At 44.0% G+C, this 144179-nt stretch overlaps 1 protein-coding gene and 1 pseudogene across 1 annotated transcript; both read left to right on the plus strand.

Moving 5' to 3' along the window:
- Positions 1 to 11845: 11845 nt before the first annotated feature.
- On the plus strand, positions 11846 to 61583 carry slc22a16 (solute carrier family 22 member 16). Its single transcript, XM_041188553.1, has 9 exons — positions 11846 to 11869; positions 12365 to 12444; positions 12825 to 13298; positions 19101 to 19218; positions 39084 to 39636; positions 52836 to 52963; positions 54233 to 54342; positions 58984 to 59083; positions 60643 to 61583. Exons 2-9 carry the CDS (start codon positions 12392 to 12394, stop codon positions 60904 to 60906), a joined length of 1800 nt encoding a protein of 599 aa, XP_041044487.1. The 5' UTR covers positions 11846 to 11869; positions 12365 to 12391; the 3' UTR covers positions 60907 to 61583.
- Positions 61584 to 93685: 32102 nt separating this feature from the next.
- Positions 93686 to 94596, plus strand: LOC121278312 (annotated as a pseudogene).
- The last annotated feature ends 49583 nt before the right edge of the window (positions 94597 to 144179 follow it).

The following is a 144179-nucleotide window of genomic DNA, read 5'->3' on the forward strand; positions in this document are numbered from 1 at the left end:
CACCCAAGGGCGGGATGAGGTTTCCGTGATGAAATAAAATAAAAATAAAAATTGGTGGAAAGCATTTTTATCATATGTATTTTCAGGTGCTTGATTGGGACATTTTTTTCTGCTTTTCAAAACTTAATTTGAGGATTTATAGGTCTGCAGCTCCCTGAGGCAGCTTTCTGCCCTCGTTAATATCAGTGCTCGCCCTCTTCCTGCCCCCACCCTGACTACGCTGAGCTTCTCAGTGCGCATTTCACGGTGCCTGGCAGTTAATTGGCCAGCAGTGTGAAATCACGATCGGGGCTGATCGCAGTTGGCAGTCTGTTCCCCTGCTGATCCTGGGTCCACCGATCACGCCTACTCACTGACCTAAAATTTTCACCCTAGGAGACTGTCCTAAGAAGGAGAAAGATAAGCACCACTCTCATATTTCTGTTGGCCTTAATGCCTGCCCATTTACCTGCACAGACCTAAAATGCTTCAGTTTCCTTGATTTTTCAGGATTCTTCTGATGCTTTAAACACTTGGTTGCCATTTCTGTTGTTGCAATGCCAGTCCCACTATAGCATGGCTTGGATTTTGCAGCTTATTACTAGCAGGCTTCTTGACAGCAGTAAATATTCACTTACAATGACCCCTACCAAAGGAAAATTTTTTTAACATTCATTTGTGAGATGTGGGTATCACAGGCTGGGCCAACATTTATTGCCAATCCTAATTGCCCTTGAGAATGTGGTGGTGAGCTGCCTTTTTGAACCACTGCAGTCCATGTGGTGTAGGTACAGCCACAATGCTGTTAGGGAGGGAGTTCCAGCATTTTGACCTAGCAATAGAGAAGGAATGGCAATATATTTCCAAGTCTGGATGGTGAGTGGCTTGGAGGGGGACTTCCAGTAGTGGTGTTCCTATGTATTTGCTGCCCTTGTCTTTCTAGATGGTAGCAGTCGTGGATTTAGAAGGTGCTGCCTCAGGGGCCTTGGTGAGTTTCTGCAGTGCATCTTGAAGATGGTACACACTGTTATTGTTCATTGGTGGTGGAGGAAGTGAATGTTTGTGGATGGGGTGCCAATCAAGCAGACTGCTTTGTCCTGGATGGTGTCATGCTTCTTGAGTGTTGTTGGAGCTGGACTCATTCAGGCAATGGAGAATATTCCATCACACTCCAGACTTGTGCCTTGTAGATGGTGGACAGGCTTTGGGGAGTCACAAATTGAATTACTTGCCGCAGGATTCCTAGCCTCTGACCTGCTCTTGTAGACACAATATTTATATGGCTAGTCCAGTTCAGTTTCGGGTCAGTGGTAATCCCCAGGATGTTGATGTTGGGGGATTCAGTGATGGTAATGTCATTGAATGTTAGGAGATAGTCGTTGCCTGGTACTTGTGTGGCGCAAATATTACTTGCCACTTGTGTGTCCAAGTCTTGCTGCATTTGGACATGGACTGCTTCAGTTTTTAAGGGGTCACAAATGGTGCTGAACATTGTGCAATCAGCAGCGAACACCACACTTCTGACCTTATGGTGGAAGGAAGGTCATTGATGTAGCAGCTGAAGATGTTTGGGCTTAGGACCCTTCATGAAATCTCATCCTGGATGAGGTTTCATGAAAAATTGAAGGCCGTCTGGGCTCTTCACCTGCCCGCCAACCTTTAAGGTTGGACGGGCAGTATTCTTAAGTTCATTTACTTTCTTAATGGCTTTAATAGATCTTTGACAGTTTGGCGGGTGCGCAGCTGAGTCGGCTGTGTGCCCGCTGAACTGACAATCTAAATGATGCGTGGTGATGTCGGGGCACACGCCCGACGTCACCACGCGTCATTTTATGCGTCGGCGAGCGGGCCCCGCCCCCACTCGCCGACCGGAAGATTCTTCCCCATGTAAAGTTTGTTTGTCATTTTGCAACAAACACAAATCTGACAGTAATAAAGTTACTAATTTTAAAAAAACAATTAAAACAAATACTTTTCTTCAGCTTGTTCTGTCCACCCTATTTCCTTAAACATTCTTCCTTGCTTTTGCTAATTTTTTATTATTTCAACTTACATCTTGATAAAACAAAGTAAAATTAATTCTAATCTAATTAATTCTGCGTCACACTCGGTCAAAGGTTGGCCCATCTGCTACCTAGTAGCACATAGGTAAGAGTCTAATCATACAGATTTTTGAGCATTGCCCTGAGAGATTCACTAGTCTATTTACATAAATGGAATAAGCCATTGAGCCTGTTCTGTCATTCTGCGACTGAACTCCACATGCCCGATTTTGTCCCAAATCCCTTGATCCCTCAGGCTAACAAAAACCTATTGACCTCAGTTTTAAAATTAAGAATTGATCTAGTATCAGTTGCTATTTGCAGAAGAGAGTTTCAAACTTCTACCACCTATTGCATGTAGAAGCATTTACTAATTTTGCTTCTGAAAGGCCTGGCTATAATTTTTTAACTATTCCCCACTCCAGGGCAACACTTTCCCCCCATTTGGGGGGGAAGTGTGAGAGCAGGCATGGGCGGCGGGCTTCCATTCGTGCCCCCCCACCCCCCCCCACCCAGGTCGGTGGCACACCACCATTTTACATGGGTGGACCAGTTAAGGCCCACCCAGCTTCATGTGCACCAGGAAGCGCTATGTGCTCCCTGTACGGCTGGAGTCGGGGGTGGGGTGGATTCCCTCTGCCGGAAGTGCACTCTGTCATGCATGACACTCACAATTGGGACATGTCCATAACTTTTATTTTAAAATTATTGTGAGATTTTTAAATCCTCATGAAACCTCATCCCACCTGTGAATGAGGTTTCATGCTTTTTCAGATGCCCACCAGGGCTCCTGGCCTGCCCACCAACCTTAAGTTTGGACGGGCAGGTCTATTAATGACTTCAATTATTTCGTTAATGGCCTTAATAGGCTGTTGACAGGTTGGCGGCACACAGCCGACTTGGGTGCTTGCTTGCCAAGCTGAAAGTCTGAATGACGTGCAGTGACGTCGGGACACACGCCCGACGTCACCCTGCATCATTTTACGTGTCGTTAAACGGGCTACTGCCCCCTCTCGCCAACCAGAAGATACAGCCCCTAGATTCTCAACTAGCGGAAATAATTTCTCTCAATCTATCATCTATCTATTCCCCTTACTGTGTTGAAAAGTATGATTAAATCACACTTTACCCCTCAAAATTCCAGGGAATGCAACCCTAGTTTATGTAATTTCTCCCTGGAATTTAACCCTTGGAGTCAAGGTTCCATTCTGTAACTCTATGAGCAGAATTTTATAGTCCGCCGAAGTTAATGGACTTTTGAACAGTTCACTGTATTTTACGGCCCCGCCCATGATGAGGCTGTAAAATTTTACCCTATGTTGCACTCCCTCCCAAATCCAATATTTCCTTCCTACTGTGTGGTGCCCAGACCCGCTCATAGCACTCTACATGTGCTCCCTTATATTCTATTCCTCCAGGTATAAAGGCCAGCATTCTGTTAGACTTTTTGATTATTTTCTGTACCTGTTCAAGACATTTTAATTATCTGTGTACCTGGATAACGGGTCTCTTTGGATCTTCACTGTTTCTAGATTTTCATGTTTAGAAAGTACCCTGTTATATCTTTTATAGGTCCATAGTGGATTGCCTCATATTTGCCATTATAGAAATCTATTTACCATGGTTTTACCCATTCACTTAATCTATCAATATTTCTTTGTAATTTTATGCTTTGAACTTTTCTTCTAGAAACAAACTTTAAATGACTTCTCTTGCTTTGTTCAGATTACATGGTCTTGTCCCTTCCTTCTCTCTACAACCTCCTGCAGCCCATCAACTTTCAAGTCTGTGTTATTCCAACTTTGGTTTCTTATCCACCCTCTATTCTCCACCACTGGAAGCCATCCCTTCAGCTGCCTCTGTAGACTTCCGCCCTTCTCTCCCCAAGCCTCTCTAGTCCTTTAAGATGTTCTTTAAACCCTATTGCTTTAAAAAGTTATGGATTATCTCTCCTAAGATTTCTTTGATATCAATTTTTAGCATTATGCTCCTAAAAAGCCCCTTGGGATGTTTGCCTACATTAAAGATGCCATTTAACTGCAAGTTGTTTCTTCCCGTCACATGCACAATGAATTAATAGGAGCAAAACAGCATTTTGATTAGCTAAATACAATCAGAAGCACCAAGTTGAAAATTTTATTGATTTTATTGATCAGTCAATCCCTGGCATAAAAATGTACTAAAATAGGAAGAGGCATTGCTGGATGGTAAGTTGGCAGCCAATATGTTAAAGATTCTTTCAAGAGGCAATAGATCGTAGAACTTCTCTTTAATGTTAGGAAATAAATAGATTTTCATTTAAGAATTTCACTATTTTGGGATCAGGGCCAATTTAACAGTCTTCAGAACAACTAAAATGTAGCAAATACAAAACTCAAGATATTAACTAGAGACTGATTTGCAAAACAAATGTAGAAATAGCTTTTCCAACCTTTTTCTTATTCTGTAATCAGAATCAGATTAGAAAATTTAAAAACTTGAAAACGGTCCAGATAGAACTTGCCCTTGGAAGAAAATGAAAAACAGCAGTTAGCAATTTGTATGTTATTTTAAACAAAATAAATAATTATCAGGATAATCCAATAAACTCAGTTGATTTTGAATACTTAACAATCTATAAATTAGTAAACCGAACTGGAACTCACATTTAGTACCAACCTGTGGAACACCAAAGAATGTAGTAATTCAGTTTTTAGCATTAATGTTAGCACAGAACTTTGTGTAGTTAACTACACCTAGTATATTGTATATACTTAACAGCCACGCAAATTTAAAAATGAACGAATTGCACTTATATTACGTCTTTCATGACCTTAGGACATTTGAAAGTGTTTTACAGCCAATGAGGCACTACTTAGTATAGTCACTGTTGTAATGTAGGAAATCTAGCAGCTAAACTGTGCACAGCCCGCTCCCACAAACAGCAATATGATAGTGATCAAATTATCCGGCTTAATGATATTGACTGGGATAAATATTGGCCAGGACACCAAGGAGAATTTCCTTGCTCTTCATGATGGTGCCATGCAGTCTTTTAGTATTAAATACCCTAAGGCTTATTTTGAACTGAGTGATTCATCACTTTTAAAAAAAAATTTTCTTTTGGCCTCTAATGGCACATGCCATACCTTAATTGGGAGGAACATAGGAATACAGGACTTTGGAGCAGGAGTAGGCCATTCGGCCCATCGAACCTTCTCTGCCATTCAATAAGATCATGGATGACCTGGTTGTGATCTCAACTCCACTTTGCCATCTGCCTCCCCGTTACCCTTGACTGCCTTGTCTATCAAAAATTTTATTTAACTCAAACTTGAATAAATTCAATAAGAGAGTGTTCATGTAACCTGTTCCTGGGCTTTTGTCAATGCAGTTCTGTAGCTGACTGGAAGGAAATGTGGTGTGGCACAACATTGTGCGCTTTCCTCAAAAATATTTGAGCAGACAGATGAAAAATTATCACATTGGTTAGAAAAAATTAATGTTTCATTAGTTGTGAAGTCTATTGAGAGCTTCATCCAGACATGTTTCAGATTGAGACCACTTCATTGGATGTTTTTGACAGCTAGAAATGCACATTTCTAAAAAAAAAAGTTGAATGACTTTTAGTATAGCCTTATATAATGAGTCAAACTAAGACTACGGTTCCATCAGTTGATTTACAGCAATCAATCGGTGATCCACTTACAGCTGGAAATAGTTTAGCTGAGACTAGAACATGGTTAGCCTCATTTCAACTTTGCACGCATGCAATTCCCATTATACTCAAGATTTTATTCAGCCAGAAAGCAGAGGAGGAGAATGGTTTCTATGAAGAGTTTTGAAATGGTTCTCTTTCATCTGATTACAGGTGGAAAGTTTGTTTACCTTCTTCAGGACTAAGGACCAGGAGACTTCATTATCTATTGGGTGGTCCCAAGACCTTCTGCCTGGTGGATTTAAGAAGCTCCTTATTTTCAAATACATTGCCTCACAGTAGAATATGCATATGGAAATTAGTTTTGCTGTACTGCAATTTTTAATAAAGAGGTCAAGCTCAGTTGTTGTGACTGGATTTATACTGTATTATGATATTGGTTGATTTGCAGTATTCTACAAAAATCAAATTTGTCCAAATCAAATTCCTCCCTAATCTGTAGAAAGGATTTAAAGAGGAAAACCATTTTACTTGAATGTCCCACATATTTTCTAAATGTTATAAAAGGAGATAGTTGTACACTTAGGAACACCCTTTCATCTCATTCATTAGGCTTTAGATTTACTCAGAGTCTTGAATTTGAGGTCTCTTCAAACAAAATGACACCACACAAAGGTACAAAATGAACTGCCATCATAGCTGCATGGAGGGAATATTTAAAAGTTGATGTGCAGGAATGTTACTGCCAAAGGAAAGTGCTAATTTTGGCAGTAAGAACAATTTTGATGGTATTACCAACATATTTTCTGACAAAGATTTGAGTTGTAATTTAATGATTACTGCTAAATTAAAAGCAGTTGAACCAATTATTGATCATGCATTTAAATTTAATAATAAAGGTTTCCATTTTCTGCGTATTTAAACACAAATTATGCGAGAATCCCAATCAGTCATACAACTCTCATGACAGCTAAGAATTTTAGTTGCTTTACTGGAACTGGATATGGAAGACATGAGACTAAGGTGGGAAAGAAGAAAGGTTAATCCTGAAATATCTTATCCAGTTCAAAGAGTACATCATCAGAGCATAACATATTTCTGCTTCTTGGAGAAGCAGTGTTTTTGAAGGTTGAGGCTTGGTCAGGACAACATTGAGCAACATCAATTAGATGCTGAAACAAGATCTTGATTCCTTTTTCAGTAACTCCAGTTGCTCAGCCTATTGCTGAATGGTGATACTCTACACATTTATATAATAATGGAAGTTTTTGTCCAGTAGGCAATTGCTTTAAACAGTAACTCCTGCTGTAAGGCATCTATATGTTGTCTCCTGTAAACCAATAGGATGCTTTATATATCCTTCTTTCTGGTGCCCTTCAGTACCTGCAGTGAGTTGTGAGTGCTCAGGCAGTGATAATGTAAAGATACAACCTGTCTGCAGCTAGGTAGAGGAAACTACAGTGACACTGCACTGTCAACTGCAGCCTTTTGTGATATGGTAAGCTGGCATTGGAACAGTTGGCCACACAGCAAAGGTTTAATACAGTTGTTGGATTTCAGAGTACTTATTTAATTGTAGCCACATGCAGATATTGGTGCAGTCAGCCAATCCAGTGGCATATGTCAACTGCAAGTGCTGTTTTTTCACATAATCGTTCAGTTCCGTGAAATATCCAGTATCAACACATTACACATGCTTACTTAGTCTTTTGTATCTAGTTCATTTGAATGGTTTTTGCAGGGACCAAAGTTATAATCTTTGTACCCAACTTCCAACACCTTTGAATCGCCTGAAAGTAGGGCTGAGTAAAGATATAATTAGGTATGCAAATGTAAAGAAGCTATTACAGAAATAAATTTTGATCTTGTTTTTGGTTTGGTTTTGCATCATCCTGGAAGTACTGTACATTATTCACCACACAAAGTATGCCATGTGGATTTTGCTTAACATTGTAATCTAGAAGGGCATATATCTCGACATACAAGAAGAATGGCTGTATTCTGGCAGTGGACGAAGAGGACCTCGAACATCCTGAGACAGGGAGACACCATGGTGAGAGACTAGTTCAAACTTTAATAGTTCATTGTTCGCTTAAAGCAATCTCTCCCTTTTCCATGGTCACCGTCAAGTCACCCATTAGACATGATAAATTACCTGAATGCCATAAACTAATATAATTCTGAAGAAAAAAATGTTATGCTTGAAACTACAACAGACCTACCTTATTTTCACATTAATAAACTTAAAAGTTACCAATGATTTAAGTTTCAAAAGATACAGTTATATCAGAGAATAAAAAAAAAGTTTCTTGACTAAAAAGAATCATAAACTAGTAATCATTTAAGTGTTTTAAATAATACTGGGCCCGATTTTAACTCGCTCAAAAGCCATTCACTTGTATAGAGTGAAAATCGGGCCCATTGAGTTTGCAGATTCTAATGTGACACTTTGAATGTCTTAGAACTGCTTTTTAATTTGTGTATGAATTGTATCTGTGATCTTTGTATGTCCCTATTGGTAGCACTACCAGTAGAGAAAGGACTGTTATCTAGGTCAGTTTGGTAAGAATCATATATTGGAGCGGTGGAGGCTAGAGTGCCACTGAGTAATAGTTCTGATACTATTAGTTGTTTAGTGCCTATAGTTTCAGAGAACAGACTTATGGCTTCTACTGAACTTCTACACAGAGGTCATTCAATTTAGCCTCAGCCACAGACAATAACCAGAGGATCCTCACCTTAAATGTTAAAATGTGCTCTACAGATTTTGGAAGGTAACCATCTAGCTGACTTGACAATGGTTAAAGATCAATGCGATTAACATCCCTGATTTCTGAAAGATTCCATCAGGACAGCAGAATGCAAATATTGCCCAATATCTTGTTACCTCTTGCACAGATTTTGTTGGAGCGTTTCCCTGGTATCGCCAACAGCCACAATCAGAGCAATTTGCATTGTAGCTCTGATGTTACAGAAGCATGCATCAGTGTAGTCTGCAATCCCTCATTAAGGCTGTTAAAACACTCAGTGAGCTCAGATTGCAAACTGTCAACAAGGTCATTTATATTTTGCTCCATAAGAAATTAAACCCCACTCAAGCAAAAGATCAGTGCATTATGCATGTCAGTGTGCAGTTCCTGCATGGTTTGCTCCACTGCATGTTTGTAGGTCTGTTTTGCCTACATCTAACATCTTAAGCTGCCAAGCAGTTTTGTTCAGTAGATAATTGCACTATGCAGAGACTCATACTGTATGGTATCTATATGTCATCACATGAACCAATAGTGTGCTTTACAAATCCTTCCTCCTGGTACAGTTCAATATCCACAATGAGCCATAGGTGCTTATGTTGTGTAGCTGGTGATAACATGGCTATTGTAATGATACGGCCTCCCTGTGCTGCTGCTAGTATTGAATACTATAGGGTTCGGAGTTGTGGTTGTTTTTTTGAGTTCTGTGGCAGAACTGATGCAGGCAAGTCACGATGATCTTGGTACATCTATAAATAGAATTTGCTCACACCGTAAATGTTGTTCCATTATTTTTTTACTGTTCTATTTTAAGAAACTGTTTCAGCATACAGTTTCAATGTAATAGTAATTATTTTATCAGTGTTAATCAGAATCAGTGAGTCAGCTGCCAGTATCACAAGCCCTGAGTTTCCAGGGAGGAGATATCAAACTCCCCTTCTTGAGCTCCCTGTAGATGCTAGTTTCTCCCTGAATTGCACATGTAGTCTTCCCTTTCTCTGTTTTATTCTTTTCTATTGTAACATCATTACCTCTATTAGAAACATCAGAGTGTTTATTCCTAGCAATAGCATTCAACCACCACTGTTTCTTCCCACGCTTGCCTGCATGTCTTTGAGTGTATAGATGTGGCAAATATGGAGACTCTTCTTGGCATGGCCTCATTTGTAGACATTTCTACTTCTGCCTTTGTGAAATGTGGCTTTCTCATCGCTTCTCTACCATTTTCTGCAGTGTTCCAATGCTGCTATTGCCAGGGTATAACTCTTAGAAGTCAATCAAGTCATTTATAGTTAGTTAAGTTAATTAAAATGGATTATTGCAGTAACTTTCTAATTGGATTACTTAAATTTCCACTGGTGGAAAATGCAGTGAGAAGTGCTTATCAGAAAATAGGCCCACAACAGTGGTATAACTATCTAATCAGCAGAACACAATGTAGTTCAAAATGGCAGAGGTTCTTGTCACTGTTGCTCAAAACAGGGAACGTCGTTTTATAAGTTCTAGAAGAAATTGTTTATTACCTGAAATATCGTGCCAGATTATTAAATGTGAAAATTGGAGAAGATGATGGAAAATGATTAAATAGACTAGTTTTTAACAATGTTCTTCAAATAGGCCAGATGCAAGAAAGAATAAAACTCCATAACTACTAGAATAAAACAAAAGAGATGGGACAAACAAAAAGTTACCAACAGATTAAAATATTTTTTTATCTTTAATTTGCAGTACATATTATCTCAATTTTGCTCCCATTCATCTCTACCTAGAAATTCTTGCACCATTTTTAAACCTTTTAGAAAAAGAAATGAAGAAGATTAATGCAAGTATGAAATATGCATACTCAACCAGCATTTAATGTATTTCATATACAATGATGTGCCTGTTAAGTTCCATCATTGTACAGTATATTTCCTTCTTATTTTTTTTATTATTATTAATTCTTGATTTACCTCATCATTTCTCCTATTCTTTTAATCTTGGTTGTGTCTGCTCCTTGGCTCCTTACCTAGATTGCTCAATAATATTTTTGGTGTGATCAGGGCAAGCAGCCCCTCATCACAGGTCGTTATTCAGGAACTAGTAAACAGAAAGGAAACCCCAGGTTTGTTCCACTAGTATAACATTATTTCCCAGAAAGCGGAGATGACACTTCAAAAGGTTACAATATTCAAAAGACACAGTGAGAGGAAGCTTATGTAAGAAAAGACTAAATTTTATGCCTTAAATTTCTAAGAACAAATCACTTTTCTTGTCAAAAAGCCTTTATTCTCTACTTGAATTGCATTTAACTGAGTAATAAATAGAAACTATCTGTCTGGAGTCAGCCTGTTGTACATGTGGCCCTGTGGGTGCACAACTGATTTAGAAAAGTAAAAGTGATCCAGATCTCAAAATGGAACACTTTGCAACTTTAAAAATATTTTAACTTTGAGAAAAGAGTGCACAGTTTAATTCTTATTAGCAGCCTACTCAAAGCCATCATGATGGGTGTCACAGTTGGAGAGAACAGCTCCAATGATTTGTGCAATGGATCCACGACTGGATAGAGGATTAGGTGATGAGTTGTAGTATGAATGAGGTCTTAAATAACTCTAGGATATGGTATCCATACCCAGGCAGAGTGTTGATCCTTCATCTTGGGAGCCTCTCAGTGATACATTTGCCCTTTATATCTACAGAATGTCTTGCTAGTGAACATGAATCTCAGCAACCAGTTACACAATAATAGTATGTGTTTCTCCTGATAAGTGTATTTTCTTTTCACATTTTATATGGAGGAAATAGTTTAGGCAACCTTAAAGGAGAATTAAATAATTGCAGAAATTCAAACAAGGCACTTTAATTCGTTCTTGGATGTGAGCATCGCTGGCAAAGCCAGCATTTATTGCCCATCTCTAATTGCTCTTGATAAAGGGCAGTTTCTAACCTGTTTCAGTTTAAGTCTGTAAAAAGGAAAGGGAGGCTGCATTGTTTATGTTTTATCATGTGCCACAAGATAACAGAAAATTGCACAACTGTGTGTAGTCCCCAGTATGAAGCAAAATGATTTTTGCTTCTATTGGGGTAAAAAGTACAGATCACATGGTGCCCTTTTAGACTCCTGATGCAAATATTTACAGAGATCTAAATGTCATTTGTAAGTCAATTCAAAAGTCAAAAAAATGATAAAAAAAAATGTTTTTAAATTTTTAATCATTGGTTTATGAAACGTTGGGGGACACAAGTTACCATACAGCAGCCTCTGTAGAGTAACAAAAAGCACAATTGAATAGTAAACAGCTTTAAAATATAACAAGAAGCTGCTGTTGGAACAGAGCTGTCATCCCCCTACAGTACTGTGCTAAAACAATGAAAAGTTAAGTAACACTTTTTCCAATGACTGTGTCATGCAGCTTTCAGATCAGGTTCATAAGTTCAAAATGTGACGGGACCCTCAAGTACCGGTGGTAAAATGTAGGGTAAGTAAACCTGATGGGGGAAACAAAAAATAATCTGTTAGATATGAAATATTTCAAATGAAATTGTTATAGACTTCAGTAGGCTCTGGAAAATGAAAGAAAAACCTGTAATTTCAGTATTCCAAAGCTGTGGCTGAGTTAAACGTTTTAGCAATTTTTGATCTGGGCTGGGAATAAGCAAGGTCTGCTGGAGGGTGGGCGGGTGGTGGTGGGGCGCGGGTGAGAGAATGGATGTGTCTTTAAGCAGGAGTAAGATGTTTGTTAGGGACAGTACACTGATGGTAACATTAATATTTTAACCATTTTTATGTTTTAAAATGTCAATGTTCAAAGGAAAGAAAGTAACTGTATGGTTTATGCAATTTGTGTGTTTTTTTTCACTGGGTTGTGGGAGGAGTTCAAGCTGCTCCATACCCCATTTATCTTCTTACTTTGTCCTCGTGCCAAATCTCCTATTACCTTCAGTCCTCTTAAACTTTCACTCTTTCTGAAAAGGCAGGGCAACAAGTACCTCTGATCTCCATGGCACCACAGACCCTGGAAAAGCTCTTTGACAAACTTGGCCACTTTGGAAGGTAAATGTTTTACACTTGTACTTATTGGCTTTTGTTAGTTTTGTATTCATCAAAAGAAAATAAAGTTTTTGCTCAGGGACATTGCTTAGTAATTACTTAGAAAGCACACACAGTAGTATTTAAGGACTAAATGAAACTTCATCTTAAAGCAATTGTCATTCCTGATGTTTAAATAGAGAAAACATATTCATTAAAAAATCTGAATGTTAAACATGTATTTTAAGATTGTGTGATGGTAAATTAAAAGTAAACTTGGTTTTAATTTCTTTTCATTCCTAAGAACAAATTGTTTATTTTAAGAAGTAATGAATTTTGCTAAAAACATGCTGTGCAATCAAGCTTTCATTTGCTGCTAATCAGAATGTCTTTGTATTTTCCAGATTTCAAGCTTCTGTGTATTTTGTGGTCAATTTCCAAACAATAGCTTGTGGGATCCACTATTTGGCCTCAGTGTTTCTTGCTGTAACACCACAGTTTGTGTGCAAGTTACCTGGAAATGTGACCAAAATCCTTGTTTCAAATACCACAGCCGGTCCTGGAGATTTGTGGAACTTGTGGACTCCAGGATCACGCAGTGTTATTGCTCAGATGGAAAATGGAGAGATCTGGGAAGCTGAGCAGTGTAGTCGCTTCAAAAGAATTGGGAGCTTTGAGCTGGTGAATTACTTTAAAGGCAACAGGACACGGTATTCCTGCTCTGACGGTTTTAACTATGATCAAAGCCACATTGAAAACAGCATTGTGACTGAGTGGGACCTGGTCTGTGACAGAGAATGGTTAGCAAAACTTACCCAGCCCATCTTTATGTTTGGAGTCCTACTTGGGGCTGTGGTGTTTGGAGATATTGCTGACAGGTAATTCTTTATTATTGCTAATTCTGTTGACAATTTGTTGGAAGTTTTATTTGTGATTTATTTTTTACTTAATTTTCTCTTTCAAATGTTTGCAAGCATCATGCCCTTTCCCCATCTGAGATGGCAGACTGAAATGCTCTCAGGCCTCTAGCAGTGCTCTTTAATTGACTACTAGGGATGCCGCTAGAGTCAACAAGGACAATTAGCCCCTGATTTTCCCCTCTGTTATAAAACAATTAGATTTTTGTTCATTGTTTTGTCACCACAGCATTGTTCCATAGGGAATTCACTTTGTGAGGAATCATAGGCACAATTCCACTGTCCAACACTATGTAGCACAGTATGTTGATGCTCCACTACAGTGCTGCTTTAGGAAAATGTACATTTTTAAAACTTCTGAATGTTTAGCCATAATAAGTTAGGATTCTATTGTGAAAATTCAATTAAATTACCTTCTATTCACTGTGAAAGTATCCCAGGTCAGATGCAACTCTGTTCCGATGCTAAGTTCCCACAAAACATCAACTGCAAAAGAAAGAACTTGTACTTATAAGCACCTTAATGTCTCTCAGAAACATCCCAAAGCACTTGGTAAGCAATGAATTACAATTGGAAATGCACCATTGTTAATAGAAAAATATTGTGCAAACAGAAAGGTCCCAAAAATAGCAGAAAGACAAATGACCAGTCAGTCTTTTTTTTGCCATGTGCATGCATATATGTCGTATGGAATTGAAATTCAAAGCACTTTTTTACAGAAATCTGCAGCAAGAGCTCAACTGACAACACCTGAAACAATGTTCATGAAAGTTGGGCCGAGTTGGTTTTGTATTTGCAATTTATATTGACAGAGGATCCAAAACCATGTTCACGTGACTTTTCAACCAGATTGCACCAGTTCTCTTTCACCACACATGACTCCTAAACACTAAATTGCACATTGGAGATCTAATTGCAACTGACTTGAAACCTCCCACTTTCCTAACACCATGTAACTGGAGAATTTGTGCTGTGAGCTTAACATTAATTGGAAACTGGATTGATAATGCTGAATCTGATTCACAACTAGATGCATGGTGCTAGTGGCAATATGATTGTTTTGCATAATTTCTTTGCAAAAATGCCAAGTAGGAAAGTTTAGGCTACTTGTTATGCTTGGGTTATTCTCGTACAGCCTACTGATGGTCAATCGGTGGGGGGCTTAGAAGCAGATCAAATTGTAAAACAAAAGTGATGCTTTTGGTATTAAGAGTCAGAACATAGCAAAGGGACAGGAAGATCTTGAGATTATTTTGTGCAAGGATTGTAGTGTTTTTACCATTTTGATGGGTAAAATACTACATATACTCAAGTATAGGACAATGACAAATTAAGCAGACCCTCAAAATGACAGCCAATGAAACCCAGGACTCTCTTATGAAATGAAGGCCAACACGACAAAGCTTCTTTGGTGTCCCCAAATGCATTTCTTTCTCTTCTACTCAGTGCATGCCTATCAGCTGTTGATCTACTTCTGCAGCTCTGTGACATTCAAATCATAGCTCTTTGTTCTGACTTAAATTTCGCATCTCACTGCTGACTTTAAATTCCCTCTCTTACATCAGTCAGGAGGGAAAATTGACATTTAAGTAAACCAACACTCTATGAACATACAAAATAGGAGCAGGAGTAGGTCATTTGGCCTCTCGAGCATGCTCCACCATTCAATAAGATCATGGCTAATTAGTTTGTGTTTGGAATTCCACATTCCTATTTACCCCTGATAACCTTTGATTCCCTTGCCTAACAAGAATCTAGCTACCTCTATCTTAAAAATATTCAGTGACCCTGCCTCCACCGCCTTTGGAGAGAGCTGCTCTGAGAGAAAAATTTCTCCTCATCTCTATACTAAAAGGGCAGCCCCTAATTTTAAAACAATGCCTCCTAGTTCTGGACTCACCCGCACAAGGAAACATCCTTTTGATGTCAACCTTGTCAATATTGTTCAGGGTTTTATGTGCTTCAATCAAGTCACCCTTCATTCTTCTAAACTCCTGTGGAAACAAGCCCAGTCTGTCTTCTCTGGATGCAGACAACAGCTGACAGCAGTAGCTGCTAGGATTGCACTATTTACAGAGCTGCATCTGGTTGCAGTGTCTGTACTGAAATTAAAGAGGAATTCAGCCAGTTGGGAAACCTGAGGGAGAATATGACTCATATAAACCAATTCCTACTTATTTTAAGGCCCAAAAAAGCATGTAAATTTTTCATGCAGAAATTTATGCAATAGGCTATGAATAATAAAAAAGACTTGCATTGTATTTAATAATACTATTAATGTACAATACTATCTTCAGAATTCATGGGGAGAATTTTTCCCCCCATTGGGAGGGCTTGTGCGGGGGTGGGTAGGGGCGGGCACGGACCCAATTCGCGCACCCGATCAGGTCCACACTGTCATTTTACATGGACGGGCCAATTAAGAGGCCCATCTGGCGTGACATGTGCCTGGAAACGCTGAGCGCTCCCTTTGTGGGTGGGCGGAGGGGGGGTGGGGGGGGGGGGGGGGGGGGGGGGGGTGGGGGGGGGGGGGGGGGTGTGTCTGGGGGGAGGTTCCCTGAGTCGGGACCTACGCTCTTTCACACGTGTGCGAAAGAGCGCAGAAATCTCCCTGAAGCACAGAGCTGCCTCAGGGAGATTGGTTTAAGTTCCCAAAATTTTAATAAAGAAAGAAAACATTTTAAGACATGTCCTCTCATGTGACAGTCACATGAGCTGGGACATGTCAATGAACATTAATGAAAAACATTTATTTAATTTATAAACCCTTCATGAAACCTCATCCCGCTCATGGATGAGGTCCATGAAAAATGCGAAGGCCGCCTGGGCTATTCACCTGCCCACCAACCTTAAGGTTGGATGGGCAGCTCAGTTTATTTGTTTAATTGATATTTAAATGGCATTAATAGATCTTTGACCATTCGGCGGGTGCACAGCCAACTTGGCTGCGTGCCTGGCGAACTGATAATCTAAATGACATGCGGTGACATCGGAACGCACACCTGACGTCACCGCATGTCATTTTACATATCGGCGAACGGGCCCCGCCCCTGCTCACCGACCCAAAAATTCTGGCCCATGCGTGGTGAAGGAGAACCTTAGTAGGTTGATTTTAATGGACACGGTTTCAGATCCTCTGACAATACAATATAAAGCAGAAACAAAGTCAAATTAGTCCAGCTTTGCCAGTTGCAGTTTCCTGTTGCAGTAACATACACTTTTGCCTCTTGTCAGTTGAGCTCTTGCCTCAGGTTTTGGCAAACTTTGGTCAGTGACCTGACAGATTAGACTCAATCATTCTAGCCCCACTTCCCAGCAATAACCAACTTCATTGAAAATTCTGGATCTCATTTGAAAACATGTGAGACCAAAGGTTATTGAAGACAATAATCTAAATATTATTAAAAACGTGCAAATGGCATCTGCTTTCTGTCCATAACCCTTAGTTACTGTTGCATCTTCTTGTGATACTATAATTGCAATGTTAGTAGAATCAGATTGGAAATATTGTCAATGGTTACAATTTAGTTGCAGGTTCTAGATGGCTTTGTGGGGTCAGTTTTTAAAGTCTGTACTCCAACTCTGTTGCTTTTTTGTAAGAAAATTATATCTTAAATTTACAACTGATTTTGGAAAATACCACAGGCAATTTACTAGTATACTTTAAGTCTCATCATCTACTTTCTACCCTGTATTGATACCACCCTTTTCACCATGAGGAATGCTATGTTATATCAGCTAGTGAATTATTAATAATGAAACTTATGTTCATTATTATTTGAATATTGATCTGATTTTTAGTCCATATTGACCCATACTTTCATAATTTAGGCTTTATTCATATATACATATCCATACTTGAGCCTGTTTTGAATTTGGTTTCCTGTAATCTAACTATGGACATACCAACCAGGGTGACCAGACCACATGGAGAAAATTAAGGGACACTTTAGCACATGGGTCCGTACGAGCGGGAGAGGGTGATATCGGAGTGGTGGGGGTGGGGGAGTTGCTTCCAGAGCTGTGAGAGCAAGCAAACAGGAGGAGAGTGGGTACTGCACATGTGTGAAATTTAATGGTCTGAATTACAAGACAAACTTGCTCCGAGCAGTGTGCAACATGGGACAGAGGCCTCAAATGCAGAACAATCCTGTAAAATGAGGGATGGTTGGACAGAAGCCAATCATGTGTCAAAATTTTCCTTATTCCTATTTCACACAATTTTCTACTTTTAAGGTGCGAACCTGCTAGGCTAGATAATCTAGCTAGATTAGCAGTACAATGTTTTTTTTGTACCTCATGCTATTGTTGGGAGTTGTCCTTAGAATTTATGTTTCCTGGTGGTATTTCTTAAATTCCTAATACACATGTGTGAAGGAGCAGTAAGGTTTTGTTCTCCTTTGGGCTATTGGATACATCCATTTGACCCGTACATTCCATATGTGGGTTCACTGCCCATCCCCATACTGATGAAAAATTTGCTCTGATGACTTTGGGTTGGCAATATGATGTCATCACGCCAGTCTCCCAAATTTCAGAAGGCGAGCAGGCATAGAAATTTGTAGCCAGCCCACCATTTTGAAATTACTAATTAACAAGCCATTAAGCTTGTTAACAACTCAATTATCTGCAATTTTTCATTGCCTGCTGTATTTTTTTGAGCATCAGATGTGAAAAAGTTACAGCAGCCAAGACAAGGCGGCACAAAGGTAGAGGAAAAGGCCTCATGGTTGAATGTACCAGCAGGATCTGCTGGGGAAAGTGGCAGCATCTGTTTCTGTTTTTTGAGGCTTCAATTAAAAAAAAACACTGCTTCTGAGCAAGAGGCCTTTACAATTCTAGCCGTGACCGACCTCCTGTTTGCGGCATTACCACTCTGCCACACAACATTCTGATAGGGCCCACAGCCCACCTTCTTGCCCCCCCCCAACCCCCCACCCTGCCTCCTCTAATTGGCTTCTGTCCTGCCAGGCGGTCACGAATTGACTATCCGACCAACGCTTGATTGAATGGTGGGGTAGGGAGCGAGCAGACCACTCAGTTTCCAAATCACCTCCCTCACTCCGAGAAACGTAAAATCCAGCCCATGGTGAATCAGAAACCCAAATATCAATCACTTTTGCACATGAAATGCTTCAATTTTTCTCTTTTTTCAATCAAACCTTATACAGCCTACAACCAAGAGGATAATTACTGACCGACTCTTTGTGTCTACCAATGCTGCTCCATGCCTAGTTCTTAGGAGCTATGCAGCTTTGTCACAAAGAGAAACTCCAATTTTTTGCCCAGCGGAAAGGCACCTTGCTCAGTACAGCTGAAAGTGACAACTCAACAAAACAAACCTTTGTCCTGCCATGTTTCCATATTGATAGCATTAAATGTAAGTTTTAGCTTGAACGAACTACGTTGATGCAAACTGAACCAATTGTCAAGACAGGCCTCGATGCTAAAAACTAGGTAAATTTGGCTATTATCTATTAATTTCCTGTTGTATTTCAGGAATTAAAATTTTTAATATTATCTTCGTCGTATTCTCAGTTGTACGATTCTGCTGACTTTGCAGAAATAGTTCTGATTTAAACTGCTTTGAGCACTTAATTTAAATTTTAGAACTCTTCCTAAGGAGCATCTTTGCCTAATGTTACCTTGTGGGCTAATAAATGTTTTTACATATCTGCGCAGTTTTAGGTTCAGTAGTACATTTAATTGAGCTTTCAAATACTTGAATTTGTCATTCTTAATCTCTTTTTTTAACCTGCCTAGGGTGGGACGACGCTCTATACTGTGGTTCACAAGCACAGCTCAGTTTGTGTTTGGAGTTGCTGTTGCATTCACCAATGATTATTACAGCTTCATTGTTGTCCGTTTCCTCCTAGCCCTGGTATGTATTGAACTGCGACACGTGTTTATTTCCCCTTACTAGGGGCAGCATTTTCCCCATGTCAGGGGGGTTGTGTGGGAGCGGGTGCAAGCGGGTAGATTCCCGATGTTTGGGGGCACACTGCCATTTTACGCGGGTGGGCCAATTAAGGCCCACCCAGCGTGACGTCCACCTGGAAGCACTATGCGCTTCCTGTGTGGGCAGGGGGGATTCCCTGATCTGGGAGTATGCTGTTTCGCCTATGCGCATGGAAGAGTGCACAGATCTCCCTGAGGCATAGTGCTGCTTCAGGGATATCATTGTTACTTTTAAAAAGATAATAAAGGATGAGAAAAATTTTATTGACATGTCCCCTGATGTGACAGTCACATGAGCTGCGACATGTCAGTTACTTTTATTAAAAATGTAACACAAATTTTAAATCCCTCATGAAACCTCATCCCGCCCGTGGATGAGGTTTCATATTTTTTCTGAAGGCTGCCTGGGCTCTTCGCCTGCCCGCCAACCTTAAGGGTGGAAGGGCAGGTCCATTAATCATTTTAATTATTTTTTTAGTGGCCTTAATAGGCCATTGACAGGTCGGCGGGTGCACAGCCGAGTTGGCTACGCGCCTGACGAACTGAAAATGTAAATGACGTGGGGTGACGTTGGGACGCAGGGACTTCACCGTGGATTGTCGCTGCATTCCTGGACTCCAGGGAGTGAGGGGCGATGGTGGTCGAGGGGAGTGAGGCAGGGGCGGTTGATGGCAAGAGCAGGGTCTGTCAGCAGCTTTTCCCCTTCAATGGGTCCTTTGATCCGGTGCAGTGCCTGACAATAAGGGATTTCCTCCCCCACTAAGGTTCAGTAAGGAGCAGGAAATAATATAGAGGTGGAGAGTGTGAGAGGAGGACCCTGGAACAGGCAGTCAGCAGCACCTAGAGGAGAATGTGAGAGGAGGACCCCGAACCAGACAGTCAGCAGCACCTACAGGAGAGCAGAGGACCTATAAAAACAGCGTGGGAAGTAGAGAGAGTTTGAAAGCAGAGGTGATTGAGGGAATTCAGTGAGAAGGGAGGAGGTGCTCCTTTCCTTTTCTACCTTTCCTCAGAAAGAAGAGCAGTAGCCTTGGTAAGTAGGAACTGGTGAGTAAATTAGAAAAATGTAATATTTTTAAACAAGTGTCTGTACATGGATTTAACTGAGAAGTGCCAGGAATAAGGGAAATTTAGAGCCAGTGTAATAAAGTAATATAAAAAATTCAAAGTAGATTAAAATTAACATAACAGAAGTAGAGTTAAGACATCGCAGAGCAGCTCAGTCAAGTGGAATGCGTGACCTGTAATATGTGCTAAGTCATGGACGCTACCAATGTCCTAGATGACCACATGTGCAGGTAGTACCACCAGCTGCAGGAACTTGAGTTCTGGGTTTCAGAGCTCAAGCGGCAGCTGGAGTCCCTGTGGCGCACCTGTGAGGCTGAGAGCTACATGGATAGTATGTTGAGAGAAGTGACCACACTGCAGCTTAAGGGCCTGGAGACAGAGAGGGAAAGGCAGTCCAAGAAAAGTAGGCAGGTAGTGCAGGGGTCCCCTTGAGTCCCGCTCACCAATCGGTTTTCCATTTTGGAAGCTGGCTCTTCAGAGGAGTGCAGTCAGAGCTACATTTGTGGCACCAAGAGTGGCTTGGCTGTACAGGAAGGGAGGAAGAAGAAAGGAAGAGCAATAACGATCGGGGATTCATTGGTTAGGGGAACAGACAGGCGTTTCTGTGGCCGTAGACGTGACTCCAGAATGGTATGTTGCCTCTCTGGTGCCAGGGTCAAGGATGCCACAGAGCGGCTGCAGGACATTCTTCTGGGGGAGGGTGAACAAGTCCACATTGGTACCAATGACTTAGGCAGGAAGGGGGATGTGGTCCTGCAATCAAAATTTAGGGTGTTAGGTAAAAAATTAATAAACAGGACCTCAAATGTAATAATCTCCAGATTACTCCAAGTGCCATGTGCCAGTGAGTACAGAAATAGGAGGATAAGGCAGATGAATGTGTGGCTGGAAAGATGGTGCATGAGGGAGGGCTTCAGATTCCTGGGACTGGCTCTAGGGAAGATGGCACCTGTACAGCCGGACGGGTTGCACCTGAACAGAGCTGGGACTGAGTTCCTTGCAGGGCATTTTGCTAATGCTGTTGGGAGGAGTTTAAAGTAACTCGATAGGGGTGTGGGAACCAGGAGAGAATATTAGAGAGGAGTACCAGGCTGCACAAAATACTGGGAGAGACAGATAACACTAGAATAGTGAATAGTAAGTTAATAGGTGGAGTCGGGCTGAGGGAGAAAGTAACAAAATCTAAATCAGGGTTACTATGCATGTATGTGAATGCATGGAGTGTAATAAATAAGATTGGGGATTACAGGCGCAGATTGCCATGTGGAAATATTATGTTGTGATGATAACAGAGACCTGGCTCAAGGAAAGGCAGAACCGGGTGTTAAATATTCCTGGGTACAAGGTGTTCAGAAAAGATAGGAAAGGAAGAAAAGGAGAAGGGCTGACAGTATTGGTTAAGGAGAGCATTGCAGTGCTGGAGAAAGAAGATGTCCCAGAGGGTTCAAGGACAGAATCAATTTGGCTAGAGCTAAGGAACAAAAAGGGTGCAATTGCATTGCTCGGTGTAGTCTATAGACTGCCAACTAGTGAGAAGGTTATAGAAGAACAAACCTGCAGGGAAATTGCAGAGAGATGAAAGCATTATAGAGTAGTCATAAGGGGGGACTTGAATTTCCCAAATATAGACAGGGACAGTGGCAGTGTAAAGGGCGGAGAGAGGCAAAAGTTCCTAGATTGTGTTCAGGAGAATTTTATACTTCAGTATGTATCCAATACGACAAGAAAAGATGCACTGTTGGACCTGGTTTTGGAAATGAGGTGGGCCAAGTAGATCATGTGTCAGTGGGGGAACATTTAGAAGACTGATCATTGTACTGTATGTTTTAGAATGATGATAGAAAAGAATGATAGGCAATCCAGAGTAAGAATAATTAACTGGACAAGTGACGATTTTGATGGAGCTGGGCCAGATAGACTGGAACGAAAGATTGGCAGGTAAAACTGTCGTTGAACAATGGGCTACATTCAAAAGAGAATTGGATTGGGCACAGCCAATGTGTATTCCATCGAAGGGAAAGGTAGGGCAAGCAAACCCAGAGCTCCCTTATTGAAAAAGGAGATAGAAATTAAGATAAAGAAGAAAAAGTGCGCTTGTGACAGGTGTCGGGTAGAAAATACAATTGAGAGCGAAGAGGAATACAGAAGGTTCAGAGGGGAAGTGAGGAAGCATATTAGAGAAGCAAAGAGGGATTTTGAGAAAAGGCTGGCAGCCAACATAATGGAAAATCCCAAAGTCTTCAAAGGCATATAAATAGTAAAACGGTGGTAAAAAGAGGAGAAGGGCAGATTTGGCACCCAACAGGGAATTTATGCATGAACAGAGGGGCCATGGCTGAGGTATTAAATGAATACTTTGCATCCATCTTAACCAGGGAGGTAGGTGCTATCCAGGCCATGGCGACAGACGAAGAAACTCTTGTCCCTAGAAGGATTCAAAATTTACAAAGAGGAAGTGTTGAATAGACTGTCGGTACTTAAAGTTGACAAGGCACTGAGACCGGATGAGATGCATCCAAGGTTATTGAAGGAAGTGAGAGCAGAAATTGCAGGTGCACTGGCCATAATCTTTATAATCTTTCAATCTTCCCTAGACTCAGGGGAGGTGCCAGAAGACTGGAGAATTGCAAACATTACGCCCTTGTTCATAAAAAAAATTGTAAGGATAAGCTCAGCAATTACAGACCAGTCAGTTTAACTTCAGTTGTGGGCAAGATTCTAGAAACAATTATTTGGGATAGAATTATTAGTCACATGGAAAAATATGGATTGATAAGGAAGAGCCAGCATGGATTTCTAAAGGGGAAATCATGTTTAACAAACTTGCTGGAGTTTTTTGAAGAGGTAACAGAAAAGGTCGGTGAGGGTAATGTGGTTGATGTGGTGTACGTGGACTTTCAAAAGGCATTTGATACAGTGACACACAACAGAATTGTGAGAAAAGTTATTGCTTATGGAATAAAAGGGACAGTAGCAATGTGGGTACAAAATTTGCTGAGAAATAGGAAGCAGAGTAATGGTCAATGAATATTTTTCACTATGGAAGAAGGTTTGTAGTTGAGTTCCCCAGGGGTCGGTATTGGGATCCTTGCTTTTCCTGATATATATTAATGTTCTAGATCTTGGTGTGCAGGGGACAGTTTCAAAGTTTACGGATGATATACAACTTGGGAGTGTTGTGAACTGTGAGGAGGACGGTATGGAACTTCAAAAGGACATAGACAAGTTGGTGGAGTGGGCAGATAGGTGGCAGATGAAGTTCAATGCTGAGAAGTGTGAGGTGATGCATTTTGGAAGAACATGGACAGACAATATAAAATAAGGGGTGGAATTTTGAAAGGATGCAGGAGCAGAAAGACCTGGGTGTATATGTGCATAGATCATTGAAGGTGGCAGGACAGGTGGAGAGAGCAGTTAATAAAGCATATAGTATCCTGGGCTTTATTAATAGGGGCATAGAGTATGAGAGCAAGGAGGTTATGCTGAATTTCTATAAGACAGTTATTAGACCTCAGCTGGAATATTGTTTAGAGTTCTAGGCGCCACACTTTAGGAAGGATGTAAACACATTGGAGAGAATGCAGAAGAGGTTTACAAGAATGGTTCCAGGGATGAGAAAGTGCAGCTATGAGGATTGATTGGAGAGGTTGGGATTGTTCTCCTTTGAAAGAAGAAGGCTGAGAGGAGTGATAGTGATGTTCAAAATCATGAGGGGGCTGGACAGAGTAGATAGGGAGAAGCTGTTCCTGCTGGTAAAAGCATCAAGAATGAAAGTGCACAGATTTAAAGTGATTTGCAAAAGAACTGAGAAAAAACTTTTACACACAACCGAGTAGTTTTGGTCTGGAATGCACTGCCTGGAAGTGTGGTGGAGGCAGGCCCAATTGAGGTATTCAAGAGGGCATTAGATGTTTATTTGAATAGAAACAATGTGCAAGGGTACGGGGGAAAAGGCAGGGCAATGGCACTAGTTCATAAAGCTCATTTGGAGAGCTGATGCAGACATGATGGGCCAAATGGCCTCCTACTGTGCCGTTAAGATTCTATGGTTCTGGGATAAGTGCAGAGTTTCATTGTCCCCTGCTGGTGGTTTGCAGCAGTGGGGGGGGCCTGTAAAATTCACTGGGTGAACTGTCCGCAATTTTATAAGGGCAGGTAAGGCCTAGGCAGCCTGCAATCCCCAACCCAATTTTGAGGCCCTTAAGTGACCAATTATTGGCCACTTGAACCGTTTCCTGCTTAGCCTCAATTTTGAGGCTGGTGGGAGAAATTCAAGAGGTTGGGGGGTGGGGGGAGGATGCTGTAAGGTCACCCTGCTTGGGCTTTGGTCAGGAAGGTGTGTGGCGGCGGTGGGGAGTGGGGTGGCCTCCCTCCAGGACCCTGTTTTCACATTGGATTTCCCTCCCACAACCTCTCCATCAAGAGTCCTACTCCCCCCCCGCCCGCCTGCCCGCCCGCCCGCCCGCCCGCTCCCCTGCCCGCTCCCCCACCCTCCGCCCACTCCCCCGCCCCCTTCCCCCCTGACACCCCCCGACCTCATTCCTCCCCTCACTGTGAGACTCCGCACACTTACCTGGTCCTAAACTCCAGGACTTAGGATCTGGGGACTGTCTGTAGTCCCAATCCTGGCCACTGCTGCTACTGGCACTGCTGGGACTACAGAGCTGCCAGCCAATCAGAGTGAGAGGCGGAAGTTCCATCTCCAGCCAATTAACACTCAATGGAATGTTAAATGGCTGCAGGGCTGCTGTGATCAGCAGGGATTTGTTCCCTGTATTCTCTTCGGGTGGCAGGTCAGGAAACGCTGCCATCCAAAAAATTCTGCCCTAAGTGATTTAGTATTGGGTGGGAAAAGGAGATTTAAATCTCAACTCTTGATGTGCAGTGCGGCTCAACATTGGCAAGCAACTAGAGCAGAAATAGTGTTGATGGCAAGGGCACAAAGTGATTTGGCAGGGCCTGAAAACAATTCCGGATGTTCAGTTTAGGTTTGGCTTCAGACTTTATGACAACTTACAGTTTTTTGCCCATTGCCTCATCTACAGCATGTCACTTAATGGTGATCTGAAGCAGGAGCGTCATAGCTAATTGTAGCATCCTTCCTGTTGTGTTGGCTGCAATCAGATAATTTAGCACAGCAGGGATTAAGACTGGAAGAATTTCAGTTTAGGGCCGCTAAAGTAATGGAAACAAAAAAGGTCATTCATAATGCACATTTTATTTGGAAGTGAGAATCCTCTTTTTTAAAAGATGTCCCACCCACACTCTGTGCCTGGAGTCTCGCAACCCTTCTGAGGGGAAAAAAGGGACTGATCACGTTAATTGGGGTAATCTACAAATCACCTATGTTATGACCAGGTGAGAAGGGTTTCCCTGTATTCAATCACCTCGATTGGTCACAACAAAGGTTTAAGTTTCTTCTTCATGAAGATATGCCTTTACCAAATCAGATTGTATTTAACTACTTAAGCTGTGAGCAATAAGGGGCCAATCAAACAAGGTTTTCTTGAGTTGAAGAAAGAGTAAATTTATTAATCCCTAACCCGGAGAAAGATAATAAAAATGCGATATCAAGCACTCAGCCCTCATGAAGTCATTTGGGCACGCACTTATACGTACATACACACACACACACACACACACACACACACACACACACACACACACACACACACGTATCAAACATAAGGAGAGTTAGAGTTGGATTAAAAAAAGCTCAAAGAATATACCTTTGATTGTCCTAGAGGCATTGGTTTTAAATTCTACAGCTGATTTGGGTTAGCTGGTTTATTGGATGCAGTCAGAAGATGTAGCAATTAATATGAGATCTCGGTTTGTTGGTAGAGTTGGCTTCTCAAACTGGACGACACACTTATTCCAAAAGAGAGAGGGAGAGAGAATAGCTGTGCCTGTTTATTTTGCTGAAGACTTTCTTGGCACAGCCTGTGTCCCTTCCGGTCTCTCCCTAGTGGTTGGGCAGCCTTGCCTTAAAATACTTCAGCCATTGTGTATTTCCAAGAGATTTTGAGTTTATCTGTCTGAGAGAGGGAGCAGCCTGCAGCTGTTTCCTCTGCTGAAGACTTTCTTGACACCTCCTGTGTCACTTGCAGTCTCTCGCTGGTGGATGGGCAGCCTTGCCTTGAAATACTTCACCCAGTGTGTATTTCCAAGAGGTTTTGCATGTGTCTGGCTGTGGCAACTCTTGTTTGTTTTTCAATAATTTGCACTTTTAATGTGTCTTCCTTAGACATCTTTCGGTGGGTGTCTAGATTATAGGAAATGTCTCTCTCTTCACACTCCCCTGAGGGTGATTTGTTTGTCTCTTACCTTCACCTTGTAATTTGGCCTTGCATTTATAAGCAGTTTGCTCTGTCTAGCTCAAATTGCAAAATTTCCAATCAGTTGAAAGATCATATTTTGAAAAATAATGGGGCATAGCTTCATGACACCTCCCCATCACAAAAAAAAATGAAATGAGATTCATTCTCATTTAATTACAAGGTATAACAACACAAAACAAAAAAAGAACACATTCACTTCCATTCACTCTCTTGGCTTTGGTCTGGATTATCCCATCAGTTCTAACTGGGTCTCTTTAAGTTCTGGACAGAGCATCCACAATCACATGGGATTTCTCTGCAATGTGAGTGATGTTTAGGTGATATGGTTGGAAAAACAAACTCCAATGGAATTCTGAGTTTTGAATTTCTCCACAAAGGTCAAAGGTTGTGGTCAGTATACACTGATCTCCCTTTATCCATTTTGGATAAACATCTCAAAGTGTTTGAGAGCCAGTAATAAATCTTGGGTTTCTTTTTCTACTGTGGAGTGCTGTTTCTGATATTTGCTCAGTTTTCTTGGAAATCTCTATTCATGATTCATCTGCCTGAAGGAGGACAGCCCCTACCCCAAGGTCACTGGCATCGATGGTTACTTTAAGTGCTTGGCTGAAGTTGCTGCTTGCACTGGTTCATTTATTAAAATGCCTTTCAGCTTCTTGAAAGATGCCTGGCATTTCTCGGTCCATACTACTTTTGCTTTTTCCTGTAGTAGGTCTGTCAGCAGGGCAGCTACAGTGCAGAAGTTTGGGACGAACTTGCAGTAGAACCCACACATCCCTAAAAACCTCATGATTTCCCATTTTGTTGCGGGAATGGGAAACTGTGCTACTGCTTGTACCTTTGCAGCTTTGGGCATTAATTGTCCTTGACCCACCACATGTTCTTGGTAGGCCACTTGAGCCTTGGTGAACTCGTTCTTTGTGAGATTGACCACTAGTTCAGTGGACTAATTTCTGGAAGAGGTCTTCCTGTTGCTCTAAGTGAGTTTCCTAGGTGTCACTGTAACTAGGAGGTTGTCTAGGTACACTACACAATTGGATAGGCCTGCCATATATGCTTCATCAGTCTTTGAGAGGCAGCTGAGGCATTTCTGAGTCCAAATGGCATGACTCGACACTGGTATAACCCACCTGGAATCAAGAAGGCCAGTGTCCTTAAGTAAATCTATTTTTGTAAGGTAGACTGCATTACCTATCCTACCTGTGCAGTCTTTCAGATGGGATATTGGGTAGGAGTTGGCTCTGGTTACTGCATTAACCTTTTGGTAGTCAATGCAAAGCCTTGTGGAGCCATCCAGCTAGGGCATGAGCACAACTGGGGAGCTCCAGTGACTGCTGCTAGGCTGTATTAGTTGGTGCTGCAACATGTAGTTAATTTCCTCCTGAACGTTGGCCAGCTTTTCTGGACCTAGATAGTAGGAATGTTGCTTTATAGGAGGGGCCTGTCCCACATCCACATCATGTGGAGCAAAAATGGTGCAACCTGGCTTCTCTGTACAGATGTTTTTAAATGTAGTCAGCAGTGTTGTCAGGTCTCCTCACTATTCTGCATTTAGATGGATGGATATAGTGTCCAACTTCACTAGAATTTCTATGTTTGCTAGCAGGACAATAGAGGGTTCAATGAGGGCCTCATCCACGTCTCCCTCCAATTCATCTTCACTGTTCCTCTTGTCCTCCAGGTCTGTTGTTATTTAACAAGCTATTACCAGCTTGGCCCCTTCTCAGCTGTGATATTGTTTTATCATGTTGACATGACATAGCCTTTGCTTTTCCCTGTGGTCTAGGTTGTTAATTAGATAGTTTACCTCCCCAAACTTCTTTGCTACTCTGTACGTGCCACTGAATCAGGCTTTTAGTGTTCACCCAGTATTGGAAGGAGCACTAGCCCATAGTCTCCTGACTGAAAGGTTCGGGCCCTGGCATGTTTGTCTGCCTGTTTTTTCATAGCTATTTGTTCTCAAGCCGCATCACAAGCTCCCATGATTCGCTCACAGAACACAGTTACGTGGTCCAACATGGAGACTTCCTCCTTCTGTTCTAAAAATCTCTCTTTGGTTAGCTTCAGAGGACCTCTCACTTGGTGTCCATAAACCAATTCAAATGGAGTAAAACCGGTGGACTCCTTGGGTGAGTCTCTGGTAGCAAACAAAAAAAAACCTAGTCCTTTACCCCAGTCATGGGCGTACTCATGGCAGTAGGCCCTGTACATTATTTTTAGGGTCTGGTGGTACTGTTCTAGCGCCCCCTGCGACTGCAGGTGATACGCTGAGGACTTCAGCTGGGTCACGACCAGGTTACCCATGGGCAGGATTTTCCTGTTGGCGTGCAGGGGCGGGCCCAGCATGCATGCGTGTAAAATGACGTGCGGTGACATTGGGCAAGTGTCCCGATGTCACTGCGCGCCATTGCAATATTTTGTTGGGTAGGTGCGCGATGATCTCTGATGTGCGCCCACCATTAATTAACAGGTCACTTAAGGCCCTTGAGGCGCCAATCGGCCACGATTTTTCAGCACCCGTGTAATCTTCAGGTCGGCGCACAGGCGCAATGGGCAGGCGGGTAGGACACATTTGTATAAACCTCGTCCACAGGCAGGATAAGAGGGCTCACTGCGGTCATGAGTATGCTCCATCAAATAATGTTTTTTCAAAGTTACTGAAACTTACCTGTGTGATCTGCAATACTTCAAAATACATACCAGCTGCTTGGTCTGGACTCTTAACCTTCGGGTCAGCACTCTACAGTGAGGAATCTTTTTTGGGCCTGCAGGTTTCAGGAAGCCTTCCTATAGCCTGGGAATGGGAACTGAACTGTCCACTAGAAGCACCTCCTCTGAGGAGGAAGGGAGGGCTAGAAAGGAGAAGGAGGGCAGGAGTGCACATTCAGCCTCCAGGGGAGCCACCTTTGGGAGGATAGGCGCAGGCACAAGGGGCGCAGGGCCAAGAGGTAGTCCAAGGCGGAGGGGGCTGCAGAAGATGCCACTATCCTGCTGCCAGGGTATACAGGCGATGAAGCAGCTACCTCAATATGTCTGAGGTGCAGTGCCGAAGGAGGCTCCATCTCTCAAGGGACACAGTCAACTATACCTGTCAGGTGATTGGGCCTGAGATCTCTGCGAACTGTGTGGGTGGACACCCCATGCCAGTGGCTCTAAAGGTCACAGCTTCCCTCAACTTCTATGCCTCTCGCTCTTTCCAGAGCTCGTTGGGCAATCTTTGTAGTGTCTCCCAATCAGCTGTCCACACTTGTGTCAAACAGGTTACAGATGCTCTGTTCAGGTGTGCATTGACCTTCATCCACTCCCGTTGGGACTAGGCAAGCCAGACACAGCGAGCCAGAGGCTTCACGGCGATTACTGGCTTCCCCCACGTGCAGGGTGGAATAGACTGTACACATGTGGCCATCAAAGTGCCAGCAGTTGAGCCGGGTGCCTTCATCAACACGACGGGCTTCCATTCCATGAACATGCAGATATTGTGTGATCACAGGATGCTTATTCTACAAGTCTGTGCAAGGTACCCAGGCAGCTGCCACGACACCTACATCCTCAGACACTTCCAGGTGCCTGGGCTCTTCAGTGCTCCAGCCCGGCTTGATGGATAGCTGTTGGGTGACAAGGGCTATCCCCTCAGAAGGTGGCTCATGATGCCTCTCCACCTTCCAAGCACAGAAGCTGAGCAGCGGTATAATAGGATCCACGCCTCCACAAGGGCTGTAGCGGAGAGAACCATCGGTCTTCTCAAGATACGCTTTCGATGCCTGGACCACTCAGGGGGCGCACTCCAGTAGCCCCCAGATCGTCTGTCAGCGATAGTGATTACATGCTGCGCTCTCCACAATCTTGCGCTGGAAAGGGGGGATGCAGTGGACGATGAAGACGTCGACGCAGTGGCTGTGGCTGCACACATGAATCCAGCAGTCAGTCCGAGGAAGAGCACACACAGGGAAATGCTGAGGGGGTAGATGCTGGCCTGGGCGTACTCCGGGGGGCAGGGACACCCGGGAGGCTTTAATTCAATGAAACTTCAGCAAGCACACCACATATGGACCACCAAGCCTGGGCTGTAGGCTCCATACTCAATACCTAACTACAAAATCTGCCAGGTTAGGAATATAAATGAAGGGCCTTGTTAATAGAGCTGACTGTCCCACAAAACACTCATAATATTTTTGGAAACCATCCACCTGCAGAAGAAAAGAGGCACCTTCAGCTATGGTCACATGTTTGAATTTAATATCAGAAGCAAAGAAACTATAGGAAACAAAATGACAATGCTGTTCAAAATCAAAACAAATCACAAAGATCTCATCTCGGGCCAACACAAAAGCACTAGTGATAAACCCATGGTGTGCCTAAGGTGCCTTATGTTTACATTTCCAGGTGCTACGTCTTGGTGCGGTCCCCTCGCTGTGAGTGGTATCTGAGCCAGCCTGCAGACTCTGCTGTTCTTTTGGCCTCGATTACCTTGGTGGTCGTCCTCTGGCCCGTGGAGCCTGTGCTGGCCCATGGAGCCTGTGCTGGCCCTGCCTGGGAGGGAGCTGCCAGTTCCACAGCTGGCATCACCCCAATCATCGCAGTCTCACCGGATGCTACAGTCACTGGCAGAGGAGTGGAGGAGCTTCAGTCCTCATCCGGAGCGCCCTGAGAGGAGCCCGCAGAGACGACAGGCAGTTGCTGTGCCGAGGTGAGGTCACTTCGGACCTCCCTGCTCACCGTGGATGGATGGGCACTGAGCTGGGATACTTGGTGCCCAGAACATCTCCCACACTGGCACTGACCAGCTGAGGTCAATGTCGATGTGAGGGCTTGCTGGTCCGAGCGCATCCCCAGGAAACCCTGATGGGTCTGCTGGAGGATTCTCTCCACGAGAGTCGCCACTCTCTCCATGAGGGCACATGGTGCTCAGACATGAGGTTCACTGCTTCAACGATCGTCCACATAGACTCCTCCACCATGAACACCAAACCAAGCATAGCCTCATGTATCTCCCCCAGATTCTCCCACACACCCGACCGCATTTCCTGCGCTTGCTGCGTCGCAGAGATTCCAGAGGCACATCATCAGGCACCGACTGAGCATGTGCCTGGTCCCCTGCAGTCCTCCGGCTGCTGGCACTGTGGGCACTCTCTGCCTCTGCCAGCTCCTCCAGCGACTGTGAACTGCCCTCACCGCTGTGCCTCGGGCCACTAGCCGATGTTCTAATTCCCACCAAGATGCTAGTACCTGCGTTGGTGCCTGCCTAGCAGAGATGATAAGACGCTGGTGAGACTTCAGGGCCGTCAAGTGTGAGAGGGGGCCTCTGCTGCTCCTCCCCCTGGCCCTGCTCCGCTGATGTTGAAAGGAAGAACAAGGACATTGGATCAGTTAACGTGGAGACAATGACAATGTGCATTCCTGTCCCCCGGATCATTATGCGCTCATCCTTCCATAAGCAATGGTCAAGCCATGTTGCAAACTTCAATCACTGAACATTCAGCACTGCTATGGCTGTTGGGAGAACAATGGTGACCTCACTCCTGGGCAAACATACCTGTCTGTGACACCCAGCCTCACCGACACCGGTGGACCTGGGCACATCATGTCTCTCCAAATTTAGGGCCTCCTGCTCAAAGCGGCTGAGAATTGCTAACTGCGCCTGGCTGCCACCAGTCCTCACCCACTCTGCTGCATTATTAGCATTCTTTTCCTGAAAAGGAGAGAAAAGCATTGATTAGTGCAAATTGTACATGGAGTCACTTCGCGGATGGCTCACCCCAACCAGATTGGGACATATCAGGGCTCCAGTGCCTCCTCACCCCGCTGCTGCCGAACACTCTCTCAAAGATGCTAGGCCTGTTCCTCCCCCGCCCCACTCTTGGCCAAATATTGCCTACATCACATTAGGCACCACACGGTGTAACCTTCCATAGCAAGGAGGTGCAAGCACATGGACCAGAGGGCAGCAGATGGTTTGGTGCCACACCACCTTGAAGCTCCCTTCCCAGCATGTCATCACCAAGACTTGGACATGTCCTGGAGTTCCAGCACTGCGCCTAGGTGCAGCTCCTCCAGGTTGCCCCCAAAACAGACATCTGGATCTCAGTGTACCACATGCTGTGGAGGCAGAACCTATCTTTTCACCACCCTCTCAGGCTGACCTCAGCATGGGCAATATATGCTGGCCCACCCAGCAAAGGACACACGCCGTCAATGATTGAATGCAATCACTACACTCAGACTTGGGTGGTGGGGAGCACCAGGGGGAAAGCCTACTTGCTAGGTTAAGTGACCAATGCCAACATGGTACTCACCCTTCCTGAGCACAAGTTGTTGAAGCACTTGCAACACTGGATCCAGGTGCGCCGCACCACAAGGCAGGAGCTCGCCACCTCCCCCCTGGCACATTTGGTCATGTGGGGGGGCCTCCTCCTCTCATCCTGGGGTACCAGGACTTCCCACCATGCTTCCACCTCCTCGAGGAGGGCAGCAAGGCAATCACCGGAAGAGCGAGGGGCACAGTCGCTCCCCTCCTGCCCTACCGTCCTGCCTGGTCTGCTCACCAGCAGCGCTCTGGGGAGCCCTTCCACTGGCCATCATTCGCAGTGTCTGAAAAGCTGCAGCAACTTTTTAAAACAGGCCGCTGGGACGCCATTGGACCCGGTGGTCATTGCAGTCCCACCGCCGCCCGCCCACTCCCGCTGTCCTCAGGAGCTGCGATTCACGCTGGGCAGGCCTTAATTAGCCTGCCTGTGTAAAATGGCGGTGCAGACCCTATCACGGGCGGCGATCAGATCCACGCACGCTCCCGCTCCGCGCACCCCCCCCCCCCCAAAAAGAATTGTGTTTATTCTCCCATCACTATTTTGGCAGACATGGGAATGGCCTCTGGGAAGCAGGTAGCCACATTCATGATGGTAAGGAAATACTGGTAGTCCCCTTTTGTTTTGGGCAGGGTCCCCACGCAGTCCACTAACACCTTGCTGAACGGTTCCCCAAAAGCCAGCAAGGGAATTATGCAGACTTTATTGCAGGCTGGAATTTTCCCACAACCTACCAGATTCTGCAAAAACCTTACTACATCATTGTGGAGGTGTGGCCAGTAGAGATTCTGGGTGATGCGGGCTTGGCCTTTACATATACCAACATGCCCACCTATCAGGATTTCATGCGCTAGCCTTAATATTTGCACGGTACCTCAGCGGCACGACTAACCGATGGATTACTGTCCACTCCTCATTTGCAAGTCTGTGAGGGGGTTCTCCACTATCTCATCAGCACCTCAGTTTTAATATAGTGGCATTCAGGGATTGCCTCTGCCTCAGTTTCACTTTGGGCAGCCTGCGCTAACATTTCTAACAACGGGTTGGCTTGCTGAGCTGCAACCAAGGAAGACCTACTTATTACCTCCTTTAGGTCTGCTAGACTCTGAAAAAGGTTTCATATAACCAGATAGTAGGATCATGTGTCTGCAATGCCACTTCAGCCTCCTCTGACGGAATTTGTCTGGCTGTAGACCAGGTTACCACACGGTCAGGGAAAATGCCAGGCACTTTCTCCTGCAGCTGTTCTTTCTCCCTGACTTCAGCCAGCATCTTTGAGACTACTAGGGATGCTACCGCTTTTGATCCCGCCAGATCATTGCCGAGGAGCAGGTCAACCCTGTCCACAGACAAACTGGGGTCATTGGTCCTGATGCAAGGTCGCACTCCGGTATAAAGGGATGCACATATGCCCTCCTTCAATACCCTTTACCAACACCTTGGCACTTACTGCACTCTCTTTGCCCAACGGTAGAGTTTGGCTGGCCCCTGTATTCCTCAGTATCATTATAGGCTTATTCACATCGCTCTGGGGAAATGTGGCACCTCTTCCTTTTGATACAATATCCTTGTAACTCTCAAGGATTTTTAAAAACTCACCTGCACTCCCATCTGTAAGGATTTGCTGCCTCAGTCAGAGCCTTAGCCAGGTCTGCTATGCTCTCTGTCTGACTCTCATTTTCTTCGTGGGGTTTTGTGCCTCCAACAAATCCCATGGGCTTTTCCCATAACCTCCAGCAATCAGCACGGAGGTGTCCTGCCTTATGGAAGTTAAAACATACACACTTCCTGGCCTCACTCTTCTTCTCAGCACCATCCTTTATGACCTGAGGAGACTCCGTGTCTCCAGCTGTCCCTCCTATCCCTTGGGTTCTCAGTTTCCTATCAGTCTCCCACGTTCTATCCTTCTCAGTTGGTTGGGGGTGACTAGGAAAGAATTTCCTTTGGGATGAGGGTTTGTGGACAAGCTCATAATCATCAGCCAGGGTCGCTGCCTGTCGGGCCCCTGTTACTCTCTGTTCTTCCATGTGAGTTCTTATCGGGAATGGTATGGAGGTTTTGAACTCCTCGAAGAGAATTATTTCACGAAAGTTTTTATACTTGGCCTCAATTTTAAGCGCCCATGCCCACCAGTCAAAATCGAGCCGCTTAAGCCATTTAAATTCCAGGTTATTTCCTGAGGATACAGAATTTCTGATGGTACACCTTCAGCACTAACTGGTACACACGTAAAATAGTCCTTTATGCTGCCTCTTGACGTTTTGCACTTTCCTCAGGCAAGATTAAGTAAATCTTGAGAGCTTTTCCTTTCAAGCTTACTTTGCAACAGCAGGAACCAGTATTGAGCTAAAAGAGATAAAGGAGGCGTCCACCTCTTCTTCATCAAATGTAGGGATTAAATGGGAAAACATGAATACCTTAGCTCCTGAGCCTGAGCTAAGGGTGGTTCCTTCATCAGAGGTGTCTTCAATGGGCACAGTGGGATCCTTCCTTCTCAGCTCAAGCTTTTTTAATTCAAACTCCTCTTTCTTTTTTTCTGGAATTCTTTCTCCTCCTCCCATTCCTGCATCTCTCTCTCTCTTTTCCCCATTCCTGCCTCTCTCTCTTTCTTTTCCCTTTTCCTCAAATTCCAGTTCCAATTTGCGCTGCTCCAATCTTAAATTTTCTGATGCCATTAATCCATTTCAGTGTCCTCAATTTCCGCCTCGAAATGCTTCACCACCTGTTCTAAAATTTCAGTTTTTCTGGCATTCAGGTGGACCTCCACCTCGAAGTGCCTAGCTACACCTTTTAATTCTATGAAAGCATTGACATTGAATGTGGACATTCTAGCACTGTAGTATTACAGACCCAAGAAAACCTTTTGGAGTTCTAAAATTGCTCTTGAAGGATCAATTTACTTTCATGACTCCAATTTTTTCGTCAGTCTGTGGGAACATTCCCAGACATGAACTCCCAATTTTGTTGTGACCGGGTGAGAAGGGGCGAACTGCCTCCCCTTAAATTAAACCTCCTCGGTTGGTCACAACAGAAGATTTTAAGTTTCTTTCTAATGAGGATATGCCTTTTCCAAATCAGAATGTATTTAACTGTGAGCAATAAGGAGCCAATGAAACAAGGTTTTCTTGAGCCACAGAAAGAGCAAATTTATTAACCACTAAACCCGAGAAAAATAATAAAAATGCGATGTTAAGAATTTGACCCTCATGAAGTCATTCGTGTGCATGCGCACACATTTAAACACACTTTTATACACACACACACACACAAAATAAGGGCGTTAGAGCCCAATAAAGAAAAGGTAAAGGAATACATGGTTAAGTGTCCTGTGATTGTCCTTGAGGCAGAGTAGGTTTTAAACACTGCAGCCGATTTGGTTAGCTGGTTTCTTGGATGCATTCAGATGTAGAACATGTTGCAGTTATTACAAGATCTCGGTTCACTGGCAGGTTTATGGTAGAGCTGGTTTCTCGAACTGAGCGATACGCTTATTCCAAAAGAGAGGGAGGGAGAGGGAGCAGCCTGCAACCTGTTTCCTCTGCTGAAGACTTTCTTCACACTGCCTGTGTCACTTGCAGTCTCTTTAGTGTCTGGGCAGCCTTGCCTTGAAATACTTCACTCATTGTGTATTTCAAAGAGGTTTTGGGCGTGTCTGCTTGTGGCAGCTGTTGTTTCAATATTCAGTACTTTGCATTTTTAATGTCTCTTCCTTAGACAGTTATGAGTTAAGAAACAGACAGCAGAGTTCTAACTGACCTCAAGTTTACAGAGGGTTGAATGCAAGAGACCAGCCAGGAGTGCAGTGGAATAGTCAAGTCCAGAGGTAACAAAGATGTGAATGAGGGTTTCAGCAGCAGATGAGCTGGGACCGGGAGAAGTCTGGAAATATATAGAGACGGAAATAGGTATTCTTAGTGATGGCATGAGTGTGAGATCAGGTTACTTATCCAACATCCAACACTGGATGAGCAGAAATGTCCTTCAGTTAAATATAGGGATGTTTTCGTTTTCCATGGCAAATTTGTTCCTAGCTTCAAGTCCACCCATGGCCCTGGCAGTTGTACTGAGATTAAGCCAGTTTGTTTGCAACCTTGGTGTTGTATTTGGTCACGAGGTCAGATAAGCAGTCTGATAATTTAGCAATGGTGGAGGATTCGAGAGAAGTGGTGATGAGGTAGAGCTGAGTGTTGTCAACATACTGTGAAATGTGAAAACTAACACTGCCTTCAGCAACATGTTGATAAGAAATAGGACAGGGCCTAGAATAGATGCTTGGGGAGCACCAGAGGTAACAGTGCTCGAGCAGGGAGAGAAACCATTGCAACTGATTTTTGCCTTCCATCCTCCAGTCTGAAAAACAATCATTCACATCATTTGCTGTTTTTGTCCTTAAACCAATTTTTTATCCAGGCTGACACTGACCTTCCTATTCCATGGGCTCCAACTTTATTAACCAGCCCTTTATGTAGCACTTTGTCAAACAATTTTGTAACGTCCATACAGATAACATGCATTGCTTTTCCTTCAACAACCTTCTGTTACTCAAAAAATTCAATCAGATTAGGCAAGCTCAATATGTCTTAAAAATCCGTGTTGACTCTCTCTAATTAATTCAAACCTCAATGTAACAACATCCACTGCTAAGAGATAGGCAGGTGATTTGCCTTCAGGTCTCTGAATAAGCCATTTTGAAATCAGCAGTGAACATGTGGCTAGGAGTTGCCAATACCCTGTAGCATTGTCAACAACTTACATTTACATAGCGCATTTAACATAATAAAACATCCCAAGGCCTTCCCAGTGCATTATCGCACAATATTTAACACTAAGCCACATAAGGAGCTATTAGGACACATGACCAAAAAGCTTGATCAAATAGGCAGCTTTTAAGAAACACCTTTAAGGAGGAATGAAAGGTTGAGAAAGGAGAACCAGAGAGATTTAGGGAGGAAATTCCAGAGGTTAGGATGTCCTCAGCTTAAGGCATCATCTGGGGTAGGCGGGAATGTGGAGTTGAAGTTACAATCAGATCAGCCGTGACATTATTGAATGGCGGAGCAGGCTTGAGGGACCAAGTGATTTACTTCTGCTCCTAATTTGTACATTTATATGTTCAACCCCTAGTAGTGGAGTGACTAAAATCAGACCAGAATTGGAGGAACTCAGTTATCTCAGTGGGTTGTGGTTGGAGGAGGTTACAGAGATACGGTGGGTCAAGATCATGAAGGGATTTGAAAACTGGATGAAAATTGGAAAATATCATGGCATTGTTTAACAGGGAACAAATTTAGGAGAGTAAAATCAGATGCAGCGTAAAGCAGGCGGGCAATCTAAACCACCCTGTTTCCTGTCCTGCGGGTTAGGTTAAAGTTAGCCACTGTGGGTAAAGTTCCTATGCTACTGTTGTGCTTGTTTTGATGGGTCTTTCACAATAATGAAAGAACTTCATTATTGCCAATTTTGGCTGAATTTGCCTTTTATGTATTTATACAATAAAATCAGGTGAATTAGCTGCACTTTTGAGACCTGAAAATGGTGATTTGTATATGTGTGTTTGTGATTTTTTGCCACTCGATTGCTTGCTATAAAAGTATCAGGTGCGACTATTACTACATTGGGCCATATACTTCATTTTGTATGATAATTCTTGGTATGTGCTTTGTGATAGGGAAGCATTGCCACCTTAACACCTGCCATTGGATCAGAGCAGGATTACTGCTACTGATATTGTAATTCCATCTAGTTAGCGTGGGGGAGAGATAGTAAATCAACTTAGATGGAAATTCAGCAGGAAGCAAAGCTATTTTAAAATATAAGAGACCTGAGCTCAGCCAAGCAGAGTGTTAATTAGGGGAAGAATTAAATAAAGTAGAATCCATGGATCCTAGCAGCCATTTCCAACTAGGCATAGACTGAGGTAAAAAGTCAGGATGGTTTCTCACTCTTCATATTGTATGTGATGTATGGTGCAGGAGAGAAAGGACTCCAAGTGAAGAGAGTAACTTAAAGTTTTAAAGAAGAATGAAGGAATTTGTAGAATCATATGTAATTCTTACTTTTTTTTGTATTTGAAACAGGTTTCTAGTGGCTACCTTGTGGTAGTTTTTGTCTATGTGACAGAATATACTGGATTGAAGGCCCGCAGTTGGGCATCTATGCACGTCCATGCTTACTTTGCTGTTGGCATCATGGTAGTTGCCTTGGTTGGATTCCTGGTACGGGCCTGGCGGTTCTACCAACTTATACTGTCACTTGTAACCATACCTTTTATATTTTGCTGCTGGCTATTGCCAGAGACACCCTGGTGGCTTCTGGCTAAAGGACGGTTTGAAGAAGTCCAGAAGCTGATTGACACAATTGCTCGATGGAACAAAGTCAAGATCCCTTGTCACGTCTCTGTGATGCAGATGAGTAGTCCCGAGGATTCAACAGACAAAGAAATTGCAAGAAAGAAAAGCGAGACCAAAGTAGAGAAAACCAGTATCCTGGATCTTTTCCGTAGCTGGAATTTGGCTAAGAGGACCATCACAGTTTGGCTTGTATGGTTCACTGGGAGTCTGGGCTATTATGTTAGCTCTTTGGGCTCTGTCAATCTGGGTGGAAATGAATATCTGAACCTCTTTCTAGCAGGTAAGAGAAAGTTTACATTCACCTTGCCAATTGAGTATTAAATGTAGCAGGTAGCCCATTGTTATTTTACCAGAATCTAGAATTAAAACCTTCTAGTTACCTAGATCTGGTAAAAACAAAGCATAACTAGTTTCCTTTTTGCTGCCAATATTATATAGTGAAGGGAGACATGACTTGCGTATAATGTTTTCTTTAACTGGTTTTTCTCCCTGTAGTACAGGCAATGTGATGTGAATTCTTGGATACCAGATTGTGCATAGAACTAAAGGATCAAAGAGTCTTTACTGCCAGGAGTTTAATATTTCATTTACATTTACATGCCGGTTAGAGCCAATATTTTTTGTGATCTAACTTTTTCATCCTTTTATAGCATTTATTTATTTTTGAGTTACTTGATGTAATACTCAAAGGTGAAATAAAATCCAGCAGTTGTTTTAATAGGAGTTTTTTGTTCCCACACTCACTTGCTCACTTTCAGGTGCTAGAGCTACATATATTCACACACAGGGTCCTAACCATTGCAAACAGAAAGAATATCACAAAGAGCATCAAATTTGACTTGTTATGGTTTCTATCTTATCGGGAATATTGTTATCCTTTAGTGACATTGTTATTTATCTGCCATCAGTGGCTGAGTTTTAGCAGCTTTTAGCCTGATTCATGAATGGAGTACCCTGCCATATTAAAGAATTTAATTTTGGGAATGAAGAAGGGGAAGGCCCACCAGCAGTTGCACACGTTCTGTTGCTAAATCACAGGATAACATTGAAAGGTTCATCCCACTTTGCTTGCAAAACAAAGAATTTTGTTGGAACAAGACAGCTCTGAAACCCTAAAATTACAAAAAGGAGCTATTATGTTAAATAGCATTTGTGAACTGGTGCATGGTAGGCAACTCATTGGAATTGCAAGGCACCGAACCATAAAATAGCATCCCTTGTTCCTGGATGAACTTTCTACTGAATAGTACATTATATGGTACCTTTTTAAAATACATCAAGCAGAGGATAGGTGCATCTTTATAGTCAGCCAGCTGCTACATTCCTCCTGGTCACTGATTGCAGAATGGCACTGATAGAGGCCTTGTAGTAGATTTTCGGTCTGTCTTTTCAATCTGAGACATGATGTGATAAAGGGAGACCATCAGAGAGGAAGGAGTATTTTAAGCAATCCTGAATTTTCCTTTAAGATAAGTTTGCAATTTTCTGATGCATAGCACTTAAGTTCTTACCTGCAAGTGCAACACCCAACTAAGGACATTTTGCACTTCAAGGTTCATGCAAGGAAATGTATATATAAACTATATAAGAAAGATAATTCCACACAACTGACAATTACCAGGCCTTGGTAGGTCAGGTTTTATTCTCATCTGGAAATCTGAATGTGTTTGCAATGTAAACATTGTTAAATTACACCATATTCATAAAGTAATATAGTAAGCTCCCAGTGTATAACAGTAAAGGCTAACCTTAATTTATGCTAGTTCACACATTAGTTTGTAATCCATATTTTTTATTTCGCCAGTTTGCCTGGCCTTAAAATTATCAGTAAGATTTAGCTACATTGGCTTTGCACATTACTGCTAATGGAGCCTGCCTTCAGTGGTGGGGCACTCCTCTTGGACCACATGCCACTTAATACAAAAGTAAATTACTGCGGATGCTGAAATTTGAAATAAAAGCAGAAAATGCCCGAATATCTAGAAGGTCAGGCAGCATCAATTGAAGAAGAAATAGAGCTAACATTTTAGATCGATGACCTTTCGTCAGAATTGGAAAAAGTTAGAGGTGTAATGGGTTTTAAGCAAATACAGAGACAGGAAAAACAGGGAGTGGAAAAAAGAAGAAAAGGGAAGGTTTGTTGTAGGATAAATGTCAGATAAATGTGATTAAATTACAAAAGGGCTGATGGTGTAAGGTAAAAGGAGATGGTAATGGGACAAGTAAAGAAACAAAAGATTGGTCTAGAGGAGGTGTGAATAGGAACAGCAGAATTATCACCAACAACTGCTGTCTGAAAAAATAGGGACAGAAGGTATGATTTGAAATTGTTGAACTCAATGTTGAATCCAGAAGGCTGTAAAGAGCCTAATCGAAAAATGAGGGGCTATTCCTCGAGCTTATGTTGCGCTTTATTGATACAGTGAAGAAGACCAAGGTTAGAGCAGGATGGGGTGAAAATTTAAAATGCAGGTAACAAGAAGCTTGGGGTCACATTTATAGACTAAATGCTCTGAAAATGGCCACCCAATCTAGGTTTGTGTATTAATTAAGGTTTTATTTAGTGTGCAATGTACGTTTAAGAATAATACTGGTTAGACAAGATCACATGATCTGTAGTAACCAATAGGGGAGTAGCACAGGCTACCTCAGCAGTCAGTGTAGAGTTAGAGTTGGAGTTGAACACGCATATATAGTTGCTGCTGAATATATTGTAATGTTTCCACTCAAGAAGTGTCTGCAGTTCAACTCTATCATTAATTGTACAACTCAGCCACTCTACAACAGTTTGATCTGTACAATATAGAGGAAGCTGCATCCTGAGCAGCGAATACAATATCTTACGTTGAAAGAAATACATGTAACTTATTGTTTCTCCTGGAATGAATGTTTGGCCCCCTAGATGGTGGGAGGGAATGGGGTAAAAGTGCAGGTGTTACATCTCTTATGCTTGCTTAGAAAGGGGAGGTGGTGTTGGGGGTGAATTGATTGAGAAGTGGACCAGGGTGTTACAGTGGGAACAATCCCTTTGGAATGCTGAAAGGGCATGGGAAGAGATGCCACCTGGGTTTTTTTTCTCATACTCATTTAAATTATATTTCACATTAAGTTTAAATTTCTTGTCCAACTGACCAGATTTCCTTTAATGTATTATTAATCTGGGTTCCATTTATTTATTGCATTTAATATTTTACATACTTCATTGAGGGTATGCAATAAAGCTGGAGAAACTGGGAGAATGGAATAGTGTCCTATAGGAAGTGGAATGGGACGAATTGTAGTCAAGGTAGTTGTGTGAGTCATTGGGCTTAATGAGTCATAATTATTATTTGCTTGGTGCTACTCTAGCATCCACATGGTTTTTGTAGGAGTTGTGAGCTTTGCACCTCTGTTTTGCCTGTAAGCTCCAATACCACTTCACTAGATGCAGAACCCTGTCTGGTGACTGCTTCCTACTGCTTTACCTTAGGACTTGTGGCTCCCACTTACCTATTATCTTAGTACTCAGTTGAGTATGGTAGTATAGTGGTTACTAGACTAGTAAATTAAACAACAAAAATTACAAGCAGTTCAAGAAGAAGCCCTACCACCATGAGTTCAGGACAACTAGAGAAGTACAATAAGTACAGTACTGGCCTTAACAGCATCAATAATCCTGAGAATGAATAAAAGAGCACCTTAAGGTTTACCCATGAGAGACTTGGTTATCTACTTGTGGTTTCCTTCAGTTATCATATCAAAGTGGTCCTAACTTAAAATCGTTTTCTAATACCTACTAGTGTTTCTTGGATGTAGTGGTTATCCTGATTTTATTCACTCCATTATTCAATCCATATGCAGTCATTACTGTGTGCGAATAATTCTACTGTATCTTTCACAACAGAAATTATTGCCTTGGAGTTATCCCAGTGTTCTGCTGTAACCAGAGAAACCCCATAAAAATGGGGAAAATTGCCATTATAGCCATGCATTATGTTTCCCAGGGGATCTGCTATAGAATCTCTACAGAATTTACGAGCAATCATATAATGTTTGGTGCAATGTCTGACTTTCAATCTCCCTCTTTGAACTCCCGAAGTATGTACGAAGAATTTATCACTGGAAATTGATCTGTATTTCTGTTCTTTTTGGTAAACTTGATGAGACCTCATTTGACTGATTCAACTAATATGGAAGCCTTTTAATCAAAACAGGAGGTACTGGAAAAACTCAGCAGGTCTGGCAGCGACTGTGAAGAGAGAAACAGAGTTAACGTTTTGAGTCCAATATGGAATCCAATATGATCATATTGGATTCAAAAGGTTAACTCTTTTTCTCTCTCCACAGATGCTGCCAGGCCTGCTGGATTTTTCTAGCACTTGATGTTTTTATTTCAGATCTCCAGCATCCACAGTAATTTGTGGAAGCCTTGACTGTCAAATACTGGCCCGATATTGCAGTCCCAATAGTGACCACCACTGAGAAATTTGCTTCTATTAAGGGTTGTAATGACATCACAACTTCTAATGAGCCTCGATGCACTCAAATCCAGAAGCTGAGCTGTGTCTGAATGGGCTCCAAGGGAATCCATGGACCTGGACTTGTCAGTGTATAAACTTGGACTGACTGCCTTGTACTTACTCTGGTATTTATGTTGATTTATTTAGGGTTGCTCCTAGCAAGCGTAGATCCTGCTCAGGAATGCAGCACGTTACATGAACAGGAACTTGAAAACACCTCCACCCCACCCCTCCCGCCCCACCCCGACACACCCCTCACCCCACTACAGTTAGATACTTCTACTGTTGTGTTTCTGATTATTTTCCTTCATAGCAGCTAGTCATCATCTCTCAGTATCGCCCCTGACTTTCATATGACCAAAGCCAAAAGATTTGAAGGCATGTGGACTGGGATATTGAGGATTATTTTTCCCAAATAATCATGATGGTTATTAATAAGATTGAGGAATTTAAGGATATCTAGGGGGAGAGGTGAGAAAAAATATTTCTGGAATAAGAACTGGTATGAAAATGTCATAATAAGGAATGCAATTAGTTAAGGTCATATAATGTAGGATGTAATATTAAATAGATTTCCTGAAAATTCAATCTATTTACCCGTGGAAAAGCTTGTAGGCATTTGTAGATCTGTTCCTCAGATTAAGCGAATTGTGTCATCTTAAATTTCTACATATCTTTTCTCTTAAAAGCATCATCGCAAAAATGTTATATGCTGCTAATCTTATTCAGTTCCATTGCTATCAGCAGTAAAAGGGGGTGTTATGATATGGCAGGTGGCAATTACCAGACTGGCCAAATCCCAAAGAGAAACTTAGCCAAGCTATTGCAACGATTTTGCAACTTGTATTTATTACGAGAAGGTATGTGCACTGAAGTCAGATGTAAAGAGTCCACTACCACCTTTGGCGATTTTAAATACTAAATTAAGACATTTGTTAATAATAGAAAAGAAAACTTAAACACACAAGATTACAGTTATGCAATTAAATTTAGTCTTACAACATTTCCAAAAGATTTCTATATAACTAGACTCCCAAATAAATATCCTTTTCCAGGCAACAATCCAAATATATTCTTAATCTATAAAACATCCAGTAATGTTACCACAAGGGACCCACTGTTTCTGTAAGGGAGATATTTCACAGCTTCTCTCTCCCTCTCGCTCAACAATGCAACTCCAAAGCTTTTAACAAAACCTTGCCTGCTGGAACAAGCAAACACTTCTCTGGAGTGGCTAGAGTCTGTTTTTTACAAGTCTGTTTTACACAGTCTACCTTTCAAGATCTCACATGGCCACACTCATACAGTTTTCAATCTTTCCTTAAAATATTTATTCCCTTTGTTCTCTAAATCCCATTGTTTCAACCTTGCTTTGGGAGTTACTTTTCCCAGAATATAAAATCTTTCATGTTGTCCTTATGACTAGTACTTTCTGGAAAAATAAACTCCATAACTTTGCCTTATTTATCTACGATTTTGCCAGTTGTAAAATATTCTATCATGCCTCTTTGAAGTTCAAACAGCTCTCAACTTATCTACAAATGCAAATGCTAGCTCTAACCTATTTAGTTGTTTTACTTAGGTCGTCCATTTCCATTTCAAAATGCCTGTTTTTACACCTAACCCTTTGATGATTTAAACCTTGCAGTCTGACTGTCTTCAGTTTAATTAAATTAATCACACACAGCCTCCACAAGCCTGTTTCACAGAATCCCACAGTAATGTTAGGACAAAAATTATATTTCCTTTACAGGGGGAAAATGGCCTGAATATTTCAGATGGTGGTGTTTCCCTTCCCACCATCCAAAGAGTCAGTGGGGAACACATCCCTGTCGACTCTGACTGCTTTGCAGCCATTTCACAGTTGAATGAGCATCCATTGGCTGCAGATGGCACTTCTGCCCCTCAGTCAGCTCTCTAGTCCCTGCAGTGACAGGAGCTTCAGTGAACAGAAGAGGAAGTACTTCAACATGCCAGAGCCTAAGTCCCGGGACTGGACAGCAAGGTAAGTTTTGGCAGGGGGGGGGTTCCCAGGGCAGGGAAGGCCTGGAGGGCTGGAGAGTGCGTATTTGGGCTTCCAGAGGAGTGGAGAGGGAGGTTGTGCAGCCACCAGACCTAGGGGGCGTGGGGGATGCACCAGAAGTCAGAAGGGGGCTTCTGATGGAGGTGCTTCTCCTCCCCCCATCCCACCTGAAATCCAAGCCCCTTCATTTTTGGCCTTTCCCCATGACAGGTGAATCTTTCCACCAGCCTAAAAACTGAGGCCCTTGGGCCTCAATTGGGGCAAGTGTGGGCGGCCCATCCAAGGCCTTGCTTGCCCCAACATAAAATCACGGCAAGGCTGGGGCAGGCGGGAACCCAGAGGGAATCCTGTTTCTTCAATTTCATGCTCCCCTCCCCGCCTAAAAAGCCGCTGGCCAGGGAGCTTGAAATTCAAGCCAATATTTTGATATCACAGAGCATCTGATAGAGTTAAACTAAGTTCTAAACTGGAAGGATGGCATTGAACTGTATTTGCATATTTGGACCATTTTAGCAAGCAAAATATTGCAAGGAAATGGCCGTGGTAGAAAATATTAGATTATATTTAAATTTACTTTGTGGATAGCATACAAGGTTAAATAAGTATATTTGAAAAATTCTGCTGCTTTTCGTAACTCTTTTCCTCACATACTACTTACTTCCTTCAGTTCATAATCTAGGTTTCAGATTATTCCTGGGAACCTTATTGAAGCCTGCTGTACTTGATCCCATGCAAGGGAGTGAATTCAGTGCCAACAGGTTTCCCTGTCTCAAGAAGTACAATTCCCTCTCTCAAGACCACTCAAAGAGCCAAAAGCAAACAAAACTTACTTGGTCAAGCAAACCTGAAGTAGTTCTGAGAAAAAGCTGTGGCAAACTGAAGCAATCTAATTGGTTACAATCATTTTTCTGCAGCAAATTTATTTCATACATGGTTAAACTCTATCACCAACTATCAAGTTCTTGGAGTTCGTTTCTAAAACAAAAGCATCTTGTGACTCTGTGCCATGAAATTTTCTTCAGTCAAGAAGATAATACAGCATAGCCTTTGCCATAGCTTCAATTGTGTTGATGTTAAATTATAAAGGTGACACTACTTTTTATTAAAGGAATTATTTCCCATAGGACCTTCAAAGCCCATCATAACAAATGGTAAAGTAGAAGGAAAGCCCCTGATTTCAACTTGATATCTTTCACACTAGCATTTTGGCCATTGATAATTGAGTACAATCCACTATAAATCCACAATGTTTTACTATTCAGTGGCAAAACATATTTGGAACATCAGCACGACATGAAGGTGTGCATTCAGTCCTCTGCAGTAGGTGCTACAAGTGCGCTGTGATTAAGCAACAAGATGGATTAATGTATTGGGACAAAGAGGGCCATCTTTTGTATTCAGAGTGACTGAAACTCACCCATGGGGGTTTATTTGCCAGAAGAGGATTAGAATTAAAATCTCTGTGGGACTGCATCTCTTCAGCAACAATGGTACAGGGACACTCCCTGGGTAACTGCCGCAACCAATTAGCTACCATTTTGCCACACCGTTTTATTATCGATATACACTGTTGTCAGAAGCTTTCCAGGAGTCAGATTTGCTTTTAATCTCCTTTCCACAATTTTTGCTTAATCAGATGTCTCTTATTTTCAACTGTAAAAACTTTGTTGCCTGTTTTGAAAGCAAAGCCTTTTTTAATTATTTGACTAAACCGGTTGTACTGTCAGCTTGTTTTTATTTAAGAAGATTATTAACCTACTTACCTTTTCCTTTAATGTGAACAATGAACGCAACTGAGGATTGATATGAGAATTTACTATCTGATCAGCTATTTTTTTTCAGGCATGACGAAAGAAAGATCACTGGTGCACTTTATCAATAATTGAAATCCTAAATCAGTGTCTGCTTGTTTTTGTTCTGGAGACAATCAAGCAACCAATTTTCAAAATATTTATAACACAAGGCCACTTATGACTCAGTTTTGCTATGAATTGGTCTTGCAATAATTTTTCAACTTGCTGTTCTTCCTAGCTTGGCTAGATTTGGAAGCACAAATGTGTAAGATTTTCTAAAAGGGGGTGAAGATGTAACAAATGGCTCTCACTTTTGCCAGCCTGAGAAACTGACAAGATCCCACCAACTGCTTGAACCTGTCAGAAATGATTAGATGTCCTAAGTGTTTAACTTTGCTCAAACTGGCCTGATGCTTTCATCAAATTACATGTTCTGGGGGCTGTTGCATTGTTCGGGGTTTCCTCCCAGGTATTAATCTTATTCCTGATATTGGAAATTTGCAACTTTCACAGTTTTGATGGCTTATCTACATATGTGCTTGCGCATCGATCAGCAGGTTGCTCTTTACACATTACCCTCTAGAGCTCTGCCTGTGATTAGCCCATTTATGTTCCAGACTTGCTAAGAATAGAATCCTTGTGACTGTTCATCCAAATGTTACATCTCACGTGCTAGTATTAGTATGCAGAATGTTGAAAGTTACTTAGCCCCTCTCACTTGCTTCAGACACATTAAGATGTATTATGAAATTTATACTGTAATCCACACACCAGGGGCATACTGCAAAGAAACAGACACCTCTCATATAAATGAGGATCTTACCTCATTTATATAAATTTCATGCCTCTGCAGTGTAAGCAGAAACCTGGAATTCAATCTCAGTATCTTCTTTCAACTACTGGTATATACTTTTTATTCTTGTGCACACAAGGAAGAAGTGTAGGGGTGCTGGGCAATGGAAGATTTTGTCACCTATTGCCAGCATCAGGCATTCCAAAGTTAGTTGTAACTTTGTGCTTCTTCATTACTGTCCCTAGCAATGTGCCTTAATCTCAAACTCAGACGAGTTACCACCCTGAGTTTTCTACCCCAGCCATATTTTTGAAATCTCTGCATGATATCATCAGGATCTGCACATAGAATCAAAATAATCATAGAATGATGCAGCGCAGAATGAAGCCATTCAACCCAACTTGTCTGTTCTGGCTCTTTCAAAGACTTACCCAATTAGCCCCACTCTCTTTCTCTTTCCAGAGATCACAGCAATTTATTTTATTCTTCAAGTATTTATCCAGTTTCATTTTGAAAGTTAGCATTGAAACTGCTTCCACCACCCTTTCAGGCAGTGCATTCCAGATCATAACAATTTTCTGCATAATCCATTTTTTTCCCTCATGTCGCCTCTGATTCCTTCACCAACTGCCGCACATCTGTATCCTATGGTTACCGACTCTTCCACCTCTAGAACTAGTTTCTCCTTATTCACTGCCAAAATCCTTCAAGATTTTGAACAGTTCTATCAAATTTCTCCTTAACCTTCTCTATGCAATCATGCTGGATGCTCCATTGTTGAATATATCCTATGCTGGATAGATAGATCTTTGATCTCAGGGAATCGAGGGATATGGGTAGCGAACGGGAAGTGGGGTTGAGGCAGAAGATCAGCCATGATCGTATTGAATGGTGGGGCATGCCCAAGGGGCCATGTGGCCTACCCCTCCTATTTCTTATGTTCTTAACCAGAGCAACCCCAGTTTCTCTAGCCTCTCCATGTAACTGAAATGTTTCATCCCTGCTACCATTCTAGTAATTCTCCTGTAGATCCTCCCTAAGGCCTTGACTTCTTTGTAAAGTGTGGTGCCCAGAATTGGACACAATATTCCAACAGGGACCTAACCAGTATTTTATAAAGGTTCAGCGTAATTTTCTTGCTTTTGTACTTTATGCCTTTTCTTGTAAAGCCAAAAATGACCGCACTTTTTAAAAGACTTCTCAACTTGTCCTGTCACCTTCAAAGGTCAATGCATCATTTTAAGCTTTACAGGTGGCAGAAAACTCAGAAATGGAGTAAACAGCGAAGAGGATAGTAACTAATTACTAGAGGACATACACACACTGGTGAAATGGGCAGACAGATGGTAGGTCTTTCTCTTCCTGCATTTAGTTTATATTGCTTCTCCTCATTCTTCCTACCAAAATGTATCACTTCACATTTCTCTGCCATTAAAATTCCTCTGCCATGTGTCTGCCCAGTTCACTAGTCTGTATGTATAAAGACAAAATGGTGGAAGTTTAAAGATAGAAAACATTGGCATTGATATAAAACATTATCACATCCTCAGGACATTCCAAAGCACTTTACAGGCAATGAAATACCTTTGAAATACAGTCACCATTGGGCAAATTTGGCAATTTGAACAAAATCCTACAAGCAGCAAATTAAATTAATGACCAGTTTGCTTGTTTAAATGGTCATGACTGATGGCGGAACATTTGGCTAGTGCCATTCTTGGGATCTTTTATGTCCATCTAAATAAACAGATCTCTTTCTTCAGGTATCATACCCTAAGAAGACATTGGCAACCATGGACTTACATATCAAAAACAGAATTATCTGGAAAAACTCAGCAGGTCTGGCAGCATCGGCGGAGAAGAAAAGAGTTGACGTTTCGAGTCCTCATGACCCTTCAACAGAATGAGGACTCGAAACATCAACTCTTTTCTTCTCCGCCGATGCTGCCAGACCTGCTGAGTTTTTTCAGGTAATTCTGTTTTTGTTTTGGATTTCCAGCATCCGCAGTTTTTTTGTCTTTATCTATGGACTTACATATGTTGGTCCATGGTTACGCTTGCCAAGATATTGCCTACTGCAGGTTCTGGCTGATCAGGAAACTCTCCTGCTTTTACCACCTGCCATAGGCATATTGGAAGTAATTGCAGGTTGATAATCAATCTGTTTGGCCACATTATGAATGCACCTTCTGTGGCCATTAAGTCTTGGATTGGGACTCAAACCATGAGCTTCTATCTCAGAGCCAGGGATGCCACTCACTGCGCCACAAAATTTTCCCAAGCAAACCGATATCTCGGTTTAAAGATAATATTTCTGACACTGCAGAATTCTCAGTATTGTACTGGTGTGTCAGCATAGATTATGTCTGGGGCTTGAAACTACAACTTCCTGACTCAGAGGTGAGAGTGCACCAATGAGCCAAGCTGGCACACAGAGGATTCAGTATGACGTGGCCATCCTGCATCACAAGTTTGCGTGAGTCACTGAACATGCATACTGTACATATTTGTAAAGCTTGCTTTGTGATCCTGCAACATACATTTGCAGTTTGAAGTTTAAAAAAGGTGTGCCCAGTTGAAGTATAGTCATGCACATGAAGCTCAGAAAGAGCTGTAAACTGGGGGCTGTGTTTATGGCTTCAGTCAAGGAGTACCAGATTGGATCAGTGATGGAGCTAGGTTCGGCTGGCGAGTGGGGTTGTAATCCAGATTTGATTAACTTGGCAAGAAAGGGAGAGTGCTAGGAACTGAGAAATGCTGATTATACCTAGTCCGAAGGTTGAAGCAGAAACCTTCGGTCTAAAGACAGGTGACAGAGGGTCCTGGGAGAAAAATGGAGGTGGCCTCCAAAGCCACATTGGTCAACCTCATAAACCCCCACCCAGCTCCACTGCTACATTAGCCTGAATTAATTTACCCCATCTACTTGATATGATGCAGTGTTGGCAGACTTGCTGAGGCTAATAAAGATTTTTCTGTATCTACCTCCAGGTTGACTGGACATCTAACACTGCATTTATCCTGACAGCTATCTGCTAGCTAAACACCTTGTGCATTGCTTATGAGAGAACGATGCCCTGAGATGTTAAAGGGAACAATACTCCTTTGCTACACTTTCTCTGCCAGCACTTCCAAGTATGCTTCTGAAAATGGAACCGCTCCTTCCTTTTCCCAGCAACAGTTTACGTACCCCTTTAAGGTCACCAGCTTTATAGTGTCCCAGCTAAGAGCGTGTTCTTGTAGACTAAATCCAAACCAGAAATGTACAGTGTATATATAATCAGGCCCATGTTTGAAATCATCCAAAGTCAGTCAATGCTATCACATCAAGTACAAACCTTTCCATTACAGCCAGAAGCAACTTCCTTCTGAAAATGGAAAAGTTCCCCTTTAGGTTGTACAATTATGCAGGTGGTTTAAATGTTTATGAACACACAAGATAAGCAAGGTAGTGCACTCCAGTATGGAAGCAGTAAAAGCATATACAAAGCAAAGAACTCTAGGTTTGCATTTCAGATTTAATTCTAAAAATACACTGAATAGTGCTCACTTGTTGTCCAGCTGAATTGTTAGACTTTCATAAACTATTTACAAGCACATTGTATATTTACATTTGCTACAAGTTTTCATTTCATTTGCTTTTTAGCAGCTGGTCTCCTTGCAAGGACAAAAACGTTCATGAAATATAATACAAAATTTTCCTCATTGATTGGCTGTCTAATGTGCAACTTCTTGTTTCATTTCATTATACACAATTGTTTCAAGCTTAACTCCTTTAATTCCAGCTTCCTTGTCTATCCACGCAGTCTAAATGCCTTCAAAACAGCATATGAATCTGTAAACAGAAAAGGCAGGTTATTGATGTTTCAGGTGTGTACCCTGCATCAGAATCCCGTTTATATATTTCAAACATTTGTCTTGGCATCAAACAATAAAGAAGTTAACAAAACTGACTTACTTAAGCATATAACAAAACACTATGTTTTTGTATTTTTCATCACGCTCAACTTCCAAATAAATTCATTAACAGTCACATTATTTGCTGAACACAATTGATGAATTTATCTGCCTTAATGTTTGAATGCTATTCTATCATTGAAAAGTCCTAACCTTGGCATTAAGTGTGTGGTTGTGATCCTTCAAAGCCAGTTAACGAATCTTAACCATGCTACATGGGATGGCTGAATAATTCCCACAGGGAAAATCAACCCAGAACATTCTTATCAACCTCAGAGTATCATGTAGTTGTGGCACAGACAGATCAAGAAAGGGGGAAGAAAGAAAAAAATATCTTTTAAGAGAACTCTATGTGGACTTATTGAACAACTCCTCTATTTGCTTATGTGTAACCAATGCATTATCTATTGACAGGTGCGGTGGAAATTCCTTCCTATATTGTTGCCTGTTTTGTAATGGACAGACTGGGAAGAAGAAATACATTGGCACCATCCCTGTTCCTGACTGGAGTGGCCTGTTTTCTCAGCATGGTGATCCCTCAGGTGAGTTTCCAAGATCATCTTTTCCTCAAAAGCTATTCTGGGATGGAAATGTACTTTGACAGAAAGCAACAGTTAGAGGAAGAGAAATTTAACATTGTCTTTGCCCTTTTTTTTAGCCTAAAATTAATGTTGAGCAAAACCAATTTTAAGTCACAATCTCCCACTACCCAATTTTCCCCAAACAGGCACCCACCTAAAACAGGCATTAAGTGGTTGCATATGCAAATTATGATCCCAAAGCCACTTTGGATGCAAGTTTAATTTTTTTGGCCAGAAACTCTAATCATGTTTAACAGAATGCAGCACCAATTGCTATTAATTGCACAACGTTTAGAGTGAGAGACTGGGGAAACAGACATTGGAAAGAGTGGATTCCTTGTAGCTAAAAAAATAGGAGCATGCATGATTGGCTCTGTAACTAACAAAATTATTCTCAGGAATGAAACAGTTTGAAACCGTGTTTCTACAATTCAAATAATGGTTCAGTAATTACAAAAATTTTCTGCTTAAGACATACCTGCTCTTCAGAAGAAAACCTGAACATGTATTTCTGTTGGCACTAGTATAACCTGGTTGATGCAGCTGAGGCAAAATAGGCCCAAGGAATGAGGAGTTAAACTTTTTTTTAAAAATTCTCTTGTGGGGCCAGTCCCTGTTGTCTGACATTCCACTCCTGCCCACCAACCAGGCGCCACTTCACACTGGTTTCTGGGGGTCAACTGACCACCATGTAGATTAGGCTCAGGAGTTAATACTGCCTGAATTATTCAATTCCCCTCGTTTATGCAATTAATCCATATTTGACAGCCTAGTAAATGGCTTAATTTTTTAAGGTTTATATCTGTTCCTTCTTGCTAACAGAAACTTTAACTAAAGCCCCCTCATATTTGACTGACAGATGAGGTATAATAAGTTCACACCCGTATTAAAAGGGTCACAATTTTGCTTTACCTCCTTCATATGCATGCCTATTAATTCACGTTTTTTTGCACTGATTTAAACATATTTTTCTCCTCTACTGGTTTTCCAAGGCCACATGTTAAAAACAAACCTGACTGCTGCCAATGGTGCACTTAACTGCTTCTAAACAGAAAGTGAGGATTGCTCAAAAGACCACCCTCTGAACTTCTTCCTCTTATGTAGATGTTTATCTGGCCTTCCTGTAGCATGGTCAAGATGAGAAAGTTGCCACAGTAGAAAGATAGTTTTTGGCGGGAGGGGAAATGTTTTGGGGAAGTGACACTGAGTATGTCTTTTCTATTTATATAGGACATTGAGGCTCTGTCTATCACTGTAAGCATGATTGGAAAATTTGCCATAGCTGTGGCATTTGGGTTGATTTACTTGTACACTGCTGAGCTGTACCCAACTATAATACGGTGAGTGGCACAAACACTGGATTCCAATTGCTTTGAGTTAGTTTACACCATAAGAATATAGTATGAAACTGTTCTATTTAAAGCTGTTCTATTTACCATGCCAAAAAGCTTATTGGAAGCTTTAGGTGGAATGCACAACTTACAGCCTTGCAAGGATCAAGATTGATAAACTATGTAATACAGAGATGATGTTTTATTTCTGGTGGCTAGGCATCTTGGACAGTATGGTCTTTATATTCCCCTCATCCCTTCAAAGTGCTATAAAGAGGCACAGATCTTTTATTTTCCCTCCAATCCTGAAGGCACTGACTTTGGCATGGATCTTTGGTACCTCACCTCATCCATGGTTCATGGATTTTATTACTGGGCCCTTTTAAACCTCTTTCTGTATTCAGCTTTGAATCCAGGTCATAAACCTGAAATATTAGGTAGGACTTTTAGGTTCTGCTGCGGGCAGGAGCGTAAGCAGGGAGGTGCTGAAAATAGCGGCACTGGTCGGCATGCTGGTTTCCCATCGCCAGCTAATTTCATCAGGTCAGAGGAAAGCCGGTACAGGAAACCTGCCAGCTTCAGCAGTAAGTTCAATTAAGTTAGCTAAGGAGCTCATTGAGAGCTTGTAGAGGGCTAGTTTAAGATTTTGATGAGAAACAATCTGCTCAGTGACACTCAGTTTGAGTTCAACATCTGACCTCAATACAGCCTTAGTTCAAACATGGACAAAAGAGCTGAACTCCCGAGGTGAGGGGAGTGTGACTGCCCTTGACATCAAGGCTGCATTTGACAGAGTGCAGCATCAAGGAACCCTAGCCAAACTGGAGTTGCATGCTGGGTAAGGAGCAGACTAGATGCGTGGAGGTGGCAAAGCAGTTGGGTACCAGTCGTGGCTGCCATCTGAAATTAGTTTGGCTCATAAAAGGGAGAATGGCCAAAAGATAAATTCAGCCAGTGGCACAAGGTTGCCGTCAGGAGAGCACAGGTCACGGGGAGAGTGGTCAAAACACTCAAGCAATGTTAGGGAGTCACCAGCCTCCTGACATCATGGGGCATAAGAGGAGAGGTACATGAGTGCAAGGAAGACAACAGCTGGTAATGGGAACATGGCTCTCAGACTTTGAGTTTAGTGGCAATGAGAGGCAACATCCTTCACAGGAGGGGCAAAGATCAGAGGATAAGATAAGGGGCAGGATCACAACGTAGGCCATACCCTCTGCATAGGATCTAAAAATCTATAGGTGGAGCTAACTCGAGATGTCAGAGAACCAATGTCGCAGAAGACCACGATTCTTCAGGCAGATACTGATATTTGTGCCCTCATGGTGGAAGACCTCACACCGTGCAGAACTGGTGGCCGTGCCCTGCCAGTAGCCATCAATATACCCTTGAACTTCTTTGCCACTGGCTGGTTCAAAGGATCAGCTGTGGACTTTGCTGGCATCTCACAACAGCAGCATGCCACCGCATCTCACAGGTCACTGATGTCCTTTTCATGAGAACTGCAAAGTACATATAATTTCAATCAGATGGGGCCTCGCAGAAACAGAGGACCGTGAGCTTTGTCTCCACAGCTGGATTCCTCCAAGTGTAAGGTGTAATCAATTTCACCAATGTGACCATCAAGGCACCCAGTACCAGGCCAGTGAAATTCATCAATAGGAAAGCCCTCCACTCCCACAATGTTCAAACAGTCTGTGACCACAACAAGAGCTTCCTGTATGTGTGTGCTTACATTCCTGGGAGCTGCCATGTCTCTTCCATTCTCTGTCAGATCAAGGTGCTGCAGGTCTTCATTCTACTTCAGAAACTACATATAAGATTCTAGGGAGCAAGGGATATGATTACCCCTTTACTAGACTGCAAGACAGCCACAGTGTCATTACACCAAAGCCACCTGCTCACAAGGATCACCATCGGGCTTCATGAGATGTGGTTCTGGTGCCTGGACCAGTCAGATGGTGTCCTGCTGCGCTCTCCATGATATGACCTCCAGAGAAGTGTGGATCTTGAAGGGGGTGAGGCCCTGGAATGATGTAGTTCCTCAGAGGAAGTAGAGGTGCAGTAAGTGGAAGAGGAGGAGGAGGAGGAAGATGCAGAACGCAGAAGCTGCGGCTACACAATGAAATGGCCAGGGCTGGTGCAGGATGCCATCAACTTCAAAGATCATCTGTTTCATCTGAGCGCTTGTAACCCATGAGGAGAGCATAGTCTGGGACTCACTTTGAACTGCCTGCCTGTGAGAACACTTCCATTGAAGATATAGCCTGAGATAGATCCGTTCTTATTGCCAGTGAGAGATGCATTCTGTCCAAAGGTTTTCCCTTCAAGGATACTTGCTCCCCTTCACTACCCTTCCCTATTTTCTTGTCTAGCCATTAAAGAATGGAAGCTCACATGCCTGGTGTCATGTGTCAATATTTATATGGAGAAATGTATTGCATATTTACAGATGAGGCAAGCCCCATGAACCACTCAGTGCTTTGCCCAACATGGCCTCTGCTTTTGGCCACTTCTACGCATTGCTCCTCTTGTGGCCTCAGATGAGTTAGAGGCAGCCTGCTCCATTTTTTCTGCATGTGCTGAGATACGGTCATCCTTATCGTAGAAGTGCCCATGAGAACACCTCCAGAGGCAGCTGCAATGGTGTTAATGAAGTTGGCAGCCTCCATAAGCATGCCCTGCTGTACAGATGGTCACTCAGTCAGTTGGCCCAAGGAAGCCAGTGATGATGGTGCCCCATGAGGAGTGGCATCTCAGTAACAACGTGGCATGCATTCTGTGCATGTAAGTGTGCTGCTCTTGCATCCACTCTGAGAGCAATATGTGGTAGCACTTAATGAGGTTGGCCACTTTCTCAATGGGGGAGCTCATGTAGTGACCTTGGCTGAGGACTTTGAACACATGAGCTCATTGGACTCCTCCATTGCTGTGTCTGCCCTCCATACTCAGAGAGACCTGCCCACAGTTTCCTCTGTCACCTCCTGCTGCTCACTCGTGATATGCTCATCACGCATTGCCACCCCATCTAATCGTATGCAGGGATCCATTGAGGTGACTGTATCTGAGCTGGTGGAGGATGCGCATGTAAGATGTGATGGTGCTTTCTGTGATGCCAGCGCTTGCCCAGGTACAAGATACAAGATTCTGACCTTGCCCCTCGATGAAGAGGTCATGAGAACTAGCCTTGGAATTTAGAAACCTCTGCAATGCTGAGGCCTCCCAGTGCAGCCATCTTTGGCTAGCTATCAGTTGGGGAGGAGTGCACTTCACCACCTTCATCTACAGATTACAATATCTTTTCAACATCTCCAACAGGAATGCCCATCTCTCCTTGGCAGGTCAGGTGGAGAGAGCAGTTAACAAAGCATACAGTATCCTAGGCTTTATTAATAGGGACATAGAGTACAAGAGCAAGGAGGTTATGGTGAACTTGTATAAGACACTAGTTAGGCCTCAGTTGGAGTCTTGTGTACAGTCATGGGTGCCACCTTAGGAAAGATGTGAACGCATTAGAGAGAATGCAGAAGAGGTTTATAAAAATGGCTCAATGGATAAGAAACTTCAGTTATGAAGATAGATTGAAGAATCTGGGAGTGTTCTCCTTGAAGAGAAGGCTAAGAGATTTGGTAGAGGTGTTCAAATTCATGAGGGAGCAGGACAGAGTAGAGAGGGAGAAGCTGTTCCACTTGTAAAAGGATCGAGAATGAGAGGACACAGATTTAAAGTGATTTGCAAAAGAAGCAAATGTGACTTAAAAAAAACTTGTTCACACAACAGATGGTTTGGGTCTGGAAGTGTGGTGGAGATAGGTTCAATTGAGGCATTCAAGAGGGCATGTGATAATTATTTAAATAGAAACAATGTGCAAGGTTACAGGAAAAAGCAGGAGAATGGCAGTGAGTCATAATGCTCATTTGGAGACCACAATGGGCTGAATGGCCTCCTTCTGCACCATAACAATTCTGTGACTTGCTCCTGGGGTGGGGGAGCCACCCAGTGATCTCCTGAGCTCCCTCCTCAAAAGCAGTGATGATGTGCAAATGGGGCGCCCCTCCTTCTGTCAGTGTTTCTCGGGCTTATGATCCCTTTTCTCCAGCAAGGACAAAAGTGATAGAGGTAGACACTGCTGACCTCTGTGGCCCATGCCGTTGGTTCATTGAGATAGGAAGTTGCATGTATCAGTGCTAGCAAATTTTCAACAGTGCTGGGGCTCTGAGACTGGCTGAAGGGTCAATAGGTAACCTGGACATGCATTGCCTTCATGTTCAGGAGTAGCATGTGCCCCCAGGCTTCTCAGGTGAAGTGTTTGCTGGAGGTGAATACCCTGAGGGTCTGGCTTTCACTCACCTTGCCAGAGTGAATGTTATTGAACCTTTTCTGGCACTGAACCCAGTGTCCTCCGGATCACACTTCCTCTCCTATTAGAGTCAATGACTTTGATCTCTGTCTTGGTTTGAGAGAGTGGCTTTCTCCTGCCACGCTCCCGAAAGAAGACTGCCCTCCTCTCTCTTATTTAGCTTAAGTCTCCAGGGGTTCTGTCAAACTTCCACCATCAAATCTGTGTGAACTGAGATACTACAGTTTAACCTATGCTTAATAATTCTGGATAAAAGCTATTAAGTAATGGTCAAAGATGTTTTCTTTCAGTTCGTTGGCTGTCGGTAGCGGAAGTATGATGGCTCGAGTTGGAAGCACAGTGGCACCTTTTTGTGTTCTCCTTTCATCAGTGTGGATCTTTCTACCACAGGTATTAAGATTCTTAATTAAAAATTAGCTAACGTATAATGGATTTAAATAGAAATTACTTGCATTGATATAAACTCCAAACTTCCTATTGTCATGTTTTAGCCACTTTTTAAGCCACCTTTTCCAATGCAAATTACTGTGCGCACGGAAGAGTTAGGAGCAGGAGTAGGCCATTCGGCCCCTTGAGCCTGGTCCACCATTCAATAAAATCATGGCTGATCAGACTGTTGTCTCAACTCCACATTCCTATCTGCCCCCCAAAACCCTTGGCCCCTTGTCGATCTAAAATTTATCTAAGTGAGCCTTGAATATATTCAATGACCCAGCCTCCACTGCCCTCTGGGGAAGAGAATTCCAAAAAACTAATGAACCTTTGAGAGAAAACAAATTCTCCTCATCTCAGTTTTAAATGGGAGACCCCTTATTTTTAAATTGTGTCCCCTAGTTCTAGATTCCCACACAAGGGGAAACATCGTCCCAGCATCCACCTTGTCAAGTCCCCTCAGGATCTTATCTTTTAATAAGATCACCTCTCATTCTTCTTAGACTCCAATGGTTCAGCTCAACCTTTCCTCATAAGATAACCTCTTCATCCCAGGAATCAGTCAAGTGAACCTTCTCTACAGTATTTCTAATGTAATTATATCCTTTCTTAAGTAAGGAGTGTCAGTATTTATATTGGAATCTCGTGTAATATCATGGTTGACACCATATAAATGTAATCTGTGGAATGTAACTAGGTCAGTGTTGAACAACTTTAGACATAGAAGCAGAAGTAGTCCATTCGGACCATCGAGTCTGCTTCGTCATTCAATGCATTCATTCAATTCATGGCTCATCTGATAATCCTAAACTCCACTTTCCTGCCTTTTCCCCATAGCACTTGATTCCCTTACTGATTAAAAATCTGTCTATCTCAGCCTTGAATATACTTAACGACCCAGCCTCAGTAGCCCTCTGTGGTAAAGAATTCCACAGATTTACAACCCTCTGAGAGAAGAAATTCCTCCTCATCTCTGCCTTAAATGTGCGGCCCCTTACTCTGAGATTAGAGTGAGGGGTCACCCATTTAAGACAGCGATGAGGAGGAATTTCTTCTCTGAGGGTTGTTAATCTGGAATTCTTTACCACAGAGGACTATTGAGGCTGGGTCGTTAAGTATATTTAGGTTGATATTTTGGGAGGGTTTTCATCTTCAGGTGGATTCAGTGTTTCTCCTTTTGCTTAAGTAAGTTGGAGAGAGCCTGTGACAGTGGCAATTGCCCATGGTTAATTAGAAACAATCAGCTTTGTAGACTGAGTGGACTTCTATTCTTCCAAGCTTTGTTCCTGATGCTGCGTAATATTAATTTGCAGTTCTGCAAGTCTAGCTTGTGTAGCTTCAACATTTTAGCAGGTATTATGATGTTTTATTTTGTAATGGTAAACAACGAAGACAATAATGAGGACAATAATAACAAGTATGATGGTCCTGGATTTCATTTAAAATTTAAAATATGCAATAAATTTAACAGTAAATATTTGAAAAATACTAATATCTTCTTTGTCTTATTGTGGTAGCTGATTGTTGGAATCATGTCCTTTCTGACTGGCTTGTTGACCCTGTTGCTCCCGGAAACTCTTGGGAGACCTCTGACTCAGACCTTTGAGGAAGCTGCAAAATTGCAAAACAAAAAGAAGCGAGACAAACCCAAAGAAGGCTCATCACGTGGAGGAAGTAGCAGTGCTGCCATGGCGAGTATTGAGAAACAAGATTACATCATCGATGGAATGGAGAAATCAAAGGAAGAACAGAATCTGATTGAACATTTAACACGGTTGTAAAGCTCACTTATTCATCACAAAGCCTTGAAGTAGGCAGCTGTTATAGTGCTGGTACTGATTAGATACTAATACCTTCAATCTGTGAATTAACAAAAGTATACAAGCAGTTTGGCACCTATTACAAACAATATATGTAGAGATATTATATATATATAAAGTAAAACCCAATATTATTTTTAGTAGATTGTCCCTACTCTAGTTAAGTGGTCAAGAATTAGTCCTATTAGACATCAAGAGAACAACTTATCAATTATAGCGCATGCTGATTTAGATATATTGGAATTTAACTGCAAAATGAATATTGACTGATAACAGTCTAACTCATAGCCTACAGTAGGCTGCATTTTATATTCTTACCAACTGTCTCTTCTGGTTAAAAAAAAACCTATTCTTAACTTTTGATCCACCAGGACCTCAGAAATTACTGACAAGTAATTGTTTAAGATTTTCTTTAACATTAATCGGCACTGGATGACAAGAGGTGTGCTATTTTGGGGAGTGAATTCAAATTTGCAGGAAACTAAGACTACTAATTTGTTCCACGAATCATGAGTCAAGACAAGCTGTTCTCTATTGTCATGTTGACCAACCAACGCATAAAAATACATTTTTATTTTGGAATTAGTTCAGTGAATGTTGCCATATCGGCTACAATCAATCCACTAAAATCGGGCTTGATCTTCACTCAGTATCTTGATCCTTAACTACAAATGATTAACATAGACAAAAAAACATAGTCTTTTGTATTTTTTATTGCTAGTAGTGTCATATTTTTGTTAGGACTAACAGTTACATCAAAATCTAAATATACATATTTGAGGGCAAACATCCCCTGATGTTTCCCCATTTTCTGGCCATCCTGGCTCACACACCAACTCTGGGCAAAAGTTCTCCATTAATGTCATTAATGGAATAGAACATGTGGCTTGAATATTGCTGAAAAGAAATACATGTTGCTGAAGCTTTTTGTCTTGCACTCATCTGGACAAATGCAAGAATGCCAAATTTCAAGCTATCACAATTTATACTACAGGAGGAAAGGGTGCTGATTGGTTAGCAACTTAACTTTCATTGGCTGAATCATTGCTATGGAGAGAGCAATGGGGAACTATTGGCTCCCCAAGTTCCTGGGCAATTTTAAAAAAGGCTTGAATATATTAATTTTGTTTAGAGAGAACAGGTCCCCGCATATGAATATATATCACTTGTACAAGTGTACATGAGCTACGTTACGAGTTCGACTGTTTATCTTAAAATGGTTGTTAGTGTAGCTATTGCTGCACTTAGGATTGGATTTTATAAATGTGATGCGGTTGAGTACTGTGTGGCAAACTCGCAAATGGGCCAAAGGCCGCCTCTTTTGGACCTGAAAAGTGCCCAACCTACCTCAAATTACCCTGAAGAGGCAAAATATCTCAACATTTTGAACAACAGGTAAAGCAAACAAAAGGAAAATGTTCAAGTCTTGCGCCTTTTTTTGAATTAGCTGGGTGCTTGGGGATACATTGCATTCTCCAAATCAGAGTTGATTTGCCAATCAGTCAGCACCCTTTTCTCCTGTAATATAAGTTGTTGTGATTGTTTGAAATTTGGCATCTTGCATTTGTCCTGATGAGTGCAAGATAAACATTTTCAGCAACATGTCTCTCTTTACATCAATACTCAAGTTCTGTGCTACCAAATGACTGTTAGAACATGCAACCTACACATGGTTATCCCTCTAATTGACCTTCCTTCCCTATGGAGAAGTGCCTCGGTCTTTGCGTGGTCTCTACCCACAATACTGCATGAGAACAGAAACTGAGTGCAGCAAACAGAATTAAATCTATATGAACACAAAAGCAAAAAATTGTAGATGCTGGAAATCTGAAATAGAACAAAAATTGCAGATAAAACTCAGCAGGTCAGGCAGCTTCTGCGGAGAGAAACAGAGTTAATATTTCAGGTCAATGACCTTTCATCAGAACTCTAGAAAGCCATCAACCCGAAACATTAACTCTGTTTCTCTCCATTAAATCTGCATAATCACTCAATAATGAAACATCCATAAAATTATATTTAGTTCATCACAAACCAAATTTGTGTCAGCAATGAAAATAAAAAAAGTGTTTAGCAATGTCCACCATAAGGATAACCTCTAGAAATTTGGCCTTTTAAAGTATTTTTTAAAAATCTTTTGGTATTTTTAAAAATCTATCCAAAAGTGATCCATATTGTTTCTCCAACATCCATACTGCCCTCTGTAGTCAGGAAGGCTAGAGATTACAGACTGTAGATACCTCCAGGGTACTACAATGTCAACTGTCAGTATACCTGCAAAGATAATCTTTGATTTGTGGAACCATAACAATGCATTAAACCTATTAGCAATTAATTAATATAAAGTATGAAAAGTATATTCATGCACAGCATTTACTGAAATAAGGGGCACTGGAATATTCTGTTACACCCATGCCAGTGCTGCCAGGTTGCCCAAGCATGGATGTTGTTCAGATGGCTACAAAACCAAATGTAAAACGGTAAGGACTTGTTTGGAGCAGCTACTGAGAAGACCGATTTTTTTTGTTGGATCTTCCAGACCACCAGTCTTGGTAGTTTTGCACTTGGTTTATGGCCAGGAGTGTAAGAACAATGCTTGCGGGACCAGGTGACACATCTGAAATGCAAGAGCTCCTAAAGAGTCTCCGATTGGTCATTTGCCCTTAAAATGGAGACAAGATTCCAGCTAATTGAGAGTGTAGTGTGGAATTTTCTCCACAGTCCCCACTCTATTGCATTTTTGTACCCGTGGTTTTATTATTTAATGGCTTGTGAAGAATTTGCTGCCCTTATTACACCTTGGGGAAGGAGGCCGACAGAAATGATTTGAATTCTACAATGCCACCTTGCTTACATAAATCACTCATAGTGATTGGTACTACTGTATGGTTCAAACCTCGGATGCCCATTGTTACCAAAAAACATGCAGGCAGCACTTCAGTGGTTAACTGTTTTTCCACTTCTGTGCCAATGTTGAAGAAAATCAGTGAGCCCATATGTGAAACCCATTTCAGCTGGTCATATTTGAAGGCTGGTGCTGGGAAGTATATAGAACATTACCAATCTGCTGGATTCTGGGCCAGTGTTGGCTTGAACTGACCACATCACTGCAATCTTAGGAGGCAGCGGGTGAAACATGGCAATATAGACCCTTCAATTGGGAATTAGGTTTTGAGTTTACAGTTCCAAGGGGGCGTTTGTTGTGAAAATCCTAGTAATGATAAGGGTGTTAATTAGATTGATAACATTAATAACACTACATATTAGTGCTATAAACAGAAGAACAATGATCCTTTAGATTTGTTCACGGTGTGGTTCTTTTGATCAGTGGCAAACTAATACAGCTTTGAATACTGTAATACTTCACTGTTGTCCCAGTGCAAAACAGTGCTAAAATCACAAAATTCATATTTAGGGAACAGTGGACTTCTATCGATAATGTAACACCTCTAGGAATATTGTTTATCTTTGAGGCATGTGCACAGACAATGAAATGTAGGCAATAATTTGTCTTTAAAAGAGGAAAAATATCCATTGTTTAAAATGGAATGTATAGCAGACCTTCCCAATCTAGGTTATCTGAAAGATGTTTATTCAATCTATCATTGACTTTTTTGAAGAGCTATTTTCGATCCGGTTAGCATATGCCTCATTATGTTTGTAGTGCCCAAAGGAAAACTGATATTTGTAACACTTCTCCACAACACTTGTAACCTGTTGTATCCTATTTTTACTCCAAATAACAAAGGAGCGTGTACCAAAAATAACGAAAAAGAAGGAATGTCTAAACAGCCATCTTTTCTACCAAATACAAAGTGCTTTGAAGGAACTTCTAAAAATGTATCACATAATTCAAAGGAGATTTGTTTATTTATTTTAAATATCAATTTAATGTATCCTTGTTCCATGTGAGGGCATTGTTTTTAAAGACCATTTATTACTTTCTGTAATGAAGTTGGTAATCATCTCTAAAATGTAACCAGATCCCTCCAGGTCAGATAGAGTGACAGATGGAATGTGTAAAATACCTTCATCAGTCATGTATTATATGTTACTGGGGCAATGGGGAGAATTGAAGGAGTAGGAATGCACTACTAGAATCTGTAAAATCCAGTCCCCTGGAAAATGGTGGCTCTGATGGGATAACAGTGGTGCTCCGCATCTTATTCCACTTGGCAGACTTCTTGCAACTTGAGAGAGTTGATTTTAATACTCATAAAAGGCCATGTTTACAGGGACCTACTGCTGGGCAGCCAAAACATCTACCTGTTTCAGGTGATGGTTCCCCATTTGAAAAGCAAATCACCAAGGACTCACTTTGCCTGAATCTGCCAGGTTGCATTGAGATCCCTATTTGGTGGCTGCAGCTTGGCAAACACCAATCGAACTCTGGCCTCAAAATGGTTCCAGCCTCTTTGCTGCCAGAACAGGTGGGTAGCTGGCACATTCTGGAGTGTTTTTTTTAAAGTTTTGGGCAGTAGACTGGCATAGACTTTTATCCTTAAAGCGACAGATTGTATTTTATTCTTAAAAGTCAATTTAAACATTATGGTAATGATAAATGTACAGCATGTCCTGAACAATCTGATCTGCAGCAGGAAGTTCAAGGGAGCTAGTCACCTTAACCAAAGCTTTTCATGCATGAAGTACATTCAGATTCACATGTGCAGCTAGTGGAAATGAGGATCTTGGGCAGTACTAGATTTAATGTCAGTGTCCTGATGAAAATTTAATGGTGCTTCGATTTGAGAACAAATATGAATAATGCTGAAGTGTTATAAATAGGTCCAGTATGCCTATTGAAACAGACCTTATATGTGGTGAGGTGGGTGGTAGGGGGGTGTGGAATAGGGACGAGGAAACAGTAGAACCTATTTTAGATCCACTTACAGAAAAGTTGTTGGAATTTGTCTGGTAAAGAGGTTAAGATGACACCTTTTGTTAAACAGAGCATGATAAACCAAAACACTCAGCAAATTAAGAAGTCAGCTTTTCTTTAAATAATACTTTAGAACATGGTTAAAAAAAAACAAGGGTAGAAAAAATTGTTTCAAATAATTGTTCCATAGAATTCATTACTCTGAAAGCTGCACAGTTCATAGCTTTAAATATTTCCATCTTTTAGAATGCTGGATGGCATTTCTAATTCAAGATTGATTTGAGACTAGAATTGTGGGAGACATGCAAAAGTCCCCAATTCAGTATTTCTGTGCTGTCCTCAAAATGGTGAGGCTATTCACGTATTAGTATTATAATGTGTGGAAATGTACAGAAATTAAAGTGCAACAGACATTTGAGGTCCCCAAGATTGTCCTTTTTCCCTCCCAAGACTGAACCACCACCCCCCATTAAAGTGTAGTACACATGGAAAAATACTAGTCAATTTCTAAAGCACTATCACACCAAAAGTGAAGGCACCAGAGGAAAATTCCTTGTTCAAAGTAATCTCTCAATAAACAGAAACATTAAACTCACTTCCGCTTTGATGCTCTCTACTGATCCTCTAAGGATTTATTGATACAATTAACTACTGAATGCTAACCTTGATACCAACACAGACACAAACTTAAATCAGAACAAAAAAGGTACTCTGGGCAGAGTAAACTTAAAACATTTGAGCAACATATAAACATAAAAATATTAGCCTAGAACAGCTTCTGTATTAGTGGTACTGGATGTAACTTTTCAGACCACTGAGAAGAGGCAGTGGAGCTGCAAGCAGTGCCTCACTATATTTACATAATGAACTAAAATTAGGTTTGATGTGTTCATAATATGAACCAAATCAAAAACTTTGGCAGGTCAAATATAAATAGACCAATGCCGTAGACGTTTAGGCAGGTTATTCGTGGTTGTTTGAAATTAAACTGTATTTGTGATTAGAGAATCTGTATCAAGTCACTGTATTAAAATATGTATTATTTATACTGTACCTAAAAAATGTATTGGACCACAAAACCTAAAAATCTGATTACTGTGAATGTAACTCAAGTTGTGTGTGTATATACTAGCTCTACTAACTCTTAGCAAATGCAGTTCATTGGTTTGTGCTTTGCTTAATAGTTTCATTTCAGTTACGCATTGTGGGATAATGTGGGCTTTAAGCCAGAAAGCTAAACATAGTTCGCATTAGTATTGTTTAGTTTTGTTGATGTGAGTATTGACATAGTTCTGGAAGGTGTCATATAGTTTGCTGTTAATTGTCTAACCGAGCAATCTTCAGGAAACAATACAAAAATAAATCATTGCTGTAATATTTTAGATATAGTGGTGAAATATTTTCCTGACTGCTTTGAGTAAACTTTTTCTGCTTTAAGTAAAAGGGAACTCTATCTAATTTTAAAAATGGTAAATTCAAAAATGGTACAGTTCTGTGGAATGTTCTAGAGCACGGGCTCAATGGTTTTCATCTCCTTCCTTTATTGTTAGGTTTATACAGGTCACGTGACATTCCTTGTCAGCGAAGGTCTAACAGGACAGGCACTGCACTTACTGGCATCATACTGTTGCCATCAAGCATCTGAGCAGGCTGGAATGATTTGCCATCTAATCTGTTTCCTTGTCTCCTGGGATGATGTGCCGAGCCACCTTTCTGATTGAGATTGGAAATTTAGCATGTTCTAGCGCTCTGCAGCATGATGTGTTAGTACAGCATTTGCCGTATGCATTAACTCAAAATAATTAAATGTACCCTTTTTAACGGAAGGGTAGAGTTCCCCTTTAAGAATAAAAGTGATATTAATTTGTTTGAAAGTATTCATTTAGGTTCTCACTTTCCAAGTTTATAATGGACTAGTTCAATATAAGCCCATAAAATCCTAATTACAGTGCTACAGGTATTGAGTTTGGAACCGTCTTTATGGACTAGGATGTTCATTTTGGAATTCTGTGAAATTTTCTTTGCTTTTCCACTGCTATACAGGATATGAATTTCTTTTAATAAATTTTATTGAAAAATTAGTTGAATGTCTGGAATTATCGCTTTTCATTTGGAATCACAATTCAAACCATCCAGAATAAACCAGAATAAAAGATAAATATCAGATAGACAAGCACACACTATTCTGCATTACACTTTGTTGATTAAGCCAGAAGAAACTATTCAATTTTGCTATAAAAAAAAAATTTCAACCTCCACATGCAAATAGAAATTGCTGCAATCAAGCAGGAAGAAAATTTCCAGGACTCAGAAAATTTCTTTTCATTCTGCCAGTTAGTTGTACCCCCCACCTTCCCCTCCCAACACACACACCGAAGTGGAACAGCATTGTACTGAGGCTGTTCCTATCCCTCCTATCCCACTGATCGAATACCCAGATCTGTAATGTTGAGCAGAGATTGAAAAAAGGTTTTTAATGAGTTTCTAGTTAGTAAAGCTAATCCCTTTCTTTCAGTCCCCAGCATCTTCAGAGGAATTTTGTTGCAATTTGTTCAATTTAAGCTTTCATGAAGTTTAGCTGATTATCATCATGTACACACATTTGTTTCAGTTTACAACTCCTTCATGTTTAGCTCAGGCAGACAAACAGGCCAGTGTTAATATCAAGCATATGGCTGATGATCATGGCAGCACCTAGCTTCAATATTGTTACCATAGAATAAATCTCCTCCAGGAATAGAAAACCCATGAAACCTATGTCGCCTCCCATCACTGTTAGAGATTTCCTTTTGTAAAATCTAGTCTAGATTTAACTCTGCTTGAAGTGACATATTATGCATCAAATTTCAATTAATTTCTCCAGTTTTCATTACTGTGGTCCGAGAGGCTCAAAAAAAGGCCTTTATATCTGTGGGACACTCAAACAACTTCACGCCCATTGAATTTTATTTAGGGTAGCGTAATCACGGTTTTACTGAAGCTTAATTTTCCCATCCCAAAATCAGCACATGACTAATTAATCTATTTTGGATGATAGGGTTTGAGGGAGCAAGGTCAGTCAGGTTACTGGGAGAATTCCCTTCTCTTCATTGAATCGTGCCATCTGATAATGTTCACCTGAACAGGCAGATAGGGTTCAATCTAACATCTCGTCCAAAACACGGCAGCCCCAATTTTAATGCCCATCCCCCCGCCCACGCTGTACAAGAACAGGGTTCATAGGAGTTAAAATATGGGTAGCATACTCCTGTCCCCATTCTCACTGCATTACTGCCAACTGGCTTTTGGGGGGAATATGAGGCACTCGCCACAGGCAGCTGAGGATCTCATAAATATGAAAGAGTCCAATGACGTCAATCGGAACCTGACACAACTTTAACACCAGATCGCATGAGTCACACACAGGTCACACCTGGGAAAGCAGATCCAGGGGCAGAAGAGACTCAGGCAGGTAAATATTTAAATTTCTTGGTTTCATTGTGGGAGTCAGGTGAGCTCATCTGGTGTGTGAATTGGATAGGTGATGGCAAGCCCATATACCTGCTGCCCTCGGAGGTGGTGGAGGTTGTGGTTTAGGAGGAGCTGAGAAGAAGCCTTGGTGAGTTGCTGCAATAAACCATGCAGATGGTACTTATGAGGGCTACACTATGTCAAGGGTGGCTTTTGTGTTAGTACAGAGTCATTTTCCAGTTAACAAAGATGTTAATAAAAATGGAAATGCTGGACACAGCAGATTAGCCACTAAATAAGGGAGAAAGATAATCAGTGCTCAACAGAGTCCTTTGAGTTAGAATAAAAACATGAGACAATTCTTTTGACTGGACAAAATATTCTGCCAAAAAACGATTCCACGTTAATTCTTTTTCAGATGCTGACTGACAAGGGCGCTCGGTCAGTGAGGGAGACTGCCTGAGGTAATCAGAGACTGAGTGAGTACAATTAGGAATTTGGCTCAAAGTGGGAATTCACTGCATAGGTGGAAAGAGGTGCTTTAGGTAAAGTTCACTGCAAGAAGTAAAGTGTGGTGAGTGCGGAGTTTGATGAAGGGCGGGGAGGATGTGCTTTTTTTCCTTTTTCAGCCTCCAGTATTTGATTTCCACTTTGCAGCAGAAGGAGCAGGTTAATCAGTAACTGGGATTATTAGAAACTAAGTTTTATCAGTATTGTAAAGTTTACTAACATTGCCAAAACCTATTGGGAGGTGTAGGTTTTATTAATTATAAACTAATTGGCAATTATTAATTAATTAACACATATTGGAGATGGCAGGGCAGGTGATGTGCTGAGATTGCAGAATGTGGGAACTTTTTTGGATACTGATGTGATCGGGGCAAACACATCTGCAGTAAGTGATTGTGGCTGCAGTAAGTGATTGCGGCTGCAGGAACTTAGGCTTAGAGTTATTGAGCTGGAGGCCAAGCTGCAGACACTGCGGTAAATCAGGGAAGGGGAAAGTTACCTGGACACTTCATTCATTTCAGGCCACTTAGGATAGGGTCTTCTGATTTGATTATTGGTCAGGGACAGGAGGATATGACTGCAAGTGAGGCAGGTGAGGGTACATAGAGGGCAGGAGTGCAGGAGCCTTGACCTTTGCAATTGTCCAACAGGTGTGAGGTTTTTTCAGCTTGTTGGGATGAGAGGGGGGCTGCAGGGTGGATGAGCCAACTGATCATGTCACTGTGGTACAGGAAGCCATTCAAGCGGGGGAAGTACCAAGGAATGTAGTGGTAGTAGGGGACAGTATAGTCAGAGGGATCGACACCATTCTCTGCAGCAAAGAGCGTGAGTCCAGACAGCTGTGTTGCCTGCCCAGTGCCAGGGTTTGAGACATCTGCTCAGGGCTGGAGAGGAACTTGCAGTGGAAGGGGTAGACCCAGTCATTGTGGTCCCTGTAGGTACTAATGACATTGGCAGGACAAAGAAGGAGGTTCTACATAGTCCGTATGAGGAGCTTGGCACCAAATTAAGAAGCAGAACCTCAAAGGCCATAATCTCTGGATTATTACCTGGAAACCACATGAAAATTGGCATAGGACAAACTAGATGAGGGAGATGAATGTGTGGCTTAAAGACTGGGTTGGGAGAAGTGGGTTCTGGATCATGGGGCACTGGCATGAATACTGGGGACGTGGGACCTGTACCACATCTGAACTGTGCTGGGACCAGTGTTCTTGCGAGCTGCATAACTAGGGAAGTAGAGAGGGTTTTAAACTAAGTAGTAGGGGCAAGGGATCAAATTTGGGAAGAGCAGGAAGGTCATGTTGAAGCTGTATGAAATGCTAGTTAGGCCACAGCTGGAATACTGTGCAGCTCTGGTCGCCACACTACAGGAAGAATGTGATTGCACTCAAGAGTGTGCAGAGGAGATTCACCAGGATGTTGCCTGGGCTGGAGCGTTTCAGCTATGAAGAGAGACTGGATAGGCTAGTGTTGTTTTCCTTAGAGCAGAGAAGGCTGAGGGGGGATCTGAAAGAGGTATACAAAATTATGAGGGGCATAGGTAGGGTAGATTGGAAGAAACTTTTCCCCTTAGCAAAGGTGTCAATAACCAGGGGCATAAATTTAAGGTAAGGGGCAGGAGGTTTAGAGAGGATTTGAGGAAACATTTTTTTCACCCAGAGGGTGGTTGGAATCTGGAACACCCTGAAATGGTGATAGAGGCAGGAACCCTCACAATATTTAAGAAATATTTAGATGAGCACTTGAAACGCCATAGCTACAGGGCTACGGGCCAAGTACTGGAAAGTGCGATTAGAATAGATAGGTGCTTGATGGCCGGCACAGATTCAATGGGCCAAAGGGCCTGTTTCTGTGCTGTATAACTCTATGACTATATGTGGTAAATCAAAAAGTAGATACAAGGCAAAAGAGAAAGGTATTATGGGAACTGAAAAACAGACAGTGACAGGAAGGGATAGAGAGTACAAATCTTACGGTTGATCAACAGATAAGACTAGAGGTGATAAAAAAAATAAAAGTATAAAACGAAAGGCTCTGTACCTGAACATACAAAGCATTTGAAACATAACAGATGAACTGAGAGCGCACATAGAAATAAAGATTATGGGGAGAATTTTCTGCGTGCTGTCGGGAGCAGGCGCAGAGCCAATCACCACCCGCGATTGGCTCCAAGCTGCCGTTTTACACGGGCGGGCCAACTAAGGCCCACCCAGTGTGAATCGTGGCTCCCGAGGACAGCAGGAGGGTGTGGGTGGTGGTAGGACTGCAATGGCCGCCGGGTCCAATGGCGGCCAGAGCGTGCAGGCAGCCTTCCAAAGGCTGGCAACGGTGGCCACCAGAAGGTCTCCCGAGAGCGCTGTAGGAGAGCAGGCCAGGCAGGAGGGCAGGTTGGAGGGGCACCGTGCCCCTCGATTCTCAGATGAGTGCCTCGAGGAGGTGGCAGCATGGCATGAAATCCTCATGCCAAGGGACGGGAGGAGAAGGCCCCTCCACATGACGAAACATGCCTGGGAGGAAGTGGCAGAAAGGGTCAGTGTGCACAATGTGGTGCGACACGCCTGGGTTCAGTGCCGCAAGCGCTTCAACGACCTGTTGCAATTGGGAAGGGTGAGTACCGTGTTTTGTTACTTCTGCAGGTGTACAGGAACCCATGATGTTATGAGTGACTTGTTTGTCATTGAGCTTTATTGACAAGGCACATAGTTAATGTTCCTAACCAGACAGATGTTGCTCTCAGGTATTGAGTATGGAGCCTGCAGCCCTGGCATGTGTGGGAAGTCCACCTGTGGTTCGTTGGATTAAAACCTCCCGGGCGTCCTTGCCTCCCTGGAGGTTTTCCGGGTCAGTGTCTGTCCCTTCAGGATGATCGTGCTCATGCTCAGACTCATTACTGGACTCATCATGTGCAGCCAGAGCATCTGCATCTACATCTTCTTCCTCCACTTTCCCCTCTTCCCAGCGCCAGATTGTGGAGAGCTCAGTGTGCAACCACTGTCAGCGACATACGATCTGGGGGGTATTGCTGTGCGCCCCCCCGAACAGCCCAGGCATCGGAAGTGTATCTTGAGAAGCCCAATGGTTCTTTCCATCACAGCCCTAGTGGTGCCATGGCTCCTATTGTACCACTGCTCAGCCTCTGTTCTTGGATGGTGGAGGGGCATCATGAGCCACCTTCTGAGGGGATAGCCTTTGTCACCCAGCAGCCATCCAGCAAACCAGGCTGGAGCACCAAAGAGCCCAGCACCTGGGAGTGTCTGATGATGTGTGCGTCATGGGAGCTGCCTGGGTACCTTGCACAGACTTGCAGAATCTGCATCCTGTGGTCACACACTATCTGCACGCTCATGGAGTGGAAGCCCTTCCTGTTGACGAAGGCCCCAGGCTCACCCGCCGGTACTTGATGGCCACATGTGTGCAGCCGATTGCACCCTGGACGCGGGGGAAGCCAGCAATCGCTGCGAAGCCTCTGGCTCACTCCACCTGGCTGGCCTCGTCCCAGCGGCAGTGGATGAAAGTCAATGCACGCCTAAACAGAGTGTCTGTCACCTGCTGGACACAACTGTGGATAGCTGACTGGGAGACTCCACAAAGATCACTCACCAACCCCTGGAAAGAGCCGGAGGCATAGAAGTTGAGGGCAGCCGTGACCTTCAATGCCACTGGCATGGGGTGCCCACCCACACAGTTGGTGCTGATCTTAGGGTCTGTCATCTGACAAATGGAGGTCACTGTCTCCCTTGAGAGACGGAGCCTCCTTTGGCACTGCACCTCAGACAATTTGAGGTAGCTGCTTCGCCGCCTGTAAACCCTGGCAGCAGGATATTGGCGTCTTCTGTGGCCCCTTCCGCCTTGCACTTCCTGTTGGCCCTGCACCTCTCATCCCAAAGGTGGCTCCTCTGGAGGCTGAATATGAATTCCTGGACTCCTCCCCCATTCTGGCCTCTCTTCCTCCTCAGAGGAGGTGCCTCCAGTGGTTGTTTTCCTTACTGCAGAGAAGGCTGAGTGGGGATCTGATAGAGGTATACAAAATTATGAGGGGCATAGGTAGGGTAGATTGGAAGAAACTTTTCCCCTTAGCAGAGGTGTCAATAATCAGGAGCATAAATTTAAGGTAAGGGGCAGGAGGTTTAGAGAGGATTTGAGGAAACATTTTTTTCACCCAGAGGGTGGTTGGAATCTGGTTTACCCTAAAATGGTGGTAGAGGCAGGAACCCTCACAATATTTAAGAAATATTTAGATGAGCACTTGAAACGCCATAGCTACAGGGCTACGGGCCAAGTACTGGAAAGTGCGATTAGAATAGATAGGTGCTTGATGGCTGGCACAGATTCAATGGGCCAAAGGGCCTGTTTCTGTGCTGTATAGCTCTATGACTATATGTGGTAAATCAAAAAGTAGATACAAGGCAAACGAGAAAGGTATCATTATGGGAAATGAAAAACAGACAGTGACAGGAAGGGATAGAGAGTACAAATCCAACAGTTGATCAACAGATGAGACTAAAGGTGATAAAAAAAATAAAAGTATAAAACGAAAGGCTCTGTACCTGAACATACAAAGCATTTGAAACATAACAGATGAACTGAGAGCACCCATAGAAATAAAGGTTATGGGGAGAATTTTCTGCGTGCCGGTCGGGAGCAGGCGCAGAGCCAATCACCACCCGCGATTGGCTCCAAGCTGCCGTTTTACAGCATTTAATGATTTCACAAAACAAAAACGAAAAGAAACTTCATTCACAGGTGTTGAGCTGCACACCGAATAATAATCAACTAATACCGGGGTAACAGAAACCACCAGTGAGAAACCTGTGGTGTGCCTAAGGTGCCTTATGCTTATGTTTTCGAGTGCTATGGCTAGGTGCTCCCCACTCTCTGGCACTGGTATTCGAGACAGCCTGCTCACTCTGCTGTCCTGTTGTCCTTGATGACCTTAGCGGGTGTCCTCTGGCCCGTGGAGCCCGTGATGACCCCGCCTGGGATGGAGTGGCCAGTGGCATGGCTTGCCCCAGAAACCGTAGCCTCGTTGGATCCCATGGTCACTGGAAGAGGGGTGGAGGAGCTGCTGGCCGCATCTGGAGCCCGTTGAGAAGAGCCCGCAGAGATGACAGGCTTCTCGTGCGCCAACGTGAGGTCACTTCGGAGCACCCTGCTCACCATTGATGGATGGGCACCGAGCTGGGATATTGGGTGCCCAAACCATCTCCCACACTGACGCTGACCAGCTGAGGTCAATGCCACTGTGAGGGCTTGCTGGTCAGAGCACATCCCGAGGAAGCCCTGATTGTTCTCCTGGAGGAGCCTCTCCACGAGAGTCGCCACTCTCTCCATGGAGGGGTGGTTCTGCTAGGTAATGATGGTATTAGCACAATTGAGAGGGATGACCTATGTTCAGGAAACCAGGATGTGGAAATGGTTTAGGTAGAGATGATAAATGGTAAAGGCAAGAAGTCACTTGTAGGAGTCGTGTACAGGCCCCCTAATAATAACCGCATGGTAGGGCAGAGTATAATGGAGCTTTTCAGAGAGTCACTCGATAATCATGGGAGATTTTAATCTGCATATAAACTGAAAAAGTCAGATGGGCAAAGGTAGCCTTGATGAGGAATTCATGGATAATTTCTTAGAACAGCACATTCTGGAACCAACCAGAGGGCAGGCTATACGAGACCTGAAGCAGGATTATACATCCCACGGGCAGGCGCACACCTGACCCGATAGGGCGTAAAATAGTGCGCGATGATGTTGGGTGAGTGCCCCAACATCATCACGTACTCGCGTGATATTTCAATCGACGGGCGCACGCAAGAGTCGGAAGCACGCCTGCCGACAATTAAGAGACCCATTAGGGCCATTAATATATTTATTTAAAACTATTTTTTGCTGCCCATCCAAACTTACGGCTGGCGGGTGGGCAGATTGGGCAGTCGGCCTTTTGATTTTTTAGGATCAGGTGGGATGAGGCTTCCACAATTAAATAAAAATAAATATAAAATTTTGGACAGAACTTTTATTCTGTTTATGTTATTGTGAGTGAGTCCCATGTTGGGACAGTTTTATTTTTCAGAATTTAAAAATGTTTATTTTCGGTTTTAAAATTGTTCAGCTCCCTGAGGCAGCTCCCTACCTTCAGGGAGCTTTCAGTGCGTGCTCCCCCACACAAGCGCAGACTTTTGTGCTTGCACTCCTCCTGTCCCCGCCCTGGCAATGCTGCTGTTAATTGGCCATCCAGCATAAAATCACGGTTGGGGGCTGATCGTGGGGTGGCAGATCGTTTCCCGGCCACTCCCATGCCCGCCCAACGACCTGAAAATCCTGCCCCTGGTATTGTGCAATGAGATAGGATTAATTAATGATCTCATAGTGAAGCGCCCCCTAGGCAGCAGCAAGCATAATATGATTGAATTTTACATTCAGTTTGAGGGAGAGAGGAGTGGGTCTGACACATGTTTTTAAACTTAAATAAGGGCAATTATGGGGGCATGAAAACAGAGCTAGCTGAAGTGAATTGACAAATTCGGTTCGATCGAGGTATTCAAAAGGGAATCGGATTGTTACCTGAAAAGAAAGAATATGTAAGGTTACGGGGATGAGGCAGGGGCATGGGAATTGGTGGAATGTTCTTTCAGAGAGCCAGTACAGATTTGATGGGCTGAATGTCCTCCTTCTGTACTGTAAGGATACTGTGATACTGTGGGATAGGTCAATAGAGATGCAGTAACAAACATTGAAGGGGATATTTCAGATTACACAGAATAGGTACATTCCAAAGAGTAAGAAAAATTCCAAGGGACCGACACACCATCCGTGGTTAACCAGAAAGATTAAAGATAGTATCAAAATTAAAGGAAAAGCATATAATTGTGCATAGACAGGTGGGAGGTCAGAAGAAAGGACAGAATATAAGGAACAGCAAAGGATGACTAAAAGATTAATAAGGAGGGAAAAATTACAGTACTAAAGAAAGCTAGCCAGAAATATAAAAACAGATGGTAAGAGTTTCTATAAATAATTAAAAAAGAATTAAGTTAACAAAGTGAAATTGGTCCAATAGAAGGTGAGTCCGGAGAATTGATAATGGAAAACAAGCAGAAGGCAGATGAATGGAACAGGTATTTTGCATCAGTTTTCATTATAGAGGATACAAGTAACATCCCAGAAGCAACTATAAATCAGGAAATGGAATGGAGGGAGGATCATAGGAAAATTACAATCACCAGAGAAGTGGTATTGAGTAGATTGTTAGAGCTGTGGGCTGGCAAGTGCCCGGGTCCTAATGGACTTCATCATAGGGTCTTAAAAGAAGTGACTAGTCCCATTAAATTGGAAGATAGCAAACGTAACTCCAGTATTTAAAAAGGGAGGGAGACAGAAAGCAGGAAAATACAGGCCACTAAGCTGAATGTCTATCATAGGGAAAATGTTAGAAGCTATTATTAAAGAAGCTGTAGCAGGGCACTTGGATAAGCTCAAGATAATCAGGCATAGTCAACATGGTTTTGTGACAGAGAAATCATGTTTAACCAACTTATTGGAGTTCTTTGAGGAAGTAGCATATGCTGTGGATAAAGGGGAACTAGCACATGTCCTGCACCTAGATTTCCAGAAGGCATTTGATAAAGTGCCACATCAGAGGTTATTGCATAAGGAGGCTACAATAAGATATAGATAGGTTAAGTGAGTGGACAAATATCTGGCAAATGGAGTATAATGTGGGAAAATGTGAAATTGTCCATTTTGGCGGGAAGAATAAAAGAGAAGCTTATTATCTACATGGTGAGAGATTGCAGAGCTCTGAGATGCAGAGGGATCTGGGTGTTTTAGTGCATAAATCACAAAAGGCAGATACAGCAAGTAATTAGGAAAGCTAATAGAATGTTATCATTTATTGCCAGGGGAATTGAATACAAAAGTAGGGAGGTTATGATTCAGTTATACAGGGCATTGGTGAGGCCACATCTGGGATACTGTGTACAGTATTGTTCTCCTTATTTAAGGAAGGATGTAAGTGCATTGGAAGCAGTTCAGAAAAGGTTTATCAGACTAATACCTGGAATGGCGGGTTGTCTTATGAGGAAAGGTTGAACAAGCTTAGCTTTTATCCACTGGAGTTTAGAAGAGTAAGAGGTGACTTGATTGAAACATATAAGATCCTGAGCAGTCTTGACAGGTTGGATGTGGAGAGGATGTTTCCTCTTGTGGGAGAACCTAGAACTAGGAGTCACTGTTTAAAAATAAGGGGTCGCCCATTTAAAACGGAGTTTTCTCAGAGGGTCGTGAATCTTTGGAACTCTTCCTGAAAAGGCAGTGGAAGCAGTGTCTTTGAATATTTTTAAGGCAGAGGTGGATAGATTCTTGGTAAGCAAGTGGTTGATAGGTTATTGGGGGCAGGCGAGCTGCAGATTTGAGGTTACTATCAGATCAGCCATGATCTTATTGAATGGCAGAGCATGGCCTACTCCTGCTCCTTATTCGAATTTTTGTATGCTGTGTGTATGAAGTGTTCTGTTTTAATTTCAGATTTCTATTTTTTTCCTTTTGATTCCCATCACATATGTTTGATTATGATTTACAGAAATAAACTATTCTAAAAGCAAGACTGTTCATCGCCATTCTATGGAAGACTATTCGCTATTCCACTCCTAGCATATAACAAGTCATAGATTTTAGTTCATAGGTGACCCAGTCTGCATATAGAAACTACTTCTCTGCTGTGCCATGGCCACAGGGTTGGCAGCATGTTGGAACTGTAGCAGTGCTCCCAACAGTGTTCCTTTCAAAGTTAGAATTACTTCTAGACTAGAAAGTGAAAGTGGCCTTACCGCTATTTTACTTTTTATACAGTTTTCCCGACTTTTATCTACACACTCTAAGCCCAAGACACTTTATAAAAGAATGAATGCAATTTGTGATGCTGAAGCATATGGTGATTTAATTCTATCCACATGCAAAATAAAATCCGATGATGGACCAATACAGTGAATCAGGATGTTCTGTTGGAGCAATATAATAATTTTTATTCTGATGAACCTAGCCGCTGGTGACCCTATGCCATCATTTAAAAAAAATTCATATTTGGGGTGTGGGCTGCGCAGCGAGCTGGTAATCAGCAGGAGATCTCCTTGCTTCATCCCCACAAGGACTGTGCAGTGGTCACTCCTACCAATACTGTCATGGACAGATGCATCTGCGACAGCTAGATTGGTTAGGTCAAATTGGTTTTTCCCCTCTTTTTGGTTCTTTCACCACCTTCCACAAGCCCAATCTTGCTGATATATTCTTCAGTACTCAGCCAGCTCAGTCTGTAGTGGTGTTACTGAGCCAATCTTGGTGATGGACACTGAAGACACCACCCAGAGTACATTCTGTGCCCATGCCACCCTAAGTGTTTCTTCCAATTGTTGTTCAACATGGAGGAGTACTGATTCACCAGCTAAGGGAGGGTAGTAGGTGGAAATCAGCAGGAGGTTTCCTTGCTCATTTTTGAACTAATGCCATGAGACTGCATGGGGTCCAATGTTGAGGACTCCCAGGGCCATTCCCTCTTGATTTTATACCACTGTGCTGACATCTCTGACAGGAAATACACAGAATTGGTGATGGAGGAATCTGGGACATAGGCTGTAGGGAATGATTCAGTAAATATGACCAGGTAAGGCTGTTTCTTGATGAGTGTGTGAGACAGCTCTCCCTATTTTGGCATAAGTCCCCAAATGATTGTGAGGAGGACTTTGCAAGGTTGACTGGACATGGTATGCCTTTGTTGTTTCCAGTACCTAGGTCAATGCCAGGGGGTCCATTGGTTTTATTCCTATTTGACTTTTCTGCAGCGATTGGTTACAACTGAATGGCTTGCTAGGCTTGCAGTAGTCTTGGAGTCATATGTAGGCCAAACCAGGTAAGGATGGAAGATTTCCTCCCATGAAGGATATCAATGAACCAGAGGGGTTTTTGTGACAATCCAGTAGTTTCATGATCATTGTGAATAAGACTAGCATTTTATTCCAGATTTATTAATTAATGGAATTTAACTTTCCACGGTTGTCGTAGTGGGATTTAATCTTGTGTCTCTGGAATATTAGTGCAGTCTGTGTTAGTTACTCGTTCAGTAATATTACCATTATGCAGCATCTGTCTCAAAGTATCAGACTGTGATTTAAGGCCAAGGAGCTGAAAATATTTAAAATGTAAAATTTTTGTGCATTCCACTTACCAAGCCAGAAATTGCAAAGTGTTTTTGTACTTCATGTAATGACTGCAACCATTTGTAGAACAAATTGTTGATGGAGCTGTAGCTGTCCCCATTTAAACAATGCTTTCCTTGTTAATATGGGTCCCAAAATTCCTGGAGACCGTTTCAATCCATTTGTTTCAACTCTTTTCCAGAGGAATTGGCTCTTTTACCTACAGGTGGCACCTACCATATTTCCTCTTCACCTAAAGGTCAACTAGCAAGTAAGCAGAATCCCTTTTGGATTCTCAGTAATGTGCTGTGGGAATGACGACCTTCATGCCCCCTCCAAGCCTAAATTTTGTTTTTCTTCATTCCTTCATGGGATGTGGGTGTTGCTGGCCAGGCCAGCATTTGTTGCCCGCCCCTAATTGCCCTTGAACTGAGTGGCTTGGTCACTTCAAAGGGTCTGGAGTCACATGTGGGCTAGACCAGGTAAGGATGGCAGATTTCCTCCCCTAAAGGGGCATGAGTGAACCAGATGGGTTTTTACAACAGTCAGTGATGGTTCACCATAACTGAGAGACTAGCTTTCAATTACAGATTGTATTCTTTGAACCTAAATTCCACCAGCTGCCATGGTGGGATTTGAGCCCATGGGCCCTAGGCATTAGCCTGGGCCTCTAGATTACTAGTCCAGTGACATCACCACTACGCCACCATCTCCCCTTAAATTGCAAGCTGGAAACCTCTTCCCTGATCCTGGCAATGGGGTAGTTTGTATATTTGGGTCAGGCACATATCCTGCCCCTGCAAAGTCAACCGTCGCGCTGTCACAGCCCAATGGGACTCGTGCCAGCTCTCGGTTGCCAGAGTGCTGCTGAGGCCCACAGAGAGTGTGAAGAGCACAATTATTAGCACAGCTGGGCACCAGGGATGAGTGATTTCAGTTATGCTGAAAGAATATAGAAGCTAGGAGTGAAACAAAAACAGAAAATGCTGGAAAAACTCAGCAGGTCTGACAGCAGCCGTGGAGAAAAAAAAGTGTTAACTTTTCGAGTCCTTATGACTTGCTTTTATTATAGAAGCGAGGATTGTTCTCCTTAGAGTAGAGAAGGTCAAGGGAAGAATCGATATAGATGTACAAAATTGAGGGTTTCTCTGAAATAAGAGTGGATAGGGAGATATTGTTTCCATTGGCATGAGGGGCAGTAACCAGAAATTTATAGGACTAAAGGATTTTGGATGGAATCCAGTGTGTCCTGGCTTTGCCTCAAATACTTCTCCCCCCACGCAAACCCCTTCTCAGCAGAAAACAGGCTCTGCTGCCTCCAGCCCCAAGAATTTTCAGGGTCAAGGAATTTAACTAGTTGAGCGGCTCTAATTTTCCCATCTTTTCCTTACTATTCCCAGTCAGCACAAATCAAAGAGAAAACATCATTCCACCCATCAAACTCACTTTCCCCTCAAACACTGCACAACCTACCCCGCCATGGGCTATGTTCCAAAACTCCTGAGGGGAGTCCCCACTAGACACAAAGACCAGGAAAGAAGAGAAATTAATGTTAAGAACCCTGTAATCTGTCTGATATCTAATACTGCAGCCTGTATTATTTCACACTGACCAGTTACATTCCACAGATGACATTTCCACACTCAAGCTATCATATTCCATAGAGTATTTTATTAGCAACATCTATACTTATCCATTTGACCTTTCGTTTGATTCCCAACTCACACTTCAAAAAAAAACAGTTAATACAGATTAATCTATATTTCATGTGAAACCTATGGGCTAAACAATTTCTACTAAGCTGCAGTGCCTGTTGGATTGTTATTGCCGAATCATAAAATTAATTTGTAGCTTCCTAATGTCCATATTATTTACATTACTCGAGTTTCATGAGACACCTGGATCATTTCATCTTGTGGGGGGGGGAACTCCAGAGCAAAACTTTAACAACGCGAGCGAGCAGCTCCTATTTCCTACTCCAATTTTAACACTTCTGCTTTTGGCAGCAGATGAGGTGGACTCCAAGTGACAGTGGCATGCAGAAATGCTAATTTGAGGTCCCAACGTCAAGTAGGACCCTGTTGTTGACATTGTAACTGGGACCAGACTGGAGAAACCACCAAGTGAGATTTCCCACTTGAGTCAGCAACTGGCTGGAAGGATGAAGAGGCCATCCATATGAGTAATGCCAGGATTCTCAAATGTGCAATGTTCCGAAAGCTGCTTTACTAGTGAGTCATATGAAGTTAAAACAACCTCACCCCAAGATAACAAAAATACGCCGTATGCTCCTTGATGATCATTTTCAGCTGTCAATGATTGCAATTTGAATTCCTTTTCTTTTCCCCACACCCTTGCACATGATTAACCATTCATCAGGTATAAATTCCATCTTCCAGTCAAGGAACGGTTTTACATCTCAAGCACATTCATTTCAATGGATGGGAACTCCTTTTAGGAGGAAATATTTTCCGATAGTCACTGCCTGGATGTACGGCTTCTTGCTCGCATTGTTTACCTGGAAAATTCAGGTTACCCAGGTGCCATTCTTCAACCCACCTCTTTAACTTGATCAGAATTCTTCTGAATGCTAACTATTTTCAGGACGCCTGATCATTGTAGCTTACTGTCCTGCCTTTGAGATAAATGGGGTAATTTTCGGAGGCTATACTGCCAACAAGGAACATTGCTGCTGCCAGCACATATGAAAAAAAACAGCAGGCATGTTGCTGGGGCAGGATAGTAGACTAGACCATTATGTTCCATTAACCTAAAATTGCTGGTAATTACAGGAAAAGCAATTTTAATGCTGCGTTGGTAACCAAGGCCAGAATTTTATACCCCGTGGGCGGGCATGCGCCCAACCCGTCCAGCCGAGAAATAGCGTGATATCTCGCTCGGCGGGTGTGCTCAGCAGCCAGAAGCATGCCCGCCAACAATAAAGCGGGCAATTAAGCCCACTAAGGGGGATATTAAACGTGATTTTTTGTGGCCCATCCATCTTTATGGTTGGCAGATGGGCCAATCAGCCAGACGGCCTTTACATTTTTGCTCAAACCTCAACCCAGGGCGGAATGAAATCTCCATAGGGAAATAAAATGAAAAGGTATACCTGGGGACTGTTTTTTTATGAGGTATACTTTCAGGTGCTTGATTGGGCTGCATGGACATATTTTGCAGCACTTTTGTTGTTTTGTTTATTCTGCGGAGGTCTGCAGCTCCCCAAAGCAGCTGTCTGCCTTCAGGGAGCTCACTGGAAGCACTCACCAGCACCTACAGTGATGTCGGCGGCCACCTGCTTCTCTTCCCCACCGGTATTGCTGAGCCTTTCTCAGGGCACCTTTTTATTAACGTCCAGCCAGCGTGAAATCGCGGTCAGGGGCCCGTTTCCCATACGCTCCCGGGCCCGCCAATCACGCGCCCAATGAACTGAAAAATTCAGGCCTATGGGAAACTAAGGTTATAGAGTAATTTACAGCACAGAAGGAGGTCATTCGGTCCATCGACTCTATACCAGCTTCACATGGAGCAATCCAGTTAGGCCAATACTCTAACTCAATCCCCGTAGCCCTGCAAGGTTATTTCCTTCAATGCCAATCCAACTTCCTTTTGAAATCATTGATTGTTCCCACTTTCCCCATCCTTGTGGTCAGCGAGTTCCAGGCCATTACTACTCACCGCGTAGAAAAGTTCTTCTTCACATTCCTCTTGCAACTCTTGCTCAAGATCTTAAATCTGTGTCCCCTAGTGCTTGTACCATCAGCTAATGGGAAGAGCTCTTCCTTGTCTATTTTATCTAAGCCCTTGGTGCTCTTGTTCACCTCTATCAATTCTTTCCTCAACTGCATTTACTCCAAGGAGAAAACTCTGGCCTTCCAAACCTAACTTTGTAACTAAACCCGCCTCCCCCAATCACTGGGACCATTCTGGTAAATCTCCTCTGCATCCTGTTATAATCCCAGCTGATGTTATTACTGGACAGGTCAGATCCCAGAGTGGAACCTGGCTTGATAGATCATTATTTTTTTTAACCCATGAAGGGCACTTTCTGAAGCAGATTCACAGGAACCTGCTGTTAACTTTTTAACAAAAAGATAAAATGTTTATTAAACAGGAAACATTAACATTTTTAACTATATTACACTAGATAACAAAAAGGTTGGAAAGATTTCAACACACACCAAGAAAAAACTGATTCAAACTCATGCTATCCCTTTTATCCCAGCAAATCCTTTATAGACCCAACACTCCAGTGAAGAGGTATCACTATTTCCACACCAAGGATAGAGCTGGTTCAGTTGCAAAGAGGTTTCCTTTCCAGTAGTCTTCTGAACAAACTAAAAGTCCTTGCACAATTGCTGTCTCCCTTGAGATATCCAGAAAACTCACTCTAAATTCACTATTACTTTAACTTTAGAGCAATACACAAGTTCCTTAACAACATAGCATCATTTCCAGCTAGAGAGTCTTAGATCTTTTCTGTCTTCACATACCAACTGAAATTAAAAACGGCTTTTCTTGTCTCTCCCTGTATCTCTGAGTTTCCCTCTGATCCCCTGTTGCTAGGCAACAGCACAGTTCTTCTACCTTTTTTTGTTTTAACTTTCCTAAACTACTAATCCCTTGGTAACCCATCTTTTCACTTTAAGAGTCGTAAAACTTCATTAAAAATGCATGTGTCCTGTATACAAAAAGCAGGAAAAATACAACCCAGCCAATTACCGAGTATCCGTCTACTCTCGATCATCAGTAAGGTAATGGAAGGAGTCATCAACAGTGCTATCAAATGGAGAGAGGAACAGAGTCCATATGACCCTCCTTCAGAGTTCTGTTTCTCTCCACAGATGCTGTCAGACCTGCTGAGTTTTTCCAGCATTTTCTGTTTTTGTTTCAGATTCCCAGCATCCGCATTATTTTGCATTTATCTTAGTGCAATCAAGTGACATGTGCTTAGCAATAGCCTGCTCACTGATGCCCAGTTTGGGTTCCACCAAGGCCACTCAGCTCCTGACCTCATTACAGCCTTGGTTCAAACATGGACAAAAGAGCTGAACTCCAGAGGTGAGGTGAGAGTGACTGCCCTTGACGTCAAGGCAGCATTTGACTGAGTGTGGCATCAAGGAGCCCTAGTAAAACTGGAGTCAATGGAAATCAGGGGAAAACTCTCTGCTGGTTGGAGTCATACCTAGCAGAGAGGAGGACAGTTGTGATTGTTGGAGGTCAGTCATCTCAGCTCCAGGACATCACTGCAGGAGTTCCTCAGGGTAGTGCCCTCGGCCCAACCACCTTCAACTGCTTCATTAATGACCTTCCTTCCATCATAAATTCAGAAGTGAAAATGTTCGCTGATGATTGCACAATGTTCAGCATAAATGTGACTCCAGACCAGACCCAAAGCAAAATGGTTGACTCTTAATTACCCTCCAAAATGGTCTAGCAAACCACTCAGTTCTCAAGGGCATTTAGGGATGGCGATAAATGCTGGCCCAGCCAATGATGCCCACATCTCATTAACAAATTTTAAAAATCATTCGCGACTCCTGAGCTACTAAAGCAGTCCATGTCTAAATGCAACAAGACCTGGACAATATCCAGGCTTGGGCTGACATGTAGCAAGTAACATTCACGCCACACAAGTGCCAGGCAATGACCATCTACAAACAAGAGAGAATCTAATCATCGCCCCTTGACGTTCAATGGCGTTACCATCACTGAATCCCCCACTATCAACATCCTGAGGTTTACCATTGACCAGAAACTGAACTGGACTAGCCCTATAAATACTGTGGCTACAAGAGCAGGTTAGAGACTAGGAATCCCGCAGTGAGTAACTCACTGCCTGATTCCCCAAAACCTGTCCACCATTTACAAGGCACAAGTCAAGAGTGTGATGGAATACTGCCCACTTGCCTGGATGAGTGTAGCTCCCACAGCACTCAAGAAGCTTGACACCATCCAGGACAAAGCAGCCCACTTGATTGGCACCACATGCACAAACATTCACTCCCTCCACCACCGATGCAAAGGAGCAGCAGTGTGTATCATCTACAAGATGCACTGCAGAAACTCACCAGGGGTCCTTAGACAGCACCTTCCAAACCCATGACCGTTACCATCTAGAAGGACAAGGGCAGCAGATAGATGGGAACACCACCACCTGGAAATTTCGCTCCAAGTCACTCACCATCCTGACTTGGAAACATGTTGGCCTTCCTTCACTGTCACTGGATCAAAATCCTGGAACTCCCTTCCTGACAGCACTATGTATGGGCAATAAATGCGGTCTCAGTAAACTGAAGGAATGCTAAATTAAGGCCAGCAATACTTGTCACATAATTCCAGGAAAAGTCCTAGTCAGCAGATAATATGCTATGATGAGTGAACCAAATGTTTATTACTTTTCTCTCTCTTCCCAGAATTGGAGGAAGTCTCCCACTTGTTATGATTGCTTCTTTCCTACATAGCAGAAACCCACTAGCTAGATGTGAACATTAAGAGAGTATATGAGGATGGTGGAAATTGTCATCTGTCCCTCAGTTCGAGGATGATGTCTACTCAGAGTCCTGAGTTTCTGCAAAGTTGGCTTCAATTAAGAATAGTGCTTCAATGCAGGGCCTAGGTGAGATACCACCTGACCCCCAAGGCAACATTTACCTCACAGTTACTTGCACTGAAAGCATTGTCAAAAGAAAGGCTTGTATTTATATAGTGTCATTCATGAGCACCAGACGTTGTGAAGCTCTTTAAAGCCAATGAAGTACTTCTGAAGTGTAGTCACATTTATAAGAAAATGTAACAGCCCATTTGTGCAGAGCAAACTCCCACAAACATCAATATGATAAATGACCTGATAATCTGTTTTTTTGATGTTGATTGAGGAATAAATATTGGCCAGGACCCCGGGAATAACTCCCTTGCTCTTCTTCAAAATAGTGCCATAAGATCAGGCAGATGGGCCTTCAGTTTAACATCTTATCCAAAAGACAGCAGCTCTGACAGATATTGCATTGGAGTGTCAACATAGATTTTTATGCCCTGAAGCAGGACTTGAACTTGGAACTTCGAGGCAAGAGTGCTGTCAATGTAATCACAGTGCATGGCAATCACTTTGTTTAAGGCAATTGCTAGTTAAATAGGTAACGGGCATTGATTATCCCACCTAAACTGAATAAAGAGATACAGCTGGAACACTTTGTGTGGAAGCCAGTTGCATTGGGGAGTTGTCTTGAAAATAAACCAGCTTGAACCAAAAGACCAGCCTGGAATAATTCTTCTACCACAACCACTTATTGTGAGTGACAGTGCTACCAACTGAACCACTGTGGACTCAGTTATTTGCAATTTTAGCTTGATTAAGTACTACTCTTTAAGATCCTTCTGCTAATCCAAACCAAACCAAAATAGCTTCTGTCTTGTCATTCAGGATTAATTTAGTCCATTTTTTTTTTTTAAAAATGGTATGGTAATAACAAAACGAATTTTCCAACTTTCTATTCCCAGATGAGAACTTTGCCCACTGAAAGAACCAATTGGAAATTCTGCACATGCTGTGTACGTTTTTGGGATTTATCAGTTGGAAAGTGAAGTACTCAAGTTTCATATATGAATGCTTGTGGGAATGGTACTGTGCTGGGAGTGCAAGGCCTAATTTTTGGTGCACTTCCCTGGAGTTATAATGGGAATGGGCCAGAATGGCTGCAGATTTCCATAAACATTCCCTATAAATTGATGGTAAACTATGTTTCTCTCACAGATTTTTGGCGAAGTTGTTACTTAGATTAGCTGCAAAAATAGCAGATTTAAATTGTTACCAAGAGGGCATAGTAAATACTCATCCAAGTGGGGAGGATGCAAAGTTACAGTTCCTAATAAGGTAAACGAGAGATGTAGTATCTATAATAGGAGTTCACTTCTGCCAAGAAGACGCATGTCTGAAGAGAGAATCTGAGAATCATTGTTAAAAGAGGTGAAAGTCTCACAACCTGGCAGGGGAGAGACCTTGATCGCGTTTCTGCCAGGGAAAGAGCAATGGCTATAACCAGTCAAACCCCTTACCATGGGGTACCTAACACCATCCGAGTCATGGTGAAGGGCAGCGAGCAAGGAACAGGAATGGATAGGACCTTCTTCACCAAGAAGATCCTATTCAAGCTGTGTGGTTTCGAGGCTGCGGAGATCTATTGCCTACAGGATTTCCCCAGCGCTGGTTTCTTTGATGTGACCTTCAAGCACGTGGCAGCTTGTGTCAAACACCTGAAGGTGTTTGAGGAAAAGAAAGACCTGCCAGAAATGAAGATCCTGACGGTGGAGCCGCTCTTTGTTCTACCGTTGCATCGTGAACGGGTTGCGACGGTGCATCTGTACAACCCCTACGTCCCTGTCGCTGACGTGCTCACCTTCCTTACCAGGTACTTCGATAAGGTTGGGAGCTGCACTGAAGTTAAAGATAATTTGGGGATCTGGACATGTAAACGCCAGGTTAAGGTAACGCTCAAGACCAACGGTAAGGGAGCCGTTTTCCACCCCCCTTCCAGATTCGCTATCGGGGGAAGCCGTGGGTACCTTGTCTACACTGAGCAACCCAAACTTTGTCGCTCATGTGGCAAGTCTGGTCATGTGGCGACCAACTGCAGCGCCGTCCTCTGCAAGAACTGCAAAAAGGAAGGGCACCAGACAAAAGATTGTAAACAGGCTAAGTGCTGCAACCTGTGTGGCGAGGCAAGTCACTTCTACGAGACCTGCCCCAGACGCTGCCGTACTTATGCACAGGCAGCTAAAGCCAACGAAGGGGAAGCAGAAGAAATGCCTCGTGTCACTCCAACCACCAAGGCCCCCAGGGAGAACAACGGGACAAAGGAGGACACAGAGAGAGACAAGGTGGAGGAAAAGATTGGGGCAACAGACAGCCAATCAACAGCACTGCCCTCTGATCCTCCCACTCCTCAGGAGAATGAATCAACGGAGGAGGAGGAGGCAGCAGTGGGAAAGCAGTAGGGGGAGTGGCAGCTGGTGAAGAGAGCCAAAAGGAAGAAGGGGCTAAAAAGAAACCAAGCCACTTCCCAGACAAGAGTCAAGAGGCGTCTCCTATCCGACACGGATAACAAGAGCAGCAGCTCTTCAGACGAAGAAGTGCCAGGGCGGCGCCAACAGAAGAAGCGGCAAAACGCTAGGGAGTTGGAGGACGAGACACCCAAGCTCCAGAACATTGGAGACAATGAGGTGACCAGCGCACCCCAACTTGGCCCACAACCCAAAGAGGCCAGTGCACCACAACCCCAGGAATCTGGGAGCAGTGAGGGGCTCAGCGCACCCCAGCTCCGGGAAGCCGGGAGCAGCAACGCCCCAGAGGGGGAGAGGATTGGAGAAGCTTCTCTAACAGAGGACATTTCAAACCCCGCTCTCTGCACGGATCCCCAGATGCCACCCGAGCAGAACATCTCCAATGGGGAGGTTCAGGACGCTTTCCTCAGCCCATCCAAAGTGAAGCAATTTGAGCACACTACGGGCATGAAGGAACTCTCAGAGACAACAGGTTTGGTAAGCAATTAACTGCTTTAAAATGGGTGTAAAGATTGTATCCATAAATGTGTGTAGCATTAAATCTACTACGCGATGTGTTGCGACCTTGGACTATCTTGCCAAGGTCAAAGCTGACCTGTTGTTTCTGCAGGAGTGTGCGATACTGCACCTCAGCTCCTACAGGCAATGGTCACGATGGTGGTCCCATGGGCCATCGATCTGGTCGGGAGGAAACGACTCTCGTTCCTCCGGCCTGGGTATTCTGCTGCGGGGAGGCAGCTTCACCGTCTCCCAGGTTAAGGAGGTGGTGGGCGGGCGCCTCCTCGTAGCAGACGTAATGTACAAGAATGCTCCACTCAGTTTAATTAACGTCTACGCCCCGTCACAAGGGGCTGAGCGGCTGGAGGTTTTTCAGCAGCTCCCACTGCTGCTGGCGACCTCCAGACCGGTCATTCTGGGCGGTGTCTTCAACTGCATCATCGATGCGGCTGGACAATCCGGCAGGGCCGACAGCAGATTGGACGCTACGTCCAGATCCCTGATGGAAACAGTAAAGGATGCCAAGCTGCACGACGTCTTCAGCAACCCTGCAGATGGAGCGCAGCGTAGATACACCTGGTCGCGGCCTGACGGGTCCGTCTGTTCCAGGATAGATTTCCTGTTTGTGTCCCGTGCATTCGCAGTCAGATCCACTGATGTCAAGCCGGTTTTCTTCTCTGACCACTGCCTCCTACTGGCTGACTGTCACTTAGAGAAGGACCAGAGGGTTGGCAGGGGATCATGGAAGCTAAACGTGCAACTGCTGACCCCAGAAAACATTGAGGAGCTCAAGAGGGATTACAAAGGTTGGAGAACCATGAAGCCCCACTTTGAGTCACTGACACACTGGTGGGAAGCGATCAAGGGAAACATCAAGAGGTTTCTCGTCCTCAAAGGCACCCAGAAAGCTAGAAAGGAACAGAGGGAAATGTCCCGACTCCAGGAAAACATGCAGAACCTGCTCTGGCTGCGGTCAATGGGGGTCGATATCAAGGAGGAACTCCAAGAGGTGAAGAGCCAGCAAGCCTCGGTCTTTGCCACGGAGGCCTCCAAGATCATCTTCCGTTCCAGAGTCCGCTCCGTGGAGCAGGATGAGATGTGCTCACGTTTCTTCTTCCAAAAGGTACACAGAGAGAGCTCTGTGATCAGCAGCCTGAAGGAAGAAGATGGCTCAGTAAAGTCATCGCAATCTGACATTTTGAGGATTAGCAAATCCTTCTATGCCGGATTATATGACGTGAAGCCCACAGACAGCACGGCCTCCCAGTCCTTCCTGTCCTGGTCTTAGATGACAGTACACGGGAGAGTCTGGACAAAGCGCTAACTCCTGACGAACTGACTGAGGCCCTTGAGTCCTTCGAGAAGAGTAAATCTCCCGGAAGCGACGGCTTGCCGGCGGAGTTGTAATTGGCTCTGTGGGACTGGATCGGCCCAGACCTGCTAGAAGTGTACGAGAGTATGCTCCTGGCCGGCAGTATGTCAGAATACATGAGGAAAGGCATTATCACCCTCATCTACAAGCACAAGGGGGAAAGGGAGGAAATTAGAAATTGGCGACCCATTTCACTGTTGAATGTGGACTATAAAATTCTGTCCAAGGTCATCGCCAATCAGTTCAAATCTGCTCTGGAATTGGTGATCCACCCTGACCAGACCTGCACTGTGCCGGGCAGGAAGATCTCTGACAGCCTCGTGCTGCTCAGGGATACGATTGCCTATGTACAGGACAGGGGTGTGGATACCTGCCTCATCAGCCTGGATCAGGAGAAGGCCTTTGACAGAATATCGCACACCTACATGGTGGATGTGCTCTCCAAAATGGGGTTTGGGGAGGGAATTCGCAATTGGATCCAACTGCTCTACACTAACATCAGTAGTGCAGTCTCAATCAATGGGTGGGAATCAGAAAGCTTTCCTATTAAATCTGGAGTCAGGCAGGGCTGCCCTCTCTCGCCTGTTCTTTTCGTGTGTTGCACAGAACCCTTTGCTGAGTCCATCAGGAAGGATCCGGGCATAAGAGGAGTGACGATCCCAGGTAGTGGAGGCACTCAGATCAAAGTCTCCCTGTACATGGACGATGTTGCCGTCTTCTGCTTGGATCCGCTTTCGGTGCACAGACTTATCCACATCTGCGACCGTTTCGAACTGGCCTCGGGAGCCAAGGTTAATTGTGGGAAGAGCGAGGCCATGTTCTTTGGGAACTGGGCTGACAGATCCTTTGTCCCCTTCACTGTCAGGGCTGATGGTCTGAAGGTGCTGGGGATATGGTTCAGAGGGACCAGGGCGTGCGTTAGAAACTGGAAGGAGCGAGTGTCTATGGTGCAAAGGAAACTGGGCATGTGGGAGCGACGCTCCCTCTCCATTGCGGGTAAGAACCTGGTCATCAGGTGTGAGGCACTCTCGCTGTTGCTGTACGTGGCGCAGGTCTGACCCATTCCACACTCCTGTGTGGTGGCGATCACCCGAGCCATCTTCCGCTTTATCTGGAGGTCGAAAATGGATCGTGTCCGCAGGGACACGATGTACAAGCCTCTAGATAAAGGGGGAAAAAACGTGCCCAACATCGCCCTCATACTGATGGCCACCTTTGTGTGCGGCTGCATCAAGCGGTGCGTAGACCCTCAGTATGCAAACACCAAGTGTCACTACATGCTGAGGTTCTACCTGTCCCCAGTGTTACGAAGGATGGGTCTGGCCACGCTGCCGCGGAACGCTCCAAGTAGTTCGACTGTGCCGTACCACCTGTCCCTCGTGGGAAAATTTATGCAGAGAAACACCTTCGACCACAAGTCCATCAGGCCATGGTCGGCACGTAACATCTTAAAGGCCCTGAGGGAAAAGGAGAGGGTGCATCCTGTGGGATGGTTCCCTGAGCAGACTGACAAAGTCATTTGGCAGAATGCCTCATCACCAGAACTTTCCAACAAACACCAAGATGTAGCTTGGCTGGTGGTGAGAAAGGCTCTCCCCGTCAGATCCTTCCTACACGCCAGGAGTCTCACCCCCTCTTCACGTTGCCCTCGAGGTGGCTGTGGTGGGGAAGAGACCGTTGTTCACCTCCCTGTAGATTGTGTCTTTGCGAAGAAGGTCTGGAGAGAGATGCAGTGGTTGCAGTCGAGGTTCATCCCGAGCAGTTCTGTGACAGAGGACTCTGTGCTCTACGGGCTGTTCCCAGGGACACACACCGAAACAAACATCAACTGCAGCTGGAGGATCATCAACTCGGTGAAAGACGCTCTTTGGTCTGCCCGAAACTTGTTGGTTTTCCAGCGCAAAGAGTTGTCCCCGACCGAGTGTTGCAGACTGGCACATTCCAAGGTGCAGGACTACGTGCTGAGGGACACAGTTAAGCTTGGGGCAGCCGCAGCAAAGGCGCAATGGGGAAGGGTCGCTGCCTAAGACCTTTCTGCCACAGTGCACTGGGGGGCTGGGAACTGTAAAGAGCCCCTGAGGCTGTACAGCTTAAAATGAATGTCTGCCAATGATTGTAATATTCATTGTTTGTTCTGATACACCTTGTGTTTCATGTTGTAAAAGTTGAACCTGATTGTATTTTTGTAATGGTGATTTTGTAATTTTGAATTTTGAACAGAACTGATGAAGGGTCATGAGGACTCGAAACGTCAACTGTGCTCTTCTCCACCGATGCTGCCAGACCTGCTGAGTTTTTCCAGGTATTTCTATTTGTTTAGCATAAATCAGCGTCTCTTCCAGTATCAAATTCAAAGTCTTCAGCACTCATTAGTTTCCCCTCATGTATTGGATCATGTTACCAGAATACATTTAAAGCAAAGCCAGTAGGTAAACAAGGCTGCACTTCCAATGTTAGCATATTACTGCCTTTCTGGCCCATACAAAAAACTTGAACCTGGGTTGCAGGATATAGGTTGCTCCATATAGAACGATGTATCCTGGAGGAGGCAATAGCATAGTGGTATTGTTGCTGGACGAGTAATCCAGAGACTCAGGGTATTACTCTGGGGATGCAGGTTTGAATCCTGCAGATTCCTAGATTATGATTATTCATCATACTCGTTTGACAGATGAATTAATTTCCTTTTGGACCTTTTTCTTGGTGTCTAGGAATTTGAATTCAAAACTTCCTGCAGGGTAAGATGGTGGCCCGAGGCGCTGAGACTCTGAACATGCATCAGTGATGTCAGTCTCGGTGGGACGGTACAGGCAGTCATAGCCCAGCTGCTTTGACAGAGTTAAAATGGGCTTCATGATGGGCTGTGCAGTTGGCATGGCAGCTGGTGCATTTTTTGACAGTTTTTCATGCCTCAGGCTGGGGCTGAGAGGTTGAGGGCTGCTGGGTGGTGTTGGGAAGACCATGGGAAGAATCCCCCCCCCCCCCCCCCACCATCGGGAGGGATGTGCAAGAGCAGGCGCGCCTCCGATTTTACTTGGGCTGGCCATTTAAGGCCCGCCTAGCATGACATCTGCCAGGAAGCGCTATGCACTCCCTGGGCGGGCGGTGGGCTGGGTGGGGGGGTGGGGGGGGGGTGGTTCCCTCAGCTAAGATTGCGCTCTTTCATGCATGTGCGCGAAAGAGCGCACTCATCTCCCTGAGGCCAAGTGCTGTCTCGGAGATCGGCGCCATATTTAAAAATGGTACATGTACAATAATAAAATTTCCCTGACGTGTCCCCTCATGTGAGACACTGTCACATGAGTTGGGACATGTCCATCACTTTTAATCAAACTTTTACTAAATTTTCAAAAACCCTCATGAAACCTCATCCTGCCCATGGATGAGGTTTCATGCTTTTTCTAAAGCCCGCCAGGGCTCCCAGCCTGCCCGCCAACCTTAAGTTTGATTAAGTTGAATTACTTTTTAAATGGCCTCAATAGGCCGTTGACAGGTCGGCAGACACACAGCTGATTCGGCTGCGCTCCCGCCAACCTGAAAATTGAAATGACGCAGGTGACATCAGGAGTTCCACCCAACGTCATTCCACGTCATTTTATGCGTCGGTGAGCAGGCCCTCAGTATCCTAGCCTATAATGGAGAGTGGAGGCATGATTGGAACCTTCCTGGTGATTGGAATGGGAATCAGATGCTAACCAATCATTCTTTTCTTTCTGCTGAAATTTCAAATGTTGCAGATAATGTATCACCTATATCTGCCTCCTTGATTACCAGCTGTATAATAATGGAGATTAAAAAGTTTATGATTTACTGTTGCATCAAGTTCTGAAAAAAAATTGTCGAATTGTTGTAAAAACCCATCTGGTTCACTAACGCCCTTTAGGGAAGAAAATCTTACCTGGTCTGGCCCTACATGTGACTCCAGCAATGTGGTTCACTCTTACATGCCCTCTGGCCTAGCAAGCCACTCAGTTGTAACAAAAAAAGGAATAAACCAGATGGACCACTCAGCATCAACCTAGGCACCAGAAACGACAACGGCAATCTCAGCCCTGTTGACCCTGCAAAGTCGTCCTTACCAATATCTGGGGGCACTGGTGCCAAAATTGGGGGAGCTTTCTCTCAGACTAGTCAAACAACAGCATGACATAGTCATCCTCATGGAATCATACCTTACAGATAATATTTCGTGCTCCACCAGCAGGACAGGCCCAGCAGAGGTGGCGGCACAGTGATATACAGTCAGGAAGGAGTTACCCTGGGACTCTTCAACATCGACTCCAGACCCATGAAGTTTCATGGTATCAGGTCAAACATGAGCAAGTAAACCTCCTGCTGATTACCATGTACCGCCCTCCCTCAGCTGATGAATCAGTGCTCTTCCATGTTGAACACCACTGGGAGGAAACACTGAGGGTGGCAAGGGCGCAGAATGTACCCTGGGTGGGGGACTTCAACGTCCATCTCCAAGAGTGGCTCAGTAGCACCACTACTGACCTAGCTGGCCGAGTCCTAAATGATACAGCTGCTAGACTGGGCCTGCAGCAGGTGGTGAGGGAACCAACAAGAGGGAAAAACACACTTCACCTCACCCTCACCAGCCTGCCAGCTGCAGATTTACCTGCCCATGACAGTGTTGGTAGGAGTGACCACTGCACAGTCATTGTGGAAGCAAAGTCCCTGCCTTCACATTGAGGATACCCTCCATCATGCTGTGTGACACTACCACCGTGCTAAATGGGATAGATTTTGAACAGATCTAGCAACTCCATTCTGGGCATCCATTAGGTGCTGTGGGCCATCAGCAGCAGCAGAATTGTACTCAAACACAATCTGTAACCTCATGGCCTGGCATATCCCCCACCCTACCATTACCATCAATCCAGGGGATCAACCCTGGTTCAATGAAGAGTGCAGGAGAGCATGGCAAGAGCAGCACCAGGCATACCTAAAAATGAGATGTCAACCTGGTGAATCTATAACACAGGACTACTTGCATGCCAAGCAGCAAGTGATAGACAAAGCCAAGCAAACCCACAACCTGCAGTCCTGCCACATCCAGTCATGAATGGTGGTGGACAATTAAACAACTCACTAGAGGAGGAGTCTCCACAAATGTCCTCATCCTCAATGATGGAGGAGCCCAGCACATCAGTGCAAACGATAAGGCTGAAGCATTTGCTATAATCTTCAGCCAGAAGTGCTGAGTGGATGATCTATCTTGGCCTCCTCCAGAGGTCTGCAGCATCACAGATGCCAGGCTTCAGCCAATTCAATTCACTTCACGTGATATCAAGAAACAACTGAAGGCATTGGATACTACAAAGTCTATGGGCCCTGACAATATTCCAGCAATGATACTGAAGACTGGAAGTTCCTCTTCAAGTCATTCACCATCCTGACTTGTAAATATATCGCTGTTCCTTAACTATCACTGGATCAAAATCCTGGAACTCCCTCCCTAACAGCACTGTGGGTGTACCTACACCACATAGACTGCAGCGGTTCAAGAACTACCACCTTCTCAAGGGCAACTGCGGATGGGTAATAAATGCTGGCCCAGCCAGTGAAGCCCACACTCCGAAGAAAAAAAAAATTGGTCCCTGGGATGAGCGGCATTGTCCTATGCTGAGAGAGTGAGTAAATTGGGCCTATAATCTCTAGCATTTTAGAAGAATGACAGGTGATTCATTGAAACATAGGGGCTTGATAGGGTAGATGCTGAGAGATTTCCACTGGTCAGGGAGTCTAAAACACAGGGGCACAGTCTCAGGACAAGGAGCCAATCATTTAGGACTGAGATGAGGAGAAATTACTTCACTCAGAGGGTGGTAAATCTTTGGAATTTTCTATCCTGGAGAGTTGTAAATGCTCCATCATTGAAAAGCTTTAAGGCTGGGTAGACAGATTTTTGGTCTCAGGGAATCGAGGGCAATGAGGTGCAGGTGGGGAAGTGGATTTGAAGCTCAAGGTCACCCATGACCATACTGAATGGTGGAGCAGGCCATATGGTCTACTTTTGCATCTATCTCTTGCATTCTTGTGGGGTTTTATTATACTGGCCCTCCGTTATTATGGCATGGTTTGGACAAGAGTGAATCAGAAAGTGTGTGGAAGGTCTGTGGAACTTTATTCACTTTGCATGTCGACACATTTTCTAGTAGGCAGGACTAATAGCATTGAAAGAACCACCTCAAACTTCATTTGAATGTTAATTTGGCTGCATGCCTAACATGCTCACTATTTCTTGCTGTTTTGGGATACGGGAATATCCAAGATGAATCAAGTCTGTTTGAAAGCCTATGGGAAAATGTTGATTCCAGTAAATCTACTTTATCATGCAAACACTATCACTTCTAAGTTCCATACCATCCTGACTTGGACAGATTATGAATAAATAAAACAAGAAAACTCTTTAAAACCTGTTTTTCTTCTCTGAGTTTCCTTTCCTCTGGCACTTAAATTTCCTTCAAGCTTCTGTGCCACTTGCCCATTAAGACACAAATGCTTGACTAGGCATACTGCTGAATGTTTCCTCAGGAACACCTCTGTCACAGTCTATCCTTTAAAGGCATCACACGAGTGAAGGCATGCCAGGGTAACATCAAATGTATCTACCAAGATGCCAATGATTTTAGCAAAGCCTGGTACACCTTGTCAGCAAAGGCTATTGGAAAGATTTTATTCAGGGTCTGAATTAGCAGACAGGCAGATGCAGATCCAAGCTATATTAGTAATTGTTGTGTACCATAGGTGGGCACATCAATGGAAGGAACAATCACCCTCAGCCTCAAGTCTGCCTTCATCTCCTTGCAAATATGCTGCAGTGTAGACTTACCTGGGAGAAGACTGCTGTACTTGCAGCCACCTCTTGGGGCATCTTCACTTCAGGATCACCATCAAGACATGAATTCAGGTGCTGGGCTGTATCTTAACTTACCCTCAGACTAGTATCTGCACCTTGGGTTCCCTTTTCTTGCCACTACTTTATGTCCTGCCTCCTTGACCTAGAAAAAGGCAGTCAATAAGTTAGATGCCTTCTGAGGCTTTCCAAAATCCGAATTCTCAGTCCATTGGAACATTAGAATCATGGAGTAATTTATGATACAGGAGACCATTCAGCCAATAAAGTTTATGTCAGCTTTGTGGGAAAATCAAATTGGCAGAGGTAGCCACGAGCAAGAATTGATTGTATTCGGGACAGTTTCCTAGAACAATATGTTGTGAATCCAACCAGGGATCAGGCTATTTTGGATCTGGTAATGTGTAATGAGGCAGGTTTAATAAATGATCTAAATAAAAGATCCCCAAGGAAACAGTGACCATAACGTGGTGGAATTTAGCATTCAGCTTTAACAGAGGCTGGATGAAGGGCAGCTGATAACTTGTAGGAAATTGATCATTGAAGTATTTTAACAAAGCTGTGTGTTTGCTTGTTGTTAGCAGTTCTATTTTTAGTCGCAGTTAGCCGAGTTTCCCAGGGGGTACTCAACATGAGGTATGTGCTTTTATAGCACTACTTGTGGGCCCGGAGAATCAGGAGTATTTCCTAAAGGCCTAACAAGCTGATGATTAAACTCCACTTCAACCACCCCTGCCAAAATTTGCAAGAAATTCAGGAAACCCTAGCTTCTGGGTTTCCCAACTTCTAAAAGCTCCTCATAACCTCTCCTACCCAACCCTAGCTAATCCAGCATCACAAGTTCAAATGCTACCACTAGGGATATAACATTGAAATTAATAATTTGTGGTCAGGAGAAACAACCATAAAAACAATGTGACTGCTAGAAAAATCCAAATGGCTCAAAAATGTCATTCTAGGAACAGGCCCACCACCCTTACTTTGTCTATGTGTGACTCCAGTCCTCACTTTGTTGTTGATTCTTAATACCCTCAGGGCAACTGCCTTGTCAATGTCATCACATGCTAATAATAAGAAAAAAAATCGTCATATAAGGCTGTTAATATTTTACATTTCCCCATACATCCCAAATCTGCCTATGTGGCTTAATGTGAAATTTCTGTTGCTAATCGATGTGAAGCGCCTTGGGATGCTTTACCTCATTAAAGGTGCTATATAAATACAAGATGTTGTTTATGATTGTCATTCTATCAACATTTTTCATCGTAACTTTTAATATCCATATTTATAATGAAGTCAGCCAATGTAAACTGGTCACATTGCAATTATATCCTCCCACCAGTGGTGGCACTATAATATTAGTTTCACAATTTCCAGCTGCTCAGCCTTCGTTGCAAAGGAACTCTTAAGCCCTAATCTGCTGTACTTCCAAAATGACTGTACATTTTTCTAGATAACTATGAATAATACCAAATCGATGTATTATACCAAAACAAGAAAAATGTCTTGGGGTGTGGGGGCATATTCCTCCGCAACAACCCCCAAAATTGAATGGGGACTGAAATGGGGAAGAGAAAGTGAGTGGTGAAACCAGCCTCTGTCTCATTGCTCCAACCAAGAATTTCTTCTCCCCACAACCCCACCTTTACTGTGACCACTCTGCTTCTCCTAATCAGCCTGCTGTGAGCAAATGGTGACGACAAAGGCTGGGCTGGTCCCTGACAGATTTCTGTCCCAGCTGCAGAACTATTGGAAGTTCCCCCAGTCACTTTATGTGCACCCTCTTAATGGTAGGAAAGCCCTCAGGAGCCTGCCTTGCACAGGCTTCGAGTTTCAAGCCAGGAAAATGAGCAGTACACTACTAGATATGAAGGGGTCAGTGGAAGTTCCATCCCAGAGCAGAATTGCTCCTCAGATCTCCCACCCATCCAAAAACCACTTTAATTATATGTCCATGCGCTGATCCATTTACCTGCTATTCTAAAAAGACCTTCAGTTTAGTCTAAAACTGAAGTAGCAGTCAGATAAGAGAACAATCTAAAAGAGTTAAAAGTTAATATTTAGCCCATTCCCTTCAGACTGTTGATACTGCTGGAATGTACTGGGTACAGTTAACACTGAAAGATCAATGCCATCAGAAACAGTCAACTTGGGCTATGGGCCAATAGCAATTCAGCATGTAATTATCTTGTGTATATAATAAAAAAAATAAATCCTCCCTTACAGAAAGTTCCTGGATTGAGCCTTCAGCCCACAACCTTCTATCTCAGAAGCAAGTTGCTAATAATGTTCCAGTGGTACAGAGACTTGCTATCGTGCAGGCATTGTTTAAGCAAATTTCAAACTCCTCCTCCCCCTTCCCAACTACATTGATACTGAACCACTGTAAGAGAAAGACTCTAGCCATCAACATTGTCGTCATGGTTCCATAATCCACTGGAACACAATTAAATACCAAAGTTTTAAGTTTTCCCCACAGTGGATATTGATATTTCAAAACAATTTTAATTTTTAAAAATCTACCAAAACCTTGGAGTTTGTGTCTCAGAAGGTTGTTCAGCAATATATGACCAAGAAGGTACATGAAATGAAAGGTCGGGCTGTAGTTATAGGAGCTTAAACTCCATGAGGGAGAAAAAATCTGATCTAGAAAATCCCAGAAGGTCTGATAATGGAAGATCAGATTCTAGGCCCTAAATATCCCTTGGAGCAACAACGCTCCTGATGGGTTTTTCAATAGGGTGATGATTGGGAGGGGGGAGGAGGAGTTTGAAATTTGCTTAAAGAATGTCTGCACGATAGCAAGTCTCTGTACCACTGGAACATTATTAGCAACAAGAAACTTTGAAGATGGTTTGAAGATCCAATTCAATCTAGAGGATACAGTTGAATAAAAGGCTTATGGAAGGCTCTATAACCTAAATAGCAAGATTCTTAATAAAGTGAAGGAACAGATCTTTGTGCAGATGTATTGATCTTTTGGGGGAGGGTGCAGGTAGGAATTGCAATGAAAAGGGCAAATAATATCCTGTGGAAAATGTATGTATATGACCCTGGACTTGAAACATCAACACTGTTTCTCTCTCCACAGATGCTGCCTGACCTGTTGTTTTTCCAGCATTTTATGTTTTTTGTTTGATTTCCAGCATCCGTAGTATTTTGCTTTTATTTTACAGTAGTAATTCCTTTGAACTACTCCAAAAGTAAGCATTATAGTTATGAAGAAAGGTCTGAAAAAAAACCGCACGAAACAGTAAGAGTTTAACAGAAAACTGGAAAATTGTGATAAGTTTTTAAGGTGGAAGGTTGTTTCCATGGGTTTGAGGGTAAATAAGTTTCCATTATTTGATAATTGATAATAAAGGACTGTAGATTCAAGATTATTTTTAGGAACAGGGTTTCAAATATGAAATGTGTGCACTGGAGATTAAATAAACTTCACCTTGATTCTCCTGCATAAACTACAGAGGAGACCAGCAATGGATCTATGGGGCCACTGCAGAATCCAAACTCTTTTGGATAAGGAATAGCCAAAGCTGCTTGTCAGAGGAGAGACAATGCTTCATTAAATTAGGCCTATCATAATAGGATGTGAGAATTTGATATCTCATGCCACATGGTAAGGCCTGCAAAGATTCAAAAGGGATGGATTTATAAACCTCCTTCTTCCAATTACAGTCCAGGAACAGATTATTGCTTTTCTATGGTCAGTGTCCAGTAGAAACACCAAAAAAAAATAACCAGGCTTATTGCAAAGACAGATGACGTTCATTTGTTCACTGCTTGTTATAGCAAGGATGGGTATTCTAACTCTGCCATGTCCCATTCTCTCTGAAGTGCTGGAGCTAAATGAACTAGCTAACCTTTGCATCAGTTAATCTGGACTGTTGAGGACTAATTGTTTGGTTGTTTACTTGTTAAGAATGACATAAACTGCCACGAAAACCCGGGCTTGATTATTTTAAGATCCAAACTGTTGCGTTTGCGTAGAAACCGGCTGCATAGCTACATCATTATTTAAAATATGGGGTTTGGATTTTGACATTACCAGGGATGGTGAACACATTTTTACCAAATGACTAAAAGGGAAGTGAGAGAGGAACAGAAGGGTATGTTGATCAGGTGAGATAAAGAGGTGTGGGAGGAGGGTCAACCTGTGGAGAATACCTGCATTGACCTATTGGGCTGTTCTATAATTTCAATGGAATTCAATATAAATTAATATGTCGGAAACATTATTGATGAATGAAGATTACTAGTAATATATAGGAAGATGTAGAAGTGCAGGAGGCACTGGAGTTTGGTGCTACAGAGAACAGCCTTATGGTTTGCAATGTAATATGGGAAGGCAGCTTAGTTCTGTAATAGGGTGGATGTACTGCTTCACTTGCAGAGTTGCTTGATTTTTTTATATCACTGAGCTGTTGTGGATTTCTACAAGGCTTTGGTTGGACATGTTGATCTCTGTTTCCTTTATACCCATTGTCCTAATTTCCAAAATGCTCAGGGCACATTTTTCTTTGTGTCCACAGTTGCTTTTTCCCCAGTTGCAGTCTGGATAAAAATGCTTGAATACCTTCTGTAGTGCAGGACTACGACCACCCTCCATCCCCACAACCTATAAAAACAATGTTTTGTTGTGGTATCGAGGGAGTACACTACAGTAATCTCTGAGACATATTTGACAAACTAGAACATAAGATAAAATTACCAATAGTTTGAAAAGAACTGACAACTCAAAAATGGACTTTTATAAAAGCCTAAGAAAGCAAGTTATTTTTAATTTGTACTTGTGTAATTCTCCCAATGGCGCATTTATTATTAATCCCTAATTTCCCAGAACTGCTGCAGTGATTGGGTAGATTAGGGAATTCCAGGATTCTGAGCACATGACTATGAAGGAATAGTGATAGATGTCCAAGTCACAATGTAACTTGAACGGGAACTTGCATTGTGATTGAATTCTCATGATGTTGCTGCTCTTGTCCTTCTCAGGGCTAAAGGTTTTGGAGTGGGCTATTGATGTCGGCTTAGTGAGTTGCTGTGGTGCATCCTGTTGTGATATTGCTTTAGGAGAGAAAATGCTAATGAGTAAGTAGCCAGGATGTGGACCATGTGACCAGCAGACATTGTTCCGAGATGCTTTGAGTTTAGCTAGCAGCATGTGGTGTAAAGGAGTTGCAACTGTACTTTTCTGTTAACAATAGCTGTTGAATTTTTATAGTAAATCTGTCTGTTGAGCAATCCGGGACTACATCTTTGAATAAATCAAATCTATGTTTAGTTCACCAGCCCTGTGTGAGTTGGTAAGTTTGTAATATCCCAACATAGAAATATAATATGGTGAGCAGCGGTGGTTCCTCTTAGAAAAGACTTGAAGGTCACAGGAAATGCCACAGATAAGAATTACTCTTATATAAAGGTTGTGTGGGCATTGAAGACGCTATAAGGCAGATTCCCTCTACAGACAGTGTTGCACGGAGCAGTGAGTACCTGTTTTGTTGGGTAACCAAAACAAAAAGTTCCAATATTTAAGAATCCCAGCCAAGGGAGGGTGGGGTTAGGGGCATGTATGACGCAGTAATCTCGTCAGATATCTTCATGAAACTTCTTCAACCAATAGGTTGAGTCAGGCATTCCATTTTGAGTCGGGCAGTACAAGCTGCAGGGCCATTGCAACGTCCTCAGGTGCCATACCTGTAGAAATAACCTGAGCTCTAGCTAAACAAAAAAGGAGAGAAAAGAAACCACGCAGCTGCTGCATTGCCGAGTTTCCCCATGGAGTAGAGAATCTACAAATCCCCTACACATTGACAGCATTTGTAAAATACAGGAAACATCAGGAAGGTGACCACCAAATTCCCCATCATGCATTGGAAGGCCACTGATGTCCTCTCTGAATTTCAGCTTTTGAAACAAAGGATAGAGCTCTGCTCTTCAGATTTATCCACCCAGAACTGGATAACCAAGTGGTGAAAATAAAGATAGCCATTGGAAATGAGGCGTCTCACAGAGTCAACACATTGGGCTGTATAATCAGGGTGAGAAGGACCCTTGTCAAGTTGTGGAACATGCTGGGGGATCTGCTTCATGTAAAGGCAAACTTTAGAATATATTGTGTAAAGCTGATTGATTCTTGTGGCTATTTTCTGTAAGCGATCAGTCCAGCAGGTGCCCCATGATAAGAAAACGACTGACATTTCTCGGAAGCTGAGCGGTCTGAATGAATAATGGAGCTGGTTAAAGCTTCAACGCCAATTGAAGCTTTCCAAAAAGATCTTTTTGGAGAAAGAGAAAGGTCACAGTATTGACACTGCTAAAAGATGGCAGAATAAATGAACCCATTGTAGCTGAACAAAAATACTTGCAAGTATTAGATGCAACACCAGTACTGGGGCAATAGCCAGGACACAGGAACAAAGTAAGTTGGGTGGGAAGTGTGGTCTGCTGTATCCACCATAAAGCTGTCCTACATTCCAAGTTCTTTGTAGATTGTGTGGTGTAAAAGGACATTGGAACCAGATTTCCTGCATAGTTGAACCCAGAGTGCAACCGGAGGTAAGATACAACTGAACAAGAAGTGTGAGCAGCATACCAGCATCAACAACAGGGAGTGTGCCAGAGGGCCACCACAAGCACCTGCATATACATGAGTTTAGCAGCAAGACAGACCAGGGTGAAGATACAGAGCGGAAAGTTCTTCAATAGGAAAATGAACAAGCTTTTCATATTGTCAATGTGATTTCATCCACACGTTGTGTCAGATGGTTAGACGTTTCTGTTACTCTCAACATCATAAGCCTAAAGAAAAATGACAGCTGAGGCCAGGATGCTTTGGTAGAGATTGTTTATTGCTCACCACAGACCTTACTTCTCTACTCGAACACACTCACCCCCCAGTGCTGGCTAACTCCCTTCTTTATATACGCATCTGAGTATAATCAACTAATCATCATCCAGCATCTGTTCAACTAATTACTTTAAATTACTGGCTATTTAAAATCCATCAACAGAACCTATTAGATACTAGCAGATCCCCCTCTTTAAATTAAATTGATATGCAAACATATGATCCATGTTGTCTTATTATGCAATTAATCTTTAACATGCTCAATATCCCTCCCCCATCTTGAAAACAAAAAAAATTAATAAGGTTACAACATGAAAATTTCTGTGCTCTCTCAATCCATTATAGCATAAGGCATCCCTCTTCGGGGATATCCAACAATTTCTTTGGACAGCAGTTCCTCTTCTGAAACAGCTGGTGATTTGCATCAACCCATTTTAATTTGGAAATCTCCTTCCTTTCCATCACCTCTTTTATACTCTCAGGATCAATCCTCAACCTCTTTTCCGTGACACTTTGTCAAATGGACATTGTTCCAGAGCATATGGTTATCTATATAACATCCTATGGGTGCGTTTCTCCCCGGTTGCCCATTTATATAGGAGTTCCTTTAAAATACTTGATAAATACATGGTGTATCTGTTGCTTCTACCAGCACAAGTGTCTCCACAGCTAAGGTGCTTTGAACTACTCTCTTTGGGTGGAATTTTCCGTTTCGGTGACCTAAGTGTGGTGGCAGGCAGGCGGAGTTAGTGGTACGTTTCCCACTGATCGGCGGGTCAGGTTCTCACGCCTGATCTTCTGCTTGAAACCTCATTAATCATGCATAGGTGAGCCGAATCACATGGCAGGGTGGGCACTGATTCATCCGCCCTCCATCACCCCATGGGGTCAAAGCTCCTGTTGCCATATTTAAACACTATGATGGACCTTGTCTAGTTTATGTGCAGTGTTGTATCTCTCCTCCGAGGCACTTTGAGGACATCACATGGGTGTCAGGAGCCATCTTTTCAGCAGGTACCCCTTATCACCCAGCAGCCAGCCCTTTAAGTGCTGCGGCCCTTCAAATATCTGAGGCGCCTGGGAGTGACTCAGAACGTAGGAGTCATGGGAACTCCCAGGGTACCTGGCACAAACGTGCATGATGTGCTTCTGATGGTCACACACTAGCTGAATGTTTAGGGAGTGGAACCCTTTCTTGTTAATGAGCATCAGGGGCTGCTGCCATGGGGCTCTCAAAGCCACGTGTGCAATTGATTACACCCTGTACTCTAGGAAAGCCTGGGATACCTGCAAACCCCAAATATCTAGCAGCCTGACTAGTTTCGTCCAGAGTGAACTTTACATAATGATGAGCCTTACTGTCAAGGGCATTTGATACATTTGTGTTGAGGACTGAGAAATGCCATATAGGTTCCCTGTGGATCCCTGGAACGACCCACTTGCATAAAAATTGAATGTGGCAGTACCCTTCAGGGGCACTGACAGGGGATGTCCTCCCAGTCCATGGGGCCCTAGGTCCTCCTGCGGAATGTGGCAGATATGCGACTACTCTCTCGACAAGCGTAGATGTGTGCAGCATTGTCTCTCATGCATCTCCAGATAGGAACGGCATCTTCGTGCAAGTAGCCTCTGTGGGATTGGTCTGACCTCCTCATCCTCCGGGTCTTGCTGGGGTCCCCTAAGACCATGGTCCTCAGGCCAGGCCTCTTCTCGATGCTGTGCTAGGTGGCGCTGGGCCCTTCTCCTCTTCAATCAGATCACTGCCATCAAGGAGACAGCATTGAGTGCAGGTTCCTCCATTCAATCCTCTTTCTCCCTGTGTACAGATAGGTCCAGCAGATTAAAGAGTAATGGGCAACTATGGTAGAGCCCCCAATTGCTACCAGAAAGCCACTGTCATGCCCTAGAGCTGAGTCTGCGCTAGTCCTGACCCAGCATTCCAGCTGAGGCGCTACCTCACAGGTCCAGGTAACCAAGATGCCACCCCAGCTACTTGACATCTCAATCCTTGAGAGGTCAGAAGAGGCTTGAGCGCATCCATGATATGTTCAACCTTACCTAATGCACTCCTGCTATATCTGATCTGGTATACTGATTATGCATAACCTTTTGGAATGAATAGATACCCTTTGATCCATTAGTCATGCCAATTGCAGAAAGCACCTTAGAGACTTTCATTGCAGATATCCAGCAGCTGTGCTCCTTTCATGGTTGGCTGCATCTTCCATTCTCACATTCCTCTCTGTTAATGCCCAAATTGATCAACTTCATTGTGAACCCAATGACACCTGCGGTCTCAGGTTAAAGCACTCCAAAAGTCAGTGGCCCCAATTGCACCTTCTCAAAAATCTCTTCCTGAGTTTATCAACTCAGACTCCATTTCCATGTTGTTACTCCAAGCAGCGTGAAGGTGCCCCCTGTTAGGGCCCTTGGGTCCAGCTGTGGGCTCCTCCAACACTGCTTCAATCTCCTCCTTTGCAGATTTTTTTCCAGTTTGGATTTTAAACTGCTTCATAACTTTGTGGTTTCAAGATGGTGGTGCTTCATTTTTATTTTAATCCTCTGCCTATCAGAGTTCGGGTCCCCGATCTTCCTGGAGCCTCACGATGTCGAGGTAAAACTTCCTCCGGTGATTCTCCAGCCACCCCCATTAACCCTGGATCCCATTTTCATTGTAGTGGACATTCCTGTCCTCCCCCTGAGCCCATCATTGATGTCCCCATGCCCCATGTAGACCTCACCCCTTCTCATCTTGCGGCTGTGTGCATGGTCGCATAGAGTTGGCACCCTCCCAAGAGAGCTTCAAGTACCTCACCCCCCCCTTATGTTTTCCCCACTTACAGGCTGCAGATGCCTCCCTTCAACATGATCACCCCATCTGCAGCCCAGTACCAAGCCAGACACCCCCATCACAACTGACTGTGAGACAATTGCCACACCCTTCACACCAAGCTGTGCCTGATCCCAAATGAGCTCGAGGGCCTCGCCCCCACTCCCCCTCCCCCAAGAATGGGAAGACCTGCAGTGTGGCCCACAGAGCCCCAGGACTGCTTTTAATCTCTCAACCAGACCTCTCTGCTCCAGTCCAGGGACTATGACTGTCATTCACTCAGCTCTCCGGTTCCCCCAGGACTGGCCATAAGACCCTTTCCCCTCCACGAGTCTCTGTGCAACCCATCCCTGTTATGTAAGCCTTCCTCCTGTGACACCACTCATGAGTGTATGTGGAATTCTTCCCTCACATGCCACACTAACACACACCCCTTTCCTTCTCCAGAGTGCGGTGCAATCCCTCTCATTCCTGCAATCTGAATCATATCCACCTTCCCTCTGTGCTTCCATATTCCAGCATGCTATATTGGCCTCCAGGTTCCCCATCCCTAATCTTCCTTCTGCCTGCCATCGTGCTCGCCCCCACCCAAACACCACCACACCCCTTTCATTCTCGTGTCTTGCTGGTCTTCTGTGTCCTCCAATCCAACCCCACCATAGCCCCTTCATCTCATTGTCTCCATCATCTGCTCCCCCCTATCCTACCCTGGTCACACAACGCTGTTGTCCTGGAGCAGCCCAGCTCGACAGCCGAGGCAGCCACGGTGAGCAGCTCCACCATTTGATTTTTTGAAAAATGTACGTCATTCATAAAAATAACATCACAAAACATTTCAAAATGGCCATCACAAAAAGCGCAATCATATTCAAGTTTTCCACATGGATTGATTGTATTGAAGCACCTCATGATCTGTGAACATAACAGACATTTCAACCTGGTAATTACAGTCAGACAGTGCAGTCTACATAGATCATGTTGCATTCTGAGGTGCTTCAATACAATTGTGATACATTTAGTATTCACTGCGTACATTCAATGTGAGTCATACAGCCCGAGGGGTCTATACCTTTTCCAGCCCCTCGGTGCGCTGTGGCTGAAAGGTCTTCGACAGCGAACTTTCCCCATTGCACCTTTGTGCCGGCTGCCCCAAGCTTTAGTGGGTCCCTCTGCACATAGTCCTGGACCTTGGAATGTGCCAGTCTGCAACACTTGGTCGGGGACAATTCTTTGCGCTGGAAGACCGACATGTTTCGGGCAGACCAAAGAGCATCTTTCACCGAATTGATGATCCTCCAGCTGCAGTTGATGTTTGTCTCGGTGTGTGTCCCTGGGAACAGCCCGTAGAGCACAGAGTCCTGTGGCACAGAACTGCTCAAGATGAACCTTGATAAAAACCATTGCATCTCTCTCCAAGCCTCCTTTGCAAAGGCACATTCCACAAGGAGGTGAACAATGGTCTCTTCCCCACCACAGCCACCTCAAGGGCAACATGCAGAGGGGGTGAGACTCTTGATGTGTAGGAAGGATCTGACGGGGGGAGGACCTTTCTCACCACCAGCCAAGCTACGTCTTGGTGCTTGTTGGAAAGTTCTGGCAATGAGGCATTCTGCCAAATGACTTTGACAGTCTGCTCGGGGGACCAATCGACAGGATCCACCACTTCCATTTCCCGCAGGGTGTCTAGGACGTTATGTGCCAACCACTGCCTGATGGACTTGTGGTCAAAGGTGTTTCCCTGCATAAATATTTCCACGAGAGACAGGTGGTATTGCACGGTCCAACTACTTGGACCGTTCCGCGGCAGGGTGGCCAGACCCATCCTTCGTAACACTGGGGACAGGTAGAACCTCAGCATGTAGTGACACTTGGTGTTTGCGTACCAAGGGTCTACACACAGCTTGATGCAGCCACACACAAAGGTGGCCATCAGGATGAGGACGATGTTGGGCCTGTTCTTTTCCCCTTTTATCTGGAGGTTTGTACATCGTATCCCTGCGAACACAATCCATTTTCGACATCCAGGTAAAGCGGAAGATGCTCGGGTGATCGCCATCGTGCAGGAGTGAGGAATGAGCCAGACCTGCACCACCTACAGCAACAGCGAGAGTGCCTCACACCTGATGACCAGGTTCTTACCCGCAATGGAGAGGGAGCATCACTCCCACATGCCCAGTTTTCATTTCACCATAGACACTCGCTCTTTCCAGTTTCTAACATATACCTCGGTCCCTCCGAACCATATCCCCAGCACCTTCAGGCAGTCTGACATAACGGTGAAGGGAATAAAGGATCAGTCAGCCCAGTTCCCAAAGAACAAGGCCTCACTCTTGCCACGATTTACCTTGGCTCCAGAGGCCAGTTCCAATTTGTCGCAGATGTGGATCAGTCTGTGCACCAACAGCGGACCCAAGCAGAAGAGGATGACACTGTTCGTGTACAGGGACACTTTGACCTGAATGCCTCCACTGCCTGGGATTGTTCCTTCTCTTGTGCCTGGATCCTTCATAATGGACTCAGCAAAGGGTTCTATACGGCACACAAACAGGACAGGGGAGAGAGGGCAGCCCTGCCTGACTTCAGACTTAATTGGAAAGCTTTCTGATTCCCACCCATCGATTGAAACTATGCTACAGATGTTTGTATAGAGCAGTTGGATCCAGTTGCGGATTCCCTCCCCAAACCCCATTTTGGGGAGCACATCCACCACGTAAGTGTGCGCTACTCTGTCAAAGGCTTTCTCCTGGTCCAGGTTGATGAGGCAGGTGCCCACACCCCTGTCTAGTACATAGGCAATCGTATCCCTGAGTAGCACGAGCAGCCCCACCATACACCCCCACCAGGGTGGGCTAACACTGGCATCACCGAGATACCAGTGCAGCACTGTTATAGGTAGGAATGTTGTACTTCAAAGTCACGAGCGAACTGAGGATGGACAGCTGCATGCCACTTATATCAAGTCATAAATGAGACCGGTCTAATTTCCCACTGGCGTGGCACATAGTTAGGAGGGGGAGACGTGATGCTGGCGAGTTGCGTTTTTAATGAGTATTCATGATATGCTAATGCATGCAGATGGAGTTCCTGTCATGAATCAGCGGGAAATCTGACCTGCCCTCACATCTGCCATGAAAATGGTGAGGAGAAAACTCCGACTTGTTTTCCTGCTGGTGGCATTCCTACTTTTGGCCTCTCTCCGAATTTTCCGCTCCCACCCACCATGAAACCAGCCACTGGCGGGACTGGAAAATTCCGCCCTTTTTTTTTCAGCTCCCAGGCTCATAGACAACATTTATTGTTTCTTCTCACTAAAAATATAATGAATCCTGCTGTACTCGAATAACCATCGGGAAGGTGAGCGTGTGAGGTGTCACCAAAAAAATGACCAATTTCATACCTTCTGGGTCACCTAGTTCTGGAAATCTGAGCGTACATTCTTCTCCACTTAATGCCGTCAATGTCTTATTTGCTTTTAGCACTTCCCCAATAGTAGCATAATTCAGCATGGTGCTCAATTCTAATACATCAAAACACGCATCCGGTCTAGTTTGTGTGCATAACCAGTTTAATTGCCCAATTAAGTTTCTTAATTGATCTGCTGCTTCCATGGTTGTAGAGCCTCCCTTTCGTGAGGATCTGGCCAGATTTATCGGGATCCAATTAACATTCTCTAGGCAAGACTGTTGAGCTAGGGTTATTCCAGCTTGGCCTAAATAGCCAAGTGGTTATGGTCCTGGGTTTGTAACCCCAAGGTCAAGTGTTCAAATCTCACAATGGCAAACTATGAAATAATGTAACCTTATCTGAATACAGATGGAAACGTGTTAACTCGAAAGAGTATCAAGAGTTCAAATCTTACAATGGCAAACTATGAAACAATGTAACTTCATCTGAAATGACAGATGGAAACATGTTTGTACTCAAAAGAGTTACTAATTCTGCTTGGCCTAAATAGCCAAGTGGTTATGGTACTGGATTTGGAACCCCAAGATCAAGAGTTCAAATCTCACAATGGCAAACTATGAAACAATGTAACTTCATCTGAAACAGATGGAAACAGGTTTACTCTAAAGAGTATCAAGAGTTCAAATCCCACAATGGCAAACTATGAAACAATGTAACTTCATCTGAAACAGATGGAAACAGGTTTACTCAAAAAAGAGTATCAAGAGTTCAAATCCCACAATGGCAAACTATGAAACAATGTAACTTCATCTGAAACAGATGGAAACAGGTTTACTCTAAAGAGTATCAAGAGTTCAAATCCCACAATGGCAAACTATGAAACAATGTAACTTCATCTGAAACAGATGGAAATGGGTTTGTACTCGAAAGAGTTACAAAAGAAAGAGATGCTAGGGTTATTCCCAACTTCGTCTGCCTAATGTCCAACCCTATATACTTAATCTGTAGAAGCCCAACTTCAATTTTGAATTGCTTTATCATTTTTTCTAGGCGACCCAGAAAGTATGAAATTAGTCATTTTTAGTGACACCTCACACGCTAACCTTCCTGATGATTATTCGAGTATAGCAGGATTCATATTTTTAGTGGGAAGAAAAGATAAATAGGGTCAGGGAATCGAAAAAAAATTACTTTATAATTTTATCTATCATAAATTGATCCCCACAGGAAATCATCTACATTCATGGAGAAAATGCCTGCTAGTTTTCCTTCATCATAGCAATAAAACATTGCTGGATCTGCTTCTAGCTAAAGACAGCCAGCTTTTAGTAGGACAGACCTCACTGAAAAATACCATACCTTGGATGCATCATTTAGTCCGTAAACACACTTATTTAACTTCCATAATTTCCCTTCTATATCTCCAGCTTCTTTTGGAGGCTTTAAGAATACTTCTTTTTGAAAGTGTTCCCAAAAATGCTGCTTAGACTTCAATGGATTTACATTCCCATGAGAATGTTGCTAAAAGTGCGAGGAATAATAAAGGGGCAGCCACATTGTTAGGTGTTTATTATAGACCCCCAGATAGTCAGCAGGAAATTGAGGAGCAAATATGTGCACAATTCGTGGAGGTGTGTAAAAGCAATAACAATAGGGTAATTATATTAGGTGATTTCAACTTTCCCAACATTAATTGGGATAGACATTAGTGTTAAGGGCTTGGATGGAGTGGATCTCTTGAAATGTGTACAGGAGAACTTTTTAGATCAAGATGTAGAGGGTCCAACAAGGGACGGCACAGTACTGGACCTAATTCTGGGGAATGAAGCCGGACAGGTGGCTGAGGTGGTGGTGGGGGAGCATTTTAGTGATAGTGACCACATCGTGGTACAGTTTAAGCTTGTTATGCACAAAGAAATAGACAAGTTGCAAAAAAATGTTTTGGATTGGGAAGAGTGGATTTTAATAAAATAAGGCAGTATCTGGCCAAGGTAGATTGGGAACAGTTACTTGTGGGGAAATCTGCAGAAGAGCAGTGGGGGTGTTCAAGAGCAGTGTTCAAAAAGGAAATGGGGAGGGTACAGGCTCAACATGTTCCCTCTAGGGTGATAGGAAGGGGTAACAAGCCCAGAGAACCATGGATGACCAGAGATATTCAGGATACAATGAGAAGGAAAAGAGAGGCTTTTAGCAGGTACAAGGGAAGCAAATCAGCGGAGGTATTAGTGGAGTACAGAAAGTGCAGGGTGGAGCTTAAGAAAGCAATTAGGTGAGCATAGAGGGGATATGAGAAAGCTCTGGCTGGCAAAAGTAGGGGAAATCCCAAGATATTCTATAAGTATATCAATGGAAAGAGAATAACCAGGGAAAGAGTAGGGGACCAAGGGGGCAAATTATGGGTGGAGCCAGAGGACATCGATAGAGTGTTGAACGAATACTTCACATCCGTCTTCACCCAAGAGAATGAGGATGAAGGTATGGAACTTGGGGAGAGGGACTGTGAGGTTCTTGAACAAATTGATATAGGGTGTGACAAGGTATTGGAAGTGTTGGCAGGCTTAAAAGTGAACAAGTCTTCAGGTCCAGATGATTTGTGTCCCAGACTGCTGAGGGAGGCAAGGGAGGAGATTGCAGGGGCTCTGACCCAAATTTTTAATTCCTGTCTGGCCACGTTGGAGATGCCAGAGGACTGAAGAACAGCTTTTTGTGGTTCCACTTTTTGAGAAGGATTGTAGAGATAAGCCAGGGAGCTACAGGCCAGTGAGTCTCATGTCAGTGGTAGGGAAACTGTTGGAGAAAATTCTGAAGGAGAGAACCTATCTCCACTTGGAGAGGCAAGGTTTGATCAGGGATAGTCAGCATGGCTTTGTCAGAGGGAGGTCATGCCTAACAAATTTGATTGAATTTTTTGAGGAGGTGACCAGGTGTGTCAATGAGGGTAGTGTAGTTGAAGAAATTTATATGAATTTCAGCAAAGCCTTTGAGAAGATCCCACATGGGAGAATTACAAAGAAGGCAAATGCACATGGGATATAGGATAATTTGATAAGGTGGATTCAAAATTGGCCTAGTTGTAGGAGACAGAGGGTGATGACAGAAGGATGCTTTAGTGACTGGAAACTGTGCTGGGTCCCCTATTATTCGTCATTTATATAAGTGACATAGATGACTATGCGGGGGGTAGGATTAGTAAGTTTGCGGATGACACAAAGATTGGCCGGGTGGTTAACAATGAGGTTGAGTGTCTTGGGCTACAGGAAGATATAGATGGGATGGTCAAATGGGTAGATAAGTGGTAGATGGAATTTAACCCTGCAAAGTGTGAGGTGATACCCTTTGGAAGGAGTAATTTGACAAGGAAGTATTCAATGAACGGCATGACACTAGGATGTTCTGAGGAACAAAGGTACCTTGGCGTGTGTGTCCATAGATCTCTGAAGGTGGAGGGGCGTGTTAGTGAAAAAGGCATATGGGACACTTGCCTTTATCAATCGAGGCATAGATTACAGAAGTAGGGAGGTCATGTTGGAGTTATATAGAACCTTGGTGAGGCCACAGCTGGAGTACTGTGTGCAGTTCTGGTCACCACATTATAGGAAGGATGTGATTGCACTGGAGGGGGTACAGAGGAGATTCACCAGGATGTTGCCTGGGATGAAACTTTTAAGTTATGAAGAGAGGTTGGATAGACTTAGGTTGTTTTTGTTGGAGCAGAGAAGACTGAAGGGCGACCTGATCTAGGTGTACAAGATTATGAGGGGCATGGACAGGGTGGATAGGGAGCAGCTGTTCCCCTTAGTTGAAGGGTCAAGCACGAGGACACAAGTTCAAGGTGAGGGGCAGGAGGCTTAGGGGGGAAGTAAGGAAAACCATTTTTACCCAGAGGTGTGGTGACGGTCTGGAATGCACTGCCTGGGAGGGTGGTGGAGGCGGGTTGCCTCACATCCTTTAAAAAGTACCTGGATGAGCACTTGGCACATGATAACATTCAAGGCTATGGGTCAAGTGCTAGTAAATGGGATTAGGTATGTAGGTCAGGTGTTTCTCAAGTGTTGGTGCAGACTCGATGGGCCGAAGGGCCTCTTCTGCACTCTGTGATTCTGTGAAAATCCTCAAACTTACTTTTCATGCTGTTGGGGAGTCTGCTCTAACTTCCTGGTTGCCCAGTTTTTCCTCAAATCCCTGAGCTACAAATCTGGCCTTAGCTTTATACATACCACTGGGAATTGCTTTCTCCATACATATCCATCTGTGGGACAACTCTGGCTGTGCTTTGCTGGCACCTCTGTGTAAACATCAAACTCTCCTCAACTGTCAAGTTCTTTTCTTTTTGCCTCCTTTACCAATTTACCATCTAACTTGTTTACTCGAGACTCTCTATTGTATAGGCTCCTACTTCTTGTGTTGTTCCTCGCCTGTTCTTTGGTCCTTGCTCTTGTTAAACTATGTCTCCTGCTCGATCTCCTGTCCCTATCTGGATTACTACTACTCAACCTGTCCCTCCTGCGAACAGACTTCCTTTCACAAGGTCTTGATCTTTGCCTTGGGCTGTGATTCCCAGTAGGCACACTGCCTAAACTTACACAACATTTCCTGGCTTTCCATATTTTTACTTCTTTCCGCCAATCCATAAAACTGATATTCTGCCCCTTGTCTTGTACTTTCAGCCAGTTTTTGTATTTCCCTGTGGCCTTTTGTTCCCTTATTGTTGTGCTGTCTTCCCTCCACTCTCTAGCCCCTTCTGACATACATGCCACCCCAGTTCCACCTTTTGGTAATTGATCTTTGTGATAAATGGTCCTATCTTGATCTTCATAATCACTTGGTCTAATCTCATTTAGCCTGTTGCCACAATCAGAGGTTCGTAGAGGTCTGGCATATATGTTTGTGAGGTGTATGGTGCATCTTCAGTTTCCATCAACTTTTCAGGTTCTGTCAATGTGTAATCAGTGCCAGTAAGCCACATGGAATGTACTCTAACAGTTTGGTTACCATGTTGTAAGATTATCATTTTGCCATCAGTTCCTATAACTTTTCCTGAGTTTCTCCATTTTTTTCTGCCCTTCTCTTTTATAATATGCCATGACCTCGTCTGGCGATCCCCAGCATCACAGGTGCCAGTCTTCAGCCAATTTGATTCACTCTACGTGATATCAAGAAACAGCTGAAGGCACTGGATACTGCAAAGGCTATGGGCCCTGACAATATTCCGGCAATAGTACTGAAGACTTGTGCTCCAGAACTTGACATGCCCCTAGCCAAGCTGCTTTAGTTCAGCTACAACACTGGCATCTACCTGGCAATCTGGAAAATTGCCCAGGTATGTCCTGTCCACAAAAGGCAGGACAAATCCAATCCAGCCAATTACTGCCCCATCAGTCTACTCTCCATCATCAGTAAAGTAATAGAAGGGGTCATCAACAGTGCTATCAAGTGGCACTTGCTTAGCAATAACCTGGTCACTGATGTCCAGTTTGGGTTCCACTAGGGCCACTCAGCTCCTAATTCATTATAGCCTTGGTTCAAACATGGACAAAAGAACTGAACTCCTGAGCTGAGGTGAGAGCGACTGCCCTTGACATCAAGGCAGCATTTTACAAAGTGTGGCATCAAGAAGACCTAGCAAAACTGGAGGCAATGAGAATCAGGGGGGAAACCTCTTCACTGGTTGGAGTCAAGGAAGATGGTTGTGGTTGTTGGAGGTCAATCATCTCAGTCCCAGGACATCACTGCAGGAGTTCTTCAGGGTAGTGTCCATCTTTAGCTGCTTCATCAGTGGCATAATGGTATTATCATTGGACTAGTATTCCAGGGACCCAGAGTAATTCTCTGGGGACCTGGGTTCAAATTCAACCATGGCAGATGGTGAAATTTGAATTTCACGTTTTTAAAACAAAAACCCCATCTGGTTCACTAATGTCCTTTTTAGGGAAGAAAATCTGCCATCTTTACCTGGTATGGTCTACCTGACTCCAGACCCACAGCAATATGGTTACTTCTTAATTGCTCTTGTTCAAAAGGCATTCAGGGATGGGCAATAAATGCTGACCTAGCCAGCAACGACCACATCCCATGAATGAATACATTTTTTTAAAAAAGTGTGGATGTTTGCTGATTGCACAATGTTCAGCACCATTCGTGACTCCAGAAGCAGTCCATGTCCAAATGCAGCAAGACCTGGACAATATCAAGGCTTGGGCTGACAAGTGGTAAGTAACATTCGTGCCACATAACTGTCAGGCAATGACCATCTCCAACAAGAGAATCTAACCATCGCCCCTTGATGGTTCAATGGCATTACCATTGCTGAATCCCCCCACTATCAACATCCTGGGGTTACCATTGACCAGAAACTGAACTGGAGCAGCCACATAAATACTGTGGCTACAAGAGCAGGTCAGAGGTTAAGAATCCTGTAGCGAATAACTCACCATCTGACTCCCCAAACCATGTCCACCATCTACAAGACACAAGTCAGGGGTATGGTGGAATACTCCCCACTTGCCGGGATGAGTGCAGCTCCAACAACAGTCAAGAAGCTTGACACCATACAGGACGAAGCAGCCCACTTGATAGGCACCACATCCACAAACATTCACTCCCTCCACCACCGATGAACAAGATGCACTGCAGGAATTCACCAAGCTAACCAAGCACCTTCCAAACCCATGACCACTACCATCTAGAAGGAGAAGGGCAGCAGATAGAAGGGAACATCACCACCTGGAAGTTCCCCTCCAAGCCACTCACTATCCCAACTTGGAAATATATCGTCGTTCCTTCGCTGTCGTCAATATTCTTGAACTCCCGTCCTAACAGCACTGTGGATGTATCCACACCACATAGACTGCAGTGGCTCAAGAAGGCAGCACCATCTTCTCGAGGACAATTAGGGATGGGCAATAAATGCTGGCCTAGCAAGCGACGCCCACATCCCATGAATGAATTAAAATAAATAAAAATTTCTGACGGCCTGATTCAATACCTGAAATCATTTTTTTCAGAAACCCCCACCTTAAATGCTTTGCTTCCTGCATGCATGGCATTCAAATGCCTTGAAAAATGGATCTAATGGTATTCCCATCCAAATCCGGGGGAATGGTCCTGCATTTTTGAAGGTGTCTTCAGATATCTGCCATAAACTAATTGATAGGGGCTGTAACCCCCAAACATTTGGAGCAGGTTTTTTGCGTGTACTGCCCACACTAGAGCAGTTGTCCATTTACAATTTGGCTGGTCAGCTAAAATTTTTCAGAACATTTCATCAATCACAGCATGATTTCACTCTCAAATCCCATTGCTAAAAGGACTTTCTGCTGCTGTATGCTTTGCTACGATATTCAGATTTTCACATATACCCCTGAATTCATCATTAACAAGTTGTCCTCTTGTTTGTTAAGAACATAGCCAGTGCTCCGAGCCCCGTTCCTATCCATCTTTCTATTATCTTATCAATAATAACTTTTTTGTCTTTACTACAAATTACCGCTGACAGACTAAATCTAGTCACTGCTTCTACAAAATGTAGAAGAAAAATATTTTTTTCTTTACCCTACACTTTGAGATCCATCGCTATCATCTAGAAGGACAAGGGCAACAGACACATGGGAACACTGCTACCTTTCATTAAAGTCTCTCACCAATGGAAGACTTGCTATTTGTTGCAATGGTGTTCACCTGTAATTTTTTTACAAATATCACATTTTCTTTAATATCCTTGACAAGTCTAGTGGATTCCTCATGCAGTAACCCTGCATCCTTCAACAGAATCTTCAACCTATGGCCAGAGGGATGTGCAAATTGTTGATATAATTTTGTAATAATTTGCTTCTTCTCCCTTAAATCCCTGTCCCAGCTGCTATTCATACCTCTTACATTTTGTCCAGAAATGACAGGCCTTAAAGGAATACAATAACGTCCTGACTGTGTACATTACAAATCTACAGATCTCCCAAAAACAATTGCTTTACCATGTTGCATGTCCAACTTCACTTGGGCTTTTTTCATTGAAGGCTTACTTAACAGTAAAGATATTTTACTTGATACAACATCAGTACTGCTAAAGTGATTCACCCCTGCTATTTTACATGAAATCACTAAAAGAATAGTGATTCTAACGTGTTACCATCGCTAAACCTGAAACAAGTAGAACTGTCACATTCTTTGACTTTACTTTGGTCTTTCTTACTTAAAGAATCCATGTGACAGTTTAGCCAGTCCACTCCACACACCATGGATTTACATCCGCCATCTAGAAGTGTTCAATTGAACAAATCTACAACTAGGAAAATCATTACTGGACTGAAGCCTCTGGTGACCAATACGATTCCTTCTGATTGTTTAGTATCGTCCACCCTGCCTTCCATGTCATGTGTTGTCTCAAAGGCCCATGTTTTTCATTTTTGGATAACTTAATGCAGAATGATACTTAGGAGTCACATCTGAAGCATTTGTTGACAAGCCCTTGTTATCCCTGGAGTTCATCTTCCTTCTGTAGTTGCCCAACTCCCGCCGCCTGTTATAGCTCCCCAAAGTGTCTCTGTCCTCGTACATTTTGGTTGTAATTCTTCTTTCTTACTGACGTTTAAGCCCTATATTCAAATGGTCCTGAAATGCTGCTAGCATCGCATCCTCCATCTTTGCTGTCACTGCTGAAGAGCCCATTTGTGCCATAAAAGTGGCCTGAAATGAATGCTTTCCCAGAATTTATTTTTAAGGCTTCGGACATTTGATCCAAAAACATTTCTCTGTCTTTGAATCTAACTCCAGTTAAAACCAAGAGCCTATCCACATTTGATGTCCCAGCACAGTCCAATAATCTAAAGGCAAGTACTGATTTAGGAATTTCCAAGTTGGAATTGCTGCAATCTCATATATAGTCAGTTAAACTCATGATGTATTCTTCTATGGAAGAATTGCCCAATTTTCTAAATTTATCAAAGTCCATCCAAGCGTCATAAGCACTCAAAAGTCATCTTTCATATAAATTTTGTCCATGAATTTTAATAGGTGATCCAAACATTCCTCACTGTCCAAATGATGAGCCTCTGGCTCTGAAAATACTTTGCACCTGATCCTGCTTCTGGTGGGAAGCAAAAGTGCCAAAGCCATACCTTGCTTTTTCTTTGGCAAGGTCACAACCCGTGTCCATATATCCATTTCATTTTTCCATTGATCAAAAGGTTGTGTCACAAGACAGTGGTGGAAAATCATATCCTGCCTCCTTATACCTGGCTTCAATCATATTCCTTCAAAGAGTCTCCAATTACAGTCTTCTCTCAAAAAAATTAACTCCAATTTTAACCTTCTGTCTGGAAGTAAATCTAGTTTCTAATCTTCACTTTCAGGCAACCATCCTAAGCTACCATTGACTGTGAAGAAGACACTGAGACTACGATGCTTTGGTTGAGATTGTTTATTGCTCACCACAGAGCTTACTGCTCCACTTGAACACCCGCCCCCCCCCCACAGTGCTTTTCTTCTGATCAAACCAATTAAACTAAATTAAGGAAAATGAGGGACAAAATAAGTGCAGTACCTTAAAGGGAGACTGAACTAAAAGTCAAACGTTAAAGTAAACTTACAAACATTAAACCAAAATGTGATTAAAGGGGTCTGTAAAGCATTCCGCCCAGTGCTGGCTGACTCTTTGTGATATACACGTCTGAGTATAATTAACCAATATCCAACACCTGTTCACCTTATTACTTTAAACGACTGGGTATTTAAAATCCATCGACAGAACCTATTAGATAATAACATCCAAGGACATCTTACCAGTTAGAATCCTGAAGGGTATGTATCTAGATCATTGGAAGTCAATGATACAACAGACAAACTAACTTGTCTACAATGGGTCACCCATCCATTACATAGGTACATTGATATTGAAATGCAGCAATGGCAAGTCTACATGGAAACCACAAGTATTCTACCTGGTGGGCACAAGCGGAACAGCAGTAGCAGGATTACTGGCGTGTACGGAACTCAACATTGTGACCGAATGAATGAAAGTTGCTGTAGTCCTAGAGGACCATAGGCTGCTCTGTCGTTGGAGAGAGACATGGCTGGTGGTGAGTTTAACCTGAGGGTTACCACACCGAGGGATGAGGTACGGGAGTTGAACCCACGCTGTTGGTGTCACTCTGCATCACAAACCAGCCATCTAGCCCAGCTGAGCTAACTGATCCCCATACCAGATCACCGAGATACCAATCACAGCAGAAGAGGCCAAGAATAAAAGCATTGTTGTCGGTCATGGACTGACTCAGATGTACCAAATAGATTCAACAACATACAGAACTTCAGAGGTGATGTTGGTACTACACCTCAGGGAGAAAGCAATTCCATTGATCAGCCCTCCTAGAAAGTGCAGTGCGTACATACGTACATGGAAAGCTAAAGAGTGAGATGGATGACATGGAGTGTAATGGCATTATCCATCATGTGAACCAGCAGACCAACTGCTGCAGTTCCATCACATGTGTGCTGAAAAATGATGGCACAATCCAGGTATGCTTAGACCCAAGACATCTAAACCTTGGTCTAAAGAGGTGCCCACACCAGATTCCAACATTAGAGAACTGAATCCCACATTCACAAGAGCAAGGATTTTTTTCCAAGTTGGATGCCAAATACAGATATTATTGGTTGGTTATTTAGCAGTGGGATCTCAAAAAATCTCTTCTTTCAGGATACCATTGGGATTATGCTCTTCCGGAGATTACCCTTTGGTTTATCTATCAGTCAGGATCTGTTCCAGCAGCATATGAACACAATTACAGAAAATATCCTGTATGCATGGATCTGTATGCATTGCCAATGAAATTGCAGTGATGGGCAAAACCAAAGGATTGCATGACTGAAATCTACACTTACTGATGGCAGCAGCTCATCATGGAGGACTTGTCCTCAACAACAAGAAATGGCAGCTGAAAGTGGGTCAGATTAACTTTTTCAGTTCTATCTATTCAAGTACTGGATCCATCCTGATGCAGGCAAACTTGAAGATGTATGACATATGCTTACTTCCCAGGTCAGAGAGGACTTGCAGCAATGCCTCAGATTTTTCAACTTCCTAGCACCATACATACCCAACTAGATAGAGCATCACCATTTAGAGAGTTGCTAAGGAAGGATGTTCCCTATGTATGGCTGGAGGACCATTAACACGTGAATGAGTCATTTAAATAGGCATTGTCAGGAGAGACATATGTTCTACAATATCCAAGAAAGGATATGATCTAAGAGGTCGACACATCACAAAAAGGGTTAAGAATGTGCATTATCCAAGATTGTATACCAATTGCATTTCGGTCCAAAAGTCTATCACAAGCACAATCAATTACTTGAACATAGAGCCTGAGGCACTTGCTCTGATATTCGATATCACAGAAGTTTTCACATGCACCTATTTGGTAAAAGATTCAGTGTGGAAATTGACCACAAAGCATTGGGAATGTGATGCAAGCCACCCAGAATACAGTGACTTCTGATGAAAATATTCCAAATCCGTTACAAACCTGGTAGCAAAATGGTTACTTCAGGCACTCTGAGCAGGTTACCCAATCCAAAAAAAAACAGTGGATATCTCGCTAGACCTACAAGTAGATGTTGTAGACATCAACATAGATGTTGTGCTTAATGAGACCTGATGAATTTTGGTCAACACAAGTGCAACCAACCTCAGAAGGAAACAGCAAGTAATACACAACTGAAGGCATTATGGAAAGTTATTGTAGAACGTTGGCCTGATATGATACAAGGAGTGCCAAACACTGTCGGATGTTTTCGGCTGTACAGAGATGAACTAGGTATTTCAAGAGGTGTGATTTTCAAGGGAACAGGTGCTTGTACCTGAAGCTCTTTGCCAGGACATATTGTGAGTTACACCAGGGTCACATGGGCATAGAGCGAACAAGGCACCTGGCAAGTATACCTGTGTATTGGCCAAGGATCAGCAACAATATTGAGAAGACATTGAGGATGTGTGAAGTGTGCCAGAGACATCAGCCATATCAATGCAAAGAACCTTTACACCCTCACGAAGTTCCATCAAACCCTTGATCTAAAATTGCAACAGATTTATTCACTATCCATGGTAACAACATTCTTTTAGTCACTGATTACTTTTCCAAGTTTCCAATCATCAGACAATTGAAGGGCACCTCCAGTGTGCTTGTGGCAGACACAATGGGGAGAATTCTCCCCCCTGTCTGGGGGGGGTTGTGCAGGGCCGAGTGGGAATGGGTGTGAACCCGATTGGTGCCCCCAATCGGGTCTGCCCTGCCATTTTACGTGGCCGGGCCGATTAAGACCCGCCCACCGTGACGTGCACCCGGAAGCGCTGAGCGCACCCTGTGCAGGTGGGATGGGATTCCTTGAGTCGGGACTTGCGCTCTTTTGTGCATGTGCGAAAGAGTGCAGAAATCTCTCTGAAGCACAGAGGTGTCATGTCAATGAATTAAAAAAAAATTTTTTTTTGAATTTTTAAAAATGTGAAGGCCTCCTGGGCTCTTCACCTGCCCGCCAATCTTAAGCTCATTTTATTAGCTCAATTAGTTTTTAACAGGCCTTTAATAGGCCTTTGACAATTTGGCTGCCTGCCCGGCGAACTGAAAATCTGAATGATGCGTGGTGATGTCGGGACGCCCACCCAAAATCACCGTGTGTCATTTTACGCGTTGGCGAGTGGGCCCTGCCTCCACTCACTGACCCAAAAATTCTTCCCAATGAGTTCAATTTTCAGTTTGTTTGGTATGCCTGAAGAGATCATATTGGACAATGGGCCACAATACACTGACACCTTTAGGAGCAGGTGTGTTACATGGAGCATAAACCACGTGATAGCCTTGCCACACTATCCCAGATCCAATGGTCTCGCCGAGCGAATAGTTCGCACTGTCATTAATGATAAAAGTGCAGGGAAATAAAACAAGATCTCCATATCATAAGACCATAAGACATAAGAGCAGAAATTAGGCCAATTGGCCCATCGAGTCTGCTTTGCCATTCAATCATGGCTGATAAGTTTCTCAACCCCATTCTCCTGCCTTCTCCCCGTAACCTTTGATCCCCTTACCAATCAAGAACCTATCTATCTCGGTCTTAAATGCACTCATGTTACGTTTAACAGCACCACCTTTAGACACGGGCTATTGTCACCAGTGGCAATCACGTTCGGAAGGGAGGTTAGGACAACCTTGCCAGGCCATCACCTGTCACGTTTCTCAGAAGTACAGGAGAAACTTCTCAAAATAAGGGAGAATGAGACAGTGTATGACTGACATGAAGGTGCAGAACTGCCTAGTCTGCGCATAGGACAAAAAGTTAAGTCATACCGACTTCAGGAACTTGGCTACCTGCAGTAGCCAAAGTGTGCAATGAGCCTAAATTCTATGAAGTCACAACACTGAATAGAGAACATTAAGAAGGAACAGAAGCCAGCTAAAGGAATTGTACGACTGTATAACACCTAGCAATCCAACTGTAGAACACAACCAAAGATGGACTTAGAGTGAAATTGTGAAAGACCACCTTGAAAAAATCAGCACTCCGACAATACACAAGATACCAACACACCTACAAGTCAAGAACACCCAAATGAAGAGACTAGACCTCAGGAAGGTCATACCATTACGAGATCTGAAAGGATTGTTAAACCACCTGTACATTATACAGACTTATAAATTCTTAAAAAATAAATCTCTGTTCAAGAGTTTAAGAATTTATGAAAATAATTTTTGCAACTATCGTAACATATGTGCAATTTCACTCAATATAATAATGTTATATTTGGGGAAAAAAAGGGGATGCTGTGATATTGCTTTATGAGAGAATATGCTAATCATAAAGTAGCCAGGATGCAAACCATGTGACTAGCAGACGTTGTTCAGAGTTCCTTTCAGTATTGCTAGCAGCATGTGGTGTGAAGCTATACTTTCCTGTTAACAACAGTTGTTGAATCCTTATAGTAAATCTGTCTGCCGAGCAATCCTGTTCTACAGCTTTGATTAAACCAAATCTACATTTCGTTTACTGGTCCTGTGTGAAATTGGTAAGTTTGTATTAAGCAAACAGAAATAAAACACATCCCATTAATAAAGTCTCATCCAGCTAAGGCACACTGATGTTGGAGAAGGTCGATATTGAATCCATGTTAAGTCATAAGTCATAAGACATAGGAGCAGAAATTAGGCTATTCGGCCCATTGAGTCTGCTCCACCATTCAATCATGGCTGATAAGTTTCTCAACCCCATTCTCCCGCCTTCTCCCCATGACCTTTGATCCCCTTACCAATCAAGAATTTATCTATCTCAGTCTTAAATACACTCAATGTCCTGGTCTCCACAGCCTTCTGTGGCAATGAATTTCATAGTTTCACCATTCTCTGGCAAAAGAAGTTTCTCCTCATCTCTGTTCTAAAAGGTCTTCCCTTTACTCTGAGGCTGTGCCGTCGGGTCCTAGTCTCTCCTACTATTGGAAACATCTTCCCCACATCCACTCTATCCAAGCCTTTCAGTATTCTGTAAGTTTCAATCAGAACCCCGCTCATCCTTCTAAACTCCATCGAGTATGGACCCAGAGTCCTCAAACTTCCTCATATGTTAAGCCTTTCATTCCTGGGATCATTCTCGTGAACCTCCTCTGGACCCTCTCCAGGGCCAGCACATCCTTCCTGAGATACGGGGCCCAAAATTGCTCACAATATTCTAAATGTGGTCTGACCAGAGCCTTATAAAGCCTCAGCAGTGCATCCCTGCTTTTATTTTCTAGTCCGCTCGAAATAAATGCCAACATTGCATTTGCCTTCCTAACTACCGATTGAACCTGCAAGTTAACCTTAAGAGAATCCTGAACTAGGACTGCCAAGTCCCTTTGCACTCCAGATTTCTGAATTCTCTCCCCATTTAGAAAATAGTCCATGCCTCCATTCTTCCTACCAAAATGCATGACCTCACACTTCCCCACGTAGATATTGAATCCAGTGCTATGGCCACTGATCATGCAGGATAATTGGTTCTGGTTTATGTTGTTATGGCATCACTCCCACAGGTGAATGGCAAGCATTGCATCACAATCCTGATTTGAGCCTTGTAAATGGTAAAGAGATTCTGAGAGGTCAGAGGTGAGTCTTTTGTCACAATGTACCTGCTCTTGTAGCCAAACTGTTGATATACTTTGTCTAGTTTAGCTTCTGGTCAATAAAGATAGTTATCATGAGGACCATGACAGTGTCACTGAAGATTAGGTACATATAGCTGGACTTTTTCTTGTTTGATATTGTCATTACCTGGCACTTACGGTAAGGATGTTGCCTGCTTCCTGTCATCCCAAACCTGGATTATATCCAGGCTGAAATGGGCTGCTTCATTAACAGTGGAGTTAACAGAGCTCTACACTATGGAATTGTCCTAAAGTCCATCTTCAGTTAAAATTGAATAAATTAACACAAATGTTAATTCAATATACTGCGGAGATGTCATTGCAGGTTATAAAGTGAAAAACCAGGAGGTCAAAAGGGTGGTAGTAGTACGTCCAAAGTAAGGTACCGGTCATAAGCCGTTTGCAAATAAATTGTTTGTTTTAAATCTGTGCCTCGCAGTGCAAATGTTCAGTGTGGCACTTGCTTTACAACTGTCCTATCAAATACTTTGGTTAATCTTAAACTGAAGTGATGTAGATAAATGTTAAAAACAGACACAAAGTCTGTTACCACTGGGAAGCAGTTATCTTGTGTTACTGAAAAACTATGGGCGCAACAGTCAAGCAACATCTTGATTTTAAAATTGTCAATCTTGTTTTCAAAACTCTCCACGGCTTCACCTCTCTCTATCTCTGTAATTTTCTCCAACTCCACAGCCCTCTGAGATATCTGCACTCCTCTAATTCTTGCCTCCCCGACTTTAATTTCTTCATCATTGGTGGCCGCTTCTTCAGTTGCCTAGGCCCTAAGCTCTGGAATTCACCCCCTGCACCTCACCAATTCTCTACCTCATTTTCCTCCTTTAAGTCATTCCTTAAAACCTACCTCTTTGAATAAGCTTTTGGTCACCTGCCCTAATATATCTCCTCATATATGCCTAGGTGTCATATTTTGCTTTATGATCCGGTGAATCGCCTTAGGGGTGTTTTGTTACATATTTTATTACAAAGTTGCTATAAATGTAAATTGTTTTTGTTGATGAATATTGTTGTTAGGACTTTTGGATCCCTGACTCCAGTGGAAGTAACCTTTCCTACCCAACTCTTTCATCATTTTGTACAGCTTGTTGCCGTTTAGCTGGTACTAAGGGCTGCTCCCTTCTTGATGGTGAGGTTGTGCAGCAGGCCTTGAGACCTACTCTACTGAGTATTGCAAGGCCCCTCCAGTGCATTCCAGATAGTGGAAGTGTTGTTCCAGCATGTCAATGATCTTCCCTATCCCACTTTGTGTAGGAACATGGTTTTCATTGTTTACTGTCTAGTTGCATGTGGGTTATGCACTGGAGGTATCAGCCATGTCATCAGCAGAGAGCCCTAGTCGCCCAGTAACCACCTTTGGGTTTGCTGTAGTGGCTCAGTGGATTGTCACAGAATGGAGGCATCATGATTACTGCCAGGATACTGGACATCCATCTCCTATAGCCACACACCAGTTGGACAGTGAAGGAGGAATCCCCCTCAGTCTGTCTGGGGCAGAGCTGATATCTGATGTCTATACAACAATGTGCATGCAGTCAATGATGCCTTAGACCATGGGAAAGCCTGCAATCCTAACAAAGCCATATGCGGTCTCTGACAAAGAATGAGATGTCATTAGTCTCTTTGAATGGAGAGTCTTAGTGACCTCCTTTACACAACAGCAAACTTTAAGATGTTGCAAATATCTCCAGCTCCAGCTTGGAAGGACCCAGACACATAAAAGTTGATCGCTATGGCTACCGTCACAACCACTGTTGCCTGCTCTGAGGCTGCTGCTGTTGGCAGATTTCAGTGATGGTGCCCTTAGTGAAGTGCAGATATCTCTTGTGTTATTTCTCATTGAGGTTCAGGTCAGAGAATTGCTCCCTGAACACCTGAAGTGGATCAGACCTCCTGCCGAGACACCTTCCCCTCCTCCTCCTTGTCCTTCTTCCAGCATCTTGTCCAGCTCTGTGTGACCTCTTTTCATTCTCCTATTCTCCCTGTATTCCAAGGGGAATGGCAATGACTGCATCTATCTCCTAAGAGCAACTGGGTTGTGGAGGATAAATCTTCGGCATCTGCCACTCCCTGTAGAGCTTTGCAACTTTCAAGAACAATGGAAAGCTCCAGAAATCTGTACCAGTAACTAATTTGTAAATAGTTGAAATCTTTAAGTAGTGCTGGTAGATAGTCCATACAGCTGCTCAACACTTGTTCAGTTTAGGAGAGGGTATTAGCTAAAGTAATAAGCTCCAAAATGTCACTGCTGGCATCAGTTAGTGTACAAGATTGATTGGATGTCATGATCTGCCTACTCTGCACACTTCCAATTGACGTTAGCTGCACCCGCACTAATTTCACCAAGATGATGTCCAACACTGTTCACAGCCAAGGTGTGAGTGTGTATAGGACTCCATTTTGGTCCCCGATTGGCACCTGAAAAACAGGTGCTGCCAGGACTAATTTCGCATCCCATGGAGGTTTCGGGGGCATCTCTCCAGCCAGCCGGAGGGCTGACAAGAGATTTGTATTGCTTCCTCCGGAAAAACCCACTAGTATTAAGTGCCTCTCAGGCGCTTAAGTGGCCATTGGCGGGCCTTCCCCAGGACAAAGGACCCCAGGAATGGAAATCCCGCCCACAGAGCTGCTAGCCAATCAGAGGCTGGCAACTCTTTTGCTCACCAGTGCCACCTGGAAGGCAGTGGATTCTGTGGGAATGACAGCCGCTGGAGGCTCAGGATTGAAAAGTGACCCAGGTCAGAGTTAAGTCATGGCGGGAGGGGTTTCATGAGGACAATGTCTTGGGGCAGTAGGGGAGGGGTTCAGCAGCAAGGACAGAGGGATGGAGCTTAGGCACCCATTCCCTCCGACCCGGCCTTTCCAATGCCGGGCTCCTTGATCGGCATTGAATGCCTTTGAATGATGGATCACCACTCCTGCTGCTGACCCCCGCAGGTGTTGACCAGCAGTCTGCCCAGGTTTACTTGCCGTGTTCCCTGAGTGGTGTCAGGCCTGCCTCCTATTGGGTTAATACCAGTGGAGCAGGATGAGGCCATTAAATGTGCATTAATTGCAAGCTAAAGAGCCTCAAATAGTGGATTGGGTGGGGGGAGGGGGAGGGGGAGGGCGGGGCGGAGTGTGACCATGGGCCTACCCGCTCCAGACTTAGTTTTGGCAGAGATGGGAAGCCAGCAAGGTGCTGGCACACCACCCTCCTGCCCTCCCTGCCTCCAAGGCACGCAACAAGACAGGGTATAAAATCCCCCCAGTGACTGTGCATGGAACTCATTGAGAGGCCTCTGAGAAACATGATAAGTTGGCATTCCAGAGGGAATTAGATTGTTATTTGAAATGGTAAAATGTGCAGGATTACGGGGCGAAGGCCGGGGGAATGGCATGAGGAGAATTGCTCATTCAGAGAGCCGGTGCAGACACGATGGGCCGAATGGCCTCCTTCTGCACTGTAACAATTCTGTGATTCTGTGTGGTTCTGTAATAAACACAAGTCTCTTTTTCTTCTCACAAATTTAACTGGTAGTAAAATGACACTTTGCATTAAACGTTGTGATATCACCGGGGCCTTGTAGAGATAAAGAGGGGGATTTTCCCAGCTACACTCTTAAGGGCAGAACTTTCACCCCGCTGGCGGGCGAGCGTCCGACCCGACCAGGAGTAAAATAGTGCACGATGACACCGGGCGAGCATCCCGACGTCATAGTGCACTTGTGTGATATTTCAGTCGGCAGGCGCACGAGAGCAGCAGCGCGTCCGCTGACAATTAAAAGGGCTATTAAGGTCCTTAAGCAAACAATTAAGTAGAATTTTTCGCTGGCTGTCCAACTTTATGGTTGGCAGGCGGGCGAATATGCCAGGCAGCCTTTGCACTTTTTACGAAACCTCATCCACGGGCGGAATGAGGTTTCCAACAGAAAATTTTAAAAAGCAATAAAAAATTTTTGAAATCACTTTTAACGTGTGACTCAGCCGGGGACATGTTTATGTTACTTGTAGAATCTTCGTTTTCATTTAAAAAATCTTCAGCTCCCTGAGGAAGCTCTGTGCCTTCAGGGAGCTTTCAGTGAGCGCGCCCCCGTGCATGCGCAGGCTTCAGCGCTTGCGCTCTTCCCACCCCCACCCCGGCAACGCTGAGGCTCTCAGCGCGTGTTTCACACTGGCCGGCTGTTAATTGGCCAGTCAGTGTGAAGTCACGGTCGAAGTCCAATCGCAGGTGGCGGTCTGTTTTGTGGCCATTCTCAGGCCCGCCCGCCCTGTGAAGGGAAAATCCTGCCCTAAGTGTGGTGGCGGGCATGAAAATCAGTGTTTCTCCAGCTGGCCGCAATGGTGGGTTTTAACACCGTATCATCCACATCCAGCTCATCAATTATGTGCACATTCCACCCCCCAGGTCTGGGGACTCTCCCTCTGATTGTGTACGAGCTTGTCCTGAAACATCGGATCGTGGAAGCCTACCCCATCGTGAGCTCGCTAGTACCTCACTCCGGCCGCCTTGTTTAAATAGCAACCGTGCACAGCTGTCTCACTGCATGCAGCCCAGGACTGCTCCACTGAAGACATGGCCCCAAAAACCAAGGAGACGGCAGCTGCCAAGCTCAGTGATGTCTCACTGGAACGTCTGCTGGACGGTGTGGGGGGGCCTGCCACGATGTCCTCTACCCGGTGATGGCCGGAGCAGGTCCACCACCCTCACCGCTCTGGCTTGGGAGGCGGTGGCTTTGGTGGTCAATGGTAAGGCCGCAAAGAGGTGGTCAGCTGTCCAGCACAGGAAGAGGATGAATGATCTCATCCGTGGTAAGTCAATCACTTCATCACTCTCGACTCACACACTCACCAGCCCATCAGACATTCACTGGCATCTCACATGCTGTCTGCTGAAAGAACCTCACCACTCAATCTCTCACACAGACCTTCACATCCCCACCTGGCGTCGGATCCTCTGGAACTCGCATGCTCATTCCCGTCCATGGCTCCACTCAGCTTCCACACATGGCAGGCATCTGCCGTGGCACATGCCCTGCTCACACCTCCTCTATCTGTCTTTATGCAGGACAAGCTCGTACCCAATCAGAGGTAGAGTCCCCAGACCTGGTGGGTGGAATGGCCGAGATCAAAGCCCTCACTCCCTATGAGAACCAAGTTACCACGCTGACCAGAGAGGACGTGGACCATTCCTGTGGCAACGCTGAGGTCGGTGACAATCACCCAAGTGAGGGTCCTGCTCCAGCTCATCCCTCAGACAATGATACTGTGAGTGCATTGGATGTTTTTCAAGTTACCTGCCATGCACTAATCATCCCTACTTTCTTTCATAGGCACCTCTGCCAAGCACCTGAGACCCTCATCTAGACAGGCCCTCAGCTCGAGCCCTGACAACACCTCAGATGAGGAACCAGAGGACAGCACTGTTGAAGACCCATCACAGCGCGCACCCACACCCTCCAACAGGCAGAGACACACACCTCGATGGGACCTAGCTCTAGAGGTGTGGGGTCACAATCTGGTGAGCACGGCACAGAATCTGGAACACAGCAGGTGGAGGCAGGGACATCTGAGGTCACTGGCACTTTGGGGGGGGTGGGGGGGGCTGCTGGAGACCATGATTCTGCTGAATCCACGAGCCTCCGGTTGGTCCTAAATCAGTTGGTGGAGGTGCAGCAACAATGCCAGGAACATCAGGAAGGGATGTCTACTGCACTCCTCAGATTGCAATGGATGATGGAGGAGTCTGTCTGCATTCAGTCTGAGGTGACAGTGCTGGCATGCCATTGTACTGAGGTCAATACTGGTAGGATGGCGGCTGCCATGGAGACCTTGGTACAGGACATAGGCCATGCACTGCAGCAGGAGCTGCACTTCATTGGTGGCATTCATCAGTGGCTGCACGAGGGGGGGCAGGGCACCTCGATCTCTCTCCAGTTTACTCTCCTCCCCAGGGTGTCAGCCAAAGGTACTTGGGCACAAAGGGAGGAGGGCCAGCAGCTGGACACCCTGGGGCCATCCAACCAGGTCACTCAGGCAGAGTCCAGCTGACCCCAATCCCTTCTTCCTGTGACCCCATCACCTCCAGCTCCACAGGCCGAGGAGGGTGCACCTGCCCCACAGCAGGAGACCCAAAGCAGGCCAGGGCCCTCCAAGTGTTGGCCCTCCAGAGGACGCCTGCCAAAGTCATCACAGACAACAGGGCGTAGCAATCGGCAGGCTGCCTCCATCTCCACTGTGGTTATTGGGGAGGTACCAAGACAGTAGGGTTAGGAAGATAAAACAATATTAGGATCACACTGGTGGCACAGATGTTAAACATATTTATATGGTGCGCACAAATGTAAACAGAATCTCACCCATTTCCCGTATCCTCTTGTGTATGCCTCCTCTTTATGATCAGCTGTGTTGTTGTCAATCATGTGTGACATCATGGCCCCTCCCCCCAGCTATCACAGATGTCACTCTCATGTGCCTCTGGTCAATGCTGTAGGCTTGCAACTGACCACACCATATCCCCTTCTCAGATTGTTTCCGACCTCAGTTATTCATCATCCTTAAAGTAAAGTGTGCTTGTGGAAGGGAGCTCATTCTCTCACTTTGCTGGGTCATGGAATGTTAGATCTTGGCTTTGTTAGATTGAGGATGAGGTGCTCAGCCGTCTCTTCAGCATTATTGAAAGGTGAAGGTTTGCTGTGCAAGGAAAGATGTTGAAACCCATGGAGGAGGTTCACATATACTGCAATTCAATATTCTGTCTGTCATCCGGCAGGGTTTTCAATCAATGAGCCGAAAATCACAGCCCGCGTGCACTCCTGTCTGTTTTGAGCATTGCCCACTCTCTGAGTGTACATTTGATAAGTTCCTCCATAAGTGTGACCACCTTCCAGTTCATTGAGCCAGAGCTCTGCCCCTCACAGCTACATTATTTTATTGGTGCTCAACGCTGCAACCTTGAATTTTCCCACATTGTACTTGCCTGCAGAGCGCCCACAAGCTTTTGTCACAATGTAGGGAAGCGGCACTGTACTAGATGCTAAACAGTCACCGAGATCAGTGATGATAAATCTAAATCTTGATGTGTTGCAGTCAATGGAGGCTTTGAGTATGCTCTCGGTGCGCATCTAGATTGGATTCCATTGATGGAAATACAATGTTGAGGGCAGAAATGGCCTAGGAGCCAGGATCTTGTGAATGAAGCCTCACCTTGAAGACTCCATAGTGTCGTTGCTGTATCAAGGTTGTAAGGGCCAGAGCTGGCCATTAGGGGAGACTGTCTGGCTGTGTTCAAGAGCAGGAATTTTAATGTGTGGCAGCAAGTGTGTGAACTCAGGTGGTCAATCTATATGGAAAGGTCAGGCTAACCAGAGACCTGCAGAGTACCAGATGTCAATGTTATGGTGATGAAGGTGAAACAAAGAACTGAGTCATGTAAATATGCATGAGGTCCTGTGTAGTGCCCTCAGCTGCTATCGCCTGTGTCACTTCTCAGTATCAATATCAAGGTGAGTCATAAAGCGTTGTCCCATTGCTGAAGATGGATCTCCTTGAGTAGTTTTGTCAGACTGAGAGCACACAGCTAGGGGCACACTGAGGGTTGTAGAGCAGCTCCTGCCTCTACTATGCTGCCATAGCAAGTGGAATCCTGGAGAAAAGCTGGAAGAGGCAGCATCTTCTAACGTCAGATGTTGGGATGCCTTCCTCCAGTTAGGACCTTATCTCAGCAAGGACACATGCTCCCGAGGCCTCACCATCCTTCAAAGCACCAGGACAATGTGAGCCTGATGTTTAAATGCTCACTCTCCAATTGGTGGTTGGTTGAAATGAGGGGGGGAGCCACGCTGATGTTCATTCGTGCCCATGATGGAGGGTATTTATCCAAGAGCAGACTTACTTCTACTTGTCATTTTCCCTGGGAAATCCGGTGGCCAGGAGTGCCTCAGTGCACACCTGCCTCATCTGGACCATGCAATGGCATTTTCCCCTGCAGCCTCAGCTTCCTCTACATCATCGCCCTCATCCCTCTTGACGTCCTCCTCACTGGAGGAGACGTGCAACTCCTCCGTGTCGGCACCTGGCAAATCCTCCCTCCTTTTCAGCGCCTGGTTGTGCAGCACGCAGCAAGCCACGATGATCCGGGAGACCGTCTGGGGAGTGTTACCGGAGTGCTCTGTTAAATCTGTCCAGCCATCAGGATCGCATCTTTATTCGCATCTCTGCTCTTAGCTGGATTCTGTGGCCACTGCACAGGCGTCGTTAGCCACGTCCTTTGTGGATACCTTTTGTATCCAAGGAGCCAGCCCTGGATCCTGTGTGGTCCCTGGGAAGATGTCCCGGGGGATCTGCCACCTACTCTAGACGTAGGAGTCGTGGCAGCTTCATGAGTACCTGGCCAAACCTGCAGACCAGCTGGACATTGATCGAGGGGAAACTTTTCCTGTTCATACATCAAATGCCTGTTGCCAGGGAGCTTTTATAGCCACATGAGTGCAGCTGATGGCACTTTGCACTTGTGGGAAGCTGAAAATCACAGCAAAGCCCAGTGCTGTGGCTTGATCTCTATCAGAGTGAATGTAATTGTGGGCCTTGACAAAAAGGATTTCTGTTACTTCCTGGATGTGCTTGTGTGTGGAAGCTTGAGAGATCCCACATAGGTCTCCAATGGAGCCCAGGAAAGAGCCAGTTGCATAGAAGTTGAGAGCGGTGGTGACTTTCACAGCTACTGGCAATGGATGACCTCCCACTCCCCGTGGCGTCAAATCCTGCAGAACCCTCTAGTGCCCCTACACTCCCTTCTCCCCATCTATAGGCTGCAGATGTCTCCCCTGACTGTGGGTGTGCCACCTGCAGCCCAGTATAATGCCAGAAACCTCACCACACCACCACCACCCCCAATCGCCACCCCTACTCCCCGCCACCCCCTCCCAGACCGAGGTGTGTGATGTTATGACCACTCCATGTGCACAACAATCTGGGCACTACTGACCCTGGATTGACATGCCCTCACCCTCCCTGGACTGGGACAAGAACAGTTTTTGCGAGATCAGCCATGTAAACTGAAGCGCTTTTTCACACCAAGATCCTCCCAGTCTGGTCCCAATTCACTTATGCCCCTCTGTAACAGACTCCTTCCCCATTCTGGTCCAGAGGATGGCTCCCCCCTGAATGCCGCTGTATCATGTTTCTGACCACTATTATCCCCTTCCAGGTGGCGGCCTTGCCCTCCGGCCCCCTTCCCCAACCTCTGTCCACTTTCAACCCTCCCCGTGGTGGAGGCTTTGCCCCCCCTGCCCTCCCCCACTTATCCTTCCACAACACCCCCACCTTACCGCTGGTCTGGTAGGCGGAACCTTGCCTATGATACCCACCCTGGGCATGATGTGGTGCTGCCTGCGAAGCCCCGGTGCTGAGTCGAGGTGCCAGGAGCGCTGAGTGGGCATACAAACCTCAAAAGTCAAGAGTGAAGACCGGGTTGCCAGGTGCATGTCACTTATATAAAGGTTCTGAAACACGTCAGTCTAATTAGATGCTGACATTGCCTCTTGGTCCAGTATAGGGGAGATGACACCGGCAGGCAGGCTTTGTAATGGATAATCACAGCGCTGAAATGTATTCCAGTGGCCCTCCTGACATTGCGCGTCAGGAAACGCCCTCCACCAATGAAGGCCGGAGCAGACGATAGGAACCTGCTTTTCCATCGACGTGAAATGGATATTTCTTTTTCCTCTCGCGATATTTTCCCCCTCCTGCCTACCCTGACATCATCATGGGCGGGAGCAGAAAATCCCAGCCAAAGATTGTTTGCGAATAAATATCCCTGATGCTGTTAGGTATATTTTTAAGCAGCAAAACAAAAGGGAGGTAGGTTTTCAAATTCTTATCCATCATCTGAAACTGAAGAACAGGAGACCAGCTGTAAGTGCAAGGATAATTTATTCGTGCTTTGGTCTTCAAAATGAGCATTGCAACCAGCTTAATGACATGTCCGCACAACACACATCATCAGACCTTGAAAATCTGGCAGTGCATTTGATGGATGACGGCAGTTCTAGGAAAACAGGCCAAGGGAGTTTGATTCGGCAAATATTTTATTAAACAACATCCAACGTACCCAACCAAAACAAGGTTGGAAATCAGCATATACTTGGAAAATTCTATAAAACTCATCAACTGCAGATGACCCCCCCCACCCACCCCCCCCCACCCCCCCCCCCTCCAACGCCCTTCTCTACAAACTGGCTTTCCCGTTCACTTGTGGCACATATTGTTCCTATCAGATTCTCCTGAAGGGGGATGGGGGGGGGGGGGGGGGTGGGGGTGGGTGGGTGCGGTTGGGGTGGCGGTGCTGGTGGTGGAGGGGCAGGCTGGTGGGTCTAAAGATTTGAGTTTAGCGCCTCCATCAGTGCCAATACCCTGCTGGAAGTTCCACAGAACAGGACCTCTGTCCATCCGCCTGTCCTTGCCATGACCCTGCCTCTAGTCCTGAGGACTGGGTTACTTACATGCAGGGGTAGGTGCCTATGCCAGTACTGTGCACACCATGGGAATGGCATTTTATTATTCCTATTAGGACAAGCGCGCAGACTGCCTGCTCTGTCTGAAGAGTTCAATGGGTCAAATTTTCTTGGCTCCTGCTCCCTTGCTGCTGGCTTCCATATTTGAATAGCCATTGATCTCTCCTGCAATAGATTGCATTTTGAATGCAGCATTCGGAGGCTCAGGTAGGGCCTTGTTTGATCATTCTTGTCTACGTACCGCTCATCGCATTTGGCCTGATTTCTGGCGGAAGAATTCCTGCCAACTATGGCAGCAAAAGAGATTTTGGGATGAGGAGATGGTGGATGAAGCCTCCCTCACTCCACCTCCCTTTTGAATTTTCATTCTTAATGAAGCGAGGAAAAGGAGGAAACACAATGGAAAAGTCTCTTGCTCCGGTTTCTGTCGCTTCCGTTAAAGGGTAGGTGCCCATCCCCTTGTACAGCAGAATTTCTAGGCTCTTCCAGTTCATTGTAAAAAATATTCCAAGGTAAATCATAAAAAAAAATTTGAAATTGTTCTCGGGCGATAGAGCGGTCTGCCAACCTGGTATGATCTGTTTTGCGCCACCCTGAACCAATATCTCGCCCATCATTTTAGTTAAATAAAACTAGTGTCTAGCAAAGGTTTGAGCAAACATCAATGTGAATTGTAATCCCTAAAGGAGCAGATCCTGCAAAGGATCTCAGCTTTACTGATCCTGATTTGTCTTCGCCTGCTCCCTGCTCACACTTTTGCTCTCCTTACTTCTGCCGTTTGTTCTTCCTGCACTGCTGTTGCTCTTGCTCTCTGGAAAAATCTCTCCCTCAGGTCACTTACCGCTGCTTTTTCAAATCCCAACTACCTAGCCTTTGACCCACAATTCATCATATTTCTGCAGCTACTGATTTGCTAAATCACAGCTTCTCCATCACCTTTGATGACATTGTGCCCAATAAAACTATTACTGTTGCTTCCCCTAGTCACTACACCCGAATACCACTCATCCCCACTCTCTTAAGTCGAAGGCATACAGATTTGAAAGAGTGTAGCGGACAATTGGTTTATTCATCCATCACCAGATCTGAGTGGTCCACAGAAAGCATTTCTGGTCCTGCTGTCTATTGCTGAAACTATCCGTTGTACAAAGATCATCCAGGGATGCCAAGATAATCCTCGGTTTCATTTCCCCGCTTAAGCCACCCTCACCTCCCACACAAGTCCGAGAAGCTCATGGGCTTTTTTGTCACAAAGACCAAGACCAACCATTCAGACTGTGTCTGCTGGATTCTAGCCCACTGGGCTAAACTTCCCCGTTGCACTGAACTCATGTCTTTCCCTAATTTCTATCCTATTCTCCCTTCATGGTCTCTCTAGCTATCTCATTTTGCCTACTTTTTTTTAATGCATTCATTAATTGGATGTGGGTGTCGCTGGCTAAACCAGCACTTATTGCCCATCCTTAGTTGTCCTTGCCCCAGGGTGTATTTAAGAATCAACCACATTGCTGTGGGTCTGGAGTCACATGTAGGCCAAACCAGGTAAAGACATCAGATTTCCTTCCCTAAAGGACAGTAGTGAACCAGATGGGTTTTTATGGCAATCGACAATGGTTTTGTTGTTATCATTAAATTTTTAATTGCAAATATTTTTATTGAATTCAAATTTCACCATTTTCTACGGTGGGATTCGAACCTGGGTCCCCAGAGCAATACTCTGGGTCTTTGGAATACTAGTTCAGTGAAAATGTGAAGTCCTTTGGGATATTTTACAATGTTAAAGGACATTTGAAAATGAAGTTGTTGTTCTCATCTCTACTACTACTACCTATTCTCCTCATGTCTACTTACTGGAATGTATATCATTTGATCATCACACTTTTCTTTTGCATGAAGTATTTCCCAACAGCACTTACTGCTCTATTAAACATTGAAGTGTCTTCTGTGAGTGTTTGAATATTCGCTGACCTTCTGCTCCAAGACAATGTATGAGACTCGCCTTCTTGCGGAGAACTGCTACATCTGGACTGTCGATCCCTGTCATGAGCAAGTAGGTCTATGGCACAGATGGATCCTCGGTGAAGAAAGGAAAGGTGCAGGAGCCAGTAAATTTAAACTATTCTCCATCATCCTCATTGCCTGTTATTGTGTATTTTGTATATTAGAGCAATGCAGAGATGACACACCAGTCTATCTGTGTGCAACAGGAATTTATTCACTAGAGTTTTAAAATGTCTGCTCCATGCTTATAACTCTTTGCTTCCAGCAGCTTCTACAGTCTGCTTGCTTTTCTTTGAGTCCACACCCAGGCTTAACCTGCAGTCAAGCACAGTAAGCATTAATGGTAAACAGACATATATAATCAAACACAGAATAATTGAACACCAAGGTCGGGATTTTCCGGCCCCAGCGTGGCAATTCAACCAAAAGTCCATTGACTTTGGTGGGACCAGAATATCCCGCTGGCAGGTGGGATTGGAAAATCCAGCCCTACATATTACATGGATGGTTACAAGGTGATGGAATGCCCTACCAGAAACAGTGTTGGCAGCAGAATTCCTAACCAATTTTAAAAGGAAGTGGATTAATATTTGGAAAGAAAACATTCTTAAGAGTATGTGGAAAGAGCAGGGAAAGGGGATCACTCTTTCAGAGAGCTGACACAAATATAATGAACCAAATGCCTCCTACTTTGCTGTTCAAGTGAGTCTATGGGCAGAATCGCCCCAGGTTTGCACTAAGTCCGGTAGCGGGCAGCTAAAATGACGTTTTACCCAACTGCCGCAATGCTGGCTTTTCATGCCATATTGTCCCAAACCACTGCATTAGTTATGTATTCCAGGAAACACATCGTTTCCATGGGTGGGAGGGCTCTCATTCATTTGCCACGCCATCACCTCGCTGTCTCATCACGCCGGGTGCCATATTTAAAGTCCAGCCTCATGCACACATCTCTCTGCTTCCAGGTTAGGACTATTGCAGGGAAGATATCCACGAAAGGCAAAAAGACTGCAGCCCCCAGGTTTAATGACGCATCACTGGAATTCCTTTTGGACACCATGGAGGCCCAGCCTCTACCCCTGCCTCTGGCCACAGGAAGGGCACCAGGATCACTAATCCAGCATGGCAGGTGGTAGTCAGCACCAATGCCCTGCAAAAGAGGACAGCCACCCAGTGCCGCTACAGGATGAATGGTCTCATCTGTTCTGCCAGGTTAACTCACTCTTCTCATCACTCTCAACTCACACACTCACAAACCCATCACACACCCACAGGGATCTCACACGTTAAGGGACAATACCTCTAACTTTTCACACACACCCTCACAACGCCATCAGGGTCACACCCTCTTGAGCTCAGGTCCTCATCCTGTTCATGTCTCCGCTCACCACACTAGCATTCCACACAGTGTCATGTGTCCTGCTCACATTCTCTCCATCTGTTTTCATGCAGGAGAAGCCTGATCACATCAGCAGGGACAGGTCCCAGACTGGGAATGGAGTGACCCACATTAGGCCCCTCGCTCACTTTGAGGAGTGTGCCATTGTGCTGAGGACGTGGACCCTGCTTATGGTGAGGTGAGGGCGGTGGCGAACACCCACCTGAGGATCCTGCACTGCATCATCCCTCCCTCAACCCAACTGTGAGTGCTCTCTCTCCTGCTTTTGACTCTGCTGCCATGCACTTCTTACCGCTCCTTTGATTCACAGGGAGCTCTGCCAAGGGACCAACAGCCTCAGCTAGCCAGTCCCTCAGCTCCATCCAAGACCTCATCTGCAGCCAAGAGAACTCCTCCAGTGAAGAGTGGAAATAAGCATCCCAGAAGACCAGTCAGTGTTTACCCATACCCTGCACCAGCACAGAGACACACACCTCAGTAGTACCTAGATCTAGAGCAGGCTCGGGTTCACAATCTGGTGGTCACGGCATGAACACATATCCGCAGCAGGAGGATTCAGCCGAGCCCCCCGGCACTCGGAGGACTGCTGGAAGGAGGCATTTGTGAGGCCTGAGTCAGTTGATGAACCTCTGGATTTGGCTTTCCAACTCATCCTGGAGAGTCAGCAGAAGGAGTGGGAACATCAAGCAGAACTGTTGGAAGCCCTCAGCAGATTGGCACTCGAGTTGGAGGAGTGTGTCCACATGCATGTGCATGTATGGAGGTCTCCAATGGGGAGGATGGCACAGCCATGGAGACCCAGGTCTAGCAGAACACGGAGGTGTGTGCAGACCCACGCTCCATCATGGGAGCCATGGGTGAGTTCCTGCAGTGACGATGTGAGAGGGAAACAGGGCACCTCAACATCCCTATAGGCGCTCCTTCCCCTCAATAAGGCCAGGGCCTTCGGGCACCCAAATATAGGAGGAGGAAGCAGCTGGACACCCCTGGGTCATCTACTCAGGAATCTCAGAGGCTATTCTCTCCCTCTGGGTTCCCTTTACCTATGATCCCCTCAACTTCATCCTCTGTCATCGCAGAGGAAGTAGCTGGTCCACAAGTGATTCTGGAGGGAAGAGTGTGTGTGTGTGTGTGTGTGTGTGTGTGTGTGTGTGTGTGTGTGTGTGTGTGTGTGTGTGTGTGTGGCAGGGCCTTTCGGAGCCTGGTGCAAGCACTCTTCCATGCACCTGGATCCTTCACGTATCCTACTCACTTCAATGTCCTGAGCACTTTGAATGCTGCCTGCTGGGGTTTGCATTCAGGTGTCCATCTGAGCTGACCTGCACCTCCGCCCACCCAATGGTCACACTCCCGTGCAGCACCTGTTCTTGCCACCACGACTGTCATTTCACTTTTGTCAGCTCCCCTTTTTTTCCTCCCTGCCCTCGGCATCACCTTCCACCTCCCCTCCATGATCTACCAGCCACAATCCTTTTCCTTCAAGGATTTCCAGTTGAATGAGCACGTTCCCATCCTTCCCAAAATCCCACCCTCCCCCTTCACATTAACTTCCCTGATCTCCTCATTCCCACCCCCAGGGTCCATGTCTGCCTCCAAGTCCCCACCAAACATCTCCACCGTCCCTTCTATCGCTACCGCCGATCCCTCACCCTCCCACCCTACTGCCTCACTCTGCCCTCAGTCATTCTCACCATTCCCTCATACTATGCCCACCCCCTGTTCTCTCCCCAGGACGCAGACATAGACCTATCAGACCCCTCCCTTGCACGTTCGCCTGCACATCCACCCCCCTGCCCCTCTCTGGACACCTATCCCCTACCCCCCACCCCCATTTGCGCCCCTTCCCCTCCCTTCTTATTCCTCCCACCCCACCTCTAGACTCACCCTGCCCTGCTTAGTCCCTCCCCTTTCCTCCACCCTTCTTCCGCCACCTTTAGTCCTTCCCCGCCCCAACTTTTCCTCCAGCCTTACCGCTTCCTCCACTTTTATTCCCGCACCTCTCCATACTCCTTCCTCCCCCAGAATCCACCCAGCATGCCATGGACATTCCTCCAGTGTGCTGTTGTTGTCGGGCTCCTCGGATGTCCGCGATGTGAGCAAGGCCCTGGCGGTAAGTCCCGACTTCTGCACATCACAGTTGTCAGGGTGTGTTCTACGCTGGCGTGTTTTCCTGCTGATGTGGACGGACGATCCAGCAGGGGGCAGGGTGGTTGGGGGATGAGTCCGGCGGGCCTGGCCTTATAATAATATGCTGATGTATTGCAACGAAGTTCCCGACATCCAGGAAACACGCCCCGCCGTCGGCAGGTGGAGCAGATGATTGCAAACTGGCTTTCACGACGTCATGAAACCGATTTTTGACCTTCTTGCCATATCGTCCGCTCATGCCACCGTACACGTCCAACGCCAGCGGGCATAGAGGATTCCGCCCTTTGAGTGGCTTATACAAACAAAGATCTGAGGGATAATAAACTACAAGGGCTGGAGTATGATTTGAGGATCATCTGTGTGCGCTATGAGGTACTTATTTCTGAGGTGACAGACTCATCCTTGGAGTTCTGCAATGGACACCAGTGCTTTAAATGGAAGATTCGGGTGTGACGGGTGAGGAAATCGCTGTCGTCTTCAGCTGTCATACCCTGATCCTGTGGGTGCCTGAGGCTTACGGTGGAGGCATTGCTTCTTCAAACCCCAGGAACAGTTTCTCCATCACAACCTTAATCCTGTCAGAAGCCTGCCCAAAAGTGCTGCGCTACAAATATCTGACAACCTGGATTGGTGTTGGGAGCCACGGCTTGGGGCAAAGTCCACTCCACGACACTCCACAGAAAAGGAAAATCTTAGACCTTTAGCTCAATGCAGAGAAATTCCTGTCTGTAAATTATTACCTGCAGCCTCTTTCCTTTCTAATGTGGGACCCCTCAGCTCTCATCATTATTTTTGTTTTGTTGTACCTGGCTCTCTCCATTATTGCCTAAGAAGTTTAAGTTCACTTCATTACCTGAATAATACTCTCTGCAAGGACATAGATGGTGTTTTGTTTCAGGTGAAGATGGTTCGTGCTGAATTTCCCAGGATTAGCCCCCGTGTTCCAGAATTCTGAAAACCCCCCTTCTGCACCTTTTCTTAAGCCATGCAATCAAACTTCTAATCTTCCTCTTCCACTGCATGGTGCAAGGACTTTTCCTGATAATAGTACTATTGAGGTCTTGCTCTTCAGCTTAGATCTCCAAAAATGCATCCTGTTTAACTAATGACCTTCAGAGGACCTGCTATATCTACCCAGTCTGGCTTACCCCAAGCCCACACAACCTGACTGTTTCTCACTGCTCCTAGAGCAGAGGAAGGTGGAATTACCAGATGAGAAAAGACCAAGATCCATCTAGTTAAGCTTCTGAAGTTAAGCTCTGAAGAAGGGTCATTCGGACTCAAAACATTAACTCTGTTTCTCTCTCCACAGATGCTGTCAGACCTGCTGAGTTTTTCCAGCATTTTCTGTTTTTGTTTCAGATTTCCACTATCCATGGTATTTTGCCTTTAGTTTAGTTAAGCTTCTATCCTGGTAATCAGAAGGAATTCTTAACTAACTATGGCAAACAACCTTTATCAATTGGCCAAGGGACAGAAAGCAGAGACTAGTAGTGAACAGTTGTTTTTCAGAGAGGTGGGAACTATACAGTGATGCCCCCCAGCGATCAATGTTGAGATCACTGCTCTTTTTGATGTACATTAATGACCTGAACTTGGGAGCGCAGGGCACAATTACAAAATTTGCAGATGACCCAAAACTCGGAAATGAAGTAATGATTGAGGAGGATTCAGGGTGACACAGGCAGACTAATGAAATTGTGAAGTTAAATATTTTGGAAGAAAGAAAGAATGAGGAAATGCAATGTAAACTAAGGCTTGAATCTTCCGAGCAGCTGATTGCTGCTCTGTGTGAAGGTTCTCCCGACCTGACGCTGCTGCCCGTTTCCTCTGGGATCTTCTGATCCTGGCTGTCAGAGAAATGTGCAGTGCAGCGTCCCTGGGGAACTCTTTCAGAGCAGAGTCAGGGGAAGACGAGTCACCCGCCCCACCCCGCCTATCTCCCCCCCCCCACCTTTTTTATGGCACTAGTTGCCGTATGGTAAGTTTAAAGACCCAGTCTGATAGTGAATGGATGAGTGAATGGGTGAGAGGATGAATGTGTGAATGAGTGAATAGGTAGGTGGGTGCAGTGGGATAGTGGGTGGGTAGATAAGGTGGGTAGGT

The sequence above is a fragment of the Carcharodon carcharias genome, chromosome 5 (genome assembly GCF_017639515.1).
Source record: "Carcharodon carcharias isolate sCarCar2 chromosome 5, sCarCar2.pri, whole genome shotgun sequence".
In the NCBI taxonomy this organism is placed as follows: Eukaryota; Metazoa; Chordata; class Chondrichthyes; order Lamniformes; family Lamnidae; genus Carcharodon; species Carcharodon carcharias.

Coding starts and splice junctions, on each gene's coding strand:
- slc22a16 (XM_041188553.1), top strand. CDS start 12,392: ATGGCACCACAGACCCTGGAAAAGCTCTTTGACAAACTTGGCCACTTT. Junction 12,445..12,824: donor AAACTTGGCCACTTTGGAAG/GTAAATGTTTTA, acceptor TGTATTTTCCAG/ATTTCAAGCTTCTGTGTATT. Junction 19,219..39,083: donor TCCGTTTCCTCCTAGCCCTG/GTATGTATTGAA, acceptor TATTTGAAACAG/GTTTCTAGTGGCTACCTTGT.